This window comes from Ammodytes marinus, assembly GCF_949987685.1.
Source record: "Ammodytes marinus genome assembly, chromosome: 5".
NCBI lineage: Eukaryota > Metazoa > Chordata > Actinopteri > Uranoscopiformes > Ammodytidae > Ammodytes > Ammodytes marinus.
The window spans coordinates 5,645,907-5,767,802 of NC_137234.1; the positions used below are offsets into that span (position 1 = coordinate 5,645,907).

At 41.3% G+C, this 121,896-nt stretch overlaps 2 protein-coding genes across 3 annotated transcripts; both read right to left on the reverse strand.

Moving 5' to 3' along the window:
* Positions 1 to 2,090: 2,090 nt before the first annotated feature.
* On the reverse strand, positions 2,091 to 53,597 carry LOC307250944 (copine-8-like; the record flags this gene model as incomplete). Its single annotated transcript, XM_080028223.1, has 20 exons — positions 2,091 to 2,312; positions 2,821 to 2,894; positions 3,741 to 3,798; positions 5,172 to 5,274; positions 7,703 to 7,830; positions 11,332 to 11,513; positions 13,849 to 13,895; positions 14,189 to 14,250; positions 14,907 to 14,963; positions 17,370 to 17,445; positions 18,674 to 18,715; positions 19,504 to 19,608; positions 20,737 to 20,840; positions 22,152 to 22,215; positions 25,059 to 25,135; positions 28,764 to 28,803; positions 35,703 to 35,806; positions 36,624 to 36,670; positions 41,382 to 41,422; positions 53,515 to 53,597. 20 exons carry the CDS (start codon positions 53,595 to 53,597, stop codon positions 2,091 to 2,093), a joined length of 1,716 nt encoding a protein of 571 aa, XP_079884349.1.
* A 9,794-nt stretch (positions 53,598 to 63,391) lies between these two features.
* On the reverse strand, positions 63,392 to 119,667 carry LOC307250641 (kinesin-like protein KIF21A). Of its 2 annotated transcripts, XM_080027767.1 has the most exons (34): positions 119,217 to 119,667; positions 95,819 to 96,041; positions 92,244 to 92,426; positions 91,002 to 91,142; positions 90,535 to 90,666; positions 90,249 to 90,419; positions 89,735 to 89,850; positions 88,757 to 88,952; positions 88,082 to 88,274; positions 87,754 to 87,820; positions 87,226 to 87,429; positions 85,288 to 85,375; positions 85,080 to 85,194; positions 84,384 to 84,572; positions 83,565 to 83,764; positions 82,259 to 82,366; positions 81,624 to 81,692; positions 81,166 to 81,293; positions 80,856 to 81,000; positions 80,372 to 80,569; positions 80,011 to 80,112; positions 79,304 to 79,469; positions 78,681 to 78,701; positions 77,446 to 77,503; positions 75,870 to 75,924; positions 75,569 to 75,771; positions 74,717 to 74,839; positions 70,684 to 70,820; positions 69,287 to 69,461; positions 68,192 to 68,356; positions 67,128 to 67,245; positions 66,395 to 66,565; positions 65,950 to 66,149; positions 63,392 to 65,397 (listed from the first exon to the last, which is right to left on the reverse strand). In XM_080027767.1, the coding sequence occupies exons 1-34, from the start codon at positions 119,258 to 119,260 to the stop codon at positions 65,307 to 65,309; spliced, it is 4,695 nt and encodes a 1,564-aa protein (XP_079883893.1). In that variant the 5' UTR covers positions 119,261 to 119,667; the 3' UTR covers positions 63,392 to 65,306. The 2 variants fall into 2 exon arrangements, with proteins under 2 accessions (XP_079883893.1, XP_079883894.1); XM_080027768.1 differs by lacking the exon at positions 78,681 to 78,701.
* Between the last annotated feature and the right edge of the window lie 2,229 nt (positions 119,668 to 121,896).

The window sequence follows — 121,896 nt, forward strand, 5'->3', positions numbered from 1 at the left end:
ATACGCTGCAAAGTCCATTTACAACAGCCTGCACAGCTGTGTCATTTTTCCGTTGTATAATTTTGCCGTAGAAAAATGACATCCCCATTTTTAAATCCCATATACAGAACTCTGACGGGCTCGGTTTGTTTATCCTTCCAGATAAATATTGGTGTCACTGTTGGCCCTGAGAGCTTAACACAGTGCAACTTCAGTAAACATCTTCATCAATTTGACAACAAGACCAAAATACAGAAAAGCTGCAAGTAGCAACAGACTACAACGGAAACAATTTCTAGAGGACACTAAAAAAAAGTGATGATGCTACTTGGTTGTTTTTTCCTAACGTGTCTTACAATTAGATTAGATAATATGATCCTAATTTGTAGTGCGTTGAGTTCTAAGGACCAGCGTATAGAGGCCACTGAAATCCATTGTAACTGTTGTGAAGCTGAGCTGAAAACTGTCCTCAGAGCCACCTTCCAAGCCTTCAGGAGGCCAGTGTTTGATTGTTTTTTTTTCTTTCTGGTGACTGTTCCCTTAAGAAGATTGATTAGCTACACACTTCTAAACCTCCGGGGGATACCGATGATTACTGGCTTCTGTTTTCAGTTACAACGCCGCCGGACAACATTGGACTAAAAACCTGTGCTCCGTTCCATATGGGTGGGCTGCCGATAGAAAAACAAGCTTTGCATTTTGGTCTGTTAGTTAACTCGTTTTTTTTACTGTGAACATACAGAATTCACAGTGTGTCGCCAACACAAACATGCGAGTCACCTGAACGGATAGCTACCAAAGTGCTCTGATTTCTCCAACCTACAGTTTGGCAAATATCTTACGATTAACTCGTGTGTGAGCAAATTGTAAAAACTGTGAACTGAAAATCACAGACACGCCGCCAATCATTTGTTATTTAAACATCACATTTTTGGCAATACTAAACAAAGTGAGAGGTAGAGAGACATAGAATGAAAAAAATAAAAAAATGCTCGAACATCTGTTATCGCATAAAATGAAAACAACGTAACACACAGTCGGGTTCGGTAGTGACTTAAGATGTGTGTTTTTGACTTCTGGGCTTGGAGAGATCCACATATTTTCCCAGAGCCCACGGCGGTGGTTGGACACTGTGGTGCCTGTGAATGTTTTTATCTGACAAAAAGAGTATAAGGCTGGTTCAAGTCCCTGCTGCATTTCATTTGTCCAGACTCACCCAGGGAGCACAGCTTCCTTCTGAGTCAAGGCAGGTGGATGGAGCAGAAGGTAGAGGAGCGTGGGAAGGTTTCTGTAGGCGACGGGTTTGCTCTTAATGGAACATGGCAGTAGTGGTGGTGAAGTGGTGAGACGGGGGGGGGGGGGGGTTTGTGGAGGGGAGGGACAAAGCCCTGAGTGCAAGACAACAGTGCATGCTTCTCTTAAACTAGCACATGCTCCATCTAATACATAAAAAAAAACGTACAAACACACTCTGTGATGAAGAATGTGGCACCGGCAGGGGGGCCTTTAACTGGTTTCTTTTTTTAGCTTTTGTACAAAGTCACAACCTTCAGTTTTCTGCGGCCGAAAAAATAGGAATCTGAAAGTTTTTTTCTTTTTTTCACATTGATCGGTATAAATTTTCCTCCTGAAAATAAAAATTCTCCACTCGTCCACAGTCCTCAATTTTTGTAAACAATTATATATCGAGAGACACGATTTTGTGAAAGATAGAGGAAGTGGAAATAGAAAGAGATGAAGAGTGTTTCAGAAAAAGGGGGGGGGTCTCTCCCCCAGTTTGGACCCTTTCCGACAGCTGCGTCATGGTTACTCTTCTTGATCCACCACCACGACCATTAAAAAAAACCCCTTGTCTTAGTCCACTTAGGGGAAAAGTCCCTTCTCCTAATAAGTGGAAGTGTCCCACACCACTTTGGGGTCAACGCGCTTGCTGGCTAGTGGCCAAACGTTCCCGCCCGAATGTGCAACATGAGAGAGCGGGCGAGGCTTGCCCCCGTGTGCTCAAAAGCTTCCGGTGAATGGTAGGAAGTAGAAGAAGCAGAGAGAGAGAGAGAGAGTAGAGCAGTAGACCAGTAGAGTCGGCTGGCTGGCGCTGGAGCTCGAGGTGCCTTCTAGATTCGGCTTACCCGTCTGGTGAGGAGTGGGGGGAGGGTGGGTAGGGTGGGTAGGGGGCACGTTTTGTAGGGAGGTGGTAACGGGCCCGGTTTGATCCCTCTGGTTCTCATGTAGGACAGGAACTGGTCCGGGATCTCGGCCAGCACTTCCTTGGCCAGCCGCGCCATGCTGAGGATGTGGCTCCCCCGACGGTCGATGTAGTCTCTGAAAGGGACGAACTGTGGACAAGAGAGGAGGGTGGAGTTTCAATTTATTTTATTTCAATCTAATAAATATATATTTTGTGGATCTTTCTGTTTAAAGCTATCGTGCGTTACTTCTGTTGCCCCCCCCCCCCCCCCTGGACAAACTACCAAAGGTCCCCATAACACACCATTTTTGGGCCAAACTATTGAATCAAATTGCATACAAAATATAAAAAAAATGAAAATTGTGAATGAAGGAGGACATAGAATAGAGGAGGCGGGTGAGAATTAATTGAATGAAGGAGAGGAGGTGTGGAGGTGGTTAGATATGATATCAGGTAAGAGACAGAAATCCGCAGAGAGAAAGGTGGACCTAGTTTAAAGGAGCGTGACAGTGAGAAAGGGGAAAAAATGGCAGACTGAGAACAAGAGCAGAGCAGCGGGGTCAAGCTCCGGGACCTTTCTCCCATTATTCATAAATCCGACATTTCTCTTGAGATATTGTGCTGAGCCAAACAGTCTGGCAGCCGCGTCCCTATACCTGCACAATGTCCCGCTCAGCAAATCGTCCTTGGGATGAAATCCTCTCTTCGTCTCCGTCCAGCTCGATCATTTCTGCAAAGGAGAGCACATCAGTCACACCTTGTCAGAAGAACAAAACGGAAAAACTAAACAGAACGGCCACATCAAAGCTACAGTACGCCGAGCGAACATGGCATGTGACTGTTGTTTTAATCTGCGGAAGCCATTAAGCTTTTGCTACTGGGTTACATTGTCCTTGGAGAGTTTGCGATGCCAAACGTGGCATGAGTTCACAGAATTTGCGTCGCTGAGCGTGAAAACCACACTGTGCTATAAGTTGTGCACATAGTGGAAAGCATGCAAAGGGGTTATGTGTGAGCAGTACAGCCAGCGATGTGCATTGTTCTCCACAGGGACCTCATGCCAGCGTGCACACACTGGCTGACTTCATAGGCATGATAATCGCTAAAAACCCCCTTTGACTTTTGCGGGGTTAATTGTTCATCGTGAGTGAGCTTTGTTTTTATACACGGGAATGCTATTTGAATTGTACACATGACAAACACGGGAATGAGGTGAGAAAAGTGGCCATCGCTCCTTTCGAAAAAAAACAAAAGAACATACACTGCCGCTGGTCTGACAAACGAGAATTTTCACATCCACATAAGCTTAGATTCAGTGGAGGGGGGAGTGTGTGTGTGTGTGTGTGTGTGTGTGTGTGTGTGTGTGTGTGTGCGTGCGAGCATGCGTGTGTGAGTGTGGGAATTCAGGAGGGAAGAAAAGAGGATCTCAAATAGGAAGGGCTGAACCATGTGGGAGGCAAGATAGGAAGAAGAATGAACGCACAGGATTACTGCATGCAAATAAACACACGCACACACATACACAGAGGCAAGCAGACACACACACACGCACACACTTGATCTTCACCCTGCTTACCATTAAATTCCGCTGGTCCAACCCCAACTATTATAATTGACATGGGCAGAGAGGCGGCCTGTAGAAAGGGGGGAAGGAGACAGAATAGGCACGTCAAAGGCAGGGGAAGAAGCAAGTGCTCGTTCTTTTCACTATTTGCTATCTTTAACGCCGCAGGCTGTCAATGAAATACCCCCCCGCAGAATTACTAACTGTAAGCTAACAGCCCACGGAAAGGAAGCTCAATGGCAGTATTCAATGCCATTGTTAAGAGTTAGATGCAGTTTGTTCAATTCCATCTTGCCCTCGGCAGGCCAAATCATAAGCCTTCTCGTCCGGCCAGTCCTGGAGTTTTTCTAATTTCATGCATCTACAACTTTGCCCACACCTCCCAGAGCTTGACAGCTTAAAAATGACTCCCATTTACATGTTTCACCCCGCCCTGAGCCGCAGCCAAACGGCTTCGCAATATTGTTTATTAAATCTTATCCGAGTGGGAAATCAGGCAAAGTACAGTTCCAGTGATGAATGGAGTTTTTCGGTCTTTCATAACTTCCTGTGGTTATTAGACGGACGCCCAATTTGCTTGAGGTACGTACGAGCGGCATGGTTCCTCCGTGGGCCCAGTTCATAATTACTCTCAAATCTTACTTTACAATAACATCACATCACATCGGGGAGAGAAGGAGAGAAGGAGAGAAGGAGAGAGTGCAGTGTGATACAGCGCTGCGAGCACAGGCAACTAACTGAGGCTCCAAATGTATCAAAAAACCATTACACACATTACCTCTGATTAGAAAGCAGCAGTTATTCGAGCTGAACGCATATTCAGTGCTTGAGGCTGACCTGGCGACCCGCGTGTTCCCTCTCTCCACTCATTAGTGGAAGAGAAGAGAGAGGGAAGAACTAAAAGAGGAGAGACAACAGCTGCACTGCTTATCATATCCTCCCTCCCCCTCCCTCCTTATTGTTTGTTTGTTTGTTTGTTTGTTGGCTTATTAAGGAATCCATTAGTGGCTGAATCATAGCTGGACCTCCCGGGTTCCTCTCATGTTCTACAGTAAACGACCTGAGTGAATAAGGAAATACAGTACATGGACTGCTGCTCTACATGTACAAGTCCATTAACCGTATATATAAAACCCATCTGTCAAACCCATTGCTTGTTTAAGATGTTTAGAAGAATAGTTTTGAATAGTTTTAATTTTTAGCTTTTTGCCTCACGCTCCGGCTCCAGAAAAGGCGACAGAAACCGTTCCTGTAGCTGTGCGTGCCTATGTTGATGAAGAAATGGGCAAAGGTCGCTCATCCAGGTTAGCTTAGCTCAAACACTGGTGGACAAGGGGTAGCGTAGCGTTAGCCTGTATCTGCTGACAGTCAAAAGATTGTCTGAACAGTAAAGTTCCAAACAGTATTTAACAGTTAATAAACAGTTTGAATCTGGTACTGTACATTGACTATGGACTCCTTGGTCTGTGCCATGTCCGTGATCACGCCGTCCGAGATGATGAGCAGAATGAAGTACTGCGAGCCGTCCGTCACTGCTGACGCATACCTGGCACACACAGGCAGAGAGGGAAAAAAGGGTCAAACAACAGACAGACTGCACTTCTTTGAACAACAGATATACAGACTTTTCTTTTCCCCTGAAATGTATTATCTTTATTCATTCAACAATGACATCACACAGCCAATGAAACAGTTGCATATTGTCCTTTCTAAAGTCTGAGAAAATAACCCTCTAGAGATTGTTTTTGCTTGCATATTCTGTTAGAAAGTGAGTGAGAGTTACATACTCTAATGAAAATACAGGGGAGGATGCAACAAAAGATGCTGTGTTGAGTTGTATTATGGGACATGTAGGACCCAGTGTTATTGGAACTTGATACAGACGTAGGTTGCGTTCCGAATCGCATACTTTCTACTATATAGTATGTAGAAAAAAGATTTAGGATGTCCCGATTCTTATGGCCAGATTTAGGATGGTTAGAAGTACCCGGATGTCCTACTTCATGCGGCCAAGATTGTTAGTGTTGAAAAGTGCATCCTATTTGGGCGATTCTGACCCACAATCCAGTGCGCACGTGAAGTGACGTAACATCGACGAAGCCTCCATATGAAAACAAACGGTTATGCGACGGATATAAAAGCAAGAGGCAAGATCAAGGCGCAATGTTATGATGAAATAAGAGAGTAAAGTATGTCCCGATAGTATGCCTACTGCATCCTAACTAGATTCTTTTTATCGTCGGATGTAGTATGTAGAATAGAAAAAAGAAAGAGTATGCGATTCGGAACGCAACCTCAAAGTCGGCCTCTTCAACTTTTTCCATCTTTATTTCCTTTACTTATCTTGTCTCTCTCAAGTCCAAGGATGTGTAAAATGAACTAGCTTTATAATGCCTTCTACATTATTAAACTGCTGCAGCTACATTATTACATAATATCCCATATTAGCTTACTCCTCAGTGATCACTAAAGAAAGTCTTATTTTATCGAGGACAAATGGTCCAATATAAGCGTCAGCGTCATGGCCAAATTATTCCCAGCATGTAAAATGTCAAATGTGAAGTTTGTATTTCATTTGAAGAGTTCTACTTGTTTGTACAAAGCAATGTGACTTTTATCTTAATATTTACAGTTCATCCAAAATATATCTATCGAAAGCAGATTTTTGAACCTCTTTTTTAACAGCGATGTCTCTTGAGATATGTTGTACAGTATACAGAAGCAACAATTAATGTCATTCAGAACATACTGATGCATCTATTACAGAAAGAAACTATTCATTTATTATTGGAGACAGTGTGATTTATGCTCTGAATAGTATTGAGTCAGGTTTGTTTTAACCTCTTAATTAACACTTGTAGCAGTTTTCTGTTAAATAAACAAGGGGGCAGGGGATCTGAAGTGATGTACAATTTACAATAAATGAAATCAAATCAGTTTTATTTGTATAGCCCAAAATCACAAATACATTTGTCTCAGTGGGCTTTACATTTCATACAATATGATAAAATATGACACCCTGCCCTTACACCCTTAGCTCGGCTGAGAAAAAACTCAGAAGAGTATACAGTATGTACAGTTCAACTACAATTAGGAATGTGATGTGACTAGGAATCACCTTTTTTTTCTTCTAAACCATGTCTCCCTGTGTTTTAGTCAGATGCTCCACAAAAGGAAGAACAATGCAGCTATTCTAAGGCTGAGTGGGCGGACGGCACTCAGAGAGAGAGAGAGAGAGAGAGAGAGAGAGAGAGAGAGAGAGAGAGAGAGAGAGAGAGAGAGAGAGAGAGAGAGAGAGAGAGAGAGAGAGAGAGAGAGAGGGAACATGGGATTTGAAAGCCGATGATGAAAGGTGGGAAAAGTGCTTGTTAGAGTCAGTCTTGATGAGCTCTGGCAGAAGAGGCTGTCAGACTGGAAGTGTACTACAAAACAGCACATTAGTTTTTTTCTCAGTAGGTATTCGTGTAAATTGTGTAAAGTGCTGCTGACAGTTTCTGGTAGTATCTTGTACGAGTGTAATTTTTTTCTAATTTGAATTATTTTAAACCAATGATAGAGAAGCTTTTTTTTTTAATTTATAATGTGTTGCTACAATAAAAAATTAACTGCACTTGAGGGCCCATATGTTCCTCGTTTTTTCCGGTTTGGGTCTTTTAAATATTTAAGCACCGGTATGCAGATTCTGCTTGTGTCTATAGGGATTCATTTACACTTTACTTGCGAGATGATGTGAGGTGTGTCATGTACTGTTTTTCACACCACTGTATCCGTTGCATAGGGGATTGGCATCAGTTGTGGCACATGTCCGAAACCTCCACAATTAGTTGTCAGCTATTAGCACGTTTATTTGCAATCTCCTCCCTGTGTGCCACTGATTGCTGTACAGGTATTTGTTTCTCTGCAGAAACTGTGGCATTTGTACTCCATGACATTTGCGTGTGTGTCGTCAGCCAGTGATTATATAGCAGACCTACCTGGCCACATGGTTAATAACAGGGGAGAAGTGGGTAGGTCCGTATAGACGTACGGATTTGAGGCTCTGGTAATAGGCCTCCATCACCCCCTCGATACCACTGCAGTATGGGTTCAGTGGGTTGCCGTTCTGCAAAAAAGCAAAAGACGAAGAAAAAAAAAATTGTGTAAGTGCAGTAGAAAATGACTGGAATGAATTAGCTGAATCATCTGTTGGATAGCTTTAAAAGAGCTATCGCAAGGTATTTGACGTCAGAGAAGGTTTATTCTCAGTTGATTTCGAGGGATGCTTGAGGGAAACCGGTTTTCACACCATTTGTGTTAGGCGAAGTGTAGACGAGATAGAGCCATAATCACTTCCTTTTATGACCCTGGTTCTCAATGCACCTTGGGTATTAACTAGACTAATGAGAAGCTGACACTAGTGCATTTCAATGTGTGGAGTCAGCTTCCTGGTTACCAGTACTGTAATTAAAAATAAATTAAGAAATGGTGTGTGCTCAGAAGTTTTTAGTATCCTATATATTCTGATGTTAAATTCACCGTGGCCATGATTTAGCATTTGTAATAAAGCAATATATATATATATTTTTTTTAAATGTGGGATGTGCGGCGCCTGAGAAAAAGTTGATTTTCACAGTTAACTTCAAATTTTTTTTTTTCCTTTGTTTTCCCCCCCGAATGCCAGCAGGAGCTTGTTTTGACTCGGGGATTTTGTTTGCATCTGCTGTCTCCTAACAGCTGTTGCAACACATTTCAAGTGATTCCACACAGAGTCCAGACAGCCTTTTTTTATAATCTCCCTTTGTAGCACTGATCTGAACGGAAGATAACAGAGAAAGCTCTTGTTCTTGTGTACTCAAAAGACAATAGTCTGGCTCTGATAAAACTTTGATGTTATTTCTATAATTCTATAAATTGTTCTGGAGTATCTTCAGCCACTATTCTTGCTTTAGCCGTATACATCACAGAACCGTTAACGCTTACAGTTTTAGCTACACGGCAACAGCGTCATTGATTTAATGTCAGTCGGCTTATATTTTGAAAAATGTGATGAGATGCTGAATTCAAGGGCAATTAGAAAAACGTGCTTACGTTACTTGTCTGGGACCTACGCACATTACAACACTATGCATCAAGGTTAAGCTTATGTTGAATATAGTTAGACAGTCCAGCTATAAGGGATAATAAGAAGAGTGCCACGCTAAAGGAGAAAACATAGTTGTAGATTTTATATTGCTATATGAGAAAAGGGCAGGGTATGAACTACATTGTATTTCAAAACGGATGTATTGAATGCAACTTGCAGGATAACATAATTACACATATACTCAGAGAAGTAAAAAAAATTGGTCACCCCCGGGGCCAAAACAGCAATACTCCAATTTGATCAAAATATATTACCTAGTGTGAGATGCATTTGAAGGTTGCAAGCCCCTTAAGGATGTAAAAACCAATCTTCCATTTAAGATATTAGACATTTAACGGAAATGTCGACAGTTTCATTCTCCTGTTGCACCATTTCAGTAAAGCATATCCCGAGGTCAGTCGTTTCACATTCTTAACTTTGCATGAGGGAGGGAAACCAACAGAGGCATTTATTTTGGTAAAACAATCCATTGTGGTGAGATGTAGTTTGTTTGCAACAGGAGTAACACGATCATTTATCTTAAGAGTGACTCATTCACTGGCCACAAAAGTCGATTCTTGTCGTCTACAAAAAGTTATTGCAGTGTTTTGTATCTGCACCCCCCACTACTTTCTTTGGAAAAAATATTAAAATTGATGTCTGGTTGACTGGGTTGAACATATCCAAAAGCAGCTCACAAAAGAGACAAACAGTGCATTATTTAGGTTAGCCATATGTTTTTGGGCTTTTCTAATTAACTGAGTTTTGAATCCATCATCTTGACTTGCTCTGCTTGGTCGCCCATGGGTACGAACAGTGCACACATGAGACTCCTTTGCTTTGTAAATGGAGCTTGCATAATGACGTTTGGAATTCAGTGGTGGCTTTCTCCCACAGCTGCAGTAGCTGACTTAGTGAAATCCTTAATGGTTAGATTAATGCATATGTGCCTTGTCTAAAGGCTTTGGCGCCTCTGGGTAGGCTGTTACCAAACACTGAGCAGCTGTAAGGGCTCCAAACGCCTCTGGAGAAACATCTGGAAGAGACAGTAGACCAGGGGAGGGGATTATGGGTTGCTAAGGACTGATCGGGACGTCTGGGATTTTCGATTTGCACTTTACATTGACAGAGTGATATGGAAGGATGGATGGAGGATGAAAGATTAAAAGTGAAAAAAAAATGTGTTGGAATTACTGATAGTGGTAAATGTGGGACAATCCTATTAATGCTAAATGTCTACTGCATGCATGGTTTCCATATGTTAGAGTTTGTTTGTCACCTCAGGAAGACTATATATATATATAGGAGAGTATATGCCATATACAGTGTATATATATTTATTTTTGTATCATAATGTTTCATATAAACTATATTTGGTGTGTTGCACAGCCATTGGAATGGGTTGTTGTTAACAGCTCGTTTGGCTCCTATCACCACAGTGTTCACAGACTCTGGGATATGTTCATGTTTTTTGCAGCACTAGCGTTTACCACCCACCAATATGCTGCAGTAATTGGTTGTGTGTGTATGAAAGCGCCTGGTTGCGTGCTGTGTGTGTTGACTTTTGTGCACAGTGCTGGTATAACTTTAGGTTTACATCTTGCTTTGACAAACATTCAAGCTGTCTTTGATCTCACTTTGACGGAGATGCATCATCAGAGAGTGAGACAATAAAATATTTATTCTCAGCATTTAGAGAACAAGTCAAATTGGATTTTGTCTTAATCTTCGCAGCACATTTCACATGAGCCCTATTCCTATCCTACTGCTTGATGAGAATATTGAGGAATATAAATATCTAGGTATCTTGCTTCACTCTCAGCTTTCTTTCATACCTCATATCGACTCGACGTTATTATGAAAACGAACTGCAGCCTGAGAATAAATCAACTGTTTCACACTACCGCTCAGGAAACAAATGATTTCACAGCTTCTATTACCAATATTAGATTATGCAGATATCTCCACCTCAGAAACAAATCTTAATTCTCTCAATGTGACTTATAAAAGTCTCTGTTAACAAAAGTTAACTCCTAAGTCTAGAGGGCGTCTACATTTATTTAACTATCCTCCTTATTTAAAACCATATTTCTTCTCATAAAGATCAACATATAGTATGAGACATACCGGCAGGTACCCCTTTTTCCTTGTTCCCAGAATCCCAGTATAATGATTCTTACTAGTATATCAATACTTCCATTATCACTGGACAGTGCTCTTTTTGGTTTTGTGCCATAAACAATCGGGCAGAGACAGGAATGCCATGCAGAGAACGACCACGGGTCAGACTCGAATCCGGGTCTGCTGTGATGAGGGCTGAGTCTCTATGGGAGGTGCACTCTAACCACTATACCACAAGCGCCCAATAAGAAATGATTGAAGCTATCACACAGCATGTGTTTATATAAATGACTGGAAGGTCTGCGTGTGTATATAGACATTGTGATTGTCGGATGGATGTTCGGATGTAAATGATGGTAGAAAGAAAGTGGGTCTCCTCACCAGGGCAAACTCGTGTGAGACCCGTCCGTCTGGGGGAAGCTTGGCCCCAAAGCCCAGAGCGGGGAACATCTTATCGCTGTCGTAGTCCTGGATGATCTCTCCCACGGCCCGCAGTGCCATGGCGTAGTCGTTCAGCTGGTAGGGGCTCATGTAGTGGAGCGAAGTGGGCTGGGACGGGTTGCCTGATGGGACCCCACCATGGTTCAACACAATAAAACACACATCAGCATCAAACTGTAATTACGCCCTGCTCTCCCCCCTCTGGGCCTGTGTGAGTCATATTAAAATAAAGAGTAGGGGGGGGGAGTGGGTGGAACGCAGACTGGAGTTTTAAGTAACACAAACATTTCCCTAAGGCACATCTGCACTGGAGGAATAAAATAATCTTTGCTGGCTGCCTCAAAACCTCAGCGGGTAGCAAGAGGGAAGCACAATTTTTTTCCCAGCGTAGCTAAGTACCGTGCAGCCACCGGTGCAATTTAGTGCACTAATACACTAATAATATGATGAGGTAGATGAGGTGTGCTGTCGACCCTCTAAAGATATTCCCTCCCACGGTCATAAATGAAGGATATGTGTGATAGAGAAATGATGCAGCGGTGTCTGATTAAAACTTTTTAATTAGCCTAATAACTCCTCTCCTGTCCATAAACGCAACACGATGCTTGTGAGCTTTCTTTGTTTGTCTTGTTTTTGTAGAGATAAAAAACAATAAAGTAAACCAGGAAACTTTAGCGACATTAGTAACATTAAAGGTGGAGTCAGCGGTTCTGGAGAACGCTTGTTGTCAAAATCACATTTTGTCAAAATGAGGGAATATCTCCTCACGATCCACTACCTGTCTGTACTGTGTTGCACTGAAAAGAAATCTGGTGTGTATACACAGCCTAGGCTCCGGACAGTAAACTGGTGTGTTAACAAACGGGGCCCACCGTTGCTGAAAACATGCCAGTTTACAGAGCCTGGGCTGTGTAATAATAACACTTGTGAGGATATACTCACTGACTTTGACAAAGAGTGATTTCGACAACAAGCATTCTCCAGAATCACTGACATCACCTCAGGATAAGGCTGATGTTGTATTTTTCTTCCTGTTGAAATCAGAGCAAGACTCAAAGCCACTGATTAAGTTCGCCCCTTAATACTTTCAGACTTCTGTATCGTCGGTCATATTACGATATACGATAAGCATGTCTGTTGTACACTGGCAATGAATAAGGAGACCTAAAATTGTCTGTGTATTGGAATGCAAAAGAAAAAACTGTTTTAACTGTAGCTGTGTATCTGAATCTTATGGCAGTGAGGGCGGGACCTGATAAGCCTTTGGCTTCTCCTGCCACCCTTCGGACGATAACACAAAGTAATATGTATGAATATGCAAAGAGAAAATTGTGTATTGTGTGTAATTGTCAGGAAGAATAATAATAAATAAATAAATATTGAGCCCAAAATCCATTTGTTCTTCCTCAAGATGTGAATCTGTGAAAATCAGGAATTCCAGACCTTCTCAAACATTTTATCCAAGGACAGTTCTTAGTTTTTGCAAATACAAGCTCAAAGAAAAATATGTGGTAAAAAAATATCTTATTATATGCATGATGTCATCTTCATGTTTGAGATTGTAAGACTGAGTTTACTTTGATTGATTTAGAATACGATTGTTTCTCAGAGACGGGGATGTGGGGCACCGATATGACGGCAGTAGAGAAAGCGGACCATTTCCCCAAAATTGAAATACATACATGAATTTACTGAATCATCTCGCACTAAAATGAGAACATCACTCATCTGTGGAAAGGAATATTGGGCGCAGAATTGCTTGTTCTGTTTGTTTGTCATTAAATCATTGTCACTGATAAACGGACAGCAGTTTGGCTTTGGGGCGTGATGAACACACTGACTACACACTGACAGCTATCTAAATTGGAACTGTAATGAAAGAAATGTGTCTCTAATGAGATTTTACACTGAGGCACACACTGTACAACTTGTGGTTAATAACATGAACATGAAAGATGTTTAAAGTAATAGATATGGTTCAAAATTGTCCAACTTTCAACTGCTTTGTTTTTTTGTGTCTCTTTGCCTCCTTTCCACTGATTGGTCCGGTTGGTTTGGTGTTGCTCGGCACACATTTATTTGCATTTCCACTGTCAAAAAGTTGGGAATGGTCCCAAAATAAGCAAGTTTTGTCGCACCTATTTTTGTCACCCTTTTGTTTTGGCACCAAGCCGTCCCAAAGGGTCCCAAAATGGGTGGAGCTACACACTGCAGTCCATTGATTGGTCGACAGAATAATTTCCGTGTGAGAGTCACCTCAACTGTGCTGTGCCAAACCGAACTGTGCCGCCCAGTGGAAACCAAAAAAGGGGTTTAAGTGTCATTAAAATGGTCTGATAAGGAATTACTTTAAGAGTTCACATCAGATACTAAATCTGAGTGTTCACCACTAAAGTTAAATCTTTTTGATAACTTTAATAACTTAAATTGATAAGAGCAAAGCTGTCAAACACTCACCATTTGATGCTGTGAAATCAATCGCCACTGTGAAATTAATCTGAGTCCTACAAGAGAGAGAGAAAAAAAAATTCTCGTAAGGGACTCGGGAAGTAACGTGGTATCATCAATCATGCAGGATTATACCACAGCGTGTTTCAAAGCGTGCAGCGGTAGCAGAGCAATTAGGCAGCGGGTTATCGGCAGCTGTCCGTCTTAATATCAGGAGCAAAGAGCTAAGAGATAACACACAGGCAGCAGTAATCCTCTCAGTGACTGCCATAGACGGAAAAGGATTTAATCATGAGAGTGATGCCGGGTGCAGAATCACACGCTGCCATTTTCTATCGGGGGAACTTACCCGCCTCGGATGTAGTCCAGAAAGGAGAGCTCAGTGTCCACCAGGCATGACAGGAGGGTGACCTGCCAGTCACAGGAGAGGGGGAATACAGACAAGCATGACTTCTACAGCATCTGACAGTTTGGAATGATATCATTTGTTATGTGATCAGGCTGATTTGATAATTCTATTATTATTTTTTTTTAACCTTTATTTATACAGGTAAATCCCATTGAGACCAAAGACTCTTTTACAAGAGAGACCTGTTTTCCTTTCCCACGTTACCATTCACACACACATTCATACACCGATAGCAGGCTAACTATCGACATTCACACGAGGCAAGGTGGGTGAAGTGTCTTGCCCAAGGACACAACAACCATGACACAGGTGGCAGGGCGGGGATCGAACCTCCAACCCTTTGATCATCAGCCGACCCTCTCTACCAACTGAGCCACAGTCGCCCCCAAAACTTGTTGAATCTGTACAGTATCTCCATTTGTGTCTTGTTCTATGTTTTGCTTCTTAATATTTCTCCCTCTCAAGATCATTAAACACCTCAATTCAGTTGTCTTTTTAAAAATATTAGTTTTTTTATCTCTGTCTCTACCCCTTGGCAATACAAGCAATGCCTGAGGTTGAAAAATCGAAAACATAAACGACTTACTAAGGTCTGAATAAAAGGATTTGGTGTTTGATGAAAAAAACACAAGTTAAAATACATAAACTGATGACCCACCGTTCCTGAGTTTTGGTACTTTTTCTTCTTTTTTCCTTTTTTCTTTGGATTTAGAACCTGTAGAGAAAAAAAAGAAAGCTTGAGTCAATTCTACTGTGTCTATGTGAGAAGTGGGACATCCTGACTCATGTCTAACTCTTGCTTCAATCAACCAAGACCCTATCCAGCTGAATTAAAATGAATGCTGTTTGTTTGAATGACTTTGATAAAACAGCATCTCTATAACTTTTATCAACACATTAGATACTGCTTATGAAGGGTATAACCTTTCTTTAATGTCCCTGTTTGCATTATTTACACAAATTCTGAAAATAAATCAAACAGAAATCATTAGAAACCTAATAACTAAATAGATAATTTCATTTTTTTTTTAGTAATGTGTTGTACTTTGTGTTTGGTTTGATTGACAGGTATTCAAACCTTCACACTCACTCAACAGGAGCTAAACTTTAAAAAACCAGATACAGATTTGACAGCTGATTGTTTGCCTAAAATCTCTACCTTTTAGATGTGTAATTGTCAATACGTTGGCTGACAAAAGAAATTAAAAATAATTTATCAAGAAGAAAACAAAATAAGACGTTTAAAAGGTGCAGTGTGTAATATGACATCATCAAGAAAGTTCTACAAAGTTCTAGAATGCAACACTCCCTGGGTAACCCCAACCCTTTAGAATAATAACAGAAGCTACAGTGGCCTTCAAGAACAAGAACAATTCTAAATTTTAAACAATGCACCTGATGACATTCCAACTATGACACTTTCAAGATGGCGGCACTAGGGCTTGGTCCAAAATATGCAGAAATATGGACATATATGAGACCCTTTCGAAGGGAAAAAATAATAATAAAAAAAAAAATTCAGCTATTATGCACTAAATGAAATGTAATTATGGATATTATAATTACTTTCTACAAAATCTGCTAGGAAATAAAACCCAAAATTCTACACACTGCAGGTTTAAGAAGTCTGGAGAAAAATCTTTGGCACAACAGATTAGAAGGCAATGACAACCCGGGTCCACCTGGGTTATTATCACATTTAAAGTCCCTTGTGTCGACAGAAAAACACTCTGCTGATCCTCCCTCCACACCAATTGATTATGGTTGTGCTCCTTAGGCACTTTTACTGACTCTTGTCTTGACCTTCACTGATTTATGGTTGGCCCATGTGCAGCTGCTGTGCAAGTTAATGACCCACTCAAGAAAGACACTGAGAGTCTGTCTCTTTTGAAGAACTGGCGCTATAGCTTAACAGCACTTTACATTATTATGAATATGAACTAGCGCATAGCATCTTGTTAGATAACCGCTAGAGCCAGTGTATAAAATCGCTGACATATTCCTCCATGTCGGCGTGTGCGGTGCAAGTGAAAGGACTTGAAAAGGAATAAAAGAGAGCAGAGAGCCAAGTGTTTAGGTTCAAACATTTTTTATATATGCCCTTTTGAATCAATGAAAACTGCTGATACAGTATGAAGTGGTGAAGCATTCCCAATGGAAAGAAACGGCCCTCAAAGTGAATAAAACCAGCGCAGCTTGAGGAAAAAAATTAATGTGTGCTGTGCAGTCTGTAAAACAAGTGGAGCATAACTCTTTTTTTTAGTATGGGTTGTGTGTTTGTGTGTGTGTGTGTGTGTGTGTGTGTGTGTGTGTGTGTGTGTGTGTGTGTGTGTGTGTGTGTGTGTGTGTATTTGATATGGTCAGATCGATGTATATACTATAAATCAACATGGGAATTTCAACAAGCAATGGATCAGCCCTGATTTATGCGTTTGTTCAGTTTACACACAAACCGACTCGAGATGGAAGGACTGCGGTGGTGAGCACACTGTGATGATGTCCCAACAGTTTGGAACTTATTAAACTCTGATCTCAAGCTGAGCTGACCTTTGTGAGCTCAGCCTCTGGCATTACGTTAGTATTTGTCCCGTAACTAGAGATGAAGACTAATTTAAGACACAGCATGTTCTTTTACTCTGCCTGAACAACAAGATAACAAATCATATACCTGTCCAAATTCTCCCCAACCATTTGTCAGCAACATACGGACTGTAGTGTATAGCTCCGCTCTCTCAGCTTGTCAGTGCAAACAGATTGTCGCTGTGCATTAAGTTTCAACATAACTCCTGAAAAATCTCGACTGCTGTTTGTTTATTTGTTTCTTTGTACTGCATTTGCCATTTGAAACTAGTTCACCTCATGAGGACCTAAGGGGACATTTTTTTGTAAATTTTGGATACTTTATCTGGTCCACACTTCTTCAAAGGGGTTTGGTTAGGGTTATGGTAAGGAAGTACAAGTGTGCTTGACTCTTTGTGGTTATGTGTGTGTGTGTGTGTGTGTGTGTGTGTGTGTGTGTGTGTGTGTGTGTGTGTGTGTGTGTGTGTGTGTGTGTGTGTGTGTGTGTGTGTGTGTGTGTGTGTGTGTGTGTGTGTGTGTGTGTGTGAGAGAAAAATGTCACCTCATAGATGTGGAACTGTGACTGGCTCCTGGACATTTCTCTGTAGCTGGTGCTGAACTCGCCGATAAAATCGTGGCTGCAAGAAAAAAAAACACAAATTTCTACCAAACTGAGAAGAAAAAAACACTCTATCTATAGGGACCTACACAGTTTATGGTAGTGACGTAGTGTAAGAATAAAGAATGAAAGAAATAATACATAATAACAGTAAAAAAAATTCCAAAGAAGTTCAGATTTGATTAACTTCATTGTAGTGCATTCACATTATCTGTAAAGTGTTCTTCAATGTGCAGGGGAAAATTAGGGGGTATCATTAACGAGCTCCTTAGTAACCGGCGGCGTGGGCGTAGCAACCAATTTCATAATTTCATGGAGATAATCAGCGCGGTTGGATTCAGACAGGGTCAGAAATGTATGGTCGGCTCACGGGTAGAAAAATGCCCCTGAAGTGTTAAAGAAAATTGCCAGATACATTAACTATTAAAGGGCGAACTGCAGCCCGTGGATACTGGGAATTCAGACGCTTAGGAAGATAAACACTATCTTTATTCCACTTTATCTTTAAGTTTGCTGTCAAGAGAGCGTTCTAGGATAATCAATAGTTAATGTATATGTAAAACCGGTCCACTTAGCAGTTATCAGGGTTCCCCACACAATTTTACCGATACATTTTGAAAACTTTTCCATGATATTTTGCCCAATTTCCATAACCTTATTTAAGCCTGGTTCACCATCATATGGCTCAATAATGAAAATATTGCTGCATTTATCTTGAGCCATGTGGTATATGTGTTGTGTAAAAAAGCCATACATTATTAAACACACACATAACCAGGCATTATTTTTGATAAGCGAACACGGAAGATTTCAAACGATAGTAACTCAAGAAAGTATTTTGCATAATGTTAGACATGTTTTGGAATTTAATAAAACATTTTTGGACACTGGCAAATATTTTTGTAAATCAGTTATTTCCAAACCATTTCCAGGTCTAGAAATATCAGCGTATACTATCAGGTGGAAACTGGTATTCTTGTATGATTGAATGGAATGTAGGATTACTATATAAAGAAACAACACAGTCACCATGATATATAGCGCTCGGGTAAGTACAACATTACTTTACCCCCGGATCTTGTTGCAAATGTAAGTGTTTTTTTTGTTTTCATTCACAGCGGTAGGTCAACAAGATAATGCTGTTTCAGATGGATGGAGCATCATAACAAACAATGCATTTCGCAGACAATATAACTTTAAGACAGGACACAGGACCGGATAAAAAATAAAAAGCATTGTTCCCTCACCCTCCATCTCTGTCCCAGTCGTACACTTCCACCTTTATGCTCCTGTGAGGGAAGAGAAGAGGGAACCAGAGGAAAATCCCATTAAAAAAACAATTAGCAGCAATGATTTACAGGCTTTCTGTCTGAATAGATGGTCGCTGGTCCGTGGAAGGCTGGGGTGGAGGGAGAGAGGGAGGGAAGGAAGGGGGTCCTAAATAACGCAATAAGGGATGTCACGAGGCAGCTTTTTCATGGTCGCTATCAGTATACCCTGGTGTAACAATAAGAAAAGAAATGTAAAAGGAGAACTAGAAATAGAAAAAAAGAATTAGGAAGCACTGAGAGAGCACACAAAGCACCACTAGTGTGAAAAGCAATCTCTAAATGTGTACTGAGATCTGTCAATGTGTACAGCAATCTGCAACTGCAATTTCAAAAGGAGATGTGGTTTTTTTCATGGTTTTACTTTAGACTTACAAGATCACGTGTAGGTTTTTTACATTGGCAAAGCAAATCTGGGGATTTCCGATCTATACGCTTAATGAATCTTAGATGTCTGTTGATGCAGTATAACATTAGCTAAGTTTAGCTTGCTACAGCATTGCTCCAAGTCATTGGGAACACTCTTGCGTTGCCTTGTCATAGTAGTATTTACAGTAGGTTTTTTTTGCCAGTTTATTCAAGAACTTGTCAAACTTTCATTAAAGAAAAGTTTTTTCCTGTGTCTATTGTTCTGCCAATCCTAGCAATGTGTCAAAAATATATCAGGTATTTATTTATATGTCAACATTGCATCAGTGAAACAGGAATGAGTGAAATGTTTGTAGGATTCCTACGGTCTCACACTGTACCTGTCATAGTCTCCGTTACACAGCGCCTTGACTGGAATCTTAAACGCCTGCCACACTGGATCCAGAGTGTTCTTCACCACTTCTGTCTTGTGGCTGATGGTATACCTGTGAGACACATACAACTACATTAACAGATGACACATTTAAATGAAAGTCAAACTAATGTAATATCTTGTAACCCCTATTTGTAGTCAAACATGACGTAAACATGTTTTTTTTTATGTACTGTCAATAGTTCTGTGCAGGACATTTCAGGGAATTTTCAGGAATGCTCCTTTTCATCTCAGCCGGCTGACAACACAATATATGGGCGATCTCCATCTACTGCCATCGTGAAAACAAGAATTATGTAATATATATTTCTCTATTTTGGTTTCGGATTTCTTCCCTAAGGAGAACACAGCACAAGTAATTTAGCAGATTTGTATGCTGTACCAGACAATATAAAAATTGCCATTTATTTAAGTGGACTTCAAAGAGCAACCCCGTGTGCACCATGTCTCTTTGTTGTTATTAAGGGGGAGAGTAATGCTTGGAAGTATTTCCTAAAGCATGGTCCTTGGATGAAATAACCAGATTCCATTTCTTGTTTTTTTAATTTTTATGTGGCACCTAGTCTGGCTCTTTTGTTGGCGTGGCGGCGGGCTGCTGTTCCACCCCGAGGCTCAACATTTAGGCTGCATCAGTAAATACCCAGCTGCAAACAGAAAAAGATGTCTGTCTTCGCTTCCAGAAGAAGTCGACTTGAATAAAAGCGTCTTCGGGGCAAAGACACTGCGACCTCAGCACACACATACATTTCACTTAACTCCATCTGATCCATCCCTTTTATTTTCCCTCTTGTCACCTCTGTCCTATTTTCTCTGCTCATCTCCTGTGAACGGCTGGACGGCATAAGTCATACATACGCACACAACACCAAGAATTACGTAACATCGCATAGGCAATTTAGACCCTATATCACATAGTGTATAGGAGTGAGTTTTTTGGAGCATGAAAAGATCACACTAGTCCTATATGCGTCCCAGGAATGTTTGTATGTGTGTGTGTGTGTGTGTGTGTGTGTGTGTGTGTGTGTGTGTGTGTGTGTGTGTGTGTGTGTGTGTGTGTGTGTGTGTGTGTGTGTGTGTGAAAGTGTACATGCCTCTGTGTAAAATTGAGATAGCTGCTTTTGTTCATTGAGTAAATTGATGTACGAAAACACCAAGGGGGGGAAGATGCCTGTCAACTTACGATCCGTCTTCGTTACTGCGGTAAAAGACGAGGAAAGGATCGGATTTTCCAAAGAAATCCTTCTTATCCAGCTTGTTGCCACAGAACTGCAGCATCACCGACTCCTGAAATGAAGGGGGTTGGGGGGGGGAGGATATCAAAATATAGACGTTATAAAGCCTCCGGGCTTATATACATGACTTTGCCAATTCATATCACAAGTGATACTACAAATTGTATTTTTATGAATTTGAGTTCAGGGAGCGGATGCTACAAGTCACGCTGAAACTTGCTTAGTATTACCATGATATTATCTTCAATCTTTAATTAATTATGTGAAGGGGTTACGTGCAATTAAATGTTTGTAAGTATTGTAATTAAGAATTAATGACATTGAATTACTTAGTGTTCTAGAACTTCTAGTTTTTAATTAAGCGATTAGGGAGAGGACTGAGAAAAAATGGATGTGAGACCTTGCCAGCTTCCCTGACGGCTCCGATACATTCTGTCGTATTGTATACCTGCCAGGAGTGAAATTGGTGTCCCTGCCTCTTTTTACAATGGCTTTTCTCTTCTCATACTTTGTCGCAAAATGACTTGCCCTTTGGTTTGAACCACACAATGTGACAGTTTAACGTTTTCACCTGAAAGAACTGCTCTCAAGATCTTGAAGTGATGCATCTATACAGGGTGGCAGAAACCCCTCCAAAACAATGAAATGGACCCAGAATGGCATGGTACTTATTTTCTTTTTTCTTAAAAGTGTCTTTGAAAGAAAAAGGGTTTTGAATGGCCACAGTGACAGCCGGCCTTATCACAGTTCAACATCAAGAGAGTTTTGAAATTAAAACCAGTCCTCTCCCTGAATGACAAAGATGGATTTTTTTTTTTGCCAACATAAATAAACTCCAATCCTCCTGTTTAAAATAACATAAGTTGTTGAAATAAAACACAGTATCTTAGATACGCTGATAAACTTAGATTTCTAATTGATGCAAAATTGTGGGTGTTATAGCAACACTGGTGTTTAAAACAGTAGATTCATTACAGCAGCACAGTATCAGTGCTATCATTAACTAAAGTTAAGTGTGGGGGGGAAAGTTTTAGCAGCCTTGTAATAAATCCAACCCTCATAAGGGCAATAATGTTCACGTAGTGTTGATTCAACAATTGCACACTATGATTTATGCTGTTCAATTGTATTGAACTACTGTATACTGGGACTTGTTTCTTATTTTATGTTGCTATACTTTTAATAAAAACCTGGCTAACAGTATTTCTAAAAGTGTTTTTCATTTACAGTGTTTGGGGTCCCTTGCTGGTTAAGGCTGATAACTTTGACAACCAGAAAGTTGGGCTAATGAGAGGAAAGTATCTTAAGAGTTTGGAAGTTTACCCGCGAATAAATCAACAAGGGGAAAGAAACAGACTCTTACCCTGCAGTTGCTCAGCTCCTCTGCTCTCACAATGATGCTGCCACATTTCTTCCCAGGGATCCCACTATGAAAAGCAAAAGAAAAAAAAAATACACCCTTTAAATCCAGACAGCAGAAAGCTTGGCGCAATGGGTTTGTTAAAGAGTATAGGACTATGGTTTGAAAACCACAGAGTTCAAATCTGTCTGGGTGGTGTGACAGTAATGTAGCGTAAACCTTATTGTATTAACACGTTATACAGTATTTACTATTATGGACCATGTGTATATACAGTAACTCTATATGCACTTAACGACTGCTCGAGCTTTTTGATTTTTGATTATTATTCATTGCCTGATTGTAAAAAAAAAAAATCAAAAATCATGCTGAATGAAAGCTTTTGTAAAATAACATCCAAATAATGTAACCACATCCAGTGACATTTCAGCTGCAATGTTTGTTTACATCCAGAGCTGGCGAGGCGTAAAACATTCAGCCAGTACAGCCAAGGGAGACTGACCACTAAAAATAGAGCAAACGAATGGCCACAGACTCCAGGCCCAATTCAGAGGGAAGACAGTGTGTGTGGTGGGGGTGGGGGGGATAAATTAATTTTGCTAAGTACTGTCCAGTAACGGGTGAGAGAATCAGAGAGAGAGAGAGAGAGAGAGAGAGAGAGAGAGAGAGAGAGAGAGAGAGAGAGAGAGTCTACAATACATGTGACACACACTGCCGTTCTTTGACGCACAGGGAAGAATTCAGTGATATTAATTCAGGGGACAGATAGAAACATGGCAGAGAGAGGAAGAGAAAGAGAGAGAGGAAGAGAAAGAGAGAGAGAAAGAAAGGGGGAACAAGAAAGAGATGGAGGAGTGGATGAGGGGCTGTTAAGTGAGGCTGTAAACATCACCACAGGGTTTACACTGATACAGGGTCTTACACTGCGATAACCTGTTGTGCTTTACATTTTACGACATGTTTTTTGTTTTTGTTTTTACAAGTGCCTACATATGGAAAACACTGGAAAATGACATGTTATATTTATATGTAATTGTAATTGTATTGTAACAGATGATCTCGGGATACATGAAGCATATTATTCATAGAGATTTAAGCAACATGCAATGTGCAAAAATGCTACCTTCTCACAATGGTAACACAGATGTTTTACTCTTGCAGCTAGATCCATTTCTGCCAGAGGAGCCTATATACTTTGGTCACTCAAAAGCAGCAGCAACAACAAAGTCAATGACAGATTTCTGCGACACAGGCTGACAGTCTATGACAGTTTCTTTTCATTCATTTTGTATCATACACAAAACGTGACGTAATGGTACAATGGAGCATATTGTCATCTCAGTCGCTCTCTGTGTTTTTGTGATCCGCCTCCACTCGACTGAGCAAACGTGTGATTCTTTTGATGCAAGATGTGTTTTTTTTTTATCCTGTGTGCGTTTCACTAGGAGGCACAATAACACACACACACACACACACACACACACACACACACACACACACACACACACACACACACACACACACACACACACACACACACACACACACACACACACACACACACACACACACACACAACACGGTTGTACAAACACATCTAAAAATATCTTCAAATAAAATAAAATAAAAGGAGTCAACCTGAAACAGATCTGAGTGAATAACTGCAGGCAGAGAGGTGATTGCATAACAGGGCAACAGCAACACATTCTTACATCATATTCCATGTCATTCTTCAGCAGGCCCATTCAGCTGCAAACGCTCATTGATTCATAAATACACACACGCAACACACACACACACACACACACACACACACACACACACACACAGACACACACACACACACACACACACACACACAGAATATGTCAGGTGATGAGGCCAGGGTTAGCATACTGATGGCTCGTTGCCTCAGGAAGAAAACAAAAGCAACAACAAAATTGTGCTCTTCAGTGACTCAGGAAGATGCTGCAATTCTGCTCTTTACAAAAAGAAGTGTCAATGGTCTTTCTGAAAAGCTGCTTTTGTTGACGATATGTGCATTTCTAACGGGTATCACATTTCTACTCTACTCAGCAAACGAAATAAACCATGCTCTTTCAGCAATATTTCTCCGGAATTTGACAAAAATCAAGCATGTATTCATAGGAAAATGTGTCCCTGATTCTTTCTCTAGGCTTTTGGTTATGGCTTCAGCTCAGTTTAAGCTTCTTGGGAATTGGAGCAGGGATCTGAAAGCTGACACTCTTCCCTTTGGGTGAACTGTCCCCCTTTTCACTACACGCTGTTTACCATCTCAACATGTTTACAGTCCGTCATTCATTAGCCTGCTGCTGTTTAACTATTCATTCGGCCGATGGAGACAGTGTTCCGCTTTCATCAACATCATGGCTCACTTTCAATGGCCTTGCTTTCACTTCACTTCAAAAGACAAACACTGGCAAGAGATCTTAAAGCTATTGTGTGTAACTTCTGTTGCCCCCATTAGGAATTCAGAGTAATTGCAACAACACTGTCGGCGCATCTACATGAGGTTAAGTCTTCGATGGTCGCGCATGGATTTTATACTTTCTGATGTACGTCCGGGTTTTTTTCTTAGCAGTAGAATCAACAACTGGAACATTTCACATTTGATATTCATTTATATGAAATAGCTACGCACTATAGCTTTAAAATAACCTGCCAATTTAAAATATTGCCCACTGTATGGAGCAGAATCTAAAATCAAAACATGATCCCAAACTGTTTTTTTTTTTTTTATGATAGTGGATCTCCAATTAGAGCGATTAAATACAAGCCTTTCGCCCTATTGCTTTCAATTACGAGTGTCTCATTGAAACGGCAGTGGAGTGTGATGGTTTGTTTGTTGGTGCGTGTGTGTGTGTGTGCAGGGTAACGTGTGCTACTTACATCAAAGGTTTTTCCAAGCGGCTTCCCAGGGAGCCAAATATCTCACCTAGCGTGCAGAAGCCCTGACCCAGGAAATCCTGCATCAAGTAAACACATGAAACAGAAATGAAGAAGAATACAGAGAGGGGAGGAGCAGAGACACATTCATTATGATATTCTAAGTAGTTCTATATCTGGCATCATGTTACATCATGCTAAAAAAAAAAACAGTTCATTATATATAACATATCATTTCAGTCATTTTCCGGGATGAAAAAAGGAGATCCCGGCGCACACTGCTCTTGCTCAGCATCAACTATTATTAGTGTGTTTGAGTGAAACACTCTTGAAGAAGGTCAAGCAGGACTGAAAGGTTGGTTCTTTGAAAAATGGTGACGATGCACACTTTCATCTAAGTGCATTTTTATCCAGCGCACCTGGCATTTAAGCTCGCAGGATGTGTGAATATACTGTACTTGTGTTAAAAAGTCATTTTGCGAGAGACATCCGGTTTGTGTGATTTTCTCTTTCATATGCGGTGATATAGTGAACCGAAAGTCTGTTGGATAAAGCCATTAGAGCTGCAACGATTAATCGACAAATCAATTGTTAATCGATTATTAAAATAATCGTTAGTTGCAGCCCTAAAAGCCATCATCAATCACCATCAGTCAGCAATCTTGAGCTCTGCCAAATTATAAAGGGCATTTTTCTGACATGTATTGATTCGTTGACAAGTGAATCAGCAAATGAACCTACATTAAAAGTAATGGTTAGTTGCGGCCCTCCTGCCACTTTCTCATCAAAACAGCTTTTTCAATCAAGATGAAACCAGTAATGTGATTAGCCTTCTAACAGATCAGCAGGGCACACACAGAAAGAAGAAAAAGAAAGTGCTCCATTAAAAAGAATGCACATAATGTAAAAGCACTGTAGAGGAACATGGGACCACAAAGGAAGGATTGGAAAAGCAACTCCTCATGGTGTTCAGTGTTTCAAAAACGTTATAAGGACATTTAAAGTAATGTTTTGACGTTGAACAGCTATATTTTGCACATGCAGCGTCCTTGTTGATCACTGCAGGGTGACCACGGGAGGAGCGGGTCAGCAAAAAGAGCAGTATGATACGGGGCATGAAAAAATACTGTTTACAGCAGAAAAGATTGTTCACACTGAGGCCTGTATCAGTGTGTGTGTGTGTGTGTGTGTGTGTGTGTGTGTGTGTGTGTGTGTGTGTGATTGGCGTGTGATTGTGTATGTGTGTGTGTGTGTGTGTGTGTGTGTGTAAAAGTGCTTGACAGATGAGCCGTGTCGAGTCCGGTGGGCAGAAAGCTGCTCCAAAGATCTTTGCCGGTGCTGAGAAAATGTTTCTCCCCCCCCCCCCCCCCCCCCCCCAGCCGAGGTCTCCAAAACAAAAAAGCAGTGACAAAAAATACGCTGTGACCTCCCCATGAGAAGAGTGCCGTTAGCAAGCAGCCGCAGCCCAGCGCAATGCTACTCCACGCTTTGGAAATCTGTGGCCAGGGGCTGAGGAGCTTCAGATTAACAGGCTCAGTGGTGGCAGTAAAACACAAAGGTTAGGAGGGTATCTCCGAGTCACAAAGATCACAGCTGCTCAATTCAATAAGTCCTGTAATACTTCTTGAAGTCCCTCTGGTCGCTATGGCCTCCTATACACCCTGATCCTGAGGTCATATCAAGTATATTATTAGCCCAACACTTTGAACATTGTAATAAAGTTGAGTATGTGACAAACAAAGCCATTTCAAATGTTAATATCAGAGGTCCTCAAGAATAACACAAGATGTGTGCTTTTCTATTAATAGTCAATTTAATGAGGGGAATAAAAGCTGGCAGTAAAATCCTGACTACTTTGGCAAAGTCGTGAAGGAACAGACAGTTATCTTGATAAGTGCCTCCAAAGAGAGAAGCCATTCCCCTGCCTACACTCCTATTTAAATGAATGAATAATAAGACTTGAGCGAATGGCAAATGGATATTGGCATGATATCCATTAGAAAAAACCAACAGGGGATAGAATGAAGAACTGTGCACAGGGCCGTGACAAGCGTGTGTCAGGCTGAAAAAGCAACATCCACTCTGCCTGACAGTAAACAGGATCCTCCCCCGTTAATTAAATCCATACTGTACATTCTCTCTCTCTCTCTCTTGCACATCTTCCCCTGCAGCCATATCAGCTCAAGGTATATGTATGCTAAACCATATGGCACGGGCAAAACATCTGCTGTGATGTGGGAGAGATGCAGGGCGCATCATCAGACGCTGCCACCGAAGCTGCCAAGAGAGAGAGATACTACTAACTGTACTCGGGTATTTTATTTCCCCCTCTTCTTCCATTTATCTAAAGGCATGCGACAGGGGGGATGGACTGTGTGCCCCGGACAATGGAGCCATGACTGCGTGCCAGATCTGTAATCCCACACATCTACGGCCACGACAGGGCGCAACCAAGCGTCCTCAGCCTTCATGCTTCAGAGTGAGTCTCTAAATATACGCTCACGTTTGCTCTCAGTCCAAAGCCTGGCGGGGGCACGGCGCTGAGGGTTGGGGGGGGGGGGGGGCTGAGAGAGAAGAACTCCGCCTGCAGTTGGCAATGAGTGGTATGAAGGCAGGAAGCAGGAAGTAGGCTAGAGGGAGGGAGATGCATTCTGGGTAATAGACAGATCTGGAGCAAGTTGGGATGGTGCTGGAGGGTGGTGAAATGCTACGTTGCAGGTTTCATGATTTCCAGATGGAGGTATAGAGCTTGGCCAAGGGAAGGCAGACTGAGGAGGGTTAGAGAAAAACTTGAATCTATACAGTCCATCACCCACAGTGACAGGAGGGCACGCAGGATGTTCGCAAAACACTCTAATAAAGGAATGACGAAGCTGATATCATCTCATCTCCTAATCAAAGCCTGTCAGCTGACAGACAGTTGTCTCAATACATTTACAGTAGAATATCTTTCCCATCCTCTATTTAATCATTTTGATGAGCTACTATATCTCTCCCTCGTGAAGTCGGTGCTGAATGCCCAAAGTTATGAAATGTTTTTATCTGGATGTTATTTCTTTGTTCAATTCCTAAGATCTCAAATTACCCAGACAATCAACATATCAGTCGCTAGTGCTCATAACGATAAGTTGATCAGTAAACCGAGAGAATATTCACCAACAATAATAAAAAAAAATAACAGGCTTGTTCATCTGAATGTGAATAATTTGGGAAAATAGTCAAACTCCTAAAGTATCCGAATATAATATTTTAACAAAAAATGAAAGAAGCGGAAAAAATATCATTAGAGTTGATGTTGAATTGCAAGGTTGTTTCTGATTTGTGTAACAGTGTTGGTAGCAACTAGCAAGTGCTGACATTTCTTACGATGAAACATCTAAACAAACCACTTCGCTTTAACTTCTTGAAGTTACTGTAATTGTATGGGATTGTGAGCATTAAGTTTCATAACTTTTCAGACCAGGCGAACAGGTCAGAAACATGTCTCAGCTACTTTAAACTTCATTGATATGGGGTCAGAAAAATCTATTCTTTGTACATTTTCTCTACACGATCCTTTTGGTTCCCGTCGTGACACTCTTACCTCATGACATTCTGACTCAAATCAGGCTGCAATTGTACTGGAAGCGTAAACATTTGGCTGTGTAACAACTTCCATGAATGCCACCACTGATTGTTGAACAGCTGTGTGGTGACAGGGACACTCACGTGTTTGGAGAGGTTGTCGCTCTTGCTGTCCAAATCATACCTGCAGAGGAGAGAAGAGATGACATGTCAGAGCAAGGGCACCTGTTATACGCTAAAAGGTTTGAGACTGAGAGGCTGCCAAAAATAACAAATGAGTGGGTCTATGACAAAAGCCTCTCTCTCCCCTCGTCACTGTACCATTAATGCAGGGGCACTTTTACCCGCAAATCAGTATTTCCTAAATATGAATTGAAAAAAACTGAATTCCCTATGAATATGCATATAGATGGATGGATTGAGGATGGATGGGTGGATGGGAGAACGGACAGATAGATGGATAGATATAGATGGATAGTCTTGCCGTCAAGTTGTTGACTGTATATTCATTTTCCAGCACAGCAGTCATTATATTCTGAGCTACGGACTAGCATAGTGAAATCCCCTGTACGTGTCAACATACTTGGCCAATTAAGTCGATTCCGGTCCCTCATGGTGACAGGACAGTTGGCTGATCTCTTGGATGCCACTTCGGATCAAACTTCAGTGAGTAATGCATCTCACTGCTCTATTCTAGCATTTTCATTTGCATTGGACCAAAACAGAGTGATACAGTGTTTGATTGCTTGCATGTCTTTGCCCAAGCTTAGAGGAATGATGCATCTCGTCGCTGCATTATCACATTTTTGAAAAAGAGCCATCACGACAACATTTCTATGAATTTGCACAGAATCAATTATTTCCAAATGTTGAGATTTTGCATCTAAAGTTCAGCTAAATATAAATCCGATCCTAGATACACTGACTTCCACTTTGCAAGTCCAATGGAATTTTGGTGTGTTAACTGGAGGCAACTGTAAAGAATAAAACAGCGAGAGGTATATTTTATCCATTTGTGCAAGCCTCAGTTATGTAACTCTGCACTCTGACCCTCCTGAGACTTGGGTTAAAAAAACATGGCAGAACATTTCTGGGAGGAAATGGGCAAAAAAATATTTAGCTTGTTAACATTGCAACTTGGTAAAAGCATCTAGGTTTGGCTGCTTTGTAGGATTAAGTGCAACGCTTTATTTCGCACACTACATTTGCAAATTTGAAAGTGTCCAGAGGAAATCACACCATAATATAGTCATCCTTCTGTTACGTGCAATATCAGACTCTGATGCAGTTTTGACAAAATGGTGTTCACAAAGTTTTATCATCATCTATTTTATCTCTGCTTATCACTGCAATAAACGGGTACTACTATCATTTACCATTGCACTTCTATAACATTTGTAATGGAATACTAAAAGGATAATAAATCGAGGCAACTGAATCCAATACATAATTTTCATCTTGCTGTTGCAACTGTTGCAACATGTTAGCAATAATGCAACTCAACAACCAACGCTGGGAGATTTAGGCATGCTATGGTATTAGCAGCTAATGTAGCCTCGGGCAAAGATGAAGAGCTAAAGAGGTCTGGGAAGGTCGCTAATATCTAAATCCACAGATCCAGATGTTTTTTTATTTTTAAATTTGTAGTCCTCGTAGTGACGAATGACTTGAGGCAATTGGAGTGGAGTTCCCCTTTTAGAACACACAAACAACTTCTTGCTTTCCACCCAGCTTCTAGCAGCCAATTTGAAAATGTACTTTATAGATATTTGACTTCCACCTGACAGCACTCCTGGGTTTACAAAATATTTGTTAGAAGAATTCAACAATCATAGCTTCTCCCCCGGCTGACATACTTGTCCATCCTTTGCACTGGAGCATTCATCCAAAATCCTCAGTAGCAGCTACATCACCCACACCATGCGAACCACACGCCTCACCGGAGAGCCATTTATCCAGCTTTATTTACTTCCCACCATAACCCGTCACCTTCCTGGGTGTCTCAGGTGTGTGTGTGTGTGTGTGTGTGTGTGTGTGTGTGTGTGTGTGTGTGTGTGTGTGTGTGTGTGTGTGTGAGTGTGCGTGCAGTGAAGTGAAGTGAAGTGTGCAAACTGGAGAGGCTAAGCTTCTCTTTCTACAGACAGCATGCCATGTACGATAAGGCATAAGGGCTAAAACCGGGAGCCACTGTGTGTGTGTGTCACTGCAGGAGGCGGCGAGGGGTTCCGATACAGGAGCTGTAACTAATGTAGTTTCCATAAGAGCGAGGGAAAACGCTGCTGTTACGCAACGCGCCGCCGGCTAAATGCACAGGTGCGCCTCATGTTCTATTCGCCCCCTGCCTCTGTCATTCCCAAATGCTCATAAATGATTCATTTAATCTTTTTTAATAATGAGATCCCAAACCGAGAGAGGGAGGGAGAGAGAGAGAGAGAGAGAGAGGAGGAAAGAAAAACATACTACTGATATACTGTAAGATGATTTAGCTGTACATCTTCACACACAAACACCTACACACACACACACACAAGAACATGTCCCAAGGCGCCTCGTGAGTGCACATTTGCTCCGTGTGGTTGGATATGTGTGTACGTGTGTGTGTGTGTGTGTGTGTGTGTGTGTGTGTGTGTGTGTGTGTGTGTGTGTGTGTGTGTGTTTATGTGGATGACATCACACTCTGCATAGGCACTGGGCCAGACAGGATTTCTCTTGGTCCTGTGCTGTCTGTCTGTCTGTCTGTCTGTCTGTCTGTCTGTCTGTCTGTCTTGCTGTGGGGGGGAGCGGCTGCTTTGAGCTTGGTTTGAACTGAGCAGCAATGACTAATGACGACACACATAAACAAGACGGGGGCCGGAGAGAGAGGAAAGGCAAACTGCACACGACAGCCCACTGACACTGGAGCTCGGTTTCCTAACAGCTTTATGAAACCTTCATAAGGCCTTTACACCGAGTGATACAAGATGTTACACAAATGTTTTATTAGCTCACATTGTGGGCTGTAATCGGTCTTGACAGTTTAGTCTTGGACAGGGTAATCTGCCTAGAACACTCTGATATAAATGGAAGGGGAATAAGGCACTTGCCAATTTTTAGGCCAATTCGCTGCTTCGGACTTTGAATTCGTTTTGCATGTTGCCTTGGACACAGTCAAATATATACATAAAGGGATATAAAATGATTGTTTATGAGCAGGGCTGTACGCTTATTGTTTTAGGTGGTAGCACTGGTGCTAGCAAGCAAAAAAATTCAGTAGCACAAAAATAAATTTGGTATGATCGAAAACTTGCATAACCTTAACCCTTGCATTTCGCTCTAATTACCTTTGAGCCTGTCATCTTGGTCTCCTTTGAGATTCTCAATTAATATTATATCCTAGTGTGTGAGGTAATAATTGTAGAAGAATGAATAGGGGTGCACTGATTGCAATTTAGACAAAAGAATCTAACCTGCCAATTGCAATTTTTGGCTGATTCAGACTTATTTCTCCCCATAAAAATATAAAAATAATATCTATATCTATGTATTTTGTGTATATACATATCATTATTATATTAATAATAATACACATTTTTAGAAAATGTCCTTCTGTTAAACCAAACTTTAAAACATTAAACATAGCCTATTAAATAAATAAGTATACATATTGGTACAATTTAGGATAAATTAAATAGGTTGTTGTGAATGTGTTGGAAGTTGTTCTTCAGTGGCTTATTGTGTAACTTACACAAAGTTTGAAATAAGTTATTTCAAACTTTGTTTAAATAGACTGTTGACTGCTCTCTGCAGCTGAATGAGTTGCCTTTCTAGCTAGACCACTGCAGGGCTGTGAAGCGCTAATTTCCTGTTCTTACCGGCTTCAAAATAAAAGTCAACTCACGTTTGGCTAGCAACAGTCTTTTAACGTGAAGGCGCACAGGAAATGTTCTGTTTGCACACGCGCTAACTTAACTGCGGTAATCTCCTTCAGGTTATTACCGTTGGTGAAGTTTTTATACCTAGAATCGCTGCACGAGCACAGATCCCGAGGACACATATCTTTCACCAGCCAAAGTGGAGGTGGACTCAATAACTTACATGCCTAAGACTCATTTACCCCCATTTGGAGTGTTAATGTAGAGCCCTCTAAGCCAGTGTTAACTTTGGCAGCAAATTCTGATTTAGTCTTAGTTGGTTCCACAATCTTTTTTCTTTTTTTCTTTTTTCTCCATTCGTCCCGCCCTAACAGGTTCGTCTAGTTCCTATTCGTAGACTATAGTGTCAGTTAAATTAGTCTCAGTCTTCGTCATCACATCTGCCTTTTTATTTAGTTTTTATTTAGTTTACGTCCGTGAAAAAGGTTCGTAGACGAATATTTTTCGTCATAGTCTTAGTCTACGAAATTAACACTGCTCTAAGCAGTGTTTTGCAGCGCTCTTCTGTGTTTCAAAGACTCTCTCCTCATTATCCACTAGCACTAGTGCGAGTGGAATTGTATTCATCATCGCACATGATCAATTTCAGTAGCAAATGCGATCAAAACTGTCGCACTGTACAGAGTGGAAGTCAGGCTGGTGGAGGTAATGAAGGGCTGTGGGAGGAGATATAGCAAAAAGACTGCCAGGCCTCAGGACAGAGGCTGAGGAGAGCACAGGAGAAACCACTGCTTCTGTAATGAGAAATGTGTGCATGTGTGTTTGTGTGTGTGTGCATGTGCATGTGTGTGTGTGTGTGTGTGTGTGTGTGTGTGTGCATGTGCAAGTGTGTGTGTGTGTGTGTGTGTGTGTGCCTGTTTGGGAGCAAATGTGTGCTATTTGGGGATTTTTTTCTTGTTCTGAGGGCAGGCGTGTGTGTGTGTGTGTGTGTGTGTGTGTGTGTGTGTGTGTGTGTGAGTGAGAGGGTTCAGTCAGGGGGGCAAGCCCTGTCCTCGTTGCGACTTATCATCGAGCCATCCGCCCAGAGGGCAGTAGTTCGGCCTGATGCTCACTCTCACACACACACACACACACACACACACACACAGGGGCCATGAAGGGAGTCGGACGGGCTACTCACAAACACACACGCGCGCGCGCACACACACACACACACACACACACACACACACACACACACACACACACACACACACACACACACACACACACACACACACACACACACACACACACACACACACACACACACACACACACACACACACACACACACACACACACACACACACACACACACACACACACACACACACACACTGTATCAATCTCCATCCTTTCTCTCCACTGCAGCTCACGTTTAACATCTTGCATGATAATCTGGCCAAGTCTGCACCACCTTCCTCAAGCATAGGGGAATACTGAATATTGTTCATGCAGATTGTAAAACATACACAATGAAGGCCCGCCCACACACACACACACACACACACACACACACACACACACACACACACACACACACAACCTCATGTCATGTACACAAAATATCGCTCCAATTATTCATACTTTCCCTTTCCAAGCACACAAAAAAGCTCAACAGGCATTGAGAGAAAAGCAAACAGACCGACACACACACACACATTTTAGTTGACACAGTATATACATATTGATACAGCTTAATACAAATGCACTGCTCTGCTTGTTGCACACACACTGACACACACACAACCACGGTCTTCACTTTCACTGTAACTTCCCACAGCTTGGAAGCAGCATGTGGCCCAGCTGACAGGCCAAGAAGTAAACAAACAAAAGAGCCGTTCCATATTTCATGAGCTATCATTGGAATATACAGGGAATACAGTATGTGTGAAGCCGGAACACAATAGGGAACAATACAGATTATCATAACTGCATGGACAGATCAACTTTAGGGGCTATACATGAGCAATAGGACTTTTTTTTAACAGCATGGTGGTGACCCAAAATAAATATGTATCTGATGTGGACAGAAGAACATCATTATTGTATTTTTAGCTTTTACCTTACAGCCACGAATTCAAGAATTGAATTGCCAATGACTAATTGTTGCCAATGACTAATTGTTGCCAATGACTAATTGTTGTACATATGAAAAATCTGAAATCTTGAATTTTCAGAAAGTTTGGGAACATCCAACTTTTTCTATCTGCGAGTGTTGAGTAATGAGTTGCCTAAAACAACACAAACTCATTTATTTCTCGAATATTTGTAAAAACACATTGCCAATTAGGTTTAGGAATGATACTACAAGTTAATTTGCTTGAGGGTCGAGAGCATGACGGGGCCTCTGTTGTCCCCTGTGTTAGCCCTGTGACAGTCTTCTGTTATAACAGAGCAGCTTCTATTTAAAGGGTGCTGTCTGAGAAAAGCTCTGAGCTGACCCTGGGATACCCACCCAGCGCTTAAGGCACTTAATTAAAGTTGCATGATCAACTGTGTTAAAAGCAGCACTTAGGTCTAAAAAGATTAAGACCGAGCAATCTCCTGCATCTTCTGTTGAAAGGAGGTCATTTGCTACTTCTATATAAAGGGCTTTTTACTGCCCTGCATGACATTCTAACACATGATTAAAAATGTATTTATTCAAAAAACTAAATTTAAAATTTACTGAGGGTCAATTGACCTCGGTTTTTATCCCTTAAACATATTTCACTAATTTTTCCATTAACTTACCACTTTGACAAACGTGTATTTTCAATGGAGTCTGAGGTGAAATGACCAATACCAAAAAATGAGTCATTATCATCACAAAAATGACACGTGCATGATTCACTGTGTGCCACTTGGCCCTATTTTGTCTCAAAGCATTGTGTGAACGGGAGGAATTCAGATGGAAATGCGGGTGAGAGAGTGGCATGAAAACGTGTCTTTTATTTAAAAGGCAGAAGACTTACATCTCCCTTGGCGCACAACATGAATATTTTAGTCTTTAACTCAACTTTGCTCCACACAGAGCAGCACTCTCACCCACGCTTTCACAACCCAAACACATACTCTACACACACACACACACACACACACACACACACACACACACACACACACACACACACACACACACACACACACACACACACACACACACACACACACACACACACATACTGTAAGTTAATTATTGACTTACAGGTCAAAGCGTAGATTCTGCCTCTCCTCGAAGAAATAGTCCAGGATGAATTTTCGGACAAAGTCAGGGTTCAGGGTGTTATCTATGACTTCTGTTCTGCCAAACTAGAAGAAATGAAATAAGAAAGGTGATGTTTGAATACTGGCTGCAAGACTTGTTCAACAAAAACTACACACCAGAAAAACCCACAGTTACCAGAAAAATAGACAAACTGTATAATGTAATACATGTTCTACACTTCTCTCACTAATACCAGACTGGTTTAAGTTGAAAATGTAATAGTTGTGTCATAGCACTCTTTGTTCAATTTGAAAATCTAAATATGTTAAAGTAGCTCACAAACATTGTGACAAAAATGAACAAATCTATGAACAGTGTTAGCACAGCAACATCCTAGAATAATCCATAAGTTAAATTGCTTCAATTAACACCAAGTTACATTGAAATGTGTGTTTCCTGCATATCCCCCTCCCCTGACACCACACTCCAGAGGGAGTCATTGTGGAGGGTCAGCCATAGTACAGGGCACCTGGAGCAGTGCTGGGGTTAAGTGCCTTGCTTTATGACACAATGGCAGAAATGGTGGGCATCGTAGCTGTACTTCCAGTCACCACCTGCTTTACAACTAACTGAAAGTACTGCCTGCACATGGCTGTTACGTGACATAACGGTGTGTTAAATGTGATTGATCCAACAGGCTTTATAGCCTTATTTATAACATAGCAATGCCCTGGACATAAAAACAGAGATACTAGCCCTGATCTTATCATTCAACAGATACAGTAAACTGGCTCTCAGGCCGGCACCCAAAAACTCATTGTATTCCTTCATATTGAGAAATGACCTTCTGAAATGCTGCACCGTGGCCATACAAGCTAACTGGGAAGCATTCACCCACCACCACCCCATCCCTGTACTCACCTCTCTCCATTCCCTGTTGGCTATGCCTTGGGTGTACAGCACACAAACTGTTGAATGAGGAAACAGAAGAGAGAGAGGGTCAGAACGGCTGAAGAGTATTTAGCAGTGAACAAACATTGCTTTTGAAGTCCGCTGAGAGCGTGTTCTTTCCCCAGACCCCCAACATGAGAGGAAAACTCCCTAATTAAATGTCACTAGAACTTTGCCTTGGAGCGAGATGATATTTCAGAGAGGGCGTGCGGAGGACGGGGGGACGGGGTTAGCGAGTGTTGTGTTCCTTATTGACATTCCAGCGTCTCCGTCCGAGGGAGTCTCGGAGTGTTTTTCGATGACAGACCACTGGTGTAAACACAGCGGGGCAATCAGCTGGCACTAAAATGACATTTGATTTGCATTCTAGCAGCCTTTACTGTATTCACACACACACTCACACACACACACACACACATACACACACACACACACACACACACACACTCTCTCACATGGCAGGCAGCGACTCGCAGCACTGAAAAGCAACCGAGCCACACATTTGGAGATGTCTTATTCCACAGTGAAGAAAAGTAAGCAGTGGAACGATGGAGATGCTCATGTAAGAGATTGAATATGTCTTACTATGAATAAATGATATGGTTTAATTATTTAAAATGAAAATGAACAACAAATTCCTGCAACAAAACAAAATCGACAACAGAATATATTTTTGGGATCATTTTTAGTCAGTATATGGAACATTATGTCATTATTGTTGTGTGACTTATCTCCTATTTCTTCTGCAGACTCAGGTTCTCTTGCTAAAGATACTGTATATAGATCTCAATATGTCAACCTGATTAAAGGGACACTGTGTAACATTTTAAGCAATTTATTAGCTAAAATCAATATCCTCATTCATAAATATGTCCTCATTGGTGTAAAATCACCTCTGCCAATAATCTGACACTGCACCTTTAAGTAAAGGTTTTATACATATGTCTGTGGGGTATTACACTAGATTTTGTAGTAATAATCTAGAGCCGCATGCAGGGATCAGCAGTTTAAATCAAAACATAATTCTATATTTACAATGTACAGTAAGTAATAAATACTAAAGAAATATTTTCACATCAATATACTAAAAGAGGATAGGTTACATGGTTTTACTTGTGGTTCAAGCATAAAAAAGAAAAAACATAATACGAAAATAAATATACAACCTGTAAACCTGTTAATGTTTTTAACTCAAAACACTGGTATAGAGTAGCACACCAAAAAGCACACCTCAAACTGCTTTGTTTTGCATGGTAGGTTGCTGTTCCCTGCACTAATATGAGCGCCATCCTTTGGGAATAATCTTTAAAACACCTCATGAGGAAGACACGACAACCCATTTCCAACCCATTCCACCTGAGCAACAATGATGCAAATTCTGAAAGGCCACAACAGCAGCAACCTCTGTCTGTCCTTGTCTTATCTGGTCGCACGGAAGCACTAAAGAAGTAAAAAAACACACAACAGCAGCAGACCTGCCGGCCCTTGTTGAGTGTTAAGATGGTCTGCCTGCCGGTGGACCATCCATGGGGACACACTGCATGGTCGGTGAACTGGTTGGACCAGGTTCCATCATTGTCCAAGGGTCATTTAAAGCAATAGTATGTAACTTTTTCATATAAATGAATGTCAGTTGCATTCAAGCAATCGCCAAACGAGTTGACACACAGATGATTAAGCTTATCAGCCGCACAGAACTCGGTTTTTCTCAGTATGGCAGTGTTTACAAACTGGTGTCGCCCCATGACATTGGCGCTGGAGATCAAAAATCGCCCTAGAAAAGTTTCAGTTGTTGATTCTACTGCTAAGAAAAAACCTGGACATTAGTATAAAATAGTACAGTATAAAATCCATACTTTATCACCGAAGGCTAACATCATGTAGATGTTGTTGTGAATTCTCAGAATTCCTCATGGGGGTAACAGAAGTTACACACTATTGCTTTATCAATCTATGAACTCATGTCTGTCCCACATTACTTACCTGAATATTAGCTATAGTAAAATAGTTTGTGTTGAGCTAATCAGGGACGGGGTATAGTACACTGAACTAAATGCTGCTTAAACCTCTTGTGACATCTGATTATGAAGGCAAAACTGTCCATGGATGTGACACAGTGACATGCATGCATTAGCATTGATTACAGATGGAATTAATTGTAAATGTACGCCTGAGTAGGTGTTTGAGCTGCCAGCAACTGATGAGATGACATGACTGATTTCATTATGGAATCATTAACAGTCGTGACTGCGAGTGAAAATCAGTCTTGGTTTCAAAATTAACGGGATCTGATGAGTCCCAGTTTGCTACCCCCCCCCCCCCCAAAAAAACTGACATTCAATCTGTTCAGCCCAGATTAACTATATTATTACACTTTGTACATAAATGTATGTTTTTTTCTGTCCCACTGCCGTGTTGACAATGTCACACTGTTTTTGAGCGAAAAACAAAGAACAAACGTCCTAATTACCCTGTGTATGGGGTGCTGGCAGTGGTACACAAGCTTGTAGTGTTTTATCAAGCTGTCAGTCTTGATGTTGATAAACTATATGGGCTTCCTGCATTGTTGATGTTTTTTCAGGCAGCCTGGGCTCAGCTGGTTGAATATACAATCATCCTTTAATCTTCCAACGGAGCATGGGATGACATATGGTCTCTGTGTTATAGTGCGAGAGGGAAAAGCCATTCATCAATGGCACGCCTGTAAATAGCGATGCATCCGGCCCGGGCTATCCTTACTACAGCACGTTCAGCTCTTCAACCCCCTGACACCCTCTCTGTTTTGAATGTAGTAGACACCCACAGTGCATACTTTCATACTGTTCATGTCTGCTAAATGCCTTTTTACAATCTGCTTGAGCACACCAATCAAAGCACAGGAACACAAGTTAGAATAAACACACATGTAAACACACACAAAAACATAAATAAGACACTGGTTTGTTGTCCAGCTTTATAAGCTAATATGAATATGGTGCCGGAGCCTGCCCGAGGCCCTGGATGTGTGTGTGTGTGTGTGTGTGTGTGTGTGCGTGTGCGTGTGTGTGTGTGTGCGCGTGTGGCTTTGCTGAGGCGGTCTAATGCTGTGTGACTGGGGCCAGTGCTGTCAGCAGAGCCAGAGACATGGACGCAGCACAAGTGCCTCCTTGTATAAACGTTGGGGGCGAGTGGGGAAGCTCATCCTCCTCTCTCCATACCGTCCCACGCTCTTAAGGTCCGATCCTTAATTCTGGTAGCTCATCAATTATAAGTTTATACACACACCGACCGCAGCTAAAAACACAGTGGGATTCGCTGAGCAGCAGCCAGGTGGCAAAGTGCTGAAGCAAGCAGAAAGACGCCGAAATAAATGCGTGCTGACCAAATACTTGATGAATAGCGGGCGAAAAATACATACAAACAGTATTTGGACTTTTATCGTAAATAGTATTTTCTTCCCATCATGTCTCATGTCAGAGATGCGACAGTCACGGCCTGTGACAGGAAACCAAGCAGGCACGACAGATAGAAAAAGGCAAGGAACTACTTTACAATCCACACGCTTGAATGAGCATGTGTGTGTGTGTGTGTGTGTGTGTGTGTGTGTGTGTGTGTGTGTGTGTGCCTATGACAGGACCTGTTCTCAACCTTTAGTCCGGCTGGTTTCTGTTTGAACAATCGTGCTGACATGATACCACAGTTTTGATACCAATGACTGAAAAATATATTTTGTCAAGATAAAGAAAGAGGTGAAATCTCGAATACTAAATGTTGCCTGTTTTTGTATTTGGCTAATTTCGATATACAGTGCGACGGAAGTATTTCAGGTTTGGTACCCAGCCCTTGTTACGGTGACGACAGGCAGGCAAGCAAGCAGGACCCAAATGCAAGACGTTTCAAATAAAAGGTAATTTATTGTCCAAAAAACACAAAAACTCCAAAAAGGTAAGGCACATGGAACACAGGAACATACAGGGACGGACTCACCAACAGGTACAATGCTCGGACAGGGAACAAAGAAACACTGGGAGTTATATATACACACACACAAGACAGGGTAGACAATGAGGGACAGGTGAAACACATTAGGGAACGGAGCAGTAATCAAACAAGAGGGAAGCTTGACAGGACATGGGGAGGAACAAGACAGACGTACCAAAATAAAACAGGAAACCCGGGTAACACCAAAACAAGACAAGACAAAGACAGACCATGACAGCCCTGGTGTTTACATTTCAGCTTAACACAAAAACATTCTCTAAAAGGATAACTAAGTTTGCATCTATAAAACACTTTATGTTTCTCTATCAAGCAAAATTGCTGATGGTTTTCAGACTGGTCCTTTAAAAATCACTGGACCATTTGGTGTGTGTGTGTGTGTGTGTGTGTGTGTGTGTGTGTGTGTGTGTGTGTGTGTGTGTGTGTGTGTGTGTGTGTGTGTGTGTGTGTGTGTGTGTGTGTGTGTGTGTGTGTGTGTGTGTGTGTGTGTGTGTGTGCCCTTTAATCTGTAGGGGGGAAGTGTCTGGTTTGTGTGCGAGGATGATATGGTTCCTCTCACTCACGTTGGGAGATGAGAAAAGTGACGAATATGACCCCTGACATATGCAAATGTCTACTGATTCACACAGGCGAGGCAGAGCGCGCATGTGTGTGTGTGTGTGTGTGTGTGTGTGTGTGTGTGTGTGTGTCTGTACGTATGCCTGCTGGCAGCTGGTGTGTGTGTGTGTGTTTGACGGGAGAGAGGCTTACTTGGATCCGACTTGGAGAACGTGTCTCTGTCCAGCAGGTTTCTGAAAAACAAGAAAACAAAGAGTCACATTGACATTAAAATTAATTGCACTCGCACTCCAACAAAGAAAGTGGAACTCAAAAGTAATTTCATCACTAAACCCTAGTACAATTAGCTCCTCCAATGACCCTGACAACTTGTTTAAATGTAATCCTCCTCGGACTTGATTAACAAAAGCCATCATTCCATCCGCTCATTCAGACAACAGCAGCATTAAACAGACTATAAAACCAAGCTTAAAGTGGAGCACATTTATATTTCAAAACATACAGAGGAAACTGCAGAAGAGAGAGGACCTATTTTTTTCCCTTTTATGCGCTCCCAGGGTGCCGGCAACAACAGTGGAGGCTGCCATCAAATTTACATGACACCCCCAGTCTTTGCTCTTTGATCGGGGAGGTATAAATGCACCGAGGAGTCCCATCACAGAACAGCTGCTCGGCACCACAGAGGCACTCCACCACGCTTAAGCAGCTCTGAAGAAATGAAATATTCACACAGAGACGACATGTCACAGCTGCCCAAGACCTGAGAAGACAGAAATTGAATAGAGGTTGGTTAGGGCTAAGAGGAGAGGGAGACCCGAGCCGTGACGTCAGCAGCAGCGGTGGGTTCTAAAATATGGCCGCGCTTCAGTGCTCTGCTTACAGTGTGCACGTCTCTGGAGGACGTGGCCAGGAGGACAGGCACGTGAATGGAAAAAACCCAAAAGGTCTGAAGTGAACCCTGTACTCACTCACTCACTCACTAGCTCAGCCTGCACTCCTGCCAAATCTTACCCCATTAGACCCCCATAAAGCTTTCATAGTGCTAACCCCCGAAGGACTGAGTGCATTGGCAGGGACACAGTTACCCAAAATCTTATGTGAGAAGAGGCACTGAAAGTTATTTTTAGACCACATCAAAGAGAATAAGAGGCGTAACTATACTCTATCAAAGGTGGAGTCAGCAATTCCGGAGAATCTCCTCACAATCCGCAAACTATCTGTACTGTGTGTGCGCTGGAAAAGAATCCTGTTACCTGGCATGTTGCTTGTTATGGTGTGCCCCCTTTGTTTAGATACCCTTTGTTTACAGAGCCTATAGGCTGTGTGTTAACACTGGATTTACAGTATGGACAGGTAGTGATAGTGAGGAGATAGTCACTGAATTTGACAATTTTGACAACAAGCATTCGCCAGAATCGCTGACTTCAACCTTAAATTACATTTAGCATTTGGAAAAAGAAGAATAAATGGAAACACCTTCAAACTGAACCTAATCTATTTCAGTACTCAGTCAGGGCACATTTTCTTTCTGATGTAATAGAGCCAGAAATGTCCTCTTTTGCCCCAAACCCTGACTATTTTTATGCATAATGCAAATGTATTATGTATTCTCCTTCGGACATTTCTTCCGGAGGCTACCAGCGACATCTTAAATAAAAAGCCATTGAAGTGATCATAATGTTTGCATGAAGACAAGTTCAGGCAAATGATTTCCTTGGGAGAACTTTCATCTCTTCCTGTAGATGTCAGGTGACACTACAAAAATAGATGAATAATACTGAAAAAGAAATGTAAAAATAAGTTAACAAAAAAGATATGTGGGCGTCGATTGCCATGGCAAATAACAAAGACTGAAGATTTCGAGTCAGCCTTACCAGACATGAATTAAAGTCAACCTTGCCATTGTGCTAGACACAGCAAGAGCCACCACAATATGTTTGAGTCATTTTCCAGGCCAACAGTGCGTGATTTGGATTCCTAAAAAGGGGGCAATTTTGTTTAGAGCATCACTTCAAGCTGGAATACTTGCCGCAGCCTGTCTTCATCCATATTGAGCCCTGCTAAAAGAGAAAGAGGGACACGAAGGGGGAGTGGGGGGGCACAGTGTGGAGGAGAGGGGCTCCTGCTATCATGCTAGCTGCAGGGAGAGCGTTCTGTCGCCCATCCTGCCCTGTAGTGCGACATGCAGCCGAGTTTTCTTGAAGTGGTTGATGGCATGCGATGTATCTAGAACAGGCTTTCGTGTTGTGCCGATATACTACAGTGGCCCAGATGGTAAATCGCCACGCTCTGCTGCTTCGCCCACCGGCCTTTCAGTTAGCTTTGAGACCTTAAATAAATGATAATAAGCCACGGATGGAATCAGGAGTAAGACATATAGTTGGTGTTGTTGTTATTGACTGGTGGAGACTCTGAGAGATTGGGTGGGAGTGAGAAGTGGGAGACTTCACCTGCCGAATTGGATGAATTTCCAATGAAAAGCGATACTGTTACTGTTCTGTGTTAGTTCCCAGGGGAGCAGGAGTGGAGGCAGGGAACAGGAACAAGGGAAAAAACAAGCCTGTGAGGAGTGTCTTGAAAGTGTGCTGGCAGAACAGCACATACACACACACACACACACACACACACAGAAAGATATGGCAACCTCCCTCTGATTCATCATACGTGCTGCCTCGGGCTTCCACCTGGCCCGTCTTGATAGAGGCGGGAGGGACACTCTAAAAAGCCCTTTCCACCGTGGGCGGAGTGGGAAAAGTCTGGGTAGTCCGAGCAGAGTGCCTCGTCGTTCATCAAACATTTACGAGAGCGCTCCCTCCTCGACACCGGAATTACATTTGAAATCCCACTAGTTACATCACAGCCGCCTATACATGGCAGCTGGAGCTTTAAATACCTGCATGTATGTGAGGAAAGGGTGGGGGTGGTGTGTGTGTGTGTGTGTGTGTGTGTGTGTGTGTGTGTGTGTGTGTGTGTGTGTGTGTGTGTGTGTGTGTGTGTGTGTGTGTGTGTGATTTTTTTTCAAATGGGTTCTTGAAAATAAGGGAACAGCTTGCCTTCATATGAAGAGGATCAAACCTTCTTCTTACCTTCTTTACTACATTATTTACTACAATTATGTAAACTAACATTCCTGCTGACAATTTTTTTTGAAGTTGCTGTTTCAGCGTAGAATGTCTTTTAAATGTATTTTTATTGTTAGAGGATTGCCTTTGCCATACTATAGTTCCAAGTAAATATTCTAAAGAACGTAAAACAGCTACACTGATCAATCAGCTTGCTACTCCCTCACTGCGAGGGACATCTAACCACAAAATCATGACTGTTTGCGGTCCTGGCTCCCAAACTTATGGTTGAATGCACTTATTAGAAGTCACTTTGGGTTGAAAGCTTCAGCTAAATGGTATGTAATGCAATACATTATCAATGGGTCATGTGTAATATGTCAGCTGTAGCGATGGAAACAGAACATTTTCACCTGAATCTGCAGTTCCACTCGAGCTTTACTTTGCTTTTTAGCATTTTTTAACCAATTGTTTTGGTTTTCAACACCCACTGAATAAGAAGTGCTTCACAGGGATTCCCTAACTAAAAGTACAATTACGCTTTTCATTTGACATTATATTATAAAATGTGAACAATGTTCAGTCATTCAGCTTCTTACCATGCACATCCAACACATGCTCTAAAATGTATGTGAGTGACTACATTTTTAGCCTGTTCGGCCCCGGTAGGCCTGTAAGCAATGCATTCCCCCCGACAGTGTTATTGCCAGCCTACACTCTCTATCTCTACATGGGAGCACAAGTAGCAAGGAAACATTCTCGGCAAGAAATCCTCCACGCATTCTTGCTTCTTAAAGCCCCTGGAAACCCAAATCCACAAAATCGTCCCAAACTATGTCATTTGGGGAGTTAGTTGCATGATAGTACCAATCTGAAAAGAGCAAGGCAAGATATTGTCTTTTAAGTTTGATAAACTTTACAGAAATTCGATTTAGATGAGGCCGGCTATGCTCTAGTTCTTATGACACAATAAGTATTTTCAACCAATCTCGGCAGTTCTATAAAAACAATGACCGTTGCCACGAAGACCATTTGATACGGCCACGCCCATACAGTCCTGTCAAACGGTCTGGACAGTAACAGAAGAGCAGTTTTTTTAACTACGTTTTATGATATTTATGAGCATTTTATTCTAATTTTGTAAAAGCCTATTACGACACCCAGCTCTGATATCATACATAGATTTTTCTTATTTTCGACCAGGTTTTCCAGAGGCTTTAAGTCCACTAGCTTGACATTCAGCCCACTAGCCAATATGCAGAGTTAGTTGTCTATGGAGCTATACACGAGCCAATAAAGAGATCTCATCAGTGAACGAAGGCACAGCAATGAACGGCACAAGCTGGTCCTGCTGGGAGGATCACCAGATCAATGAGGTCAATTGAGTCTGAAGAAAGCCCTGAGCTGCTCTGATCAATCCACCTTTCAAGCTTCTGAGACAGTCTTAACTCTGAACGATTTTCTCAGTTTCTGTGTGTGTGTGTGTGTGTGTGTGTGTGTGTGTGTGTGTGTGTGTGTGTGTGTGTGTGTGTGTGTGTGTGTGTGTGTTGTACAGGGGAAAGCTATGTGTGCATCCAATAATGAACTAAACAGATCTGTTTTCACTGTGAACAATTTCACAACATCAACAGTCCATGAACATTTGACAGAGCAACAGACAATAACTTAGGGACAACAATTTTGGTCAAAAGCATCACTGTGTGTATGTTATTACTTTTTATGAAAACAATTGCCTTCAGTTTGGGCCTCAGACAACATAAAAACAACATCAGACTATACTGTATATATAAAAAGTTATTGGACACCTATGGAATGGTCTCTCTAGCCTATCAGAATAGAGTATTCACCAAAACCATGGTATAATGGGAGCTTAACTGTTACTGTATGACACTTAAATGATCAAATACACTGTTTCAATCATCCCTGTCAATGGGCATCAGCCAGCGTTCCTCGCCCATTTTGATCGCTAACATTTAAGATTCAGAATTGTAGCTTTCCGGTGCCAAAATAATGCCTTCATTTCTGGCTTACAGTTGCTCCGAAAAGTCCAACATTTTCGTTAAACTTCTTATTTTCCTGACAGCCATATATAAATACCTCCAGCGCGCCTCTTACTCTCATCTCAAAGCTCCATGATTGCCAAGTTCTCCATCTGTATCTTTCAGCTCAGCCAAGTCAAAGCATCTCGCTAACATATGCAAAGTTGTGTGCATTGGTATTCTCCAACAACCTGATTTCTCATTTCATAAAAATAGAAAGCAACTGCAACCATTTTAAATGCACATAACTACTCTCAGACATACAGATAACAGTTACATTCTGTATATTCACTACAAAGCGTTTGCAAATTACAACAATTTAACTGCCGCGTGGTATGCTTTGATCTCCAGTTTTTTCCGAAATTTTGAAAATGCTGAATTATTTTAATGTTGCGTGTGTAAAAGGAATAGGCGTTTTTCAATACAGACTTGGTTGAAATGGTATATAATGTTCATAAGTACGGTATGAATATATGATAGGGTTCAAAAGTACGTTTTAAGTAGTATATAATCGCTTGAAAATAAAAGTTGTTGTTTATTTTAATACCTTAGAATGGGCGTTCTATATCGACATAGAAGGGAGGAACTCAGCCATGTTGCACCGCTATATTACTGTGTAGTAAGTGGCAATGCAACAGAGGAAAACAGAGGAAGAGACTGGGGGCAGGAGGTGAGTGTGTGGTTAGTATTGTGACAGGTCTCTGAGGTAAACCAAGTGAACGGTGGCTGACTGGTGCCTTAATTAGGCCAAACAAACTCCTTCAGAAGCTCATTAATGCAGCAACTCATCATGACCCCCACTGGGCCCCCTGTGGTTTAGACTCATCAAATGAGACCCACTTGATATGTTGGTTGTATATTCTCTTTGCTCAGTTCCAACAAAATGGCGGAGGGATTGTTAAGCAGAGGACCAATAAGAGTCTACTTTAGGTAGGAAAGTGAAAAATCTTCATTTAACTTGGTTTAATTGAAGCTCTGCTTGAACCTGAAACCGCACTCCTTTAGTTTCCAGTAGAATTCAACAGATCAACCTGGTAATTAAGGGTGCAGTCAGTGTGTATCATCGGAATATTTAGTGGCATCTAGTGGAGAGATTCCAGATTGCAACGCTCCCTTGGTAGTTGGTAACACCTCCATTTCGAATAATTACCATTCCAATCCTCCACTGCCTCAAGTCTTTTCCACAATATCAAGTGATGCGGTGAAGATGTATTTAGTTCTTTATTCTAAAGTCCTACTTATTCCATTTCAAACAGGTGCATTTCCCCAGGACACAGACTATATAAAAACGTGTATGGCGCAGCCGTTAAGTTTGATCGTTCATGAAACATGGTGGGGCAACATGGTGGACTCTGTCGAGGGGGCGCCTATGTAGATATAAAAGGCTTATTCTAAAGTTATAAAAGATAAAAAAAAAAAAATTATTTTCAAGAGATTATACATTAATCAAAACCTACTTATGAATATTATATGAATATTATATTACATTTCTACCAAGTCTGTTCTGAAAAAGCCACTAAAGTCTACACACTGCTCCTTAAAGATGGAATAGAGTCTGAAACAATAGGTATGAAAAAAAGAAAGGTAAAGAATCATTACTCAATTGAACAAGGAATAACTTAAATGAAGAAACTGCACCTGTAGGAATATTTGCAAATAATTATAGAAGTTTACACAGCCACAGAACACCTGTCTACTCTGAGTTTACTCGTGACAACAAAGTTATTTTTTTTAAATCATTTTAGTTCAAAAGTTCATTAGAATATGACTCAAGTGTAAACCATTCACTGAGGGAAACACGCAGAACTCTAAGAATAAAGCTGTGTTATATATCATGCCTTACGGATGGATAGATGGAGAAATCAAATGACATACCCAAATGCTTGCAGACATTCATAATTGTTGTTGAATTGAAACAACAGAAGCATCTCTATCTACTTCAATGTAGTTCTGAAATGATGAATCAATTAGTTGATTGCCAGAAGAAGAAAAATGTGAATCAATAATCCTTTAAAAAATGTCTTGTTCGCCACAAAGAAAAACATGACAAACATGCGCACAGGATTCCTTCCCTGCCCAGACAAGTCTTTGTGTCTCTTTCTTCACCTTCCATGTGTGAAGTGCAAAATCGGCTGTGACACATCGACCGACCTCTCAGCAGGTCAGCGGCCGCCTTCAATGCAGCCCCCACATCACAACACGTCGATTCTTCGATGGGATACACTTCCCACCTTTTGTTCCCAAAGGTCATGGCTACATCTCCACTGTGGACCGCTCAGATCAGATGACAGCCGCCACACACTGACGCAAACGCCACGGTGTCTTTGTGCACAAACGTTCTCCAAGGACTGACTGTCTGCAGGGCTTGTTTGATCCTGCGTGTGTGTGTGCGTGTGTGCGTGCGTGAGTGCATGTTTCTGTGTATGTGTACTACTTTTGTGAGAACCAATTTCAGCTCTAGATCTTAACAGTGAGTACATTTTTTGAAAGTGAGGATATTTTGGCCGGTTCTCACATTAGCACAGGCCTTTTTAAGGGCTGTTTGAGGGTGAAAACTAGGTTCAGGTATGAATTAGGTTTATGTTAGGGCTTGTTTAAGGGTTGGGGTTAGGTATTTAGTTCTTATGGTTAGGGTAAGGAGAATGCATTAAGACAATGAATGTCCTACAAGTAAAACCGTAAAATGTGTGTGTGTGTGTGTGTGTGTGTGTGTTCAAGGCCTTCTGATCAGGAGTGATTGGCATTCATCACTCAAACTGCTGTGCAGTTGCAGCAGACTGGCGGATTTTCCTCCCACTGATGTACCAAATTGGACAAGAATCTAATCAATCTGCCAGTTCTTCTGCCTGACTACACATGTGATGAGCGCAACGATGGTTTGGATTTATTGAGTGAAGGAGGGCTTTCACTGGAGAATGGGATCTATCCAGACTGAATGCTTCAATAGTCCTGCCAACACCAATGTGGGAGAAAACTCACACCAGCTCCCCAGCTTACTGTGGCTTTAAATCCTTTTCTTCTGTTGCACTGGTATCCAAGGTAAATGTTTCAACCAGATGTTTATTCAAGAAGTCTGTGCTATACAAATTGACCATGTGTGGGTAACCTTATCAAAGCAATGCAGATTACAGCCATAACAATTAGCCAATTAGTCCTTGCGGAAGCTATTTTGATTATCAAGTAATAACTGAAGTTGTTTTGCATGCAAAATTTGCAAAATATTTTATAGTTCCACCATCTGTGAGAATTTGAGTTAACGTTTTACACATTTTGTTGGATATGGTGATGGACATCTTTAGTGTTTTCGCACTTTGATTAAGTTGGAGGACAGGGGGAAACACTATGAAAAAAAGAGTGGTCAAAATTGATGCCGCAGACACCAAAATATCCTGTGTTTTTTTTTTGCCACATCTACCTTTCACACAATGCTAATCGACAGCATCTTTCATTAAATCCTCACTGTATGGTACATGCTCGAGCCTTTTGAACCCCACCGCACCTCCAGTTTGTAACCCAGGCTTTCTGTTATCAATACGCAGCCTCTCACCCTGGAAAACATAATTTTCTCAGACTTGACAAAGCTCCTCCAGAGCCACTTATGCTACAATTTTCCGGGGGGCTGAGTAGTGCTCCTCATCATGTCAAGACCAAACTAGTTTTGAGGTGTAAAATCAATTAAACTCCTTTTAAAAGATGCTCTTTATAGACTCACTGGGCCATTTGAGAGACAGCCTCCCCACGGTTACATTTGGGTGTGTTCACCAAAATGTAAAAAATAACAAAACAAGAATAACAATGTAATAGGTTACCCCCAGAGGTGTTGGGATATCTGTCACTGGGAACTCCACCGCACACTCAATACAATGGAGGTCAGTGTTATAAAACGTAACATGCATTCTACAGACAATGTCCTAGTTAACTAATAAATATATATATATATATATATAGGGGCGCCTTTAGCTCAGTTGGTAAAGCCTGATTTATACTTGTGCGGTACCGCGTGCGCAGAGCCTCCGCGGAGCCGCAGAGAGCCTGTGCGGTGGCCTCAGACCCCGCCGCGTACCAACTGAAAATTGTGACTACGCGCCAGATGCCGCAGACGCCGCAGAGGTTTGGTTGGGCATCAAAGCAAAAAGGAGGGATTTCAACAGCACAGTAGCTCTTCCTCATTGTCATCAAACTCAAAATCTTCCAGTTTTCATTTGTTTAGCAACGGATTTCGCCGATAACATCAAAAGTGCAGTGTGCAATCTGCGACACGGGCGAAACTACTACCAACGGTTCATGAGAACGTTCGGTGTCCGCAGAGAACGCAGAGGCGCAAAGCCGCACAAGTATAAATCAGGCTTAAGGCGTCCCCCTCCCGGGCCGGGCCCAGCAGCGGACCCGGGTTCGATTCCCACCCGCGGTCGTTCTCTGGATGTCACTCCCCTCTCTGCCCCATTTCACCTCTGTCTCTCTGCACTGTCAATAAAGCATAAAAATGCCAAAACATATCTTTAAAAAAATATATATATATATATATAAATATATATATACGATTGTTATTATTTATTTTTTAAAGTTTACTCTACAGACCTCCCTGGAAACATTATGAGCTACTTTCTACAAATAAAATGTCCAGGTTCATGGGAACATTGATTCTGGTGAGAAATGTTCCTCATAAGTTATTCAAATGTTCATCAGCATACAAAAAATACAATTGACTTTGATTAATATGAATTGGAAGGAGGGTGACTATTATTTTTCGATATTAAGTCATTTCAACAACAATGCTTTAGTAATGGCCGATTATAGACTACAATCAAACATTTTCCAGGATTCAATAAGCAATGAACAAACCCTCTCTACTCCACAACATTACATAGTGATGGCTAGTTTACTTCTCTCCTTCTGTCAGGGGTGAGGCTTAATATTTTTCTCCATCACAGGTCACTTGTTCACTTTGCCATGGGACAGTCTGACAAAACACTGATAGAAACAATACATAACTGCACTACTTCTTATTGTTCATGTGACTCAAAACTCCTTTACAACCAACCTGCTGTTTGTAACTACACTGCCCATCCATCTGTTTATCTAGAACTAAATGTCTCTATTCACCGTCACATTGGTCGGTGCTTAAAACGTACATTTGCACAAGTTTAAATATATAACAAAAACAAAAAACAGATGACTCCCTCATTTGAATAGAATATGTTTTCTTTCATGTTGCCATCATTTCAAAAGGAACAATTATCTTGTCCAGATGGTGGCTTGCTTCCTCATATGTCTTCACAGGCTCTGATCTCAGAATTATTGAGGTCATTACCAGGCCGACTTCTTCCGTCCTTCCATTATCAAGCTTTTATCTCAGAGCGTAAAACAGCAACTAGCCGCTCAGTCTCCTACAGCAGCTGCCTGGCGGCTTTTAGGTCAGCGGAAACACAATCCAGTTCAAAGTCTTTGTTCTTCTGCTCATTATGTGTCTCAAAACAACTTTTACCAGTAAAATAATATTATTAAAAAGAATGCATCACCCAGCTCTAAACCTAGAACTGGATTACAGAGAAACACAATACGACTATACTTTACATAATTGATATCAAACTATGTTTGTGATATTCGTTCCCACCCTCAAGCTATCGTCATGTACTGACCGAAAGGACGAGATCGTGGGTACAACCAGCTGAAAAGGGTTTTCTCGGGAGAGTGGCTGGCGTCTCCCTTAGAGATAAGGTGAGAAGCTCAGTCATCCTGAGAGATTTGGGGTAGAGCCGCTGCTCCGTTGCGTGGAAAGGAGCCAGTTGAGGTGGTTCGGGCATCTGATAAGGATGCCCCCTGATCGCATCCCTATGGAGGTGTTTCAGGCACAGCAAGCTGGGAGGAGGCCTCGGGGAAGACCCGGGACTAGGTGGAGAGATTGTATCTCCACACTGGGAACGCCTCGGGATCCCCCAGTCAAAGCTGGCTGACGTGGCCCGGGAAAGAGAAGTTTAGGGTCCCCCGCTGGAGCTGCTGCCCCCGCGACCTGACCCCAGATCAGCCCTTGATGGTGAGTGATGATAGTGAATGATGTTTAAATAATCATATCGGTTTTGTGCCAATGGTTTGCTAATTGTAACTTTTCACTGGTTCATATATTATATTATTAGATAGATAGATAGATAGATAGATAGATAGATAGATAGATAGATAGATAGATAGATAGATAGATAGATAGATAGATAGATAGATAGATAGATAGATAGATAGATAGATAGATAGATAGATAGATAGATAGATAGATAGAAATATTACATAAATAAGGATGACTAAATATAGGCAATATATTCAATCAAATCTGTGATTATGGGTGACTATTGTAGGCGAGTCACATGGGCCAGTTGCAGCATCCAGAAATGACTCCCCACTTTCTATCTCCACATACAGTAGGCTAAGCCCCTCTACTAATTATGCTACTGTAAGAAGACAGTTGGGAGGATGGAGCTTAAGCAGTAAGACTGCTACATTCTGCACGAATCACATTATCCATGATGCATTCTCTCTATCCAGCTCCACGCATTAGAAATACAGTATATGATTTAGCTGAATATTATATTACTACCAGGCACTTAAAGTGTCTATTTGCTGTGATAACAACATCAATTCCCACAGCTCTGCATGTGGCTGCTCCTGGTGTAACATTCGAGCAAAGACATGTCAACTCTGACCTCCATCTGGAGATCATCCAATGGCAAAGTGCTGCCAACCAAATGCACAAAATCAGCTGTGCTTCCCTCCTCCAACTCACCATTTAAGCCACAATGCTTTCGTTTAACTTCCACTGCTGTGATACAGAAGACACGACTGACTGTTTACTGGTTGCATTTTGGCTAAAGGCATTGATAATAAACAGTATTTTCACAATAAAAAACGGCATTCTGGCGCGTTCGCGCTCCAAAACAGCCATCCATCGTAGTAAAAAGTGTCACACGTGAGATGTGACTTCCACTGATGTAGCCTAAATACAAAGACACAACTGACCGTTTAAAGGTTGCATTTTAGGCTAAAGGCATTGATGATAAACAGCATTTTTGCAATAAAAAAGACGGAGTTTCTGGTGCGTTTGCTCTGCACTACATCCACCCAGCGTAGTAAGTGCCACATGTCAGGCACTTAGACATTCTCACACATATTCAGTATCCCCTCTGTATCTCAAACAACTGCGGACTGTGCAGGAACCCAGCAGCAGTTTGTACTCACCTACAGGACACCGTGAGTTCAACTTTGGTGGCAGGTATCGCAGCGGTGAAGGGGTCTGCGTCCCCGATACACGCCATGTTCATCGAGCTGATGCTGCTGCCTGGTCGCTCACCACAAATCACCCCGTATCCAGCGCCGTAACGGCGGCATGAGAAGAACCGAGAAGGAAGAGGGGGGAAATAAAGGGGACAAAATGAGCAGCAAGCCTTGCAAGGAGATGACAACAGGCCGGTTTAGTCTGTGGAAGCACGGGAAGCACCGGAGAGAGAGAGGGAGACGAGGAGCTGGAGCGCGCCGGGAAACCTCTCTGTGCGCCTCGGTGCTCCGGAGGAGAGAGCACGGTGTGAAAGGGGGAGGGAACACACACACACACACACACACACACACACACACACACACACTGAAAGGCATACACGAAGTACAGGCTAGTCAGTAGTAAACTTGTAATGACCGAACTGCTTGACAAATTCACTGATAATTTCCACCTTCTCTTTGGAATTCAGAAAATTAATATTATGGTCAAATGCTGGGTAGATTTTTGTAGCCTATTTAAAATACGAATATTATGCAGGGTAAAGTGGTTATTTGTTATATAAGTAGGCCTAATTCAAAGGGCATTTGTGTTAGCATCTCCATAAGGTTCACAGAGTGTCGGTTTCTAAAAAATATTAGTTTACAAACCTACCGTTGCTCTTAAGGTATTTTCGGAGCCGTCGAATATTGTCCCTACCATATGAATAAAACAAAACATTTCGTCCACTATACATTGTATCCCAAGTTCAGTTTGCTTCTTCCGGTAGCCATTAGAGGCCATCTTGGTTTTCATTCTAAACGGAAGTGTAGTAGGCCTATCTTGGTAAACATTGGTAAATACTAGCCTATAACATTTTTTTTAGCTGAAATAATTTTCCTGGAAATACACCTACCTTGATTATAATGACCTTCTGGTTTCTCAAATATTGCTGTTTAATGATTACCTCTATTTTGGGCACATACTAGAGCTAGCTAGGTAGCCTACAGTGACTGGTAGCCTACTTTTAGCTAAACCAAGTTCACAATGAGAAGGCTGACATGTAGCAGGGTAGGCTACTGCCTTATTGTAATGTGTAAGCATGTTAACATTTACTATTAACATTCAGTGAGCATATGTCCAGGGTTTGTCTTGTTTGACCCTTTCTAAAGCTGGGTGTCCCAGAGTCAAATAAATAGTATTTTAAAGTTTTGAAGTTTAATAGGCTAGGTAGGTTAATAGGAAGGCTGGGCTAGTAAAAAAAATATATATATCTGCGAGCGGTTGATAATAGTAGGGTGCATGGACCCTCAGCCATTTCAAGTTAGTGCGAAAGTTTCGTTTACACTTCTAAATTGAAGGTAAGGGTCTATAGCACAATTTGGTTTGAGTGTCAAGAGACCCATATATGGCCCTCCAAAATGTTATTTATCAAACTCATTGAAAACTTGACTGGGAGGTGAGAATAATGTATTTAAAACACATTTAGCTTTGGAACAAACTTCGTACATTACTTCCAAATGAATTGTAAATGAGACCTAGTTATTTTTGTCTGTTGATTCAGCAGGACGTGAGGGGTGAAGAGGCGCTATGTTGATGCAATTAAATCTCTTTTCCCAGCAGTATTTCAAAAATGACTTTTCCAAAAATTTGCTGTTTGGTTATTGAATTACTTGTTTGATTTGATGTTATGAGCTCCATGTGGATGAGGTTGATTTAAAAACACTAATGTTTCCCTCAGCCATTCTTTCACATTTTGAAGGTTCATGAAACGATAAGTGAAGAAAATAGAAAGTTAGCTTTGCTTCCGTATACATTTTAGCCTAAGTATTGTTCACAGAGAGAGTCAACTGAGCTATCCTTGTGGGGATGAAAAAGCAATTACCAGTGTTTGGAGTAGGCCTAGCCTAAAATTGGAAAGCAGCAAACCTAACAGCGTGGCTTTAGAATGCTAACACAAGTTCAGGAACAATGTAGATTTTGAAATGAGAAGATTTATTTGAAGATGGGTATTGGGTAGTGTCCCAAAAAGAGTTTAACACCTAGCTGTTAGTGCTTCAAAGCAGAAGTCGTCTAATGATTGGTTTACTATGGATCATTACTATTGTGTCTATGCAATTCATATTACAAAGTATATTCTCCTCTCAGCTGCTTATTTCAGCAACTTGATACAATTGTGATCGAAACAGAAATGTGTCACACAGTAGCCAGATGACAGAGACCACCTGAGCAAAACAAATTCAATCAACCAAATCGTCATGAAACAGGGAGCTAAAAATGGGGATATGTGTGTCAGCTCCAGTTAGGCTGAAGGGAAATACATGAAAGGTTCATTCTGCAGGTCAAACACCTGTTCCATATTTCCCAACATAAAACCCATGGCTCCGTTTTTGGCTATATAGCCATATGGCCAAAAACGGAGCCATGGGTTTTATGTTGGGACATATGGGTTTTACGGACAGCCTCCTGTTATAGTTCCATAGAGCAGCTCTTATCACATGTTGCATTATGTAAGTAAGTAATTTATGAGTAATGATCAAAAAATGGCAACATGTTTAGCAGGTTTCATAGTGCCATGTTTCCTATCTTGGTTCAGCATGTTAGCATGACCTCAACATTTTCTTAATTAAACACCATCTACCAACATCACCATTCATGGCATTCTATGCTATGGTTATTAAGATATTTAACTAAAAAGCTAAATTGTCAATCTCCTGGTGGTGTATGAGAAAAAAGTCAAGGGATAACATGAGGTCTTCTTGGGCTTTAACCTTCAGGGATTGGCTGCACAAGAAAATCCTGGCAATCCATCAAATAGTTGTCAAGTCATTTCAGTCGGACCCAAGATGGTGGATGGACGGACAGACTGACAGACCCGTCCCTAGAGTTTTACTCTAGCAAGGCTCACACGCAAGAAACAAAGAAGTTGTAAAGTAATGATGTCATTTTTTCTCATACTGTCACTCATCATGCCCATGCATACATTTAACAATGGAGACATGCTGTTGTTTGTCCACTAAATACAAACATGTAGATATGCTATTTTGTGGTGTGCTTCATGAATTTGGGAATCACTACCCTCTTACTCTACCATCAAGATTTAATTGGGAATTTAATGGTAAATGTAGGAACCATCCACTGATCTGGTCGTTAAAATTTTGGCAATATGAAAAATATAACATCAGATTTTCTATTAATCTTGTATTTTTATTGACATAGTGTTAAGACAAAATTATCATTCTCTCAGTACACCACTACTTTTCCATATTTTTGCAACTCTAGAACCAAACCTAGATTTTGTATGAACACTTGCCACTCTTGAACACAATAATATATATAATTTACTACATGGCAAAAACTATGTGACACCCCCCCCCACCCAAAAAAAAACATGGTCATTAATCTGCTTCTACAACAGCCTCCACTCTTCTGGTTTCAGGATTTCCACAAGAATGTGGCTTTGCTCCCACTCTGCGAAAAGAAGTCCAACACTAAAGTTAGGAAATAAGTTTGGGCTCACAGGCGGCATGCCAGTTCATTCATGTCACAAGGTGTTGGATGGGGTTGAGGACATGACTCTCCAGGCTAGTCGATTTGTTTTCTTTTTAGAGCCAATGGCTTGAGGCAATGTTGAAACAGGATATTCCCCAAACTTTTGCCACAAAGTTGGAAGCACAAAAGTATATGCTGTGGTATTATGATTTGACAAAACCATGAAAAGGTACTTGGAAAGAGTTCTGTAGGCTTAATTTTTTATTTTATTTTAAATAGGCTTATGGCAGCCTTCAAACATGTTTCCTCAGCCATCTTTAACAGGACTCTCCGTCCTGTATTGAATATGTTTGTCATGGAGCTTAAACCACAATCTCTCTGCTTATTAGTATTTCACCCATTTCTCCGAGACACATTTTTGGATGGTAAAACTGACTTCCACAATGTCAGTGTAATTTTCTGGCTATAAAAGATGTCTGGTTACACTCCAGCCCCTTCATCTCTACCTGAATTCAGCACCGGGCAATTTGTACAACATTATAAGGACCTCAGGATGATCTGACTCCCATTTTTCTCAAATACATTTAGTACAAATTAATATTAATTAAACTATAAATTAATTTGGTTGCCGTCTTGCTGTGGCTACATCAACATCTCTCTTTGAGACTATTATCCAGGTGAAACACAGATAGATTGAGTGCCAGGAGTGTTGGAAGCATCTTGGAAGCAAGAATGTAAACGTCTGATGATTCTGTTTCAAGCCAGGGACATAGTAGACATTTGAAAACCAAATCAAGTGAGAACTCTCGGCTTCACACATCAACTGATAGGAGTTGTTGACAAGTACAAGGTGTTCCGGATTAGGTGTGTAGGGTTTTTGAGATGCTAAAGTTAATGATCGTCAGCATATAAATACCTTTTATGGGTATTTTCTAAAGAAACCAGCTCAGCTGTATTGGCTTTATATCCAGTTCAAACAGAAAAGGGAGATTAGGGACAACCTTGGCTAATTTGATTCACCAATATAGAGGTTAGCTTTTTTGTTTTTTAATCCGATTTGTGATGTGTAAGAGACCAAACAATGAATCAATTCATTTGTAAAATAATAAGCAGATGAATTATAACCATTATTACATTGACATCATTGAGATCAAAATATAATTTCATACACATTTTCAACTTGATATATTCAGTATATTCTTAAGTTAGGGATTTTCAACTAGATTTTAATTTGATACAACATTTAATAAGTTATTAATAATAGATCCACCAGTGGGTCAGGCAGGGTTGAGGAGGTTAATACATTTTAGAAAAACTCTATGCTTCTTTCACAGCAAGCCTTTGTCTCTCTCAGGCGAATTAAGAGAAAGGGAGAGGAGACAATAATTAGGAGCAGTCGTAGCTGCTTCACACTCTGATGATTTGAAATCTATTTGTGGCATTGAGGCATGAATATAATATACTTCTGTCGGTCTAGATAGACTGGCAGCTTAAAGCAAAAGCTTTTTTACAATTGGAGGGACTAAACCCACGTTCAAGTCATGCATATATTTTGATTGGAGTCAAGTTATATGCACAAGGCAAGCTTCAGATGCAATATTTAAGAAAAAAAATCGTAAAAAGAGATATTTATTTCATGCTAAAATATATTATAACATTTTCAAGGATTTTGATCATTCCGTCTATTAAAGTGTAATCCCAAAATTCTGAATTATTTTATGACACATATACATCTTTAACAGCTTAACTTTAACTATAGGTAAAGTGAGCGATTCTTGAAAATGCTATCTCCTCACGATCCACTACCTGTCTGTACTGTGTATGCACCGAAAGAAAATCTAGGCTCTGTAAACATGTATGTTAACAAAGGGGGCCCACTGTAACAAAGCCTAAGCTGTGTTTTAACGCTGGCTTTTTTTTTTCAGCACACACAGTTATATATAAGTTAGATATTCACTGATTTTTACAAGAAGTGATTTCAACAAAAAGCATTCACCCAAATCGCTGACTCCACCTTTAATGAGAAAGGCTAGGAAATAATATATACCTTGGAGGAAATATAAGTGGTGATAAAACAGTTCCCCAGTAATAGAGCTAATTTGTCAACTACACCAAGGAGTTTGGCAAAGCCTTCAATAAATCATTAAGTGCTTTCTTAATACAAATGATCAAACTCAACACTTCATCTGAATCACTCCCTTGGCTGCTGCATGAGGCCAATATTGCACTTATATTGAAAAGAGGCTGAGATGATTTAGACCCACCATAAAACCCCATGTTATTGATCCCAGCTGAATATAACTTAATCGAACAAGGCTAAGATAATTCATTTGAATGTAATTAAAGACATTATAGAAATTAGCTAATTCTAACAGTTGAGCTAAAAAAATCAGTTTTGCTTGAAAAGATACTTAAATTCTTAATTGGTTGGTAAATAATTGCTACCACTTCAGAAGAGCAACTGATTGATTAATTGACATATCTCTACAGCTATATAAAATATCCAGTAGAAAGAAGTTTGTTCATAATGTAAGAAATAGGGAAAAACTATATAAAAAATTACAACACCACAGAAATACATGACTAAAGTGGCTGTCAGACCAAGATAAATTATGTTTATTTTAGTCAAAAACTCATGCTGATAAAAGGATATGAAAGGAACCCACCCTCTGTAAAAACAATCTGGTTCAGGGTAAAAGGATCTTTCAAATCACGTTTGTGCTGAGGCAGGTCAAAATCTCTCTCTAAGGGCCAGAGATCTGCCCAGCAATGAGCAGCAGGGCTGGACTTAAAATGTGCCCATCTCGGCATCTTGTAAAACAGCTGGTGGTGCTGTTTTTAAAATGAGGATTAATAGACTAACATCAAAGAAAGAGGCTACTGACCGATGAACACGTCTGATGTTTTAAGGAAAAAGCCGGCAGGAGTAGCAGTTAACGGTGGGGGGCTTTTTTTAAACAATAGGTAGATGTTTATAGTGGAAGTGGTTTAAAGCTATAGTGCGGACATTTTGCATATGAATGAATGTCGGTTACATTAAAGCCATTACCAAACGACTTGATACAAGGTTGATTAAGCCTATCAGCACCACAAAAGTCTCTCTGTATTTCTCAGCATGGCAGCGTTTACAAGCTAGTGTTGCCCCCTGACACTGGCGCAGGAGTTCCGAAAAATCCCAAGAAGCACCCAATAAATGTTTCAGTTGTTGACTCTACTGCTAAAAAAAAATGGATATACAGCAGAAGGAATAAAATCCATGCAAGATCACAGAAGGCTTAGCTCATGTAGATGCGCAGACAATGTTGTTGTAATTCCTCAGAATTCCTCATGGGGGCAACAGAAGTTACACACTAAAGCTTTAAGGGCTTTATTTGGAGTTCAGTTGTAGACTCCTGGGACAAAGTGAAAAGTTCTTCTGCAGTTTTCTGGATCACATCCGACCTAACATAACCTCAGTGACATCCACACACCCTCAGCGCTGTAGCATTCACATCAGGTAGTCCGGTGATTGGTGCTGCCTGTCAGAAAGTCCTGCAGATTTATGACAGTGTCCCTGATGGCCTCCCTAGATGTTCATTAAAGGAATACTGTTAATCCTAACCCTTACTGTGATGTCACAAGAAGGAAACTGTAGGGTTAGACAGTGAGACCATAAAACACTCTTTCTGCCTTTTCTCAGGCTAAAATGATCCGATTAAATTTTTTTTTTGCACATTTATACTAAATAGGATCTCCGAGTTCAATACACCTTCATATTCCAACCGGTGAAGTAGGCCTTTAAGCATTTGAACAAAGTCTCTTGAGTTTTCTCTCATGTATTAGACACTGTGGTGCAGTATAACTTGTAAGATGTTTATCAAGTTGGTCATTTGTATTCATATATACACACACCAAAATCTTAGCTACCTGACCATTATATCCTTATACCTTGGTTTGGATCTGGACCCTGTGTGATGGTGTTTTTCGAATCACTTATAAATGCAAGAGGAAATAATGTGTTAAATCTTATTTTCCCTGATTTTATACACATACACTTTGCCTTGTCTTGATATAAATCAATTGTACCAGTAATATATTATTGATATAGTGTTACTGATTGCATCCATATGGCAAGGCTTTCAGCAAATTACTTCCCACATAAATTATGTAGAATGTTACTGAATGTGTCTGGAAGGCACACATCACTGAACAAGTTAATTACTATGCAGGTGAAATAAACGGCGGTACGGTTGTAGGTGTGTGTTATGAGCTGCAGGGAAACATACAGCGCGCTAGGGGACGGCCAGATCAATATCAACGTGATCAATACCCATATTAAAACCCGTCACAGTCTATTAAAAGTATCGATTGCCATTTTTGTGTTAAAGCAATCGATTCAAAAGGTCCCCTGACATAAAATGCACTATAGTGAATGGTGTATTTTTTGTGCAAGTTAATATTGTGGTCTGAAGGGATCTAATGAAGGGCTTCTGTTCTGTTGAGTGATGAACAACTTTTTTCTTTGTGATTTGCAGAAGAACAAGTGTAAAAATTCATGTTTTGTTGGAGAGAAATCCAAAATACAGGAGCTACAACCATATGTCTTGAGTCTGGTTTGTGGGACAACCAGCAAACCCTGATGCAAACACACAAGATCCCTACTAGTGTTGTATGGGTGCAGTGTGCATGTACCATAGAGGCAATTCAAGGCTGCAAATGTGATTACAAGGATCTCAGTAATGTTCTCAGAAGTGCTGGATTACCAATACAAAGCGCCTGGGCAGTAAGGTGCTCTGAAAGCTCCATATTCATACTTTTATTGGGAAATTAGAGCAAATTATCAACTATAATGACAATGTTTTGTCGAGAATGTGCGTCAGAATTTAAGTGGGGGTGAATTCCTAAATAGATAACCTACTCACTAGTTGGTCAACAGTGGCCCACAGCTCCAGCTTTTAGCCCCAGGGCCTCCTAGTGGGTTCATTAAGGGAATGCTGCTGGAGGAATAAACTACTCCGCTGTTTTCACTTGTTAAACAAATGCCCTGAAATGTCAGTCAAAATGTTTTTGGAATTTGACAGCTCTTGACGATTACTTACAGTTTTCTTTCCTGAAGGTGCTGCTACTGCCATCTTGTGGTCAATGTCACTTCAAACATCTGAAAGCATGACTCCAAGAACGCCATCTGCTTTACAGGATTAAGATCACACCTAGGACAAACAGATGTAACAGAGACACACAGCAACGACTCTGGGAATTAGAGCAAGAGTTCAAACGATTAGAAGGAGAGAGCTCTCATTAGGAGTGCTGGATGTTGTAAGGGCACTTCAACATTTTGAGAATATTCTAGTCATGTGGAAAGATTAACATAATTTGGTAAGAGGATCAGAAAAGTTACATTTTTCTTCTAACCCCTTATAAACATGAACAATATCATTTGAGTTGCGTATAATGTGTGTTGCTGAGGAATACCGTTTGTGTTTTATTATTTTAACAGTAACAATACATTTGAATAAATTGACTTAATAAAAAAAATTAAATAAAAAAATATAGCCTTCCAAAATAAAACAATGGATGGATATAGTAAACAAATCTAAGGGATAATAGACATAAAAACTGTAGATTATCGATTTTTCTTTTAGTCTATTTTATGATATAATACATTTACTTTAATAAACACAAAGCAAGAGAATAGGTGCAAAAATAAGTCTGCTCTAAGTAGATTTTTTTATGCAAACATATCATAAATAGTTTAAAATACACCAAAATGTTGTGAGAAGGTACAACTGTTTATTAATGCATTTGTCAACCAAAGTAACTCCTGTGGGCACCCATAAGTGCAGGCTAACAAATAATGAATGACATTGTGGTAAAACACAGTTGTAATAATGTCTGTGTTCATAGGGGAAGGTATAATTGCTGACACACTGTACATAAATAGCCACTAACAGATGTCCTTACTGTAGTCTGTTATGAACCTCTTTTTTTTTAAACGGTTGAATGCTGCTTATGAATGATAAACAAGGGGAAAGTTTAAAGGTGTAGTCAGCGATTCTGGAGAACGCTCGTTGTCAAAATCACTTTTGTCATAATCAGTGAATATCTCCTCACAATCCGCTCGCCATCACAATCCACAATCGCTCACTCCACCTTTAGTAAGACATTGACAGAAATTCAAGTGGGAAAAATGAGTTAATATGACACAATAATACATTACACTGCAGATCTTTGTTTAGGTAACCAACTTACAGATGTATTATCAAAAACTAATATATCTCTACAGTAAATGACTATAAGAAACACACAGAGTAGCTTGTTTTTGACAGATGGCGTTTATTCTCTTCAGGCATCTGACATTAGAATCGCTACAGAGTTTGCCATTTGAGAAACGGCCTCTAAAACTCCAGAGGCGGGGGGGGACGCCGGGGATATGTGGAACAGGGACAGCATAACAAACATAAACAGAGAAAAAGAAAAAGAAACTAACCGTAGGCCACTAAACATAACCTGTTGCCTCACTGAAGGAAAAAAAGCCTGTCAGTCAGTCTTCCCGTCCATTCTGGTCCTCTCGGCTCTGGTGTGAGACTGCGTTCAGATCAGTGGTCCCACAAAACTAACATTCAGTCAGAAGAATCTTTCCTTTTTTTTTTTTTTTTTTTTTTAAATACATTGTTTACATACATTAGATATGCACTTGAATAATGCCTACGAATGCTGTTTCGCCCCAAACATTCAAAAGTGACAGTACACAATCTGCGACAGTTACATGAGGGTAGACCAACAAGCGTCTCCAGGAAGGCCCCACTAGGATCAACAGACGTGGTTAGGCTCACGACACGGGCAGAGCTTAAAGGCCTCTCCTCTCCAAAACATACTATTACATATATATATATACACAATACACATTGCCTGGTAGTGAGGGGACCTCACCCGGAGTCCGTGACAAGAAGAAGAAAAAGCCCTTTATAGGGTTGAAGAAGGTGAGCACACAACTTAGCAGCACAGGAGTTAGATGAATACTCAGTAGTGTATAGGTTCAGTGGGTGTGATATGCGGAGAGTGAACACATGTTTTTACACATATGCAATATGGACAACAAGTGTAGAATATCAAACGCTGAACCTGCTCACATTTTTACGAAGGATTAAGTGTTTCTCAAAGACTAATCGTGTAGCTTTACACAAGTGCTCAAGAGTTGAGGAATAGTTTGACATTTTAGGAAATAGGTTCATTCGCTTTCTGCCAGAGAGTTTTGATGCTAGTTGGTTTTGTGTTAGCATAGCTTAACATGACTGAAAGTATATGCAAATCTTCCTTTCCAGTTGTTATGCTAAGCGTTAAGCTAACTGCTGGCTGTAATGTAATATTTAAGAGACAGACATGACACTGGTATCATCAAACTACCAGAAAAAAAAGGCAAATAAGCTCATCTCCTAAAATGTCAAACTTTTCCTCCAAGTGGGACTGTTACTGTAAAGTGTGTTGTGTCCACGAGTGCAGTGCAAAGACAGCAAAGACGATACGCTAGCACACTTTTTGGTCGCTGATCTAAGACAGCTGCAGAAATTGATGAGGGAAGAGGAGGAGCACAAAAGCAGTAAAAAGGGATAGTTAAGGGGAGCGGTGATTTGTCTTTTTCACATACAGTAATAAAGCCACTTTTGTTATGTGTGTGTGGGGGGGAGGGGGGGGGGGGAAGGAGTGTGGGGACATTGGTTTCTGCTTCGAGTGCAGAGAAACAATCGTAAGAGTCCCAAGAAAACCAGAGGACTGGGTTGTGAAGACCAGCTACCAACCCGTTAGCTCAGCCACATTTTTCTCATCCAACACTCAACCTACTACGTCTATTTTTTCCCTAATCTAACAAAACACACTTTTAACCCATTTCTTGGGTAGTTGCGTGTGTGCAGGTGTATTTCTCTCCTGGCACAGAGCTGAGCAGAGCAGAGATATTTGTGTGTTCAGCTCCTCAACAAAGAGCCTAGTGAGTATACGTTCTTGTTGTGATCAACGGTGACACATCGTCTACAGTTCGAAAGAGAAAAAGACAATTGAGTATATGCCGCAAACAGTCATTTACAATACGGTCAACTAAAACTGACCCTCTGAGCATACAGAGAACAATTGTACCAGTTCTTGTTTGAGATGAGATTACTTTTGCTGTCGGCTCGGTCATTAAACGGTATATGGCATGGGAGGTTTTAGGGCTTGAGAAGTTAAGGGGTCAAAGTGCAGGGCAGCAGCAGCAGCATCAAATGATGGCGTTTAGTGTCCTTCCATGAGTCAAACCCCCAGCAGGTGATCCTTGTGTTCAGTTACTGGCCACCTCGTCCACATTGTCAACCGTCTCTAAGGTGCTGTCCAGTCCGCCACGCGCACGCCAGATCTTTACAGTCCGGTCACTGGAAGACAGCAACATCATGAAATAGTGAGACACTGCATAAAAGAAGTAAATGAAAGTGTGATCTGGATGCACATAGATTGCAAGCCACTGGGTGTAAAGCTATAGTGCGTAACTTTAAAAAAAAAATGTAAACGAATGTCTGTTACATTCAAGCCATAGTCAAGGTTGATTAAGCCAATCAGCTTTACAAATTTCTTGGTATGGCAGCGTTAACAAACTGGTGTCACCCCCGACAATGGCGCAGGAGCTCAGCTAAATCCCAAGAAGCACCCATGAAATGTTTCAGTTGTTGATACTGCTGCTAAGAAAAAAACTGGACGTACAGCAGAAGGTATAAAAATCCATACGCGATCACAGAAGGTTACTTTATATAGATGCGCCGACTGTTATTGTAATTACTCAGAATCTCACGAGGGACATCACATCATATCATATCATAGCCTTGGAACAAACAAGCATAGAGAGTGTCTATTTGGTTGGTGTGTGTGTGTGTGTGTGTGTGTGTGTGTGTGTGTGTGTGTGTGTGTGTGTGTGTGTGTGTGTGACTCACTCGGAGGCGGTGAAGAGGTGGCTGCTGTTGGTGGAGATGCCGTTGATGGGGCTCTCGTGACCCTTCACCTCCCCAAGCGTCCCCAGTGTGTCCGTGTGCCACAGCTTGAGCACCCCTCCTCTGCAGCCGCTCAGCAGGGCCGGGGAGCCGGGGACCACACCCAGCGCACAAACCCAGTCACGGTGGGCGTTCGGCACTTGCTGTAGGTAAAAAGGATAAGAGTTTTATTATATACTCCTATGTCATTTTATATTACTGTGTGTTTCTTTTATAAATCTGTTTTAAAGCCCTTTGAATTGCCTTGTTATTGGAAGTGTATACACAGTTAAACCTACATTGCCTCACTCAACCTCGAATCCAGAACTGTACATTAAAACCAAAATACCTCAATCCATCTCTGTAATGTGTCTATAAATCTCCCGTCTTATTCATCCGGTAGGCCTACCTGCAGCAGGTCTTTGCGGTCCAGGTCCCACTTCTTGATGCCGTTGTCTCGAGAGCCGCTGAAGAAGATGTCTCCTTGGATCACCAGGGACTCGATGCCGTCGTAGTGGGGAGGCTCAAAGTTATGTGTTGGGACGATGCTGCCCAGAGATCCTTCAGTCACATCAAACAGCTGTAAAAGACCACAACACATCACGTTGTCATCAGGCCAAATTTGCAACAAACATTCAACCTACTGTACTCATCAGACCAAAACGAATTCTACGGCAACATTTTTTTTAAAACGTCTGTAGAGGGGAACAGTAGGTCAACAGTATTGACCTACAAAAAATGTAGGTCAATACTGCCGTCTATGCTCAAGCTTGTACATGAGCACCCGTGCAGTAATGAAGCACACCTCTTCCGACTGGGCCAGGGCCAAGGAAGTGTACGGTACAGAGCACCTACACTAGTCTAACAACTAGACTTAAGCCATCAATCGCACTTGGGCATGGTACAATTTCTACTGTGAGTGTGCCCTTAACCTTGGAATTCATTACGGAATAACAACCATCAACACCTGACCTTATATCGTATACTTGAGTGTATGAATCATGTCATACATCATCATCATATGTCTAACCACAGGCCTTTTTTTTATACAGGGCTCATGGGAAACATTATGCACATGTGATAATAAACAGTGTGTGCTGTGGTAAATGCACAAAGAAGGTAAGGGATGACTGGGAACACACCTTGATGTAGTGATCCTTGGAGCCAGTGATCACCAGGTCCTGGTTGTTTCCAGACTGATCCACAGTCAGACACATGACTGGCCCCAGGTGACCAGTCAGTTTCCCTGTGGACGCAAATCTGACAGAAGAAAGAAAGAATATGAATAAAGACCAAAGAATGAGTCACAATAATGAATTCGATTAAATGAAATTAAATAGCAGTTTGAGGCTCTAGTACAATGGCTTCTGTAGCAACACTGTTACTGATTTATTAAATAAATTATTCGCTCGTGATAAGATGTGTCAGAGAATTCAATTTCAAAGGAACCAAGAGGCGATTCATCACAAACTCATAGGCGCTGGCTGTCAGTGGCGGATGACAGCTCTGTATTGGATACCTGTCAGGTCTCTTATTTTGAATTGGAATCTCTGCAGCAGTGAAAAATAAATCTGTCTTTTTAACGAACTTTTTTTTTTTTTTGCATCTGAAAATGGTTTATATTTCATAATGGTGGAGAGTGGTATAAGAATGAGCAAAGTAAAGTTAATAAACAGGCTGTCAGCATCGTTTTCTATCGAAGAATTTAATACACAATTATTTTTTTACAGGGACATTTTTCTGTAGATTGACAAAAAGAAATTAGAATGAGGTGACGGTAATTAATTAATTATCAAAAAACACTATCATGTTCATTAAACAAATCGAGGTGATGATAAAAGTACTACATACTCTAGTAATGCTATTGGCATTTCTTAACATTAGCCTTAATCTCAAAGTAGATTGGAAACTGACAGGATTTAGTCAATTTGTCATGAAGCCACATTGAGGGACAAGCAGAGAATTTGACATATTGGTGGTGGCGCTACATTTTTAAAATCAATGGATCACCAAACTCATTGGAGGCATCCTCTGTCATCATAACTGAATTAATAATACTTGACAATCCATCTAACATATGAGGCTCTCTAAAATATCACCTCACTATATAAAAAAAGAAAACACTTAAAAACACACCAAACACGAGGTGAATTGTCAAAAAGCAATCGATACATTTATTACATGTATGTTGAGTTCCTCCTCTCACCTTCTCAGATCCCAGACCCTGACAGAGTTCCCTGCTGCTGCGTAGAGAACGGCCCCGTTTGGGTTGAGAGCGATCTGGTTGATCTGGTTCTCTCCTGCCGGGATGGTGACGGTCCGGCTGCTGTTAGACGCACTGATTTCACCCACATTCACCTGACCAGAAGACCTGAACACACACACACACACACACACACACACACACACACACACACACACACACACACACACACACACACACACACACACACACACACACACACACACACACACACACACACACACACACACACACACACACACACACACACACACACACACACACACACACACACACACACACACACACACACACACACACACACACACACAGGAGATGAATCTACAGAAAGTTATAAGGGGTCAAAAAGAACCTTACTCCGGGGTTCTCCAGTGGCGTAGTGGATGGCCGGCCTTCGTTGCAGTGGTCGCGGGTTCAAATCCGACCCGTGGACCTTTACTGCAGGTCATCCCCCCTCCCTCTCTCTCTCTGTCTCCCCATTTCAACTCTGTACTATCAAATAAAGCTTGAAAATCCCAAATAATAATCTTAAAAAAAAATTTAAAAAACAGTACCGGTACCTTACTTTAACGCACACTCACCCAGACATCATGTACGAATATGCAAGTCGGAGTAAAATATAAATATGAAATGTTTTGGTTGAGATGTGACAGACATTAAAGTTTATCATTGTAATCTTGTCAGGAAATCTTAATGAGTTATTTAAAAACTGTTGCTCCGAAACAATCCCATTACAGATGTGAGTTGTTTTGACGGACAGAGCTGAAGACCGCTGAAGATTTCAACATTTTAATTCACAATTAGGAATGATGTACTTTTAAGACCATTCAGAGCCTATTTGTAAAAAAACACGTATTTCTTGCTTGAAGAATTTAAATTTCAACAGATAAAAGCTCCTTCTCCATCTCTATCATTTCAAGAAGATATTGTCATTCCGTGTATGAAGTAACTGATGCCAAAACACACGTTCTTCTGAACATAGGGACAAAATAATAACGCATTTCATACTGCAGCCCAAAGCCCCCCCTCAAGACTCACGTGAGAGTCCTGATGCACTTGGCTGAGTCCCTGATGTCCCAGACTTTGATGTAGGAGGTGGAGACGGTGAAGACCAGGCTGGAGCTGTAGCGCACTGACACCACGTTGTTAGGGTGACCGGCCAGGGACATTATCTCCTGACCCGTCACCAGGTTCCACACCTTACACGTCCGGTCTGAGGAATAACACACGGTCAGTCGGCCATTTTGGTTTAGTTGAGTTTAGTTTAGTATATTCACAGTCATCATATCATTAAAGGCCTACTTCACCGGTTGGAATATGAAGGTGTATTGAACTCGGAGATCCTATTTAGTATAAATGTGCAACATTTTTTTAAATCGGATCATCTTAGCCTGAGAAAAGGCAGAAAGAGTGTTTCATGGTCTCACTGTCTAACCCTACAGTTTCCGTCTTGTGACATCACAGTAAGGGTCAGGATTAACAGGACAGCTGGGCCAAGGGAAGACTGAGGGAAGAAAAACCTCATTCATTATATTATAATAGTTATTTTATAATGATAGAAAGCTGGTTCCATATGGGTGAAGTATTCCTTTAAGAAACATCTTCATGGTACACTTTTTGGAATTGTAAAACGTGTAAAAATGGGGTATCAAATAAGATAGCAAAAGCTTTTCGGAAGGGGCTGGATAACATTAAACATACAAAAGAATAAATAGCCTCTAAAACACAATAAACACATTATAAATGGATACCACAAATACAGACAATCACAGTTCAATAGTATGTACTGTATATAATGTGTCATCAGCAGTTTTGCCTTAAAAATGTTCTGTTAAATTGGAGGCATATTATGGCCTAAACATTATGTCTCAGAAATGCAGGGAGCCTGCTGAGAAGAGGATGTCGAAATTTGAACAACAGCAGAGTGTGGCTTGAGACTATACATAATATAAATACTATACATAATATTATGTAACACATGTGTTCAGACTGGAAGACAAATCCAGTTCTCATAAGGCACCTAATACAGACGTCAGAAAGTATGTGGTTAACCATAGAAACCCTAAGGGGGTAAATGGGTGCTTCAACCAAATTGATTGCCTATACATTTACATTCATTTATTATCATAACAAGCCTCCTTCAACATGTGTCGGCAGTGTCGTTTATCTCATCACCTCATTTACACACACATACTGTGCACATGGCAATCTTAATTAATACCTGTCAGCTTTTATTTGCCGTCATATAACGGCATGTCAAATTGCAATAAATTACCAGCACTCACAGTATAACAAGCATAGGGAATACAGATGAGGGAGAGAGAGAGAGCGAGTGAGTGAGGGTGGGTGTGAGAAAGAGAGAGAGAGTGAGAAGGAGAGAGAGAGAGGAATTAGCGTGAAGGTAAAGGATGGATGGAAGATTGTGGGTTATTAACCTTTGGATCCGGTGAAGAGCAGGTCGTCAGTGCAGTCCACACACAGCACGGCTTTACTGTGTCCCTCCGCCACGTGAACACACTGTAACGTGGCCGACCGGCTGCTCTTTGTGTTTGGCACAGGGTTTATAACACCCCTGGAACACGAACACACACACACACACACACACACACACACACACACACACACACGTATAAATATCAATCTCAATATCAATAGATGTCGCCTGGATGTACATAGACATAGGCCGGTATATGGTGTCAAGGTATTCCGCGATTTTAAAAAGTAAAGGTTTCAAAACAACTACTAGTATTTTCCATCATACCATTATAAAGGTATTAGCTAATAAGAATAATTTAATTACATATTGTATTATGTTATCATACAAGTTCAGAATATTCTATATGTTGTTTAAAAAAAAAAATTTAGATTGTGTTCAGCAGGAATTATATATTTTTTTTTTCACCCAGATATTTCAAAATAAAAACACATTTTAAAACTTAAATCGCAATACCGTGATATTATGAAACTGTGGGAATTTTTGCTTAAGGTTATCACACCATCAGAATATCATACTGGCCCATGCCTAGAAGTACAGTAAGGCTGCCAAATGATCAGAGGCCGGGCGGCACATTATACAGTATGAATCACACACACCCACCCTCACACACACACACACACACACACACACACACACACACACACACAACCAGAGTCATGCACAGCTGATTAGCACGATGCTGCAAACCAAAAATAGAAACGTGATGACAGCAACGGTGCCAAAGACAAATGAGGAGGAGACAGCTGTGAGCCGAGTCGCAGTCGTTATTGTGCAGGAAGGAAAGAAATGCAAAGGAACCAACAAAATACCCGCGCATAGAATTCAGGTGTTCCTCTCCTCAAGCCCTTAATACATTAAAAAAACACCCAAGTAGGGGCACTCCGGTGGCGTAGTGGATAGAGCGCGTACCATATTGGCTCCGGCCTTCGTTGCAGTGGTCGCGGGTTCGAATCCGACCCGTGGACCTTTACTGCAGGTCATCCCCCCTCTCTCTCTCTCTCTCTCTCTCTCTCTCTCTGTCTCCCCATTTCAACTCTGTGCTGTCAAATAGAGCTCGAAAATGCCAAAAAAATAATCTTAAAAAAAAAAAAAACACCCAAGTAGACAAAGACAGACGATCATCGGAAAATGGCAGTGTTGGATCTTCAGGGAATCAAAGTCCATTGCATCACAGAAGGGTTGTTAAGATCGATCACTAATTGGCTGGTCGGTCGTGTTGACAAATTAGCGTCCGATGGATTCCTTGTCCATTTGCTACTCTGACAGTTGTAGCCGATGAAGGAGAACAGATCCAGTTGTCGATTTGTGAATGAGTGAGCTTCAAAGAGGTCTGTTGTGTGCAGAACAAAAGCCTCGCTGAAATGGAAAAAAGGCCGGGGTAATCAGAAGAGGATTCAGGCTCAATCGCTCCAGTAGCCTGACGATGCCACTGTCTGGGTTTATTATAATTATCTATTGATTTGTTTTTAAACCACATTAACGCTGCTTGTCTACCTACTGTTCTGTGTTAAGTGGGGGGGTGGGGGGGTTTGTGGGGGTAACCAGTCTGATGGAATGCCTGGTCTCTTGACTTTCATATTCTAAGTCTTGTACTGTATTATGCAAAACAGTGTGCAAGGATTGAATTCACACCATGTGATTTTTTGTGTTTCAGAGTCACCTGTGCCCTCTCCACCAACAGTGACATTTGTAGTGAACCATTGTGGCAGATAAAAACAGATAAGTTGTACTTGGTTGGATTGGATAGAGGAGGGGAAGCAGAGCGGAGGAAACGCTTGGAGGACAGGTGGAGGCATCCATCCTTTCTAGCGGGAAAGAGAATTTGACAATAATGCTATTGATTTAAAAGCTAATGAGTTCCTTTATTCCATTTTTCTTAATCAGACTGTTTTAAGTGCAACAGCCTAGAGGAATTCAAGTGATTTGGTGTGGTTAAGCCACCTTTAAATACCATATTTAAATGTATACATGGACGGTGGATAAAAATCCTCCATTTTATGAGACATTTTACCAATACCATAAATGCACTAGTAGTCAACACTTTGTGCTGACGTGAAGTCAACTACAGATTTCTAGACTACGATATACTCATCCAAATGATAAAAATGCATTGAGAAATATCAATACGACACTGCAACATCACACTTAAAATGTGTTCTACGAGTGTCTCTACTTTAACTTGGTAATACACCAACACAGCATTTGACAAACGTACAGATTTTTAGAGTACAATGCTGCCGCTCATCATTAACACCTTTAACCAAAACCCTATTCTGACTCTCTGGGCAGGCTGGTGTCAATTTTTACAATCTTACTTATCCCGCAGGGCGCTTGCAGTGCGCCCCAGATACTCTGGCATATGGCTAAAGATGGCGGCGCGGCTACTGGGACCAGGGATGAGTGTGGGGGAGAGAGGAAGTGGCGGGCTGCTCGTCAGGCTTCTGATGACTGGGCTGTGAAGGGAAGACAGTTAGGAGCTGCTAATTAAGCCGCGGCATAATTAACGTGTGTTAGGCTGTTTACACACTTGTGGCAGCAGCGTGGGCGGACTGCATGGGGACGCAAGCTGCCTTCACGTCATATGGAAACTTGTCAAGAAATAAGTCAAAGTGTTCAGACTTTACTGAGGTTTTCTTTTATTGTTTGGAGTTTAGGCCAGTAGCATTCATGGTGTCCAATCATGACAGGTCCCTGCCAAACCAGAGGTCCACATAAACATTTTACTGTAGTTCATTAAATGTATTTCTTTAAAAGAGGTTAAAATATTAAAAGGAATTTAGTCAACTCAAGTCAAATTATATATTATTATCATCATAACTCAAAAGGCTTCTCACAAATTTAACATATGATAGCCCTCGATCTTCACATCAAGCTGCTACACCATTTGTTCTGGAGGCTTTTGGCGAACATCACGAGTATAACGCACATTTTATCACCGCATCTACTTTCAGCATCTAACTAAAGCAAAGCAAGCATGATGCTGTGACGCCCTCACACACATCAGAATACTGAATTAATGGACGCATTAAAAAAAATGCAGAGAATACTTAGATTCTTATCGCGTCACAGAATGTCACATTAAGCCTGAGGGTGGGAGCAGAGTAAATGCTATGTTTACTCTTTAGCCTAAAGGGTTCATTTAAGATCCTCTGGGGGTTTCCTGTCCTATTTCCTAAAGCTTCCTGTCCGTCTCTACTGCATGCTATCAATAAAGGCTAAAATAAAAAATTAAATATATATAAATGATAAAAGGTTAATTCTGTGTATCTGCGCAATCCCAAAGTACCATGTATTATAAAATGTATTATTATGTTTTCTGTATGAGAGTTAATAAATCACACTTTAATAACCACTCGAAATCTAAGATACACAGCTTTTTTTATAACTTAGCAAAACTGATGTTGCCATGTGACATGAAAGCAGCATCAGTACTCATATAACGACCCCATGCACTCACACACTGACTGCCTGTTGCGGTGCAGAGTCAATGTAAAGTCAATGTTGTCTTCAAGTTGCCAATTTCATGAGAACAGTTCACTCATCACATTCTTCCATTTCAGTGTCACTCACAAGAAATTTACAGAAAAGACAAAGAAAGGGAAAGAACGAACGGAGATTTCCTCAGTGAGTGAAATGCATACAGAATAGTAGAGGCATCGAATAAGCAAGTTCAACACTGAATTTGAGTCAGAAGTAGTGAAATAGAAAACCCTTCCCATTACATCTCATTAAAAGAGACATAATATCTAACTAAATACAGACAGTGTGACTTTAAATTCAGCACAGAACTTGTCAGGTCATAGGTAATCACACCAGCAGAGCAGTTTTTGGATTAAGTTGAGAGATCACATGCTTCTCCCAAAAGCAGGAAAACCGAGAGAAAGAGTATTAGTAGAAGTTGAAGTTTGAGCCTTTTTTTTGTTCTGGCTTTTGCGGGCAAACACCTTTTCGGCACGGCAACAAGCTCTTACTGTTTGATCTCCTTGACCTTTGCCCTCTCGGCGGCCTGTGCCTTCTCATAGGTCTTCCTGCGAAAGAGCGGCGAAGGCTCCGGCGTTCGCTTTTCCAGCCCTGACGAAGTTCTAGAGCCAGAGCTGATCGTTTGGTTTTCAAATCAAACCGGTTATCCACAAAAACAACAACAACAACAAAGAATAATAATGAACACAACAGAAGGATGTAAAAAAATAATAATAATTTAAATAATGGCAATAGTGTGAAGGGGGATGAGCATGCAGAGATACACACAGAAACACGGTTACCTGATTTTTTTTTTTAAAGGCCCAAAACAGTGGTGGGTTCGTCGCCAAGCTCATGTTTAAGTAACTACTGAGGACACTGTGCAGATTTTGTGCTACGCTCAAATATAATTCTCTTACTTTATTTGGTGGTAGATCACTCTCAGAGAAGGTTTTTTTCCCTCGCATACAAGGCAATGCACTTAAGGTAAAAGCATAGCCGTTAACCAGCCAGTTATGAAGCGCTCCGGTTAGTATTTTTGCTTTCAAACTAAGCTGTAATAAAGAATTAGGAATGCAATTTTCTTTTCTTTTTTTTTTGCAGGTGACAGCTATAAATAAGCCATAGAAATGTTAATATTGAATCCTGTCTCTCCATACTTAATTCTACCTCAAAGGAGCCATCAGTGGGAGCGGAAGGTGAGGCCATTTGAAGTGGGGATGCTCATGAATAATGTCAAACAGAATTGAATACAGCAGCGGATGTAGTAGCGGCAACATCAAAAACATGCAGGAAGGAAGGAAGGAAGTAAGTAGTAATTATTGTGTTAGCATAGCAACAGAGTGGCGGGGGCCTGGACTTACATGCTGCCCATTTTAGAGGAAAAGCCGGGGGAGAGAGCAGTGTAGTCCCTGACTGATGAGCCTGATAGGTCCACGTCTGCTGCTGCCTCGGGAGTCTCCGTTAACTGAAGCATGGGGCCGGAGAAGTCTGTGTTTGGAGCATCGATGGCCGAGTCGCTGTTAGCGTACAGCAGCTCCATCTGAGTGGTGGTTCTCCTCCGAGCCTGGGCAGAATGGACAAGGGAAGGGTTAGGGTTAGATTGGAGGTAACTGGGGGAACACTAGGGAAAGTAGAGGATGGTGATAGTATGCATTAGAATACCTTGCTTCTTGTTTTGCCCTCTCCACAGAGTTTCATGAGATCCGACGTCAAGGTGCTACAGGGGATAGATGAGTTCAACGTTAGGATGTGACATAAACATATAGAAGGTCATGACGCAACATAAATATATAATATATAAGGTCTCCCTTGCAAAATAGTCTTCGGTCTCAATGGATACCTGTATAAATAAAGGTTAAAAAATTATATATAAAAAAAAAAAATAATAATAATAATAATAATAATAATTAGGGGAAGGTGGGGTGATTTGTGCATTTTGGAAGTTGCAAAACCCCTTGTTTCTAGAAAACCGTGGAAGAAATTGGAAATGTGACCACATATTTAAGAAGAGCCATCCATTTGACTCATCCTGTAAAGAAGGGAGACACAAGGAATAAGATATAAGCACATTTAAGCTCAAAAAACTGTGTTTTGCCTTTCAAAGTAAAATTTCCATGATCAAGGTTTTTTGATTATTGTGTCTGAACAATTATAGACACGTTTGAAAACATTTGACACATGTTTTAGTGCTTTGGTATGCTACACTTTGAGTCTATATAGTTAGCACAATGTCAACCCTAAATTGCTGCATCATGCCTATTATCCAAAATTCTGGGGATGGGGTGATTTGTGCACAAGGGCCTGGGTGAGTTATAAGTAAGTAAGTAAGTAAAATGTATTTATAAAAGCACATTTATGACAGTTTGCACTGTCCAAAGTGCTGTACATAGTGCATTCAGTAGGTAAACAATGAAGGTAAAATAACAATAACCAAAATAAAAGACGTAAAGCCCATACATCCACATAAACACAGATAGTAGTGCAGAGGTAAGTAAGTAGTGCAGAGGTTAATGGGGAGGAAACACCAGGGTGTACATATGGGTTTTGAGCCTTGATTTAAAGGCAGAAATGTAGGGGGAATCACATTTGTCAGGTGGCAGTTGGTTCCACAAGCACGGAGCAACTAGTGCAAAGTACATTTCTGAGAGTTGTGCCAGTGGCATGGCTGTATACGCTGGTCACCAAAAGAAAGTGATTGTCTACAGTAGCTCAGAAGAGAGTGACATCTCAATTCCACTTAACGACACCACTGATGAGAGTTCAGATGGCCAGAAAGATGATGATGGTGACTTTGTCATTGACAAGACAACTTTTTTTCCGAAAGCTATATTTCTTAAACAGTTTATTCCAGATCCAAAGTTTTTATTGCCAGGGATGCACAACATCCTGAAATATATGTACATATTTGAGTTGGAGACATAACTGTCAAGGCCTCACTTTAAAATCACTTTGAGTAAAAAGTTGCACAAATCACCCCACCTTCCCCTATAATAATTATAATAATAAAACTGGTATAAGGCAAAAACAACCCAATAAAACATTCAGTAGCACAACACAAACTATTAACATAAAATAACATAACATTATATAAACATACATGTTGTAAGAGACGTACACAAGAGACAATGTAATATTGTAATGCTAGACAACATAATGTCACAGCACAAGTCCACATAACATAACATAACCATATTTGATAGAGTATGAAATGAGTGTTGGTAACACAAGTTAAGCTTACTTTCCATCTGCAGACGGGCTCTGTGCAGACTCGTCACTGCTGCTATCGTCTCCATTTTCTGTCAAATGAAATCAATAAACAATATTTAACCCTCTTGAAAGACGAGACTGAGTTAACTGCTTCTGACTTTTCTCAAATTGTTCTTAGCAAGAATGCCTGTTAAATTATTTATCCTTTTGCTCATATTTTGGATGAAGTTATTCTCTTGACTCTTTTTCTATTTTTATTTTAATAGCCGCGCAAAATGGATGTAGAAAAAGATGAAGAAGTGAAGCAGATGAGGGCCGATGTCAGCGCAGCGCCATGCTGTTCGGTCGACAAACAAGAGAGTTGCTCCTCGCTGAGCTCAATGGGAACGGATGAGACTGAAAGGAGGTGAGAGGTCAGACAGCGGTCAGGTGGGTGTGGTGTTAGAGAGAGAGAGAGAGAGAGAGAGAGAGAGAGAGAGAGAGAGAGAGAGAGAGAGAGAGAGAGAGAGAGAGAGAGAGAGAGAGAGAGAGAGAGAGAGAGAGAGAGAAAACTGCTGTTAACATATGATTAATGATTGTTCTTTATGTAATGTACTTATACTGGGGATCGTCTGCGTTTGTGGTATATTTGTTGAATTTTGCTTAATGTCTTGTTTATTCTGTTATAAGTTCAACGTTATTGGGCCCCCTCCGAAAAGCTTTCAATTAGCTCTTTTGGGGTTCTCCATTTCACGTGTCCTGCATTGCCATAAAAGGGCATCATGAACTTATTTCTCAATGATAAGACGATGACTTGTGAATGAACTAAACTAAAGCTAAGCTACATGTGGGTGAGTTGGGGATAAAAGTTAAAGATTTGATATGGGACAACAAGGTGTAAAGAATGATTAGTCCGTAGCTCCAGATGGGGTCAGCTGACCTACAGGGTTCCGACAGAGCTAAGACAACATCCAGGCTATTCCAGTATGGGTTCCTGTGGAAGGGTGTATCTGCTGTTAGGAGGTGGGTGCTAAAGCATGGGGGCTGTAGCACATGGTGAGCCAGTAGGAGGTAGAGTGTGTCCAGATGAGAGGTAGGGGAGAAGGGAAGAGGTCAGCAGACAAGATGGAGGGAAGTAGCCTGGTGGTTTGCATTTGCACCTCATGCACCTGTATTTAATGTTACGTTCAGTTAGTTTTAGTTTTTTTTTCATAGTGCAAAAGGGGGAGAAGGAACCATGCATTCTTCATGAACACAGATAAAGAGTCTAAATATGGTGTCACTTACCAGGCGAGATGTTACCTAGCTCTGTAAAAAAAAACATAAGGAAACAAAAGAAAGAAAAATGTGGGGGAACAGAAAAAAGGCAAGGCACAAATCAAAAACACCGTCCCCCAAAAATCTAAAAAAGACAACTAAAAAAACTACAGTGTAAAAGAACGACATCCTACTGAACAGAAGCTGGCAAAAATACATTTACAATGCAATTTTTTGTTGTAAAATAAACTTTTTAAACTAATTAAAAAAAATATTATAGCGAAATGATCTTTATACCAGACTTTAATTACAGTATAATTAGGCCAGCTTCTATTCAGCAGAAGGCAACAACAGGCAAGAGCATATCAACAGACCCAATCATGCAAGTGACCAGTAACCCCAGTCCACTTCCTCAAAGGCCAGATGCTTTGTAACAATAAAAACTAAATTGTTTTGACTCAACATGATTATCCCAGTCTAAAAGAAAATCTAAAATGATTCCTTGTTGTGTGATCAGCAGCTCTTCCAGGATGTGGTCTGGGTTAAAACCTTGGGTCTGGTCTGTGTGTGTTTCTGGTTCCTCGTGCCCACTCCTGGCTATCTCAACCATAGACAGTATGATCTCAACCCCTAACCAGACGTTAGCCCGTTACCTTGCAGTGCGTTCCCCAGCAGCGCGTCCAGCTCTGGGTTGAACTCGGCCTTTTCCTTCAGCATGTGGAACAGCAGCTGGTTCTGTGTGGCGCTGGTGATCTCTGTCTGCTTCAGCCGGCCCTCCATCACCTTCACCTGGGACTCCCTCTGTGCTGCCTGCAGACCCTGGGAGAGGTTTACACAATGTTTACAGGCTTATTCACAATACAACTCGTTCTCTTTTACACCAACGTCTGAGCGACATAGTCAAACAAATGCACGTGTGTCGTATGTACAGTATCTGCAGCTGATGCATTTCCTGAATGTGCTAAAATAACAATGGTACAAAAACGTTCTTTTTCGTCTTTCCATAATAGGACAAACATGGTGGTGCAACATGGCGGGCGGCACAACCCGCTCCTATGTAGATATGAAAGGCTCATTCTAAGGTTATAAAAGAAACCACAACATCTATTCTCAAGCGATTATACACTTATAAAGAATTACTTTTGAATATCATATTCAATTTCTACCAAGTCTGTTGTGCAAAACCCCTAATGCCCTTAAAAACACTTCACCTTTAAAGGACATCATTATGATTGAAATGTGGCAGATTAAGTGAAATTAGCTAATGCTCTTCTATTGTCCCAAGCAGCAACTCATGTTGGCTGTAAAGCAGCTGTAAGCAAAGGCAGAGGTGATATTTTAATAGTATTATTGTTGGTACCTTGTTTATGGCCACTGTCATGAAGTGATCCAACAGATAGCGAGCTTCTGTCATAGTACAGGAACTAACCACGGCGGAGATGTCCACCGTGTCGCCTTCCTCCTGGAAAAGAACGAGAATAACACATTTTTTGGAGGGTTTAGTCATTGGAAATTCAATTCCTAGATATAAAAAAAAAAGCATTCATCAAATACATTTTTTCTAATAAACTCCACTTGAACTGTTCAGGGCTGAAAAGTAGATGGTAATGATATAATACTTATTTATGATCTATACTATTTCTGCTCAATTCAAGCTTAAAAAAAAACTAGCAAACAAACATATTAACTATGGAACTTTCCAGGAGTTCTCATCCTGTTACCTTGGCCTCCTCCAGCTGCATGATGTTGGCCTGACAGTCTGCGATGCTGTCGTTGATGTAGTCGATGTTGGCGCTCAGAGCGTCCACTTCCTCGTTGAGGGGAACTGTCGCTGTCTTCTCACCCTCTGGTCCCTCCCTCACCAGACGGTCTCTCTTCCTGATCACTTTCTCCTTACGCTTGGTCAGCTCCTCTCGTTGCTGTGAGAGAGAGAGAGAGAGAAAAAAAACAGCTTTTAACAGATTACAGCCCACGGAGAGGTTTTCTAAATGTTTACACTGAAAAGTGAGGTACGGGTTATAAAATCCTTCTTCAAGGTCAGGATTTGACACCAAATTCCAGCAAACCAACCTCAGTTGTATCTATCTATCTATCTATCTATCTATCTATCTATCTATCTATCTATCTATCTATCTATCTATCTATCTATCTATCTATCCATCCATCCATCCATCTATCTATCCTAGGCTGGTAATACTGTTTTACCTTGAGTAGACGGTTCATGTCGGCCTCCATGTTGGAGATGGTCATCCTCTGCATGATGACGTCAGACATGCGTCGCTCCAGAGATTGCCATTTGTTGCGTGCGATCCTGGTGGAGTAAACGCCCGCTGTACGTCTGTAGGAAAGCCTTCACACACAAACAACAACAACTACATCAGTCAATGACGTGAAAGGATGACTACTGGCATAAATATTCAGCAGCCTGCTGTCTGAGTGAGTGAGTGAGTGAGTGAGTGAGTGAGTGAGTGAGTGAGTGAGTGAGACAGACAGACAGAGAGAGACAGAGACTGACCTTGTGCCGTTGGGAGCAGCGTTCCCGGAGGAGTACATGCGTCCAGATGGAGGTCTGTAGTCCTGTGTTGGGTCTTTCCTCACGATCTTACCTGAGGTGGGCCGGGCCTGCCTCCGAAGAGCCGTAACCTGAAACACACACACACACACACACACACACACACACACACACACACACACACACACACACACACACACACACACACACACACACACACACACACACACACACACACACACACACACACACACACACACACACACACACACACACACACACACACACACACACACACACACACACACACACACACACACACACACACACACACACACACACACACACACACACCCACACACACACACACACACACACGGCAAACAGAGAAGTGAGGACAGGGGAACACTTAAAGCATACCAAGTATATTTCTGCATTTCCAGTATATTCCTCCTGCTCACCTCCTCAGTCTTCCTCCTCAGAATCAGCTCCTGTTGCCTCTTCTGAGCCTCCAGTAACTTCAGCTGGTGCTGGAAACACAACCACAGGGTCAACAATGGTTCAGTGATGAACACTGAAACTCATGGTCCAGAGATTGATTAAAGGTGAAGTAAGCGGTTTATTTATGTTAATATAAGTGTTAAATCGCTCTTTATTCATACAGTGACCACTTACATATTGTGCGTGTTTCATAAAGCCAATCTCTCAGTCAGCTGCTCTGGATTTAATCGGCAAATAAACTTTTTGGGGGATCCCGAAATTAATATCCAATCACAAGAGAGAACGCTACAAACCGACACCCGTCTCACTCATGGTCTCACTGCCGGTGCACGCCAGAGCGACACATGGGTGAATGTGGCGGAGCAGGTAAAAATCCTTCCCAATGTCTGTTTTGATGGTTTTTATCACACTTATGTATCGGAGATGATGCTAGATAACTCGCTGCTTGGAGACCGCAGCGCATTAATGTGGTGACGTAGGGACGAGCGAGGGGACTGCTAACTGCAGTAACTGACAGGAAGTTAGCTAAAAGAACCATTCCGCTTACAGCACCTTTAAGCAGACTATGAATCAGATGGTCCACCGTCACACCAACCTCCTGTTTGCGCTGATCTTTCTTTAAAGTAGCGATTTCTCTGTTCCTGCGAGACTCGTTCATCCTGTTCTTCTCCTGCTGCTCCTTCATCTGCTTCATGAGACGCACCTGAGACAGTCAAACAAACAATATGTCATATCATATCCACAAATATCTAGAAACATATGTTAATATCTGTTTGTGAAAGTTCTCATAAGATTTTACACAATGCTGGTCGAGCATAGGGTATATTTACAGTAAGGATAGTCCTACGGAAATTTACAGTAAAGATAGTTAGACAAAGATGACAGAGAAGATATGAGACAAGAAGCTGATTGGGTACATAATGTCCAATTACACCTGCTTGATTTAGAACTGTGTTATCATATATACTGATATGTTAATAACATAATACTGACTATCCAAGCTAAATTGATCTGTTAAGGGCTAGGACTAGATAAGGTTTTTTACTTCCTCCTACCCCCTTTCGAGCACGTAGAAAGTATGTCTGTTGTTTCTTTTATTTTTTTATTTATTTTTTATTAATTCATTTATTACTATTTAAACTTGATTTTTTTATTGCTTGCATGTTCGAAATAAAAGACAATAAATCACTCAATCAATCAGTTTCGTGGCAATTGATTTAGGTCAATTTAATCCCAATGGAAGCACATTTTTACTAGCCTGGCATTCCCAGACCTGCCACTAGGCGCTGGCAAATTAAATTTCCTGCGCGTGTTGGTCTGGACACGCTCCGTTGAAGCTTATCAAGAAAGCCAGAAATCTGGCGGGCGCGCCAGAGCCCCTTATATAGTACTCTGGGGAGGACGTAACCGGATGACGACAGTGACGTGCATGCGACGTCGAAGCCGTGATAGTAAACATCAGAGATGGCTGCGGATATGTTGTGTGAGTTTGAGACTGCTTTGGCCTCGACCCTTAACGATTTGGAAGACGGCACTCAAATATTTCATTAGCAAGTAAGTGGAATGTTCTATTTTGCCGACCGACAACGGCAAACGTTTAATTTAACAGTTTAACAGCTGTTCGCTAAAAGGGGCTTACGTCGCCTTGTGCATCGCTCTGATTGGTTGTAGTGCTATCCAACTGCGTGCAGTGGCATTTGAAATGCACGAGTAGCCCCTTGAGTTGGAAATTACAATTGATCGTCGCCAGACCCTCTATCGTTCAAGATATCAGGGTCTGGATTTCCAGGCTACATTTTTACCTAAAAACACAAAAAACTTAGAGAAATAGCAGTCAGAAAGACCTCAAATTTCCCCCTTATCAAGCATCACTGTTCACTACAGTACTATCGCAGTCCTACCTTGGTCTTCTTCATTTCGCCCACGTCCACCTGCAGCTTCTTGAGTTGTTTCTCGTACTGCGTTTGGTTCTTGAGCAGCCGGGCGTGTTCCTTCTGAGCAGACTGCAGCTTGTGAAGCTCCTTGTTCATCAGGCTCAGCTTCTTCTCGTACTCCACCTTGATCTTACGCGCCTTGTCTTCTGTGCCCGTCTCCACTGAAGCTAAAGGGTTCAACAAAAAACAATAGAAAAAAAACCGAATCCTCCATGAAAAAATACACAGAATGCAAAAATGCTGTAAAATATTTGAAATAACACAAAGGCTTATAGTTGGAACACTTAAATATGTAACGCCTGCGTTGTGTTGCTGATGCGAAACACATTTTCTACAAACCTTGATCATTAGTTGTCAAAACAACTAAAGATGAAGTTAGTCCAACGTTTTTTGTGTGCGTTTTGTTTCTTCTACATTGAAAAAAAGGCAAGCTGAAAACTCCTCCAGGTTTTTATGCCTGCATCAGACACATCTTTGATCATTTAGAACTGATAGACACAAGTGTATCTGTCATGGTTTGGCTGCTGGCAGAGATCCTTCACAACAACCGACTTTAACAGGATTCTCTGAAGGGAATAAAGTCTGCAGAGCTTTCTCAAGTCCAAAACAATTATAAAGTAAGACAATATGAACTAAAATAGACTCTGCTGTAAGACGGAAACAAACTGATTGGAATGCACCGATACCTTTAGGGGCCGAGCACATTTTATAGCCTACTGTATTGTATTGTATATCATGTATATTGTACGCAGTGTATTAATACAGTGCAATGCAGCAATATCTTACTCATGTTCTGTAGGACCCGGTCCCTCTCCAGCTGTGTGTCTCTGATCTTGCACTGCAGCATCATGAGTTTCTGTTCATACTGCTGTTTGAGTGTGTGCAGGCGTCTCTGGCTGTTCTCCAGCTCGTCTATCAGCTTCTGCTTGATGGCGATCTCACAGGTGATGTTGGCCAGGTCGGCCTGGAAGTTCTCTGTGGGACACATGGAGAGATTAGGTATTCACGTCCACAGTACGGTCACAAAGTGGGTGTTATTATCCCATTAAGACCTAAGTAGGACGAACAAAACTCCCTTCTACTAGTCTACTAGGGATTTCTGAAAAACTGCCCACAAAGTCAAGGTTTACTAAATAGTTTATTTTTCTTTAGCAGATGAAGATTTAAAAGTTGGAACCCTTGGCTTTAAATGTAAATCAATTCCCTGCAATTAATTTTAAAAAGAAAAATCAATAAACATCCTTAAAAAAAATATTTGAAAATGATCAAATTTCTCTAGTTGCCCACAGAAATATAAAAATTAAAACCATTTTGAAGTTTAAATCCTTAGCTGTGAATCGTTGCCTTTGCCCTAAAGTTCCCCTCTTTAAATTGAAGCGTAAATGTCCCTGAAATGACTAAATGACTATTTAACTAGAGCTTGCAGGCTTGTGAATGATCCAACAGCTCCCCCTTGTGGAGAATCTTTTTTTTTTTTTCCACCTTTTTCATCGTTCTCCGAGTCAGAATCATCGGAGCTCTCCTCCACATCCATCTCCTCTTCGTCCTCATCCTCCTCCTCCTCTCCTTCCTCGTGGTCGCTGCCTTCCTGGACCTCCTGCAATACAACACAACATACGGCTCATCCTGACATCTTATCCGTTCAATGCAGATCCAATTTACAGATCAAACTAAAAGCATTCAAACGCACCATTTCTGGGTCCTCGCTGACTCTCTCAGTCATTTCCTTCTCTGTGCCCTTTTCCTGCTCGTTGTCAGGAACTTCCTCTTTGCTGGCACTGAAAGATTAAGACAGAGTTAAGAATCAAAAGGCATTATTAACCCTCTGTACACCTCCAAAAAGGGGCCTTAACACACATGTTAACAGAAATCATATTCCTATCCTAAGACATTTGCAGGTGACAAAGACATTATTTTTTTGTCAACACAGCTGAAGTTTTTGCAAATGATATATTGCATAACAGAGTTTGCATCAAGGAATTACACTGTCTTTTTGGCAAACAGTCTCTTTTGATGGACTTCAACACAATGTAGGACTGAATTTACCGCGATATGTAATTTTTTAGATGAGAAAAAAAGACATATAGATAGAGCCTTTAGCATATTCTCTTGACAACGGAGATGACACTATACTCTGCTTTCATAAGATCATTTGTGAAAAAGACAGTGCTTTATTTTTTGAAACGAAAAGGAGGGAGGCATCTCATCAGAGTCTGAACAAAACCAGAAAAAGCAAAACCAAGCATGGAAGGAATGTGCAGAGCAAAGAAAATTGGATTTGTGAATCAATTCCATGAAGCATATCTGTTGGATAAATACAGTATGTTATCCAAACACAGACGGGTTAGCAATGTATAGGTTCCACACAAACTCATCTAGATAACCCTACTTAAGACTCATCGTTTTAATGCATTTAAGTTATTCATAAATGAAATAAATACATATTTTGCCAGTGCGCTCAACCTTAAAGCACCTTTCCACGCATTTGAGGAAGTTTCAAATCTTTAACACTGTTGCAAAATGTTTCATAAAAAGGCATAACCTACTGTAGAGTATGTTATTGAAAATCTCTCCTTACACACACTTTCTAGCTCCAGTTCTCCATTAATACCCATTACAAAGTACTTTAAAACATAACAAAAAGGTGCCATAGAAAGCAGGGATGTGGCGTGCTGGGTCAATGTAGAAGCTAGGACAAATAAGGGCATATTATTAAATAGTAAAAACTTTGGTTTTATGGATGCAAGGTGCTCCTATGGTAGCAGGCGTTGATCCAGGTGAGGGAATACAGTAGCTGCCGAAAATAAATAACTAAAAAGTCAAATAAAAAGCTAAATTAGGGACAGCAAAGGGTGGGAATGGCAACAGGAGGGTGGAAGCTCTGACCAACCTGGCGTCCTCAACCTCTCCCCCCACCTGCTCCCTCTCCTCCCTGTCTCTCTCCTCCAGCAGCAGCTGGAGTCTTCAGGGTCAGAGAACGGAGCGAGGGATGAATGAAGGAAGAATAATCAGAGGGAGCTCTGCACTGAAAATACCACCCTTAAAAGCTAAAGTGCGTAACTTTTTCATATTAAATAAACGTCGGTTACATTCCAGATAGCGCGTTGACACAAAGTTGATTAAGCCTATCAGCGCCACAAAACTCTCTCTGTATTTCAATTGCAAAGGGTATAAAATCCATGCGCGATAACCGAAAGGCTTTCCTCATGAACTGACAGTGTTGTTGTATCCTAATGGGGGAAACTGTACGCACTGTAGCTTTAACCCCAAGAGCCCACAGCCCAACTCTCATCATTTTCAACATGAGGCCTCTGATCTGTCTATGATGCTGTTGTAGATTTACCATCAGGAATGTGCTCCTATACAGTGAAATTCTTATGTTACCTTATAATAATCTCCATCATCAACACTATATTCATAGGATATACATTGTTTTATATCCATGCATGAAGTCAATTAAACATTTCTTATGTATTCGCTTAATTGAGTATTGATTCACGATATCACAAAGTGAATGCCATCCATGTATGCACAGCTGCAGCAATTCATCCATTTAAAAACAGCTGATCCTCAACCAAACGTTTTCTCATTTACAAATGACTCGGTGCATCTACACCAGTCTCATTACCTTTTCTTCTTCTTCTTCTCCCGTCTCTTGAGTTTCTCCAGGTCTTTCTTGGCGATCTCGATGATGTCGGAGGTCTCTTTCTCTGGGGCCAGCATGGAGGAGGAGAAGGAGCCCGGTCCTCCGTACAGGGACTGACGGTTAGAGGCTCGGGACAGGTTCTTCCTCAAGTTCTCATTCACCGCCTCGCTCTCTAGGAGTTTGGCTCTGAGGGACAAAACACAGTATAAGGACCACATATATATTTTTTTTAAGATAATTTTTTGGCATTTTCAAGCATTATTAGATAGTACAGAGTTGAAATGGGGAGACAGAGAGAGAGAGAGAGAGAGAGAGGGGGGATGACCTGCAGTAAAGGTCCACGGGTCGGATTTGAACCCGCAACCACTGCAACGAAGGCCGGAGCCAATATGGTACGCGCTCTATCCACTACGCCACCGGAGCACCCCAGGACCACACATATGAGCCGGGGTAGAGAGTACTCTTAAGGCACTTTCAAAACTAAATAAAAAAAATTCAGATCGTTTTTACCTTAGTTCCTCAATCTCTTTGATGTAACTCGTAATCATCTTTCCAATTTCTTCATTTCCACCTTCACCTGGAAAAGAATCAACACAATTTAAGATAAGACAGAGAAAGTTTGTTTGTGTGTTCGCTTGTTCAGTTGTGTGTTTGTGTTCCTTAAAAAGAAAAGTTATACTTCTAACTAAAAGGAAAGTGTCCATCCTGTAAGTATATGTGACTTTGCAATGAGCAGAATCTGGCACTTCCCAGCAGAAATGAACTAAAGAACTTACAAAAATAACAAAATGATGTTGTGTCATGTATTTTTCCAGCCTTAATTGCAGCCTTACAGTACCTGCCCTGGCGAGTGTCTGGTTGGCCTGGTCACTGAGCAGCTGTGTGAGTCGTGCTCTCTGTGCGTCGATGGTCTCCTGCATGGCCTTCACTCTGACCCTCAGGTTACTGTTCTCTGTCTGCAGCATGGAGTTCTCATGGAACATGTCGCTGAAGCTCTCCACGCCGTCGCCTTCGCCCGCCAGACGCTTACCCTGCCAACAATAGTAGTTTTTTTTAACAATGTGTTAACTGAGTTTTAATTATGAATAAATATCAAAAAAATGTCATTGATAACATTTCCTGCATTATCATTTAAACTTCTTCCCAGAATGCTCTAATTCTTGAACATTTCCTTATTCAATCAAAAATGTTCCCTTATCTGGGGGCGCCCTTAGCTCAGTTGCTAGGGCGTCGTCGTCCACCCTCCCCCACCCCCCGTGCTGGGCCCAGCAGCAGACCCGGGTTCGATTCCAGCCCGTGGTCGTTCTCTGCATGTCACTCCCCTCTCTGCCCCATTTCACCCCTGACTCTTCTCACTATCAATAAAAGCATAAAAAAATGCCAAAAAATATATTTAAAAAAAAAAAAAAAAAATCCCTTATCTTCCCAACATATTGTACATACATCTGGAATACTAAAGATACCATTTTAGTTTTACATTTTTCTCAGTACACTTCCCCCCCTCTCTTCTTACCGTCTTGTACTCCATGAGTTCCACCTGCAGCCTAGCGATCTCCGTCCTCAGAGCGCTGATCTGCTGGCTGGCTTTGTCCTGGTTCACCATCACCTTGTTCTTGATGTTACGAGCTCTGTTTGCATATTTCAACGTGTTCAACGTCTCCATGAAGTCACGGTCAGACGGGCTGATGCACGCGATCATCACTGTTTGGCTGAGACAAGAGGGAAGAGGATTATTAATCATGTGTGGACAAAGAATGATGTACATTAAGATGAATATGTTAAAATGAATGTTCAAACCCTAGAAATATATGAATTATCTTCAAAAAAAAAGTGGACGAAAACTAATACAAACTACTTTTAAAAATGTCATTATTTTTATAGGAATATTCTTCCTGTTCCTAGCTGATGAATGCATATCAATAACTGGCTAAAAAGATTGTGAAACATGGTATATTGCTCACATCGGTTTAACTACAATGCCAGTGGAGACACATTTATATCTTCATTAAGTTTTCTTTGCTGATTTGATTTCATTGGGTCCAATAAATAATAATAATAATAATAATAATAATGGATTGGATTTATATAGCGCTTTTTCAAGGCACTCAAAGACGCTTTACAGGGTTCCAGGTTCCATTCATTCACACACAGTCATACTGGTGGTGGTAAACTACCATAGTAGCCACAGCTGCCCTGGGGCAGACTGACGGAAGCGTGGCTGCCATTCAGCGCCTACGGCCCCTCCGACCACCACCTCAAACATACAGCAGTCATACACATTCACACGAGGCAAGGTGGGTGAAGTGTCTTGCCCAAGGACACAACAACCATGACACAGGTGGCAGAGCGGGGATCGAACCGCCAACCCTTTGATCATTGGCCAACCCGCTTAACCACCTGAGCCACGGTCGCCCACAAATAAAAGCAAAACAAAGAGAATACACCAGATTATTGTTAAAGAAAAAAATGTGAAAGCATTTGTCTGACCAACCTGTTTCCTCCTAAGGAGTCCTGTAGTAGTCTAGTGAGTTTGGAGTCTCTGTAAGGCACGTGGGAGCTGCGCTTGCTGCGGTCGCCCAGAGCACTGATTACATTCCCCAGAGCGAGCTGAAGCAACAGAGACAGAGCACAGAGGGGGAAATGATATTAACAGAGCTTCATGATGTTACGTGATAGGGCATTTAAACAGTGAATAATGCCACATAATACATTCTTTGTGGATGTCTTTGTCCTTCCTGTATGCAGTATTTCTCCTCTCGCAAAGTACAGAATAGAAATGTATGAATCGAGCCACTAGATGGCAGTCAAGATCTAGAAAAAAAAAATCAATAGGCCGTGGCTTCTCTGCATCACTGACTGACTTTAATGATGCAGAGGAGGATTAATGTACATGTTGTTTGGTATTGGACACACAGCCTGGTACAGCACTTTGGTCAACTTCGGTGGTTGTTTTAAATATGCTATATGAATAATCTTCTACTTAAGATGACTTGAAAGAAGCTCACCAGTCCACAGTTGATGGAGATTCCCTCTTTGGCTCGGTCGCCCGTGGCTCCGGTTCTTTTCAGCCGCTCAGAACCGGCCAGATCCACAAAGTGAAACTTGGCCGACAGCGTCTCATACTCATCCATCTCCGAGTTACCGTTGGAGACTTTGTTATCCGTCTCATTCTCTTGCTGAGTGACAATCACACACACACATGAAAACATAGTTAAACAAACAAGCTATCAATGCTATATATATCCCTGCAGTGTCCCTTTTTAAAATGATACTGTGAGAGTGTGTACTGACATTGTCGGAGGCACAGACGCGGACTTGGCACAGGTGGATGGTGAAGATGGCGTGGGATCTGGAGCTCTGGACATTCATCTGCGTGCTGGCTGTGGTGCGAGACAGAGCGCCCAGCTTCAGACACTGCATCATCTGATAGACGGGAAGACAAAGGGCTTTAACTCACTAAGATAGGAAAACACTTATATCTATAAAAGTAGATATCAGTGCAGGAACAACTTGTATATTAATAACGAATGTACAAAAGTGTATTTGCTAAGGCCTTAAAGTGACAAAGATTGTAGTTTAAACCCTTTTTTTATGTTTATTTTAGTAATTTCATATTTGCATTCATTCTCCAACAGCAATATTTCAAAGTCTGTTACGAATACATTCACATTTTTTTTTTTAAATCCGGAAAAATATTTTGTAATCATAACAATAACAAGATGACGGGCGCACGGGCACAAGCACACACACTCTTTTACCTCTGCCTCAGAGGACACAGTCCGTGTGGTTACTCCCACTGTGTAGATTCCCCCCGTGGCGTCTTCGTGGATCTTGATGTGAGATTTCTGATCCTTGTCTCGTGTGGAGTCAAACAGGTCCAGAACCTCCTCATTATAAAGCTGCAGGGAGAACACACACACACACACACACACACACACACACACACACACACACACACACACACACACACACACACACACACACACACACACACACACACACACACACACACACACACACACACACACACACACACACACACACACACACACACACACACACACACACACACACACACACACACACACACACACACACACACACACACACACAAAACAGGTTTATTCGATTTTTGCATCTTGACAAGTAAATCTTTGGGTAATAAGAATGACAAATGTTGGAACACTATCTGCATAATGTTTGATTTGTTTGACTATCATTCATGGCTACAACTCCTTCAGCTCTTGGGTTTTCTCCAGGAATTTGGAAGACAGTCCCATGTCTGATGGAGGGGGACACCTGTCTCCTCCCATCACCCTGTTAACTCTTCCTGTCCACACCGGGACCCTCCCAGACACCTACTCTAACCCCCCCGATGACAGCTGCTACAGTTCAATTGTCAGAGTGGATGTCTTCAAATATAGCCGGTTAAATGAACAGTGTGGACATTATAAGCCTGATGAATGACTTCTCTGTTTAGCCTGTCCTGACGCTGGTTCAATTTTCAAGTCTCTTTTTCCAGCTTAAGCCGCTATGGACCCAATTATGATCCAAAACACAAAAAAATACTGTGATAGTATTTTTTTTTTCTATTATTCTGTTATTATTTCTCTATATTAATTAGTTTTTTTTTGGATTAAAAACACAGCATCTGAACAGGTTGAGAAATCAGAAAAGATTATCCATTATGCATTGAAGGAGTGAGTGTGTGTGTGTGTGTGTGTGTGTGTGCGTGTGCGTGTGCGTGTGCGTGTGCGTGTGTTTGCGTGTTTTCGAGCGAGTGAGTGAGTGAGTGAGTGAGTGAGTGAGTGAGTGAGTGAGTGAGTGAGTGAGTGAGTGAGTGAGTGAGTGAGTGAGTGAGTGAGTGAGTGAGTGAGTGAGTGAGTGAGTGAGTGAGTGAGTGAGTGAGTGAGCGAGCGCGTGCGTGAGTGAGTGAGTGAGTGAGTGAACGAGTGAACGAGTGAGCGAGTGCGTGAGTGAGTGAGTGCGTGCGTGCGTACCTCGAGGAACTGTGCGTTGATCTTAAACTCGGGTACAGGTTTGCCCTGCTCCTTGGCGGCCAGTCGTCTCTCCTCTATGCCCTTATAGAGATGGCTGACGGCTCGGGGGATGATGCCCAGCTCCTCTGCTTCAATGTTCACATCAAAGCCCGTCCCCATGGTGTAGGTCTTCCCTGAACCCGTCTGCAAAGGGAGGAGAAACATGTCACACAAAAGAATAAAAATCGGGTTGTTAAAAGTTGTTGTATGAACTCAAAAGGTGACAATGCCTTTGGGGAACCTCACCAATTTTATAAATCAAAGTCATTTTCACCAGGGTTCCTACAGCCTAAAGAGGGTTGGATTCAAGACGTATTGAATGCAACTTGGAATTAAATTCAAAATTGACAACTATGTTTTTCATTATATTATTTATTATATTTCATTTCATTTTTCGTTTGACTTTTGTTTATCCTCGGGAGACCAATTCAGGGGTGTCCCTCATTTGCAATGGCGTCGAGTATATATGGATATATGGATTGTATAAATATAAAAAAATATATATATATATAAAAAATTATTATAAAGTTATTGAGCTGTGGAAAAGGGGTAGGATTAAATAAGTTTATACTTCTTCCTACTCCTTTTCAGGCATATCAATTCAATGTTATGTTTATTTTTTGTTTATTTTGTTTATTTTTATTTGTGAAATCATTTGAACATATTCTTTGTGTTGTGTTTTCATGCTTTTAGTTTTTCTTTTTTTTTTTGATATGTCTGAAATAAAGTTTAATCAATCAATCAATCAATCAATATTATTTCAGCTCATCCAAAACAACAAGTAAAAAGCCATTAACAACTATTTTGTATAATGTCTCAATGATACCATCTTCATGGCAAAAAAAACTATATAAAAATAGATGCAACCAATTATTGAACGTCAGAAAACATGACTGATACAATCCTACTCCCAATGTCTTAGCATCTGTTATTACTTTGAAAGATTGATCCAAGACATTTCAATATCAATGAAGGTTTTATTTTTAGATGAATGAATTTCAATGCCTTTTGAAATTTTAGATTTTTAAGGATATGTATGAATCTTTGTTTAAAAGGTGTTGGGGAATAGGGGGGCGCCCTTAGCTCAGTTGGTAGGGCGTCCCCCCCCCCCCATGGGCCTCGGTCAGCAGCAGACCCGGGTTCGGTTCCGGCCCGCGGTCGTTCTCTGCATGTCACTCCCCTCTCTGCCCCATTTCAACTCTGTCTCTGCACTGTCAATAAAAGCATAAAGAAAAATGGCAATAAAATATATTTAAAAAAAAGAAAAGAAAAGGTGTTGGGGAGTAATATGGCATATGTGAAAGAAGTTGTATAAAGCATGTTGTAGGTCTGGAAGAAGCTGCACAAAATCTGATAAACTGACTAAAACAACGATGTAACTTGAAATGAAAAAAAAAAATGAAAATTCTGAACATTACACGATTATGCCCGTCTAAAACCGGGCATTAATCTGCGGCTATGTCATCCTCCTCTCTGCTTGTTTCAGTCTATCCATCAGACTGCAGGGATTTGCTCTCATTCAGCCAGGAGAGGATTAGTGAGGCCAACCACTGATGCTGCTGATAAGGTCTGTGTCACGGGCGACGGTACAGTTAATCCCAAAAGGTGCCGGATGGGGGGGGGGGGGGGGGGGGGTCAAGGTCATTGTTCTTCTGTGCAGGAAAAGTGCAGTCAAATTCAGACAAACACAGAAAGTGATACATCTTCCTTTATAGTTAGACATTGTCTCAATTTGCTCAATGAGTGTATTGTTATTGTTAAGTGTATTTGGAGATATTGGTACCACCATTGATCTGCACTTTTCCCTTGATCTACAAATTTTTTCTTTTTTTTATGTTTAAAAGATTCACTATCATGTTATGTTTAGTGTTGAAAAAGAGCAAACCATACTATTCACAATGGCGTCTCATACACATCTATTATCAAAGACAGACAATGCTCTCTGTCTCCTCTCCACATCATAACTGCTCCATTTATATCTGCAACCCAAGCGGCCACAGTTCTTGTGCTGGTGCCGAGTGGGTCGCTCTAAATCTAGATGAGTCCCTGTAAAGCCACAGAGGCAAACAGGTCTGAACCGGGCCAAACCCGCCACAGTCTACTGCTCTGTGTGTGTGTGTGTGTGTGTGTGTGTGTGTGTGTGTGTGTGTGTGTGTATGTGTGTGTGTGTGTGTGTGTGTGTGTGTGTGTGCTTTTCAGAAGTAGGCCGGCGGTTACCACGGAGATGTGGGTTAATATATGGACGCACATTTAAGGATGTAAAGCGGGCTAAAAAAAGGTGTTTGTGCACATTTCACTTCACATTGGATTGTGTGAGTGCAGTGCAGCGGGAGCTCTGTCGCCACAGCAACCTAAGCAGTAGGGGACGTAGAGGGGAGGGGCAATGGAGGCCCAAACTTGCATGTTATTTCCATGTGGTGAACTTGGCAGAGAGGGAGAGAGAGAGATGGAGAGAGAGATGGAGAGAGAGGGAGAGAATTAATGAGAAAAAGGAGGAGGGCTTCAGCTAATGATTAATTTCAGGATCCATTAATCCGCAGCTTATTTTCTAAATTAATCGTTTGATCATTAAACGTCTAAAAATACAAAAAAAGTGCCCGAAGGATTTCCCATTTCCCAAGGCGACATATTTTACTTGCTTATTTTGACCAACATTCTACAATTCATGTTCAAGTCAGTTCATTCACTGCAGTTTATTGCAGAGAGAAGATCAATGCCTCCCTCTCATATTTGTTAAAAATGAAGCCGGAGCCAGCAGCCCTTTAGCTGACCTCAGCACAGAGAGACTGGATACATGGGAAAAGAGCTGACATGGCGCTGTCCAAAGGATTCTAAAAAATCTGCCAACGAGCACCATAGCTCACAGAGTAACATGTAATATCTTGTTTGCATATATAGAATATGTACAAAACGTAAGCAGATTTCTGTATCTCCTGCCAAAGCCCCCTGTCAGTCCTTATGCTTAGCTCACAGTAAGTATGCTGACATGAGGGTAGATTTGATCTTCTCATCTAAATCTTAGGAAGACTTCCCAAAATGTTGGATTATTCCATTAAAAATGTGGCTGTTCGGACCTTTTCTGGCCTCATTTCAGGCTCTGTGAACTGGCACTGACTTGGGAGGGATTATTTTTGGGTATTTTTTTTTATGATTCTTTTATTTTATTGTTTGTTTCGATGTAAGTGGCATAAGTTGTTTTTTTATTTATTCTTTCATACTATCTGTCTGTAACAAATTAACAACTTTTCACTTTTCTATTAAAAAAAAACAAATAAAATAAAATAAAATATATGGCTGTTCTTAAACACAAGATTAGAGAGATACAAATTCCACATCAGAAGTCTTTCCTGGTCTCCTTTTTACCCAAATGTCAACACTCTCCACCTCCCAGACACCCCCCATACCCCTTCTCTCATTCCCCTCTCCAACACACCGACAGATACACACAGAGCCCATTTCTCCTATTTCTCTATAAAAAAAAAAGCACCATCAGCACTCGGCAGCACTGCAGCTGTGACAGCCACACAAAGACTCGCCTGTCCGTATGCAAAGACGGTGGCGTTGTAGCCCTCGAAGCAGCCCTCGATCAGCTTCTCCGTGCAGCTGGCGTAGATGGCCTCCTGCTGCGAGTCCATGTCGAACATGTAGTCGTAGGTGAAGGACTTGTCTTTGCCCAGGATGACCTGAGGCTCGCCGGGCATCACGTACGTACAGATGTGACATCCCTCGATCTTCTCCCGCGCCTGCTGAGGACGGATCCTATAAGCAAACAGAGAAAAAGAAAAAAAAACATAGGTTAGAGGTTAGATTAGGTAGAAAGGAAATTGATAGGATTTTTATTTTTTTAAGATTTTTTTGGGCATTTTCAAGCTTTATTAGATAGTAAAGAGTTGAAATGGGGAGACAGAGAGAGAGGGGATGACCTGCAGTAAAGGTCCACGGGTCGGATTCGAACCCGCGACCACTGCAACGAAGGCCGGAGCCAATATGGTACGCGCTCTATCCACTACGCCAGTGGTTCTCAACCGGTGGGGCGCGCCGGGGGGGCGCGAGGGGGATGAAAAAAAAATCTTAATTTAATTTTTTTTTTTTGTAATTTCAATTTTTTTCCTGATATGTAGCCTAGTTCAGAGATGATATGTTTTTTTTTTCTTTCTTAACTTTTTTTGATAGGTAGTTGCCAAGTTCATCACACAAACACTCCAATCCACTGATATGAGATCAGTTTGCAATTTTCAAGTACTGAATTAATGGTAGGACTGTGGCCTCTAGAACTGGTCTCTGGTCAGCAAAGGTCTTGAAAACAGCATAAGTGTGCTTGTGACATGCGTGCCACCCATGCATGTGTATGGGCACGTGTCCCAGCAGATTTTTTAAATCTGAATAAAAAAATTTAAGTTTGTAGTTAGCAAGTGTAACATGTTCTTAGGGCAGAATTTCATAAATAAAGGTTTATTTTTTTAGCAAGATATTTGGTCAAAAGCTAGTTGTCATCCGTCCCTCTGTCCAGTTGTTAGGCATCTGGCTGCTAGCAAGTTATGTTGTCTTGCTAATTTTACTATTCATCTGAACTGAAATAAATATTGACTTTTTCCTTTATTATCTTCGCCAGAATGCACCAGAATGCTTAGATTACATGTTAAAAACACAAAAAAATCTTCTGGGGGGGGATGCCCCCAGACCCCCCTTCAGGGGTTTAGTTTTCTGACAAACATTACAATGGATACTAACATGATTTGGGCATTTGGGATTATAAATCATCTTTGAATTGGTTGTACAGCATATCACATGCTATTCATTCAGGGGTGCGATGGCCACCCCACTCTAGCTCTGTGGCCCACCTTGGCCACCCCCAGTCAATATTTCCTGGAATCGCCAATGAGACACACACAACTCCGCGTTCAGGCTGCACAGCACATTAATCGCAGGTAGCATTTTGAGCTAAATCTGGCCACTTTCCAAATCCAAGACTCAATAGTTGAAACATTCTCTGAACTGGGTTGTCAGACACTGTCTGACAACCCAGTCTATGATCAATGGGAAACTGACAGTGTTTCCCATTGATCATAGACTTTGTTTTGTGAAGCTTTTTCATAACAGGTATACCTATTGTAGAATTTATTCTGTGTATGTTCTATTTAGGCTACTATTTTCTTCTCTTCTAAGGAGATTTAAAAAAAAAAAAAAACATTTCCTCAGTGTCTCATTGATACAATCTCATAATTAGCTTTTAAAGTGCACCAGAATTTAACGTTAAAATATAAGAAATTTCCGGACCCTAACCCTAAACTCAAAGGTGCGCCACTGGCCTAGCCCTTGTGATAATAACAATAATAGATTATCTATCTATCTATCTATCTATCTATCTATCTATCTATCTATCTATCTATCTATCTATCTATCTATCTATCTATCTATCTATCTATCTATCTATCTATCTATCTATCTATCTGTGTAGGGTGGTGTGTGTGTGTGTGTGTGTGTGTGGGGGGGGGGGGTTGTTAGGGTCGGTGGGGGGGCCCAACTGCAATGACCCAGCTTTGGGGGGGCCCAGCTTGCAGAAGGTTGAGAACCCCTGCACTACGCCACCGGAGCGCCCTGATATTTATAGGAATTTCAAGAAAACCAAAGAAAAATGTTTTATTTGCTAGAACTGTTAAGGGCCCTTTCTTAATCATAAAACAACTACAAACAACATCAAATGTTGCATGGAGTTCATTGAGGCGTGCAACTGCAGGAAACATGGCAACACCTGCCAGAACACTGATGACTGCTAAATAAGCTAATGTGTGTACACGATACACAATATGAAGAAGGACTGTATATAGCCGTCATTGCATTCCCCACAAGTGAAAATCACAAAAGGGCTACAAATAAACGTGTTGATCGCATATACACTACAGTTTGTATGGATAGGCTACAACTCAGACAAAAAAAACATTTAAAGTACATTTAAAGTAAGAAAAGTATACACCTATGGGATCTGCTCCTTGATCTTATTTGGCTGAATTATTCATCAATATACGTATATGATTCAAGCAGTTTATTCACATTTGATCTGAGAGTAAAATATGACACTGAAATTCCCATATATGAAAACCTACAAAAGGAACATTTAATTCGAGTTTTTACCTTGTTTAGTTAAAAAGATAGAGACATTTTAGGCCTGGGGTGGTGGCCATCTTGGAATTCCCGCAATATCCCTGACAATGATGTTAGCCTATAGTTTAATACGATTTGCTTTCATTAGAAAACACATTAATCAAACCTCATACAGATGTAAATGCTGAAACTGTTATTCCTAAATATTTAATTAATTCATTAAATCCGTAAAAATATTCTCCAGTGTATATTTTACACACATGGTGCAGGTTGAACATCCTACTGTGACCCAATACTTTGTCCTATAAAACCTGCCAGCTGTTTCAATACGTACTGCTTCAGTCTATCCGTGTGTGTGTGTGTGTGTGTGTGTGTGTGTGTGTGTGTGTGTGTGTGTCTGACAAAAACTGAAAATGCCTGAGTGAAATCTGGCAGGGGGATTAACTACTTAACTGTGGATGTGAGAGAGAAAGAGAGAGGCAGGTAGGTAGTGTCACTGTGTGTTCATGCTGCAATGAAAATTAGCATTAACTTCCTTTGTGAAAGAAAGATGGGAGCTTCCCGAGCCTATGGTCTCTACCATTACTATATCCTTGGCGTCATCTACACAAAGCATTTTTTTGAGGCAGTCATATATACTATTTAATATCAAGTGTATTCCAGAAATGTCTCATTTTTTCTACAAGGGTATAATGAAAAAAAATGTAATTAAATCCTGGTAGAAGAAAAACCAGCAGGGCTTAAGTATAAGGTTGTAGCAGCAGAATAGTTTCAGCATCCCTGTTCTCCTCACACTATAGTTATTGGTGCAGTAGTGAACCAATATTTCAAACAGTAGGCTATCACCCCCTTCCTATGGGATTTGGCACAAAGTCAAGCTTGGAAGTAGAAAGCACCTGACAGCCAGTCTCTCTCCCTCTCCGTGTGTGGATAAGGGGCCCCATTGTGCCTTCACGTTCAGGGGGAGAACAATGCAGTGAGCGGGGCACAGTGAGCGGGACACAGTGCGGTCATTGTGCCCGCCTGAGCGACACTGGATCCCGGCAACGCAGGCGAGGGAGGAGAGGTAAAAACCCTGCCTGCATGGAGGTCAGGACATGTCCGCAAATAACCTCACAAAACTACCCAGTGAATAGGACCAGGGTAACACATGAACGGGAATGGATTCAAATGTGAATTATGCCGGATAATACACAGTACTTCAAGGGTTGAGATTATTTGGTGTGACACGTTCATTTTCAGGTCCATCTCTGACACTTTTTGCTTGTAATGTTATCATTGCATCATCAGTCATGGAGGAATTTAAGCTCCTTCTTCTGTTGCACTTAAAAAACAGCTTGAATGTAAAGTTACATCAGAGTATTCAAAGAAACTAAACCACATCTCCTCTTCAAATCGTCCTCACAGTGTTGTTGTCAAAACGGACAACAAACAATATCCCAGTCAGAAAATCAATTAGCTTCCATGTCAAATTCACTTTAAAAATCAACCAATGGCATGTTCCCGGGGCCTGTAGGGGTGTTTTAGGAATCTAATCCTTTCCACTAACCTCATAGGGGGGGCTTTGATTCAGACAATTGAGCGTGCTAATTAGGTGTGTAATCCTGTCTGTTTCACCACTCTCCCATAGTAAATGAACATTCAGGAATCCGATGGGATTTCCCAAATTGGCTCTCTCTTTTCAGTGAGAATTCCTGCTGTTAAATTGGGATTTTTAAGGATTGATGATTAAAAATAATTGGACATTTTGTGAGGAGAGAAACTTGTCATATTTTTGAATTTGCAGCCATTTCGCAAGCCAGATAATTAAAACAATATTGATGATAATTGCACTACCAATCATTTATTTATATAGCGCTTTTCAAGATATTCAAGATATACTTTCTATAGGCAGTACAAAAACACCAACATTATTCAGACATATCTCAGATCTCATTGATTATCATTGAGTGGTCTAGTGTGTAAAATGGCCAGTAAACTGAGTAACAATGTAGCAATGCTGTTGTGCTGACTCTGCTGTTAGGGACTGAGGATGTAACGTTAGGGGAGGAGCAGGTCAGAGTTTAAGGTCGAGGGTCAGGGGGAGGGTCGAGACATCTCTGCAGAAGAGACATGTCGGCTGAGTATCGAGAAAACAGATTCAGTCACAAACATTTGGCGCTCTACATTACAGACTCTCAACATAATGACAGCCATTCAAAATGTCCCAACATATGTGTCTAATTCACACCCAAACCTGCTACAACAGCCATCCACCCAACCAACCCCCCCCCCCCCCCCCCCCCCACCCCTAAGCCTCGGTCAACCCTGCTGGCTGCACTTCATAAATCATTTAGAGTGCTGCAGTGCACATCACTGCAAAGACGGATACAAAGCTGTTTGAGGGTGTGACAGTCTGAGACTCCCTTCAGCTTTACCTACAGTTACAGTTCTTATTTAGAATTAGCTGTCAGAAAAAAACAAGTAAAACATTTCAATCTTTTAAATGCAATTCTTGCATGACAGACAAAAAGGCTATAATAGGAAACAATCAATGGGATAGTGTTTCCTCACTTCCTGATTTATAGTTCTATTGATCCAAGCTTTTCCTTTTGTCTTGATTTATTCAGTCCGTGTTTATCCAGTTCTCCTGTATGACTGACCGGTAAGTGTTTTTAAATTCAGGAAGTAATTTGTTGCTCTCTTTGTGGTTTGGGGGGGGCGGGGGGGGGGGGGGGGGGGGGGGGGTAAGGGTGGATGGCATTGTTCCGTTTCCTTTTATTTTTGTGTATGAAAGTTTGATTTGATTTGACAACTGACTCATGTTTCCAATTTCACACTGAATTATGACAATCCTGTCATCATTTTGTAAATGCATTTTGTTTGCTTTTTCTTGCAGTAGCATTAACACCAATGTGCTCTGGTAAATATTGAATGTTCAAGAAAAACAACTACTGCAAAGAAACAACGACTATTGCTACGACTGAGAGCAGGAGAAAAGAAGATTCAGTGCAAACTTTAATGGTGCATATGTGGCCCAAAAAAATCAAAGCCAGGCACACACAAAAGCTCTAGGTGCGCGCCCACTGGTCACTGCAGACTGGAGTAAACAGGACACATCTTTAAGTGGAGACTTGCTGAGAGCAGCAGTGCGGCTGCTAAGGATGATGTCACCTTCGCCTTAGCTGCTCGCTTCACTTTAAATGTTAATGTCCCACTGTCCTTCATAAAGGAGAGACAATTAAAGGGGCAGTCAGTGATTTTGGAGAATGCTTATTCTTGACATCAAGCGTTCTCCAGACTACGCTGACTACACCTTTAAGCCCGAGAGAAGGACAGAGAGAACGACTGTAGGAGAAAGAGAGAAAGTGAGTTTTGTCTCCGTCACACACTGGCTGGTTGCCAGACACTGCAGGCCGGCGTCTGCATGACTGCTTGTGGTTGTAATGGTAGTGAGGCAGAAGTGAAAGAGAAGCTTTTACAGGGCAGGTGTTTAGTCCGAGGCTGTCACCATTTATCTATTTCCTTTTACACTTCTCACCACGCTGTAGGACACATGAGAAAATAGTTTTTTAACTAGATGACAAGTGCCAGAAGGGGCGGAGTTAAGATTCACAGTTTAATTCATCGGAACAATTCAGAACTGGTCAGGTAGGTTGATCATTACGGGAACATGCGCTTAATTGCTCTTTGTGTTGTGTGTCCTAATCTTACTGTCAATCACTTTAAAAAAAGATTGTAAACACTGACTGCATATCTGCCCTCAGGACCTTGGCTGAGACCATTTGCGTATTTGGGAATACAACTTCATTCAGGTGTGTGTGTGAGTGTGTGTGTGTGTGTGTGTGTGTGTGTGTGTGTGTGTGTGTGTGTGTGTGTGTGTGTGTGTGTGTGTGTGTGTGTGTGTGTGTGTGTGTGTGTGTGTGTGTGTGTGTGTGTGTGTGTGTGTGTGTGTGTGTGTGTGTGTGATACAAGGGCCTTTCACACACCACGAGGGAAACACGTTTCTCGTCTAAACAATGTTCAAAATCACAGGAGTGACTGAAACACTGAACCCTTTAGACAGCAGTATTGTATGTTATGTGTATATAAGGGGAGTGTCCTATCCTATGCATATGAAAATACATTATGCCTCATAAACTCAGAATCCAGCATGTGGTTAATATTCCTCCATTTTATTGCACAGATTTTGTTTATCAAGCTCATCACACTTAGGTTTTAGTGATGAACAAAAAGCTATTGTTTATAGTGCACTTAAATCCATGGTATAAGATAGGAACAGTCTGACTCATTTTCCTTGGAACATTCGTACTAAAAGTTCAAGAATATTTATTTGGTTTATTTGTTTTCATACTTTAACTGCACTACATTATAGTAATAGTACTGTGCTTCTACTGCCATGATATAAAATACATTGCATGCTGGCAGGTGCTTATTAGACCTATAAAATAAATCACTTCTGTATTACAGGGATTAGAGGAACACAGGGGGGGGGGATGTGTGCAGCTTTAAGGAATAAGATTTAGCACTGCAGGAGCTGGGAGGATATCTGGCTTTCACAAAATAGCTAAAGACTTAAAGCCTGTGTGTACTTTGAGGCCCCTTACTCCACAGAGGCAGAAGATCAATATACAGAAGTGGATGTTGATATACAGTCCAGCTTTTCACAGCATGTTTAAGGACTACGGCAGTTTGGCGTAGCAATTTATTTTTATTATTATTATTAATAATAATAACAATAATAATAATGAAATATGAGCTGCATGAAAACCAACACAAACATGTTAGATCTCTTTCCATAGGCAGATAAGAATGCATCACTGACCCATAGCTTCAAAGTCATATCAGTGGAGATTGAATTATTCCTTAATATGTCTTTATGTCTGTGCAGCATCCAAACACACTGTATGCTGTGCGTGACATGAAGGATGAGGTTGCCATGGCGACCGGTAATGGAAGCCAAGAATTAAAGTCATAATCCGATCCCAGCGGGGACATGAACGCTTATCTGGCCGACTAGAAAAGAGGGGGCATATATATATATATGAGAGAGAGAGAGAGAGAGAGAGAGAGAGAGAGAGAGAGAGAATCCTGTCATCCGTCAAAGACTTCATGATGAAGTCAATTCTCTGCCAAACCAAGCAGTGAATTAGACACAACATTTTCTCTGGGACTCTGGGATCTTCATTAAAAATATAATGTAATCAAATCAGTTTTTATTTATATAACCCCAATATCACAAATAATAGCCATTTGCCTCAGTGGGCTTCATAGTCCGTACAAAATATGACACCCTCTGCCCTGAGACCGTATCATATTAAGGATTTGTCATATTATTATTCTTTACTCATAGGGAAAATGTTACCCTTTTTTCGGGTGTAGTTAACACGTAGCCAGGCCCTAGTTGTTCACTCTGTTAATTGCACAGCTCAGTCTGGATTAAATATTCAGCTCAGCAGTTAGAGGATTTTATTTATTTATTAACCCAAAGCTGAGTTGGCAAAGGAATTAGCCTCGAGTCAAGCGCTGAGACATACATAGACTACTACAATATAAACCATAAGAAAGCAAGCGGAGCAAATACTGCAAAAGTAAGGGCCACAAATATAAAATCAAGAAACAAAACATATCCCCACACATCTTCCCTGCTATTAAAATAAAATTAATTTTATTTGAAGTGATGAAAATAGTTTAACCAAACACAGGAGGCTTAGTATTTACTTACACCAATGAATATAATACGAGTTAAATTATCCATTTAATAAATTTTTTTAAACAATGCTAATGAAGTGGATGCAAGTGGATGACTAAAAGTAATGAATAGAACTGGACCAAAAATGTTTAAGTTACTGTCAACTAAAACTATGAAGGATTAAAATGACTAAAATGTGACTCCATAAGCATCCTCGTCTAAAGGATAAAAATTTGATTGAATCCAAAAATGCTGCCAAAACTAACAATGGACTCAAGTAGATGAAACAGCACTTTTAAAAGCAGGACACTTGTCACTATGTGTGTGACAGTGCAAAGGTAAATACAGAGAACAATGTCATCACAAGAGCTGCCAAAAACACAATACACACCCAGGCCTCTTCCAGGGTTTACTGCCTACATTCAATAATCTGCACACTGTGTTCACGGAGGTCTACACTGCTTTGCTGCTGACCTGAGCCTATTGGTACATCAACCTAACAAAAAACCCCGCTTCAGATGTGCATGGATATCCCTCTGATCCCTGGGCTTGAGCCTTTTTGGAAAATGTGCTTTCAAAAACAAACGTGACCACGCCAAGTCCCTCTGGCACGCAGATATCGGCTTAACTGCTTCCTGCAGGTCATGTGTCGGAGAGCAGACCAGCCCATCATTGTGTGTGTGTGTGTGTGTGTGTGTGTGTGTGTGTGTGTGTGTGTGTGTGTGTGTGTGTGTGTGTGTGTGTGTGTGTGTGTGTGTGTGTTTGTCTGTGTGTGTGTGTGTGTGTGTTTGTCTGGGGTTAGGCAACAGGAAGCATGGGATCATCTGTAGCTGTCGACAAGGAGAGGGAAAACTGGCAGAGAACATTGACCTCTTCTGCCTCTGAACGACACATGTTGTATGCACACATGGATAAACAATGCTCAATTCATGGCTTTCAGGGTGGTGAAAAGCATCTTTTGGTGGCCATTTTAGTGGACCTCGGTGGATTTAGCTAAACATGGCGCTTTTCCATTAATTGGTGCAGGCTCTACTCTACTCTACTCTACTCTCCTTTTGTGCTTTTCCACTATGTAAAAGTCCCTGGTACCTACTTTTTTAGTACCAAGTAAACAGTAATTAGTCAGAGATCGTCTCTGTCATTGCATCATCATCAATGGGCGGCACCCTATCATGCACAACACACAGCCAAACTACTGTAGTGGTCACAGCTTTTGAGTTGCAGTCTTTCCAGTTTTTGTTCTACTTCAAAACTTCATTCATCTACAGCCGTTCTTCACCTTTATGACCGATGAGGTTTTTACCTTCTGCCGCGAGCAACTTACTGAACAGATGCACATAAGCATGTTGGCTAATGTTGCACGTGACAGGCTACTAAGAAATGGCAGGCTTTTCTAAGTGGTAAAGGACAAAAAATTACTTTACATTCAAAATCAAAATGTGCATTGAAACGAAGCATTGACGCTTATGTTAGCTGCTAATGTTGCTATGTGACGACCAGCTACACAGAGGCGGTACCATCATGGGTACTATCTTATAATGGAAAACAACTTACAGAAAAGAACCTGATTCCAAAGGCCAGTATAGAGTAGAGTAGAGATGGCACCTTGTAGTGAAAAAGCTCTGATACTGTGTTCCTTTTATTGTAAAAAAGAAAAAATGAAAATAGCCTGCAGATTAGAGAGATGGATAACAACATTCAGGTCCACTGTGTGCTGACTCTTCTCAGCAGAATCTATTTGTGTGAAATGAGACCAGAACTAAAGATAACAGCAGGCATTTCAAATGTCAGTGCAACCTATATGTAGTGTTTGATTATAGCTATTAAGTATTTGTAGTTCACAGCCACAATTAAAAGGTTTATTTTCCTGGAAGCAACATTTTTTTTACTTTCTTTTTAAGGACTGTCCAACTACCAATGAGAAAACATTTAAGGTATAATTTAAGGAATTTTGTGGCAAAGACAGTCAAACCATCCTCCCTGTGTAGAGTATCTCATTTGGAGGAGGACCATTACGCAAATCTTCAACCATCTCGTCACTATTTCGATTCAAATAGCTTGTTCACATCAAATCTAACTGAAGCATAAAAATGTCCAAGAATTTGATTTAAACATTGCCTGGTGTGAACATGATCACAGAAAATACAGAACAAATTCAGTTGTGACATTTCTGAAAACTGCTGGTACAGACGTGTTTTAAAAAGCCTGCCTTCTGTTGGTAGCCTCTGTATTTGTGGAAACATCATGAGCTATGCATGACATGTCCTTTTCAGGAGTGGAAACACACACACACACACACACACACACACACACACACACACACCTAATATGAGAGGTGTTCCATTTAAGCTGGATCATATAGCACAACAAATTATCTCTCTCTACAGTTATCTGACATTACTAATATAGTGTTGGCATTATGACGCCAGGCATTTCATGAAGCAGGAGAGCTAAAAACATCAACACCTAGCTATTGATAGCAATGAATCCAGTCAGCATCACTGTAAACCAAAATACAAGTGATACAGTGATGCTAATGCTGCTAAAGGGCTCAATATAAGCAACGTGTGTACTTTAACAGGACCTATTTTCTGTGGCTGATGATGTTTTATAAGTAAATGTAAGTGCACTGTACTCAGAGACGACTAGCGAACAAATACTACTGGGACATTTACATAAATGCATCCTGGACTGACTTTGGAGATTCTGTCATTCATTATTTGAGAAAAATCTATTTTTTTTTTAACATGCAATGGTATACATTTAGAAAAATGCATATAGCCAGCAGTCAAAGACTAGAGCTGTTTTTTCTTAAAGTTGCCAGGTTCAATGCAGCCAAAACCTTGTAATGCACCACAGATCAATTGGCCAGACATAATTAAATATGACATCATGATCAGCCGCCCTATTACTAAAGAAAAGAAGATAAAAAAGCATAACATTGGGATGTATTTAGTTGCATTTATGGAACTCCCCAAGACCTTTCACCCCACTGCCCGTATCACAGAGTCAGATCTGAACCGCAGTGTCAATCGACCATGTGGTGTTGACACAGGAGCCCCATCACTGTGTCAACCACAGGCCAGTAACACAAAAGCTACCCCTCAATACGGTGTGTGTGTGTGTGTGTGTGTGTGTGTGTGTGTGTGTGTGTGTGTGTGTGTGTGTGTGTGTGTGTGTGTGTGTGTGTGTGTGTGTGTGTGTGTGTGTGTGTGTGTGTGTGTGTGTGTGTGTGTGTGTGTGTGTGTGTGTGTGTGTGTGTGTGTGTGTGTGTGTGTGTGTGTGTGTGTGTGTGTGTGTGTGTGTGTGTGTGTGTGTGTGTGTGTGTGTGTGTGTGTGTGTGTGTGTGTGTGTAAAGGACACATCAGCCAGTCGCCCTCTGCAGTTTTCAAAGCAGCCACAGAGCGCAGATAAAAGGTTAAGTAAACACACAAGTCGAGGTCGAGTGGTTTGGCTTCACAGTTAACCATTTGCATCTCTGTCAGATATATCATTTTATTTCTTGGCCATTATTAACCTCCTAGGACCTGGCGTCCACCTGTGTGGACATCAACTTTTTGGGCTGTCTAGACCACAATGCAAAATGTTGCTCTAAAAAGGGCCTGGGGTCCACATACAAGGACATTATACTGCCACTTAGTGGTGGCAGAAGAGTATAATACATTATACTTTAGATTCAAGATGGCCGACAACACACCCAAAAGTTCATCACACCCAAAATGGAAAATCCTGATCCAAACTTCGACCAAGAAAAAAATCTAATCAAATTTCATGGCTGATTCTTGTTCAGAATATGTATAAAAGTGTTCAATGTTTGTTATGGAAGTAAAACATTTACAAAAGCTAGTAATTGTAACAATTTACCATGCTGCTAAAAATGATGTACACATATGTGGACGGGAGGACTTCATTCTGTTAGTTTTATTGAAAAATCCTTGTATGTGGACAGCGGGACTTAGTTCTGTGGAACATTTTTATATGTTTTCAATCAATCAATCAATCAATAACCTTTCACTTTTCACTCAAGAGACACTTAGGTTGCCCTCATTTACAGTTACAATGAGTACATTTCAGTAAATTTCAACCCCAGTGCCAGTTTTCCGGCTCCTTACCCAAGGGCCGGGGCCAGGGCCAAGGCCAGGTTTCCGGCTACCAGGGCCAGGTTTCCGGCTACCAACCGAATGGCCAAGGCCAAGTCTCTGACTACCAACCCAAGGGCCTTGGCCAAGGCCAGTTTTCCAGCTATGATCCCCAGGGCCAAGGCCAGGATTCTGGCTACCAGGGCCGTGTTTCCGGATACTAACCCAAGGCCCAAGGCCTGGTCTCTGACTATCAACCGAAGGCCCAGGGCCAAGGCCAGTTATCTGGCTACCATCCCTAATGCCAAGGCCAGGACTCTTGCTACCAGGGCCATGTTTCCAGCTAACAACCCAAGGACCAAGGCCAGGATTCTGGCTACAAGCCCAAGTGCCTGGGCTAAGGCCAGTTTTCTGGCTACTATCCCCAGGGCCAAGACCAGGCTGCTGGCTACCAGGGTCAGGTTTCCAGCTACCAACCCAAGGGCCAGGGCCAAGGCCAGGTTTCCAGCTACCAACCCAAGGGCCAAGGCCAGGTTTCCGGCTACCAACCCAAGGGCCAAGGCCAGGTTTCCGGCTACCAGGGCCATGTTTTCAGCTACCAAGGCCAGGATTCTGGCTACCAAGGCCAGGATTCTGGCTACCAACCCAAGGGCCAAGGCCAGGATTCTGGCTACAAACCCAAGGGCCAAGGCCAGGTCTCTGATTACCAACCCAAGGGCCAGGGCTATGGCCAGTTTTCCGGCTACCATCCTTAGGGGCCAAGGACAGGATTCTGGCTATCCGGGCCAGGTTCGGGCTACCAACCCAAGGGCCAAGACCATGGATTCTGGCTACAAACCCAAGGGCCAAGGCCAGATAGCCAGCTATCAACCCAAGGGCCAAAGCTATGGATTCTGGCTACCCGGGCCAATTTTCCGGCTACCATCCTTAGGGCCAAAGCCAGGATTCTGGCTTCCAGGGTCAGGTTTCTGGCTACCAATCCAAGAGCCAAGGCCAGGATTCTGGCTACAAACCCAAGGGTCAAGGCCAGATTGCCAACTACCAACCCAAGTGCCAAAGCCAGGTCTTTGACTACCATCCCCAGGGCCAAGGCCAGGATTCTGGCTACAATTCAGGATATACGTCTTCCTGCAACTGTTAGCAGCCTTTCTAATGAGCCATATTGCTCAAAGGGGCACAATTGTTGTTTCTCATTTTGTTTTTGCACTCAGGAAAAATGCTGCTCTGTTCAGGCACCAAAAAATGAGTTTTGTTCATGATTACTCAATTCTGACTTTATTGTGTTTTATCTTGATTTAAAACTGCGGTCCTCATATGTGGACATCATTTTTCTCAGAAACTACATCATGTAAAAAGATAATTCTTGGTTTGTATACTCATTAGGTCCCAATCAGCCCAAATAGCAAAGAGAAATAAAAAATGCATGCCCTGGAAGAGCTCGGGTCCTAGGAGGTTAATCAGTGAGTGAGTGGCCAATTAACACTGAAACGTTTAATGAAGACGCCACCCAAGCCGAGCGTTCACACCTGCAGCTAAATTCAAATGAGTAACACGTCGTGAATATGCAGATTCAGACGAGGCTAGCAGGTTGGGAAGGTTCATTTGCATATTGCTGCCTTCAGCAACGTTTAATCCTCCTGCAGTTTAGGTGTCTGGCATAGGAAGGTGTCTGACAACCTTCCTGTATTAAATGTGTGAGAAGCAGTGAGTGTGAAGAAGCTGTTTTAGCCTCAAATAGGCGATCTTTCAGCACACAGTAAAGTGATCTGTTAGCATCAGTACCTCCAAGCATCAATATCAAAACAATAGATTAGCTTTCTCATCAACATTCAAGTATGAGCTACGACTAACTAGCTACGGTTCAAACTATACAGCATTTTTTTTGGAAAATAACTTAAACAATTAAAGCTGGGGTATATGATTTCTGATTGGTCAAAGTTAACATGAGCTGACACTTTGACCAATCCGAGCGAGGCTCCGATTCTCTGTTCTTATTGGCTGTTGGGACTGGCCATTCACTTTGGCACGACTTTGTTGGTGTAGAGCGTGTCAGGGAGGGACCATAGGGGAGGGACTAAAGAGAACAAGTGGAGCGGTTGAGGTATTTGGATTCGAATCTCTATCCCAACTGCCATTTTCTACCAAATCCTCCAACCCAGTTTTAACCAATTATGATAACAATTACAAAAATTGTTTCATTTAATCAAATTTGAGATTCCCTTGAATAATCAAGATTCACATAGCACTGGAATTCATCACCCTTTTCTGACATTTTAAAGAGACTATGATCCATTGTAAAAAGGGTCTGATTAATCAATGATGAACATAATTGTTGTTTGCTGCCATGTTGCACACGAGTACAATGTTACTATCCTACTTCTATCAGGCCAATAATACAGTTTTTGATCAATTATTCACCAACCAAATAAGACTTACATCAGATTTTTAACCTTACATATCAAGACGTAACCTTAAATATCACATTTAACGGCCAGACAGACACTGGCTCATGAAGATGATTGGCTCACTCGACATACATAACTGGCTGTTAAGTGCAGAGGCAGCCTGTTGGCATAAATAACAAGGTGGCAGCTCACTATGCAAACACAGCTATTTGTGACCGTCTGAGAACTATACTTGCGCCGTTCTGCTGGCAGTTTGATGATGGAAGTTAAAGTTACATCCACATCCTTTTTGTGGCACCGGGTCCACATTTAGAACCTTATCCGTTTTAGCTGAGCCCTTAACTGGACAGAACTGCACAGCGAGGGAAAGGCTGGCGATATAGACTGAGTTGAATGAAAACCGAGGTTAAAAAGGTGGATTCAGTCATTCTGGAGAACGCTTGTTGTCAAAATCACTTTTAACAAAATCAATGAATATCTCCTCACGATCCGATACCCGTCCTTAATGTGTGCTCGCTGTTTTTTGTTTTAATACACAGCCTAGGCTCTGTAAAAGGGCATGTTGCAAGCCCTCTGTTTACATAACCTACATGATTATTATATGCCACTTTACAGAGCCTAGGCAGTGTATTAACACCACACTTTCTTTCAGCGCACAGACTACCTGACCGTACTGGACAGGTAGCAGATTACGAGGAGATTTTTACTGATTTTGACAAAAAGTGATTTTAACAACAAGTGTTGCAGAATTGCCGGCTCCACCTTTAAGCAAAGAGACAGAAAGAGACAAAAGAAAGTAAAGTGCAGCGGAAAAAAGACAAAGGCAGAATATAGTTGCATGGGCGTGGCGTTCATAGAAACTATAATTACGACCAGTGTATTCTGCCTGACGTGCTTGTTTCCTAAATCCTACATAATTGGGGAAGTACAAAGAGGAGAGAGGAAATCCATTCCTTGTCATGAGCATGTCCACATGTGGTTCACGCGGTTCTTTAAAATCGGTGCAGATGCGTCTGGCAGAAATGCGCTGACTCCTTAGAGGTTGTGATATAGATAACTGGAAGTCTCAGCAATGCCGCGGCCGGTCGAGTGTCTATTTTGGGGCAAGTTGGGTTTAAGTGTAGGCTGTGTAGGCTATGCTTAGTTTCTCCTCCTGGAAGGGAAGAGCCCTCTGTCTAGAAAGAGTCATGACCAAACACTGGAAATGTATCTGGGTTTCACTCAAGTTACTGTGTCACAGTGCAGCCTGTCACCATGACACTGAGTGAGTGTCTAAAGATAATTTGAATATCCGATAGTCCCGCTGCAGGGAGGGAGATGTTTGAAAAGTCCTGCAACAGAACTTTCCTTAAATTTGTTTTGGACGTTTGTAGGGCTGCAAGTATTATTTTGAAATCTGAAGAATTCTGAAAAAATTATCGTAAATTAGTTTTTGATATGATTGGAAGTTTTCCATAGACCCAGGTGACATCCTCAACCTGCTTGATTGTCCGATTAACAATCTAAACCTTAGAGATTTAACATTTACAAAGATATATTTTTTTTATATTTTTCTGATGATCGACTAATTAATTAATTAATTAATTGAGTAATTGTCTTAGCTTTAAACACATGTTGGTTTTGAACTAAGGGTGTTAAAGCTGAAACAAGTAGCCAACTAATTCATTAGTTTAACAGAATTTTGCAGCAAGAAAACCAGCTCTAATCTTCGACTGCTGGCTGCATTTTTCTAAATTTATACCCTTGGGTGTTTATAAAATAGATTTTTTTCTCAAAATAATAAATAAAGTTGAGAAAGAGCTTAAATTAATTATACAAATGATTAGGCCAGAAATGCCAAACATTCACTTTGCTTGGAAATGTAATAACTTGTTGTTCAAATCAAGTAAACCAAAGAATTCACCTCAATCTCTGGATAGTTGTTAAAGGTCATGTGTCACTATGGACAGGGACTGAACGCCTAGTTAACTGTTGCACTCTGACACTTTGAAAAGTATCGGTTGCAGCAGGCTTGAATAGAGCAACAGAAAGCACACACTTGCAACATTGTAAAATAGCATGGTTCGGGCGGCCTGAGTTCACTCCTTATAAACCACAAACCTGATGTGAAGTCAGTTTATATATGCACTGTAATGAGCCGAGTCTATTAACAGCTGAGCTAAACACACACACACACACACACACACACACACACACACACACACACACACACACACACACACACACACACACACACACACACACACACACACACACACACACACACACACACACACACACACACACACACACACACACACACACACACACACACACACACACACACACACACACACACACACACACACACACACACACACACGTCCTCTAACTAGCACTGCAGGCAAAGGAGGTGTTATTCATAGCCTTTCGACTGGGTAACTTGGCTAGCACTTTAACACTTTGCCCAACACTTAAAAAGACATGCGGCTTATGCAAAGAAATCGTACAGTATATACAATGCAAGTTCCCCTCAGGCATTTTCTCTGTGAAAAAATGTGTGGATGCAGAGCTGGATGGAAACAACAAAGAGGTTACAGCAAACACTCACCGCTTGAAAACAACAAAGAGATATCCCGGTGGCAGTGTAGAGGATTTCAAAGGAAAAAATCCATTATTATTGACTCAGAGCTCATGGCTTTCCAGGTTGAATCTCATTTCACATTTCGACTTTGGTCTCATGCTTTATATGTTCGGGATTATAGGATCAAAACAACCATTGATAAGTGTCTCCCGCTGTTTGTTATTAATTTTTCTTTTTTTTACAAAATATTGCAAATGATCCCCTTCCATCACTACACTGTACCCAGTTATTCATGGCCTCAAAGTTCTTTATTATTGTTGTTGTTATTATTTTGCTCAACAATGACAAAAACAGTCATTTGTAATAATAAAAGTCGAACAATTTCACATTTGCTTAAAAGCCCAACGTGGTTAAATAGCTTGCTTAGCCTCACCAGAGATTTCTATGTATTACTGTGCCAGACAAAGAAGAAGAGCAAGGCCTCTCATTTGAGAAGCTAAAGCTAGGAAATATTCTGAATGTCTGCTTGAAAAAAAACTAAAAAAGCTGCTCATTCTGGTTTCATCACATAGACTGTGAAATATAACTTCACTGTCACAAGCTGCAGTTGTGGGAAAGCTCCTGAGGAATATGCAGTGATATGGGGATTCTTGTTAAACTTTTACTGTACGTGTAAAGTTTCATATGGACTGGTGGTATAGAGTCCACACCCACACACTCATAACCTCACAGAGGGCTTATCTTAAAGACTTTCCCAGTGTGAAAGTGCTAAATTCACAGAATCGTATAAATGTTACACCCCGACTAGACTAATAGTTACAACAATGGGAGGAAATTGAGAACAGCTATAGTCCAACACACACACACACACACACACACACACACACACACACACACACACACACACACACACACACACACACACACACACACACACACACACACACACACACACACACACACACACACACACACACACACACACACACACACACACACACACACACACACACACACACACACACACACACACACACACACACACACACACACACACACACACACACACACACACACACACACACACACACACACACACACACACACACACACACACACACACACACACACACACACACACACACACGGGTCAGTGGCTAACTCCTCCGACAGACTGGCTTGGCTCAGTGGATGTGAACAAAGCTTGAGGTCTGCAGAGGCTTTAGATCCGTCGGGCCTTTTGTGTTGACATGGCGATGCCATGGGTTACTAAAAACACGCATCCCAGCGTCCCGTAGCTGCTGAGCTCCCACTGGTCCTCTGCCAGTCCTCTGCTGGCCATGCTAGTCTCCCTACAAGTTCTGTCTGCCAAAAGAAGTATCCTACTCTTACACACAGTTAGGAAAATATCAAACAATGGATCAGCTAACAGGTGTACATCTACATCCTGACAAAAACCTGCATAATTGCACTACTTACATGTTGCATCTAAATGTAGCACTTTCATATGGCACTTTGTACTTTGGCTTATCTAAAGCTATTTTACTCTTCTGTGATTCTTGATGTTCTGAGTTTGTACCTTCATGGCTGAATCCACTTCCAAAGTCGCTTTGGATAAAAGCGTCAGCTAAATAAGATGTAATGTAATAATATGGGACGTGCCTTTAGTTTTTATGCATTCACAACTCAAAATAAGTAGAGTTTGGTTTTATTGGACTGTTTCAGGTGACTAGTTCCTTAAAATTGTTCACACACTATTCATGCATTTTTCAGGGGTGCACTTCACTTCACTTCTCAGGCCCCCTTCTGTAAACCCCCTTCAGCCATGGTCAGCTGTCGTCTGTAGTCATGTGAGTTAAGGCCCTGTGTCTGGTCATTAAGTAATAGGTATATCAACTATATAAGTAGGTATATCTGCTTTAATCGAGCAGCTCATTTTAACAAGCTTTTCCTCCCCATATTAACCCTGTCTCTACAGTTGACCCGTGAGCTCCGACCTGCAGGGCTTTAGACTTTAGCCACTTACGCCAGTCGCCGCATGCCTCCATGTCATTACATTTAAGTTCTCCTGTAACTTAAGCCCTAAGAGGTTTAGGGAAATATTTCACTTCATTATCAACATTGCAATGCCCTTCAGCTGAGCCACACAATCTTTCCAGGGAAAAACAAACAAAAAAGAGACTAAATATTCTTTGTAAGATAAGAGATAAGGTAAGATGTTTTCTTTATTAGTCCCACAGCGGGACATTTACGATGTTAAAGCAGCAAACGGGACAGTGCAGCAGGGTTAAGGCAAACAATAAAATAAGCAAATAAATGTTCTGAAAATACATGCAAAAATTGTTGGAACTTGTTAACTGGTATGTAAACAAGAATGTATGTAAACAAAGGGGGTCCATCACTGTAGATAGCAACATGCCTGTTTACAGAGCCTAGTCTGTGTATTACACTTCATTAGTTTCTCTCCAGTGCACACACAATACAGACAGGTACTATTCAATGATTTTGACCAAAAGTGACTTTGATAACAAGCATTCTCCAGAATGGCTGACTCCATCTTAAAATAAGTAAACAGAAGTAAGTGAACCAATGGACAGTCTGATATAATAAAACAAGTAGGAAAACTAGTAGTGTACTAGTAGTGAGCACTGAACAGAGATATTGATCACAACATGTACAGTGAGTAAATGCCCATGACGTTAAAGTTTGGACAATATTTCATTGTTATTGCAGTCAATGGGCCTTGAAACAGCAGCTAAACAGCAGCACAGGATGTTATCACAGCAGATATGAACTCAGTCTGAGTCACTCCCTCTTGCTTAGATCCACACTGTTTATCTATCACCACCTATCTCCACCTCGTCTATAAACGATAGCTGCTGCTGCTTAAAGTTTACTGCAGCAATCGCCACAGCAGGCAGGTTCAACAAGTCCTCAGCTCCACCTGAGCCCTGCCCCTCAATGTACACCCACCATAACAACACTAACTATTGTGACATCTTGCACTGTGCAAATAAGCCGTCTACACAGTACAATCTATATGCTTTAGCCAGGGAGGTGCACTGTGTAAGTATTTCCCAATGCACGGCTTAAAGCTTGGACTTTCTCTGCATGGGTAAACACATACTATGGACACAAATGAACATCTGAAAGAAAATATTTTGAACTTTTTGTTCCTTTGCGGATGTCTGAAAGAACAGAACGGCCTCTGTTGAGATAAGCCAGGGTCCTTAACCCTCTTAGTCCCTATACTAAGAAAACCCCATTCAAGGTAGAATGCAATCTCTGGGATAAAGCATTAAGGCTTAAAATCACTGATCTCAGAGATATGCTTAACACTTTTTCCATTGCGTTTACATGGGAAAACGTAGATAAAAACATTGGAGATAGTTTGGTTTTATTTGGATATTAGGAAGCTGAGTGATTGAACCGTCACACCCACTTTTAACAGGTTGAGCATGTGCACGGTGAGACATGTCAATAGTCTTGACAAACTATTTTGCCAGTTGGTAGCAGTTACAACACGCCACTGCAAACCCATCACTAGAAATGTGTGTCATGGAGGGAAAACAGCTAAATGTAAAAGCCCCTTACATAATAACAACAAGTGTTTTTACGGCATCATTATCCTTATTGCATCAAATGTGTCTGTTTAAAGCCTGAAAATGATCAGCAGTATTTTATTGAGAAAGATTAAATGTGCTTTTCTGTATGTTTTTTTTCTTCTTCTTCTTCTTCTTTTTTTAAAGAAAAACTGGTTTTACATATTGCAGAGTGAAATGCGGCACGGTGAAACCAGGGCTGTCATTTCAATTCCCTGGAAGAGGAAACACAAAACATCCACCCCCACTTATGGGATCAATGCTGTCCACAAATGATCTGTAATTTGCATGCTCTTAGAAGGACTATTTTGGAAAGTGCAAGTCATTTTGAACACATACGTACAGTATATCCAGTTTGGACGAAGAGGTGGCATGTATTTTAGTTAGTTGCCATCATGTTGTTATGCAAATAACCTTCAAATATAAACATCCTGTATCACAATTACGGAAGAAAACTGGTTTGTATGTCAACCATGTCGCCTCACTACGGTGTAAACAAAGCTCCTTTGTCAATTTTAAGGCTAGAAATGAGTTCTGAATTGAAATATATTCTCAGATCCAGTCCAGTGCAATACCACTATACCCCTGACAGCCTCAGGTTTTCCCACATAACTGAGCTATAACACCATAGTTGTAGACTTATTGTGTTGATCACACATTGCCGGCACACACAGCCTGTACACAGCCTCAGAGGGAGACAGAGAGAATGAAACGGGACAAGGATATCTCCTGCTGGACTCCATGTTGGTCCAGTCACCTGACCGCAAAATGAGTGCCACGTCCCCCTTTAAGTCCACACTCACATACACTGGTACTAAGATAGCATTGTTGGTTTGTAATGTGCAGATGGCTGAAGGAACTGCTCCACTGTTGTCATTCAAGGTTTATTCACTTTCCATAAAACCTGCATGTTGTATTTACGACGGATTTCTTCTTGCAAGTGTTTCATGCCTGTGAGTGTATAAATCCCTAATGGAACGTGAAATCAGCATAAATAAATAAACAAACATCAACAAAAGCCGCAGCATCATCAACAGCATCACAATGTGGATTTATCCTTATTCAAAAATGGGATATGGAATCAGGAAGCGCTGGACAAACATGCCACACACACACACACACACACACACACACACACACACACACGCACACACACACACGCGCACACACACACACACGCACACACACACACGCGCACACACACACACGCACACACACACACACACACACACACACACACACGATGATGCACTTTTGTGAACAAGTGCACATGAGATTGATGCTAGCAATTCAAACATACAAGAGAAGATGGAGCACACACCGATCCCGAGGAAAGAGACGAGATTAATGGTACAGTGAGTAGCAGCCATTATCTCTCACTTGATCAAAAGGTCTCTGAATGAGAGAGACAGGAGAGGGAGAGAAGGGGAGGGAAGAGGGGGGGGGCTGGTTTTTCATTATGCCACTGTCACTGTGCCACCTCACCAGCTGGGAGGGAGCGGCCTACTTCAGCACAATAGCACATCCAGTCTAGGGCCTACTCAGACTAGGAGAGAGAGAGAGAGAGAGAGAGGGATTCTGAATCCAGAAAAAGCAAAAGATGTCTGAATAGATGGTGGCTGAGCTGTCTACTGCACGTGTACAGACAAAGAGCCGACCTGTCAGCGTTAACAGGAGCTGCACTGAACGCTCGGCTGTCCATTGCTAGAAGCCCAGCTGTCAGTGAAGCTCCTCTTTCATCGATTAACTGTCCCTCTCTGCAGGAGGCTTTGAGGAGAGGCCAGGCTCTTTGAAGACACACAGGCTCACTGTCTCCGTCTGTCTGTCTGTCTGTCTTTCCCAGGTTACAATAGATGATATCATTCCTTCCTCGTGCATGCCAGAGAGTGCTGAAGAGGGCCCTTGTGTGTGTGTGTGTGTGTGTGTGTGTGTGCACAGTATGGTGTGCACATGTGCAAAGCGATTCCTTGTGTGCTTGTGCTGGTATCCAGAGACATAGAGAACACACTGTGCATAACACTCTGGAAGTCCCACCGGGGGTGAGCCACAAACAGACCGAAAAAGTGTTCTGAGGTATCAGACTGGAAGTGGGTCACCAGGCTTAAAATTAAATGAGGCTGATAATTTATAGATACAGTGTGTGTGTGTGTGTGTGTGTGTGTGTGTGTGTGTGTGTGTGTGTGTGTGTGTGTGTGTGTGTGTGTGTGTGTGTGTGTGTGTGTGTGTGTGTGTGTGTGTGTGTGTGTGTGTGTGTGTGTGTGTGTGTGTGTGTGTGTGTGTGTGTGTGTGTGTGTGTGTGTGTGTGTGTGTGTGTGTGTGTGTGTGTGTGTGTGTGTGTGTGTGTGTGTGTGTGTGTGTGTGTGTGTGCAGATGCTGCTGCTGTTGCTGTTGAACTGCAGGTGCTTAGCTAGGCCCGCGGCGGTGTCTGACAGGTGGCACCGGTGCAATTAGGATACATCAGCTACGCATTTAGCAGTTGATGCAAAAATGAAAAGGTACTGCAGACACTTACCTCAGTGCCACGCGAACTGTGCTTTCATCCTGTCCCGACGCCATGATTCCTTATACAATAATCGATTGGAAAAAAAATAACAAAAAGCCGGTTTTGTCTGTTTTGGCTTCTCGTCCCTGGCAAACGACAGAGGAAAAAAGTGCGCACTCCCCCGGCAGGCGAGCGGTCCGAGAAACGGGGCGGCTCACCTCGACTTCAACGCCGCCATTTCAAAACAAAAACACAAAATACATCTATATCTTAACGGTGTTTTAAGCATGACATCAGCGAGCAGGTGAGGCGCTGCGTCCGCATGTCTCGTCTACGTGCGCGGCATCTCTGCGCAGTGTGCAGCCCGGTGCTTCAGCTCCGGCTCGAGTCCACATGCAGACTGTCACTGTGACACCGACGCTGCTGTTGCTGCTGCTAGGTGAGCCACTGCCGCGCGCGCGTACCCACAAACACACATTAAACCGCCGTGCTGTGCCGTGCTGTGCCGTGCTGTGCCTCTCCTCTCGGACACCGTTTACGCACCGGGGAGGGAGCCGCAATGCGTCAGCAAACCACGCCCTCTCCTGGGAAACGGCTACGAGATGACGTCATGACAAGGGTGTTATTTTCACATTTTTGTGTAAATTCAGAAGAACGAGTTAATTTTGTAACGATTTACGTTACTCATTATACAAGAAAAAGTGACCAAGAGAATGTGCTTAATTTGCATCAATGCATTCAGATCTCAGACATATGATGTATTTGATTGTATCAGGTTTATGCCACATAAATAAATCTAAATTTTACATTTTTCCTATTGTTAAAGCAGTGATGTTGAAGTGTTTTTGTTTTGAACAAAGTATTAAATGCACTGTTATCAGCTAACACAATGTTGACAAAGTGAAATGAATTGATTTATTAATTTTGTTACATGATAAGTATCATTTGAAAATAAAGTTGTGTCTCTGAAGCACAGACATGGACCTAAAGGCCAAATCAGTGTAAGATTATGAGAAAAAATTATATTTGTTAAAATGAAAAAACAACTTAGATGTCAGATCCAAGCTCTATATCTGTAATTATATACATGAAATACCACAACCTACTTTACAATCATTCACTCATTGTGCTACTTCGTGTCCAGTTGTTATGATATGGAAACTAAATATATTTCCGATAAAGTAAATCAAAGCCTGTTGTACTGTACTTCAAAGCGAATGGGTCAAGATCAATAAAATAATAAACACACGTGTGTGTGTGTGTGTGTGTGTGTGTGTGTGTGTGTGTGTGTGTGTGTGTGTGTGTGTGTGTGTGTGTGTGTGTGTGTGTGTGTATAAAGGACACATCAGCCAGTCGCCCTCTGCAGTTTTCAAGGCCTACAAATACAATCAATACGTTAATAGCCTGTTAAACGCTGACAGTTCACTATTTACTCCCTTAGATGAACCTTTAGCGCCCCCCTGTGGCTATGAATCCGGGTGACACTAAAGAAGACTTGGTGATATGGTTACTCAAGATCAGGGGGATGTATTTTTTAAAGGGTTTTTAAATACATAATAAATGGACTAGAGGACACTTTAATGGAGCATTATGTCAGAATCTTCTTTAGATGCTACAATCTATGTACGACTGGTTTATATGAGCAGTGATGACAGCTGGATTTGGCCATTGCACTCACATGCAACTGCAGAATCGAGACACTTAGGCAAACTAATGCAGTTCAGTCTAGGCATATTTTTGTTTTTAAAGGAAAATTTGATAAAGAAAATACACAAAGTTACCTTTTTTTCGGTAATAAATGTGGGATGTTTACTTTCTTTCTTTCTTTCTTTCTTTCTTTCTTTCTTTCTTTCTTTCTTTCTTTCTTTCTTTCTTTCTTTCTTTCTTTCTTTCTTTCTTTCAGAGCTATAACACAGCTTCTTTTTAAATATATTTTTCCTTCCCTTATCCCACACGTTTATTTGATACATCACTATTTTTTTTATATGTCATGCTGTGCTGAATGCTATACTTACACAACTGCAATTACCTCTTGTTGTTGTATGTTATGAGCTTTGTTCCATGTACAGCATATATCTATTATATTGCTATTATACAAGTCAGATGTCTAGTTTTTATTGTCTGTGTTGTTGTAACTGTTACTGTGAATTTGTGGCGACAGCAAAAAGCAATAGGCAAAGACAACTCTATAGGCAACATATCAAGAGTTTGGTTTGGGTATAAAATCCAGCAGCGGCCCTCCACCCTGTCACTTCCGGCTGGTTGATGATACAGGAGTCCCGTTACAAGCCTATCAGGTTACAGAGGGCAGGAGAAGACATGGCAAACTACAGGCTCACTAATGACTGAACACATGTTGCTGCATATTTTAGTGAAGCAGAGCCAAAGACTATATGACATACTGAGACTGAAAACCTGATGAGTTTAACACTGTTCTTACAACCTGCCCTGTTTGGATCAGAGTCTCCATTTGGCCAAAAATACCAGTCTTAATTATCATCTGGTAACACATGGGTCTTGGGGATTGTTATATTAATATCATACAAACTAATGGTATATAGCCATGCAGAAATTTTTGCTTTTTTTCCCCACAATTTTTGTTTCTGAGATTTATGCTTATTCCCCAGCAATGCAGCCACAGATAATGTACTGTGTGATACTTAAAGCACTGAAAGAAACAACAACAATGTTTGTGAATGAGATGACATGT

Excerpts from the sequence above, each read along its gene's own strand:
- LOC307250641 (XM_080027767.1), bottom strand. The coding sequence starts at position 119,260 with ATGGCGTCGGGACAGGATGAAAGCACAGTTCGCGTGGCACTGAG. Across the intron at positions 78,702-79,303 it reads GCTGGGGAACGCACTGCAAG|AGCTAGGTAACATCTCGCCT; the intron begins GTAACGGGCTAA and ends TTTTTTTTACAG. Across the intron at positions 75,772-75,869 it reads AGGGCAAAACAAGAAGCAAG|GCTCGGAGGAGAACCACCAC; the intron begins GTATTCTAATGC and ends CATTCTGCCCAG.